This window comes from Phyllobates terribilis, unplaced genomic scaffold (genome assembly GCF_046119375.1).
Source record: "Phyllobates terribilis strain yellow unplaced genomic scaffold, ASM4611937v1 Scaffold_357__1_contigs__length_1953880, whole genome shotgun sequence".
In the NCBI taxonomy this organism is placed as follows: Eukaryota; Metazoa; Chordata; class Amphibia; order Anura; family Dendrobatidae; genus Phyllobates; species Phyllobates terribilis.
The window spans coordinates 683,845-828,023 of NW_027363117.1; the positions used below are offsets into that span (position 1 = coordinate 683,845).

The 144,179-nt window shown below is 46.5% G+C and overlaps 1 pseudogene; it reads left to right on the forward strand.

The window, feature by feature from the left end:
• The first annotated feature begins 42,931 nt into the window (after window positions 1-42,931).
• On the forward strand, window positions 42,932-119,277 carry LOC141222271 (protein MMS22-like; annotated as a pseudogene).
• The last annotated feature ends 24,902 nt before the right edge of the window (window positions 119,278-144,179 follow it).

Here is a 144,179-nt window from a genome sequence, read left to right on the forward strand (position 1 = left end):
GCTACTTAATAATGTTGGACAGCCTTCTTAAGTAGTCTTGCCTTTCATTGGACACACCTGCCAAACTAATTAGCACAGGTGTCTGCAATTGCTTACAGTGATATAAAGAGCCCTGACACACATCACCATCAATGAGTTTAACTGACAAACAAAAAAATTCTTACCTTATCACTCCTAAACACTTTTTGCATAATAATTTGGAACACAGTGTATATCTAAAGTTCACTGCCAGATTGTATCTTCTAATAGATGCATAGTGAGCACTTGGAACCCCCAGGTGCTTCACAAATTGATTCGTAAAAATGAAAAAGTGAAAAAAAAAACACTTTTTCATTTTTATGAATCAATTTGTGAAGCACCTAGGGGTTCCAAGTGCTCACTATGCATCTAGATAGGTGCCTTGGGGGGTCTAGTTTCCAAAATGGGGTCACTTGTTGGGGAGTTCCAATGTTTGGGCACACAGGGACTCTCCAAATGCAGCATGATATCCGCTAACAAATTGTCGGCTCACATTGTTAGCGGACACCATGTTGCGTTTGGAAAGCCCCTGTGTGCCCAAACATTGGAGCTCCCCCACAAGTGACCCCATTTTGGAAACTAGACCCCCCAAGGCACCTATCTAGATGCATAGTGAGCACTTGGAACCCCCTAGGTGCTTCACAAATTGATTCGTAAAAATGAAAAAGTGTTTTTTTTTCATTTTTACGAATCAATTTGTGAAGCACCTGGGGTTCCAAGTGCTCACTATGCATCTAGATAGGTGCCTTGGGGGGTCTAGTTTCCAAAATAGGGTCACTTGTGGGGGAGCTCCAATGTTTGGGCACACAGGGACTCTCCAAACGCAACATGGTGTCCGCTAACAATTTGAGCCGACAATTTGTTAGCGGACACCATGTTGCATTTGAAGAGTCCCTGTGTGCCCAAACATTGGAGCTCCCCCACAAGTGACCCCATTTTGGAAACTAGACCCCCCAAGGCACCTATCTAGATGCATAGTGAGCACTTGGAACCCCCAGGTGCTTCACAAATTGATTCATAAAAATGAAAAAGTGAAAAAAAAAACACTTTTTCATTTTTATGAATCAATTTGTGAAGCACCTGGGGGTTCCAAGTGCTCACTATGCATCTAGATAGGTGCCTTGGGGGGTCTAGTTTCCAAAATGGGGTCACTTGTGGGGGAGCTCCAATGTTTGGGCACGCAGGGGCTCTCCAAACGCAACATGGCATCCGCTAACAATTTGAGACGATTTTCCATTCAATTTGTTAGCGGACACCATGTCGCGTTTGGAGAGCCCATGATGTGCCTAAACAGTGGAGCTCCCCCACAAGTGACCGCATTTTGGAAACTATACCCCCAAGGATTTTATTAAGGTGTATAGTGATCATTTTGAACCCAGAGGTACGACACAGAATTTGTTTACATTAGGTCATCATATTGAATAAGTTGTCATTAGTCTTGAGCGTAAGTGCTCGCTCCTTGAGTTTGCATCGGGTACTCAGGTATGCACCATGTACAGCGTGTGCTCGAGTGACATGCTCGAGTCCCTGCTCCGCATGTTTCACGGTTATTAGACACCCAAAAAAAACATGCGGGGATCGCTCGTGCATGGCAGGCAATCCCCGTAAAGTTTTTTTGGCCGCGAAGCATATGGGGCAGAGACTCAAGCATGTCACTCAAATACCCACGATACTCAATGCATACCAGAGCACCCGATGCAAACTCAAGTAGCGAGCACTTGCGCTCAACACTAGTCGCCATATCGTCATCTTTTTTTCTTACTTTTGAAAAAAATCCCAACCCCATCACAACCCTAACCCCAACCCCAACCCCAGCCCTAACCCTAGCACAACCCTAACCGTAGCACAACTCTAACCCTAGCACAACACTAGCCCTAGCACAACCCTAGCCCCAAACCCAGCCCTAACCCTAGCCCAATCCTAACCCAAGAGTTTATTTTGACGCCGTTCCTTGTGCGGTATAAGTGATTAGACGACTTTATTCTTCAGGTCGGTGTGATTACAGCAATACCAGAATCATATGGGGTTTTTATGATTGACAGCTGTCACACACTAAAAGACGCATTTTTTGTATTATCTAGTTTTTGCATCGCCATATTTTGAGAGCTATAATTTTTCCAGATTTTGGCAGACAGTCATGTGACGGCTCGTTTTTTGCGGGATGACTTGACGTTGTTATTGGTGCCATTTTCAGGCACGTGACATTTTTTGATCGCTTTCTATTCCGATTTTTGGGAGGCAGAATAAACAAAAACCAACAATTCTGGAATTGTTTTTTTTGTTTTTTTTTTATTCTGTTCCGCGTGTGGTAAAATTGATAAGGTAGCTTTATTCTTCGGGTCAGTACGTTTACAGTGGTACCACATTTATATTGTTTTTCTATGTTTTGCACTTTTACATAATAAAAGCAATTTTATAGAAAAAAATATTTTTTAGCATCGCTTTATTCTGAGAGTTATAACTTTTTTATTTTTCGGATGATGGAGCTGTATGGCGGCTTGTTTTTTGCGGGACGAGATGACGTTTTTAGCGGTACCATTTTTATTTATATTTGTCTTTTTGATCGCGTGTTATTCCATTTTTTGTTTGGCGGTATGGTGATAAAGCATTGTTTTTTGCTTCGTTTTTCTTTTTTTTTTTTTTTTTACCGTGTTCACTGAAGGGGTTAACTAGTGGGACAGTTTTATAGGTCAGGTTGTTCCGGATGCGGCGATACCAAATATGTGTACTTTTATTTATTTTTATTTTTTTTATAATAATATTTATTGATGGGTACATTATATTTTTATTTTTGGTGGATTATTTTTTTATTTTTTTTTATATTTTTGCAATTTTTTTTTTTTTTTTTTCACTTTCTGGAAGCTTATATAGTTTATTACTTTGTTCCACTCTGGGACTTTCACTTTTTTTTCTCTGATCGCCTGCATGGCACAGGAATGCAGCACCATCCCTGTGCCATGCAGGCTGTCAGCGCCGGACAGGGAGAAGATTGTTTGGAGATGCACTGCGCATGTCCAAACAATCTTCCTGCTGTCTGGTGACCCGGATGTTGTCATGACGACATTGGGTCGTCATGGCAACACCCGGGAAGCCTTTGCAGACAGCGCTGGAAGCCGGAAGAGGAGGTGAGTATCTGCGATCACCTCCCCTTGCCCCCGCAATGCTGCGATCGACTTCGATCGACTTCAATCGCAGCATCGCGGGGGTTAATGTGCTGGGAGCCTGTGTGCGCGCGCGATCGCCATGACGTACTAATACGGGTCTGGCTCTTAAGTCCCAGGGCACAGACGCGTATTAGTACGTCAGATGTTGTTAAGGGGTTAAAGCCTGTATTTTTCCCGTATAAGTCCAGTATCTTCATTATAGGAATAGCTTGAGTCAGGTTAGCGATAAATAACAATATGTCATCGGCAAAGGCTAGTAGCTTAACTGATGAGTTACCCACCATGATTCCTTAGAATGCCGGTAGATTTTGTAAAGTTCTTAGAAGAGGATCTAGTGCTAAGTTGAATAATAGCGGGGACAGTGGACATCCCTTTCTTGTGCCTCGTTGTATTTGAAAGTGTTCAGAAAATGTGGTGTTTATGTAGAGTCGGGATGTAGGATTTTTATATATTGGTTTGACAGCCTCACAGAATCGTGGACCAAAATTGCGAATTTTTAGCAGTTTATGTAAGTAGAGCCAGGATACTGGGTCGAAAGCCTTGTCTGCATCGAGGCTCACCACAATGCTTCTTTTGTGTCCACGCGCTCTACCTGAGGATATCGCCCCTATGGCTGTTCTAATGTTATATGTGATGGATTTTCCATGAACGAATCCCATTTGATGTGGTAATATTAGATCAGGAATTATCTGTTGCACTCTGTTTGCTAAGATTTTTGTAAAGATTTTAAAATCAGAGTTGAGTAGCGATATTGGTCTATATCCATTAACCTGTGAGGTGTCTTTGCCCGGTTTGGGTAACACAATGATATTAGCCTCATTAAACCGGTCAGGTAGTTGACCATCTTTCACTATTCCATTAAATACCTCGCAAAGGTGTGAGCTTACTGCAGTTCCTAGTATTTTGTAATGTTCATTTCCGAAACCATCCGGTCCTTTAGATATGTTTAGGGTGTTGATGGTTTGCAACACTTCTGTTGGGATAATGGGTTTGTTAAGTGTTGTTCTTTGTTCTTCTGTAAGTGTAGAGGTAACATTGTTCTTGAGAAAGCAAGAGTTCTCGTCAACTTCTCCCCCTCCCTCTTTGTACAAGGACCTAAAGAATGTCCTAAACTCATCCACGATCTTTGTTTTTAGATGCTAGCTGGCCATTTTTGGGGGGATTTTATTTGTTCTAGTTTGTTTTCTGAAGGGTTTGGTGAGGGAAGCTAGCAGATGTCCTCGTTTGTTACCCCATTTAAAATATTTGTGTATTTGGTAGTCTAAGTTGTGCTATTCTCTTTCATGCGCCAAAGTGTCCGCTATTTCTTTTGCCTCCAAGAATTTTTTTTGTTGATGTGTGTGTTGGATTTAAAGTTTTTGTATGTTTGTGTTAATAGCTTCTGTGTTTCTATGGTTTTCTCCATTAATTTCTTCCTTTTATTACTTATATATGAGATTATTTGTCCCCTTATCACGGCCTTGGATGCTGCCCAGAATAAGGAAGTGTTTTGACTCTGCTCCTGATTATCATTCTTACAAATGTCCCTAGAGGATTGTAAAAATGCCCTGAAATCATCTTATTTATGTAAGTAGGTGGGGAATCTCCAGCTTCTCTCTGTTTTTATTGGGCTGACTAAACGTGAGCTGAAAGTCACAGGGGCATGGTCTGATGCATGGATATTTAGAATATCCGATTGGAGCACTAATGGCAGCATGGAAATGCCCAGCAACCAGTAATCCAACCGAGCATGGGAGTTGTGCACATGGGAGTAATGAGAGTAGTCTCTCTCTATGGGGTGTTGTAGCCTCCAAATGTCCGTCAGTCCCAACTGATTTAGTAGTGACTGTATGTAACCGCTCTGTGATGACTGTTGTGTTGTATGGGAGCTAGTTTTGTCTAGTGACACATCATGGCCTTCATTGAAATCTCCCCCTATGATTAAGTTGGGTGTTTCCCAGTCAGTTATGTGTGTTATTAGTTGTGCCTGAAATTGAGGGTCATAAACATTAGGTGCATACACATTGACCAGACAATAGGTAATTTCTTCTATATTAGCTTTAACCAGTAGGAATCTTCCTTGCGGGTCTGCCATCACATCAAAAATCTCATAATTAATACCTTTATTGAAAGGTATGGCATAAGAGGCCTCTGCACCCGGTGTGTATTTCTTGCTAAGGAAAGAAGGCTGGTTATTCTTTACCCAATGCGTTTCCTGTAAAAAAAATAACATAGAAATTTGCACGTTGTAGATAATTTAAGACTTTTTTCCTTTTAACAGGAGAATTAAGCCCATTGACGTTCCAATGACACCACTGGAGAGATCGTGTTATGGATATCTCTTGGTTGGCTGTGTTCGCCATTAACTTATCCCCAAACGCGTAAACAGCCATGAAATTATTAAAATTTGTAATCCAGCTCTCCATTTATCCCAGCGAGTAAGTGCTAGAGCTGATAAGGCCAGCAAACTATATAGGAGCACGTAGAGACCCTCTACCCCCCCCCAACAACAATAATTTCAACTATCGTTTCTTGAAGAAAACATGAACAACCTTAACATATCAGTAATGCAAAGCATATGTCAAAAATAGCCTTCCAAAAAGAAAAAATCAGTGACATCACAGTAGAACAAGTGAAAGGAAAAAGATAAGTATTGTGACTCCATATGTTCAAGTATCTCCCCGATCTCGAGGTGAGGACTGGATTTCTGAGCGTAGATAGGTGAGGGCCTTTGTTGGATCATCAAAGGTCCAATTCTTTCCGGAAAATGTAAAACGTAGGATAGCCGGGTACTGTAAACCAAACCGAATACTGTTATCTACCAAGATTTTACATGCTGAGTTGAAGGTTTTGCTTTTCGCGGCTAAGGCCGCAGAGTAGACCTGAAAGAGAAGGAGTTAATTGTTGTTGTAGAGTAGCTTCCGTTTCTTCCTGAAGGCTGATGGTATTCATAGCTTGTCTTGAAAGTCTAGGACCTTGAAGATGACCGGTCGCGGTTTATCCTTCTCTCCCTTCCTTGGTGGTCCTATGCGGTGGGCTCTTTCGATCGTGATCTTCTTTGATGCCGGATTTCAGTTCAACACTTTTGGGAGCCACTCTGATGTAATGTTAATGAGGTCTGATGATGGGACCGACTCAGGGAAACCTACCAGCCTCAAATTGTTGCGGCGAGATCTATTTTCCAGGTCATAAACTTTATCTAGCAGGAAGGAAGTTTCTTTTTCTTTGGCTACCAGCCTGTTTGTAATGTCCTTTAGGCTATGTGCCCACGATGCAGAAATGCTCCGGATTTTTCCTGAGCATTTCTGCATCTCCCTGGAAGAAAAAACGCATGCGGATTGTACATGCGTTTTTCCTGCCAGAGACAAGCGGATGTGAAGCGTTCTTCACATGCATTTCCGCATGCGGGTTGACAAGCGCTTTCCAAGCGATTTTAGCATCACTTGGAAAGTACTTGACAACTTGGTCACACTATACACACTGTTCAAAAAATAAAGGGAACACTTAAGCAGAATATAACTCCAAGTAAATCAAACTTCTGTGAAATCACACTGTCCAGTTAGGAAGCAACACTGATTGACAATCAATTTCACATGCTGTTGTGCAAATGAAATAGACAATAGATGAAAATTATTGACAATTATCAAGACACCCTCAATAAAGGAGTGGTTCTGCAGGTGAGGACCACAGACAACATCTCAGTACCAATGCTTTCTGGCTGATGTTTTGGTAACTTTTGAATGTTGGTTGTGCTTTCACACAAGTTAGCATGAGACGGACTCTACAACCCACAGAAGTTGCTCAGGTAGTGCAGCTCATCCAGAATGGCACATTAATGCGAGCTGTGGCAAGAAGGTTTGCTGTGTCTGTCAGCGTAGTGTCCAGAGGCTGGAGGCGCTACTAGGAGACAGGCCAGTACACCAGGAGACGTGGAGGGGCCGTAGGAGGGCAACAACCTAGCAGCAGGACCGCTACCTCCACCTTTGTGCAAGGAGGAACAGGAGGAGCACCGCCAGAGCCCTGCTAAATGACCTCCAGCAGGCCACAAATGTGCATGTGTCTGCACAAACAGTTAGAAACCGACTCCATGAGGGTGGTATGAGGGCCCGACGTCCACAGATGGGGGTTGTGTTCACAGCCCAACACCGTGCAGGATGCAGAACACCAGGATTGGCAAAGTTGCCACTGGCGCCCTGTGCTCTTCACAGATGAAAGCAGGTTCACGCTGAGCACATGTGACAGACGTGACAGAGTCTGGAGACACCGTGGAGAGCGATCTGCTGCCTGCAATATCCTTCTGCATGACCGGTTTGGCAGTGGGTCAGTTATGGTGTGGGGTGGCATTTCTTTGGAGGGCCCTCCATGTGCTTGCCAGAGGTAGCCTGACTGCCATTAGGTATCCTCAGACCTCTTGTGAGACCATATGCTGGTGCAGTTGGCCCTGGGTTCCTCCTAATGCAGGACAATGCCAGACCTCATGTGGCTGGAGGGTGTCAGCAGTTCCTGCAAGATGAAGGCATTGAAGCTATGGACTGGCCCGCCAGTTCCCCAGACCTGAATCCGACTGAGCACATCTGGGACATCATGTCTCGCTCCATCCACCAACGTCACGTTGCACCACAGACTGACCAGGAGTTGGTGGAAGCTTTAGTCAAGGTCTGGGAGGATATCCCACAGGAGACCATCCGCAACCTCATCAGGAGTACGCCCAAGTAGTGTAAGGAGGTCATACAGGCACGTGGAGGCCACACACAATACTGAGCCTCATTTTGACTTGTTTTAAGGACATTACATCAAAGTTGGATCAGCCTGCAGTGTGTTTTTCCACTTTAATTTTGGGGGTGACTCTAAATCCAGGCCTCCATTGGTTAATAAATTTGATTTCCATTGATGATTTTTGTGTGATTTTGTTGTCAGCACATTCAACTTTGTACAGAACAAAGTATTCAATGAGAATATTTCATTCATTCAGATCTAGGATGTGTTATTTGAGTGTTCCCTTTATTTTTTTGAGCAGTGTAAATCCATGCAACCGGTATGGATTTATATAGTGTGACCGTAAGAATGGTAAAAAATAAATATATACTTACCTTCTGATGGCCCCCGATGTCTCGGCTCGGCTTGTCTCTGCTTGCTGGCAGCTCGCGATAGATTTAAGGACCTGCCGACGTCACCGGTCGCGAGACCCGTCACATGACTAAATGACATCAGCGCAGGTCTTTAGTCTACCGCGAGCTGCCGGCAAGCAGAGACAAGGACTCCGGGGGCCATCAGAAGGTAAGTATAATGTATATTTTTTATTTTATTCTTTTTTTTACAGGTTCTATGGTACCCGGGTCCGGAGGAGAGTCTCCTCTTCTCCAAACCCCGGTACCATCCGAACATTGAAACGCATGGATTCCGCATCTGTAGATGCAGTGATGCGGAATCCAAGCATTCCAATGCAAGTCAATGGCGGCGAAAACGCCCCGTTTATGCAAAATAATTGGTAGTGCTGCGGATTTTTCCGCAATGATAATCCGCAGCGGAAATTTCCACAGTATGTGCACAGCACATGCGGATTATCATTGGGAAACAAGGCAGACCTTCTACCAAGCGTTTTTTAAGCGTTTCTGCAGCGGAATTGCCGCTGCGGAAATGCTTAAAAATGCATAGTAGGCACACAGCCTTTCTGCGTCTTCTAGATCCGAAACTGTGCTCTGCCTCCGCTAGACGTGACCCCTGTGTGTTGACCTGTGATACAATTATTTCCAGCGATGCCTGAAAGGCCGTCAGCCTGTTATCAATTTCTAGCATTAGACGGTCCATTATAGCTTGGGCTATGGATTGTGGATCACCTCTGCTTGCCTCATTTGCCAACTTTGTGGGAGAATTTGCGTTTTGAGTGTGTGTCGCGACTCTGCCTCCCTTATTGTTTTTGCCCACAAATTTATCCATAGCGTGTAGAATCACTACGAGTTTTCGTATAAAAGGTGGTGATGTCACTGTTGACTTAATAGTCACATTGGTCTCTGTAAGGCAGTTCAGCTAAGGAGCTGGTAGTGGTAAGTTACATGGCGGATCGCTTGTTGCTTTAGTAGAGTGATTAACTAGAGCAATATTGTGAGGCTCCTGCTGATGGTGATTCCGCTGCTTTATGTGGCGCTACCTGAGCCTGTCGACCCCGGGGTTTCCGGAGAGCTGGGTTCGGTAATGGATGCCCTTGCCTGGTCCTTATCCTGGCTTTTTGTGCCCTTGTCAGGGGAAACAGGAAGGGGTTTCTCCTACAACCAGGGAGCTCTAATAAAAAGCAGCCGATTTTTTTCTGCCTCCCGAAGGTCTCCTATAAGTTGCTGTTTAGTTCAAAGCAGATATGAAGAACTGTTAAGAGTGTCAGTTCTTGATTTTGTCACAAGATGGCAGTAGTGGTTTAAAATCCTGCGTTAGTTTAATATAGATATTTTCAGTGACTGTCTGAGTTGTTGTATTCAATAGAATGCAATGTCCTGTCTTTTCTTCCTTCCTCTTTTTGTGTGATACATGGGACTGCTACTAAAGTAGAGAGAGAACACCGGTTTGCCTTGTGTGTGGAGTAAGTCGTATTAATGAGAGGCCTTTTTGTTTTATTTAAAGTATATTTACAGTGTCTGAAGACCCCTTGCAAGTTTCTGCGTCAGCCCCTCAGTCAGTGACTTATCAGGGAGGATAATGAGGGGTAAGGGGTGCAAATCCAGTCCCCTGTAGTGCTCTCTCTTAGCTGGTTCCCAATGGGGTTTTATTACAATGGAGGGGAGATCTCTTTTAGGCCTGTGTGCCCAAGGACCTTGATTATGTTCAGGGTGGTCGCCAAAGAGGTTGCCTTGATCATTCCCCAGGTAATCCCACTCCTCCGCCCCAGTCTCTTTGCACCGGTGCAGGTGCTCGACCCCCCGTTCCACAGGAGCCAGGGAGAACTCCTGCCGATGGCTCCTCCTCACCTCCACTTCCCCCGTCGAGGTCCGCCACTCCGCGCTGCACTTCGATCTCCGGTGGCAGACAGCGGGCCGGACCAGGATCGCCAGTGATGCCGCGGTCCTGCGCGCTGCCAGGCTCCGAAGCTGGGCCTCCGGGCTCCGGCATCCGTACTGCCTGTATCAGCTGACTCACCGCAGGAGCGACGATCCCAGATGCCTCAGTGTCTCTGGCCGCGACTCCGGACCTCGGGTTCAGCCAGGCAGGCTGGCAACAAAGTGAGGGTAGGTAGTAAGTTTCCGGGTAGGCCTCAGCCTCGAGGCAGAAATAGGCCTCAGACCTTAACTTTGCTTATGGAAGGCCGATCCGGTCCGGAAAATGTTCAGGCTGTAGCCCGCAACCTGGGGAAGAATATGGAGATTGAAAGTCTCAGTAATATTTTTAAAGTAAGGGAGGATTGCTTCAGATGGCCAGATCAGCGCACAGAGCTCTTGCAAGCACGTCCTTCCTCATCGGCTTCCGGTCATGCCCCCTATTTTTTTTTACATAAAAATGTATTTATTAGTGTAATATATTTTATTATTTTTTAACTTTTTTTTTTTTTTTGCACTTAGTCCCACTATGGGACTTTCACTTTTTTCACTTTTTCCACAGGTGTAATGTATTATAATGCACTAGCATTGCAGTACATTTTACCTGTGTAAAATCTTCTTGAAAGCTTCTGAGAACATACTCGCAGCATTTCTGTAGCTTGGTAACAGCAACGGTCGGCCCCCTGATGACGTCGTGGGGCACCGATCTGAAGGCAAAGGGAGCTCCCATCCCTCTGCCTGCCTCCTGAACGGCGCGATCGTGCTGTGATCGGTCAGTCAGCAATGTTACGGATCCGGGTGGTGGAACCTCTGTGCTGCAGTGCAAGGAGGGGCCAGAGGGGCGTGGCTAAGTATCAACTCGGTCCGACCAAGGTCGCACGGCGGCTCAGTCGACTCCGTGAACCAGGGAGGAACCAGGTGCCACTCTGGGACCGACCTTGTATGAGAGCAGGTGACTCCCACGGGTCAGAAGGCAGGAACTGACCGGAACAGCGGATGAGCTTCGGCAGGCAGGCTGACGGGTGGTCCGGGTAAATCAGCGGGCTAATTAGGCGATAGCCAGGCGAGTGTACCGGAAAGGCAAGCTGGCGGGCACAACAGGTAGCTGGCAGGTGCTTCCAAGTAATGCAGGCTGATGGGCACGGCAGGTAACAGGCAGGTGCTTCCAGGTAAAGCAGGCTGGCAGGCACGGCAGGTAGCAGGCAGGTGCTTCCAGGTAAAGCAGGCTGGCAGGCACGGCAGGTAACAGGCAGGTGCTTCCAGGAAAGCAGAGCCCATAGACAGACTGGCAGACTGGACTGTAGACAGACTGTCGGGCTGGAGAGTAGTCAGACTGGCGGACTGGACTGAAGATCAGACTGGCGGACAGGACTGACTTGCAGAGGACCTGAGGGCTGAAACAAAGTAATAATCACAAAGCAACAACCTTGCATGGGCACCTCCATATTGGAGGAGGTGCCTTTTATAGGGGAAGTCCTCCGTCCATTGGCCGGGGACTTTTTAGGACGGTGCGCGCGGCCCCTTTAAGAGGGGGGGAGTGCGCTCCCTAAGCACAGAGCCGGGGAAGCTGCGTGCACCAGCAGCAGCTGCAGGGAGGCCGGAAGACGGCAGAGCAGGACCGCGGCGGTAAGGGGGATGCAGAGACGCCGATGCTACAAGCAACACTAGTCCTCCGGTGTTCTTCTCTCGCTTCAGCCCAGCACAGGCTGGAGATTACAATCTCCAGACCACACACTCCACACAGGAAACAATAGTGACTGAGCATTTAAACCTTGCTCCACTACATCCTGAGGGGAGGTAGGGGAATGGCCTCCCACCCTCTTTGCCATTCCCATAAAACCACACCCTTTAAGAGAGTTAACCCCCAGCATATAACATGCTGGCAGAAATTTAGTAGGTTTGAGTCCACACAGGAGAGCAACCTGCGTGACACATACCTCCCCTCATATATCACACCAGTGACTCTGTCACATATTCTCCCTCTCTCCCCAAAGCCGAAGGTTTGGTCACCTTCCGATACCAGGCAGGGAATTCTAGAGAGGGTATCTGTGTTCCCATGTAACTTCTCGGGCCTATGCTCCATGAAAATGTTAAAGTCCTGAAAACCTAGGAACCATCTAGTTACCCTAGTATTTTTACCCCACTTTTCCCTCAACCATCTCAAAGGGGCATGGTCTAACACCAACTTAAACTTCCGGTCTCGTAGGTAGTATCTCAGTGTATCTACGGCCCACTTTATGGCTAAACACTCCTTTTCTACTATTGCGTAGTTCTTCTCGCAGGACAAAAGCTTCCGGCTCAGATAGAGAATGGGATATTCTCTATTTATCTCCTGAGAGAGTACGGCTGCTAGACCAACCTCCGAAGAGTATGTCTGGACCACAAAGTCTTTCTTAAAGTCTGGTGCGACCAGAACTGGCTGCTTACACAGTGCTAGCTTCAGCTGTTGAAACACCATCTCTGTTTCCTCCATAGCCCTCTGGAAGGTGGCTGGGGCCCCCTGTAGTCCGAACGGCATCCGAGTGTATTGAAAGCACCCATCAGATGTTGAGAAAGTCGTCTCCTCCTTGGCTGTCTGGGCCATGGGGATCTGCCAATAACCCTTTGTAACATACCTGGCGGCGTCCTTGCATAGTGGTCCATCTCCCACTGTGCAAGAGCGCGCACTTGATCTCCAATCCAGAATGTCTCTCTGGCTTCCCTCCATGCTGTCTGTTTGCTTCTGTGTGCTGCTGCTTAAGGGCGGCACCCGATCACTTCCTGCTTTTTGTACCTGCTGCAGGCACACCCCTTGTGTGTCCTCAGCCTATTGCTGTCTGTCAATTGGTATTTAAACCAGCTGCTCCAATTAACCCATGCCTGAGCATTGTGTTTCATTCAGTGTGCTCTTTCACTCTGAATGTGCCAGGTCCCCTTCTGTGTTTGCTTGTCTGCCTATCCTGGAGGCTGTATTTCCAGGCCTGTCTGAACACGCTCCTTGCCTGTTCGCTTCGCCTTCTAGGGGCCGCATACCTAGACCCGCTCCTGTATCTTGTCTGTCCTGTCTGAACACGCTCCTAGCCTGTTCCTCCCGCCTTCTAGGGGCTGCATACCTAGACCCGTTCCTGTATCTTGCCTGTTCCTGTCTGAACACGCTCCTAGCCTGTTCCTTCCGCCTTCTAGGGGCCGCATACCTATACCTGCTCCTGTATCTTGTCTGTCCTGTCTGAACACGCTCCTAGCCTGTTCCTCCCGCCTTCTAGGGGCTGCATACCTAGACCCGCTTCTGTATCTTGCTACTGTGTCTGTTCTTGTCTGTATACTTTTCTAGCCTGTTTCCTGTGTTTCTCTATGTCCGTACTTTTCCTTTTTCTGCAGAATCTGAACTCGTACCTAACTCCTGCTCGTTGTCCCTGTACTTCCGTTTGTGAGTTTGTGGTCCACTCGCTACTTCACTGCAAGTACCCTGTGTTTATCTGGTTCTGCCTTTCCCTTCCTGTCTGTTCCGTGTGAACAGAGCCCTGTCCCCCCTGCTCTGCCTTGCTCACCGCTCCGGCGGTTTTAGCCTGCTCTGCCTTTGCTCATCGCTCCGGCGGTTCTAGCCTGCTCTGCCTTTGCTCACCGCTCCGGCGGTTCTAGCCTGCTCTGCCTTTGCTCACCGCTCCGGCTGTTCTAGCCTGCTCTGCCTTTGCTCACCGCTCCAGGCGGCCTCGTCCTGTTCTACTCTTGCTCACCGCTCCAGGCGGCCTCGTCCTGCTCTACTCTTGCTCACCGCTCCAGGCGGCCTCGTCCTGCTCTACTCTTGCTCACCGCTCCAGGCGGCCTCGTCCTGCTCTACTCTTGCTCACTGCTCCAGGCGGCCTCGTCCTGCTCTACTCTTGCTCACCGCTCCAGGCGGCCTCGTCCTGCTCTACTCTTGCTCACCGCTCCAGGCGGCCTCGTCCTGCTGTACTCTTGCTCACCGCTCCAGGCGGCCTCGTCCTGCTCTACTCTTGCTCACCTCTCCAGGCGGCCTCGTCCTGCTCTACTCTTGCTCACCGCTCCAGGCGGCCTCGTCCTGCTCTACTCTTGCTCACCGCTCCAGGCGGCCTCGTCCTGCTCTACTCTTGCTCACCGCTCCAGGCGGCCTCGTCCTGCTCTACTCTTGCTCACCGCTCCAGACGGCCTTGTCCTGCTCTACTCTTGCTCACCGCTCCAGGCGGCCTCGTCCTGCTCTACTCTTGCTCACCGCTCCAGGCGGCCTCGTCCTGCTCTACTCTCGCTCACCGCTCCAGGCGGCCTCGTTCTGCTCTACTCTCGCTCACCGCTCTAGGCGGTCTTGTCTTGCCCTGCTCTTGCTCACCACTCTGGGCGGCCTTACTCTGCTGTGTTTGTCCGCCACATCTGTGGTTCTGTTCCTGAGTCCCAGTGTGTACTGGGTCCTATCCCGCCTGTGTTCCTACCTGCTAGTGCCTCCCTGTCTGCACTCTAGCTGTGCTTGCCTGTACCCCCCTGCCTGCATACCCGCCTGCCTGCATGCCAGTCGTGCCTGCCTATACCCACCAGTCTGTGTGCCAGCCTAACCTGTCTGTTCCTGTATTCCCCTGTGTGGGTCAACAGCCGTGTCCGGGGTCTGTCCTGGAGTAGCACCTGGTCCCTCTGCTCGGTTCCTCCTTGGTGCACTGGCGTCGTATGCCGTCGTGCGACCCTGGTCAGATCAGGTGAATACCTAGTTACGCCCCTCCAGGCATTCACTCTCCGGCACGGTCCAGTGGAATCACACGCACACGCCGCTCAGCCCGGGCGTGTGCATTACACCCTTCATCAGGTCAAGAGTGGTCATGTACCTTGCCGGTCCAAGCCTTTCAATGAGTTCGTTGATGCGGGGCATCAGCTACGCGTCACACTTGGACACCTCATTTAGCCGGTAGTAGTCATTACAAAACCTCCACTCTCCGTTGGGTTTTGGTACAAGGATGATTGGGCTCGAACACCTTTGCTCTTCTATCACACCGAGTTCTAACATCCTCTTCACCTCAGTCGAGATCACCTCCCAACTTTCTTCGAGAATCTGGTATGGCTTCAGATTCACTCTTATATTTGTTAGCATGTCATGTTCTACCACCTGAATATGCCCCAGCAACTATGAGAACAGCTCCCGATTCCGCTGTAGTAGTTCTCGACACTGTTGCTTCTGGGCCGGCAATAGAGTCTTTGCTATAGTGACCTTCTCCACCTTGCCTTCTGGAGTGGCTCCCAGGCAAGGAGTTTCCACAGGTTCCCAGTCCCGCCATGACTTGAGCAAGTTCACATGGTATATTTGGTGCGACTTTCTTCGGCCAGGTGGACTTTATAATTAACCTCACTAACTTTCTCCACCACCTCTTACAGACCTTGCCATTTGGCCAGGAACTTGCTCTCGACGATAGGGATTAGCACAAAACATGGTCCCCAGGCTGGAACTGCCTCAGCCTCGCCGATCAGTTACAGACCCTTGCCTGAGCTTCCTGTGCCTGGAGGAGATGTGTTTTCACAATCGGCATCACTTTCGCTATTCTTTCCTGCATCTGGGCGACATGTTCAATGATGCTCCGGTGTGGCGTAACCTCGGCTTCCCAGGTGTCCTTAGCGATGTCCAGGAGCCCTCGCGGATATTGTCCATACAGGGGCTCAAATGCAGAAAAACCGGTAGAGGCTACTGGAACCTCCCTTACCGAGAAGAGCAGGTTGGTCAGCAGGTAGTCCCAGTCACATCCATCCTTATTTACGACTTTCTTGAGCATCGCTTTCAGGGTCTTGTTAAAGCGCTCTACTAAGCCGTCTGTCTGCGGATGCTAAACGGAGATTCGCAACAGGGTAATCTGGAGGACCTTGCACAGCTCCTTCATTACCTTGCTCATGAACGGGGTCCCTTGGTCCGTTAGGATTTCCTTCAGCAGGTCGGTCCTGGCAAATATATGGACAAATTCCCTGGCTATGCATTTACTCGATGAGTTTCTTAGCGGTACCGCTTCTGGATATCGGGTCGCATAGTCCATAATCACCAGAATGTATTGGTGGCCTTGGGCTGATTTGACTGAGGACCCTACTAGGTCCATAGTGATCCCCTCAAAGGCAATCTCTATCACCGGTAGTCAACTAATGGACTATGGAAGTGGGAAGAGGGAGCGGTTATTTGGCAGGTGGGGCAGCACCTACAATAGTTCTGAATTTCTTGGTAACACCCTGGCCAATAAAACCTTCTCGGTATCCTCTCTTCAGTTTTCTCGACCCCTAGGTGTCTCCCCAGAACATGTGAATGGGCCATATCTAGCACTCTTCATCTGTATGGCCCTGACACTAACAGCTGTTCCACTATCTCACCGACCCTTAGTTTGGCCACCCGATATAACAACTCCCCCTGCACTGCTAAGTGGGGGAATCTGGTGTCAGCTCTTGGGCATCCCCATTACATACAGTAGCCTGGTCAAACGCACCCTTTAAGGTCAGGTCTCGAGCTTGAGCAGTCCCAAAGTTCTTTCCGGACACATCTAACTCAGGGAGGTCGGCCTCTTCGGTCAACCTCTCTCCCTCATCGCCGGCAAGGACGCACAGTGGGAACTCATCCACTTGAGACTTCATCAGGTGTTCTTCTCCAGGGACCTGGCTTTTGCCCATGCTACTTAGTCTGGTTCCATTCCCCCACAAGTCCCAAAACAGAAAAATCACGGCCCAGTATGATGGGATGTATCAGGTCCTTAACCACCCTGACCTCGTGGGACTGGGCACAACAGTCTGTTCCCACTGTCACTGTGACCACGGGATAGTCCTTGGCATCCCCATGGATGCACTGAATGCCTACAGTTCTGGAAGGGACCAACTGGTGGGGAAGGGTAGCTCTGATTAAGGTCACTAGTCTCCCAGAGTCTAACAGTCTAAGCACCTTTACTCCATTAATGGACACGGCGCACGCCTGCCTCCCCTCGCTGGGTCAACAGTCCACACTGGAGGCTGGGTAAACATAATAGGAGACCCGTCTGCCTAGGCTGAAGTCCATGGGCTCAGGGGACATGACACCAGGCGGCTAAGTGTCCAGGGTTGTGACACCGCCAACAGACTATATCCTTAATGTCAGGGATTCCACAGTGACGACACCGGGGAGATCACGCAATATCTCCCCGTGCCGTCACTCTGTTACAGATTTCGTCCGTAATCGCGAGCACACGATCCAGACTACTCACTACATAGGTATCGACAAGCGGCCAGTGAGCGTATGGCGTCACACCTCCGAATTCCAGCGCATGGAATATGTGTTTATGCCCTTTGTACGGTCATTGTCTGCTTCACGATAGCCCGATTATTAATATTATTCACTGCACCACCGTCTAGCTTTGAAATATAATACAGGCCTGGGCGGACGCCTGCGTTTTGGTAGCGTATATGGCTTCAGAGGAGGGAATGATTACAGGACAAAAGTAACAGAACTATTACATTTTATATGTAATCCAAAAGGGAGGCAGTGTTTAGGAAAAATATATACAAGAATGTTACAAAGGAGACATTTACAGTACTGAATAGTTACATAAAATAAACAGGATTACAGAAGAAATTTACTATACAATCGCTGAGACGATTCAATATAGGTGGAGGGACACTCCGCTTGATTTGAGCGTTATCGAACGCGATCCTTCGTTATGATAAACATATACTCCCGGGCAAAGAACATTGATCAATCTTCCGTCGGCTCTCTTATGCTGAAGGGGAAGATTGGCCCACACACCCCTGTGATGACATCATGTGGGCTCGGGCTCCACCCCTCATGTTTGTATTAAAAACTCGTTGATCCCAGAAGCCCAAAGGTGGTACCATATTTTCTATTATGATTTTACCTTCATTTAGAGAACACACATGATAGCGTGCAGTTGCAGTCTGCTATTCTGGTGTTTTTGTGCTACAGCTCCACGGAGGGGTTTACGGCTATGAAAAAATTAGCATATAGCTCCTTGGCTGTTCCTGTCACTAAAAATATAGGTCCCGTTATTAGCGGATGTATAGAACTTTAGTTTCCATATTTAGTTTCCGGCTCCGAAGTGTCTGGAGATTTTTGTTAAACTCTCTTTGAGACTAAACGAGCCATTTCCTCCTTCCTTCCATCTCTGCCCCTATGATGGAAGGTGTCAATCTATCCCAGGTCAGTGTTAAGAGGAAATGCATTCATATGTTAAGTAGAGTAGGTAATTGAGCTAGTTGCACTGTTACTCTCATACAGACAGCTGCATGGGCTGTCAGCTCTTGTCTTGTGGCAACAGATGGATAAGGGAGGGGTGAGGGGGCTTCAGGGGGGAGAAATGGTTAATATTTTCTTAATATCTTCCCGACATTAATATCTCCCTGACACTTAACAATCGACCTTGTGGCACCTTCAGTGGGAGTGGGACGCCCCCCAGTGGTGGCTCTAGACCCCTTATGTGTTGAACCCGCCCATTTAGGGTATCCCAGTAGTAGAAGTGACTTTACCCGATTTCCCAAGGGATTTCTCAACCACCTGGTACCTCTCTACCAGGCAAATGAAGTCATCTGCGTTCTGGGGATCACCCTGGGCAACCCAAGTCTGTACCGACTTGGGAAGGGAATGCACGAATTTATCAATCACCACCCTCTCGACCATCTGGGCCAGAGTGGAGGACTCTGGCTGCAACCACTTCTGAACGAGATGCAGTAGGTCAAACATCTGTGAGCGAGAGGGTTTGTCGCTGGCATACGCCCAGTGGTGGACTGGTTGGGCTCTCACCGCCATATTCACTCCCAGGCCTGCCAAGATCTGTCTTTAGCTTGGTATATTCCTTGGCGTCCTGCAGTGCCAAGTCGTAATATGCCTTTTGGGGTTCACCCAACAAATATGGTGCCAGAACCTCTGCCCACTGTTCTGGTGGAAGTCTCTCCCGATCAGCCACCCTCTCAAAGACTTTCTGAAAGGCTTTTACATCATCCCTGGGGGTCATCTTCTGCATGGCCCATCTTACCGCCTTCCTGACGTGTGAGTCATCAGTCGAACCTGGGGGTGGGGTGGTCGCTCTGCCCTGGATGGCGTCCACCACAATCTGTATCTGCTGTTGCTGCTCCTCTGCTGCTGCGCCTTTTGCTGCTACTGGATCTGTTGCAGCAACAGTTTGGTCGTCTCCTGGTGCTGCTGATGCATGCTCTGCTGGCTCTGCTGCATGCTTTGCTGGCTCTGCAAGTGCTGCTGGTGCATCTGTTGTTGGTTCTGCACCAGGTGCTTAATGAGCTCCTCCATCCTGCCGGACTTTTCTGGCTGGCTTCCGGACTACTCTGGCTGGCTGCAGCCTTCACCTAGGACATCTACCTCTGTGGCAAGTACACGTGTTCCTGGTATCTTGCACGTACTCTCACACCAACTGTGGTAAAACGACTTGCTCTGCTCTCCAGAGGCAGACACAGGACACACTATTTGTTTGAGTAAACTTCTTGTGGGTTTATTTGTGTGGCATAAACACCAGCAGCGTCCCATCAAAATAAACAGTCCCCCTCGGGGTTAACGGGAAAACAAAAGATGAAGTATAAAAGAGTCCTTTAGCCAGCGAGGCTTTGCCGGCTGCAGATAGCACTTTGAAGTTACAGCAACACTAGTACTCCGGTGTTGTTCTCTGGCTTCAGCCCAACACAGCCTGGAGACTGCAATCTCCAGACCACACACTCCACACAGGAAACAATAGTGACTGACCATTTAAACCTTCCTCTGCTACACCCTGAGTAGCCACCTTTTGCTTTGATGACTGCTTTGCACACTCTTGGCATTCTTTTGATGAGCTTTAAGAGGTAGTCACTGGAAATGGTCTTCCAACAATCTTGAAGGAGCTCCCAGAGATGCTTAGCACTTGTTGGACCTTTTGCCTTCACTCTGCGGTCCAGCTCACCCCAAACCATCTCTATTGGGTTCAGGTCTGGTTACTGTGGAGGCCAGGTCATTTGGCATAGCACCCCATCACTCTCCTTCTTGGTCAAATAGCCCTTACACAGCCTGGAGGTGTGTTTGGGGTCATTGTCCTGCTGAAAAATAAATGATGGTCCAACTAAACGCAAACCAGATGGAATAGCATGCCGCTGCAAGATGTTGTGTTAGCCATGCTGGTTCAGTATACCTTAAATTTTGAATAAATCCCCAACAGTGTCACCAGCAAAGCACCCCCCTTCATCACATCTCCTCTTCCATGCTTCACGGTGGGAACCAGGCATGTAGAGTCCATCCGTTCACCTTTTCTGCTTCGCACAAATACATGGTGGTTGGAACCAAAGATCTCAAATTTGGACTCATCAGACCAAAGCACAGATTTCCACTGGTCTAATGTCCATTCCTTATGTTCTTTAGCCCAAACAAGTCTCTTCTGCTTGTTGCCTGTCCTTAGCAGTGGTTTCCTAGCAGCTATTTTACCATGAAGGCCTGCTGCACAGTCTCCTCTTAACAGTTGTTGAAGAGATGTGTCTGCTGCTAGAACTCTGGCATTAACCTGGTCTCTAATCTGAGCTGCTGTTAACCTGCGATTTCTGAGGCTGGTGACTCGGATAAACTTATCCTCACAAGCAGAGGTGACTCTTGGTCTTCCTTTCCTGGGGTGGTCCTCATGTGAGCCAGTTTCTTTGTAGCGCTTGATGGTTTTTGCAACTGCAATTGGGGACACTTTCAAAGTTTTCCCAATTTTTCGCACTGACTGACCTTCATTTCTTAAAGTAATGAAAATGGCCACTCTTTTTTTTTACTTAGCTGCTTTTTTCTTGCCATAATACAAATTCTAACAGTCTAGTCAGTAGGACTATCAGCTGTGTATTCACCAGACTTCTGCACAACACAACTGATGGTCCCAACCCCATTTATAAAATTAAACCTGACAGGGCACACCTGTGAAGTGAAAACCATTTCCGTTGACTACCTCTTGAAGCACATCAAGAGAATGCCAAGAGTGTGCAAAGCAGTCATCAAAGCAAAAGGTGGCTACTTTGAAGAACTTAGAATATAAGACATATTTTCAGTTGTTTCACACTTTTTTGTTAAGTATATAATTCCACATGTGTTAATTCATAGTTTTCATGCCTTCAGTGTGAATGTACAATTTTCATAGTCATGAAAATACAGAAAAATCTTTAAATGAGAAGGTGTGTCCAAAGTTTTGGTCTGTACTATATATATATATATATATATATATATATATATATATATATATTTATTTTTATTTTTTTAAACACGAAAACTCACAAACTGTTTAACTGCACATAAGACCTGAATCTGGCAGATTCCCACCTGCCAATTCGCTTCACCATGTCCTCACCTAACCCTCTCCTCTCAGCCTCAGTAGTCGCCCCAGTTCTGAAGGACTGACCACTATAATCCACCGGTGTTACCCCTCCTAATTGCAAACCATGCCGAAATATGGTGACAAATTGAAAACGAGACAAAAATGATCCATCTTCATGTACCAACAAAGGAGCACTAGGTCCCCCATCAGTTTGACCAAACTCCCTCAAACACCTTACTGGGCACATTGCTGACCCAGCGACGCAAAAAATCACCAACCTGTGGCCTCTACCAATTTGGTCTGTTTTTGATTAACGGATCACTAACTCAACCCTATCCTCATACAAGTCCACATCCTCTCTCAACAACCCCCCCTTTTTTGTTTTTGAGGGGCTGAATAAATTCTCCCAACCTGAGCGCTGTAAAGAAGGCCAAAGAAAAGGCCAATTTGAATAAACAAATCTCCCACTGAGACCTACAAGCTCCCTCCACCTGCCTACCCAGGAGTAATAATAATTCATGACACCGGCCGTCTTCTATCGGATACCTTCCAGCTTCTCCTCCATCCCTTTAGTGCTTGTAAAACCAGAAAAGATTTTGTCAAATCATTCAAACCCCTGACCTTGAAGCCAAATGTTAGACCCGCCACAAACCTGTTGATTTTTGATAACGACCACCCTTACTCCCAGCAATGACCTACCAGTAATAACGAATAGTGTTGAGCGAGCATGCTCGACACTGCTCGGTACTCGCCCGAGCATCTCGCTACTCGTAATGTTCGGCGAGCACTGAGCATTTCCGGGTTATTCGGGCGGGAGCTCGGGTCTCCGCCCTGCATGTTTGGCGTTCTTTGCAGAGCCAATGAACATGAAGGGATTGCCAGCCAGTCACTGTAATGCCGCAGCCATGTTGTTTGTTGGCATTACAGTGATTGGCTGGCCACACAGCGTCACCTCGAGTATTTAAAACCGGGTGCTGCCATCTTGGACACAGTCGCCCGGGATCAGACAGTGTAGGGTCAGTGCTGCTGAGTTAGGGAGAGATATATAGTGTGAAATAGTAATAACAGAGATACTGCCATACAAAAAAGATAACAAAGGAAAAATGGGCGGATGGCTAGTCACATGACAAGCACCCGTCCAAAAAGCAAGCTGAAAAACCTAGAAAAAAAGGAGGACAACCCAGCATAACATTGCAAGAAAAAGTATATTTATTGAATCAAAACAAAAGTAAAGAAAAAAATATAAGTAAAAGACAAGAGGGGGTGACTAGATGGAAAAAATGCTAGAGGGTCAGGCGCATACAAGTATAAAGATAGTAACAGCGGTGCCTGGAATAGACGAAATTGCACAAATGCCCGTAGTCAAAGAGTACATGTATATGTATATATCAATCATAAATATGAATATATAGAATAAGCATAAGAACAATCTCTAGTGGGGAACCCCATACAAGGGGACCTACCACCTGTAAGATGGCAAGGTAAAAACATAAGAGTAATGTATAAAAACCAGGTACCGAAACAATATACAAAATCATAGGTAATTACCCGACAGACAAGCACAGTCAGAGTGGAGGGGGGGAAAGAAATGGAGTGGTGCCAGGAGCCCGACGCGCGTACCTGGTTTTTATACATTATACAGATATCAGGCAGGCAGGCTGTATAGGAGACGCACTGGTTATACCAACAGACAGTGCATTACAGTCCTGTGTGCTCCTGCTGTTCAAATTGCTAGACTTATCCCCAGGTCTCAGGGGCCAGGAAAAATCCTTTTTTTTCCATCTAAATCCTGTTTTGTTTTTTCTCAGTCAGACTGTACAAATACGCGTCTTATTAACCTTTTGGTATGTCCCCCCCCCCAAAAAAAAAAAATTAAGTGTGTCTGTGACTGTTCAGACACCAATATATGTGTTTAAAAGATTCTGGTGTAGGCCAGAGAAATAGAACTGTGTTTTTCCTCTTTCACGGTTCAAATCTGGGTGTTATCAACCTGCTTGCCTTTTTTCCATAAAAAAAAAAAACAGTTTGAGTGTGTCGCTGACTGTTCAGACACAAATATATCTGTTTAAAAGATTCTGGTGTAGGCTAGAGAAATACAACTGTGTTTTTCCTCTTCCACAGTTCAAATCTGGGTGTTATCAACCTGCTTGCCTTTTTTCCATAAAAAAAAACAGTTTGAGTGTGTCGCTGACTGTTCAGACACAAATATATCTATTTTAACAAGTCTGGTATACACCAGGAAATTATAACTGTGGTTTTGCAGTTCCACGGTTCAAATCTCTGTATTATCCACTTTTTGGCCTTTTTTACATAAAAAAAAACAGTTTGAGTGTTTCGCTCAGTGTTCAGACACAAATACATCTGTTTAAAAGATTCTGGTGTAGGCCAGAGAAATAGAACTGTGGTTTTCCTCTTCCACGGTTCTAATCTCCTTTTTATTACCCTTTTTCCATTGATAGTGCGAGTGTAAGCTATTTTACTTCATTTACAATGGGCAAGGCGCGTGGCAAGGGACGTGGAACTGGACGTTCTGGTGATGGTGCGTGCAGAGGACGGGACCGTGGCCAAGGTGAAAATGTGCCACAACCAACAGCCACATCTTCTCGCTCCCACTTCTTGACCGAATTACTAGGGAAGCACACAACAACACCAGTATTTTGAACTGATCAGTGTGAATAGGTTATTAATTGGATAGCAGATAATACTACCAGTTAACTGGGCACCACCACCTCCGGTCTGTCTTCCACACGGTCAAGTTTTAATAGCCGTGAGTCTCGACCGCATACTCCTCCTCACCCTGATGCTCCTTCCTCCCACCATGCCGAGTGTCGTCAGACAGCAACTGATCCCACAGTTGGACACTCTGAAGAGCTGTTCACTGGTCTATTTCCATATTTGTGCCCCTCGCCTGCTCCGCTTGAAGTGGTGGAAGAGGAGATCCCATGTAGCGATGCCCAAATATTTGAACAGCCACGGCCACAGGAAGGCGACGCTGGCAATTTGTCACAAGAGGTGGACGATGACGAGACACAATTGCCAGGAAGTAAGGAGGAGGATTGTGGTGCGGAAGTGGAAGAGGAGGAGGTGGTGGATGATCTAGTAACTGACCCAACGTGGCAGGAGGACACGCAGAGCGGGGCCAGCAGCACACAGGGTGAGGGAGGCAGAGTACCCCAACAGGCAGGAAGAAGCAGTGTGGTGGCCACAGACAGAAGGCGGGCAACCGTTCCCCGTAACACCAACACGAGGGACGTAGCCAGTACAACCAGTAGGTCTTCCAGAGTCTGGAATTTTTTTTAAGACTCTGCTGATAACCCCTAAAAGGCCATTTGTACCACCTACCAGGCCAGCATCAGCAGGGGTGACAAAACTACCAGCCTGACCACCACCAGCATGATCAGGCACATGTCAGCAGAGCACCCAACTTTGTGGGGCAAACCCCAGGGTCCACGACCAGTGTCAGAGGGTGTCACCACTGCTTCTTCCGCTGTTGTGCGTGTAAGAGAACCCCCTGGTGTGCGTGCAAGGCAATCCCCTGTCCATACTGCATGCAAAGATGCCCCCTCCTCTCAGTCTTCACTTGTTATGGCAGTTTCTCAAGAAACAGCATCAACATCCACGTCCCACCGCAGCGTTCAATTGTCCATATACCAGACCTTTGAACGAAAGTGCAAATTCGCAGCCAACGCCCCACAGGCCATAGTCCTAAATTCGCACATTTCACGACTGCTTGCGTTGGAAATGCTGCCTTTTAGGCTGGTGTAGACAGAATCCTTCCGCAACCTTATGGCGGTGGCCGTCCCTCGGTACTCGGTCCCCAGCCGACACTATTTTGCCCGGTGTGCCATCCCCGCACTACACAAGCACGTGTCCCAAAACATCTGCCGTGCCCTCAACAACGCAGTTACTGGGAGAGTCCACCTGACAACGAACACATGGACAAGTGCTTGTGGCCAAGGACGGTACATCTCCCTGACGGCACACTGGGTAAACATAGTGGAAGCCAGGACCCAGTCTGACCTTGGGACGGAACACATCCTTCCCACACCGAGGATTGCGGGCCCTATGTCAGTCAGAGTTGCCCCCACAGTGTACAGCTCCTGCGCATCATCCTCCTACTCCTCCTCCTCATGTTCAGCCTCCATCTCAGATATCACCACATCAGTTACAAGCTGGAAGCACTGCAGTACTGCCTCCGCCAAGAGGCAACAGGCTGTGCTGAAACTCATAAGCTTAGGTGATAAACCTCACACTGCTTGTGAGTTGTGGACAGCTGTGAAAGTGCAGGCAGATATGTGGCTGAGACCGCTGAACCTACATCCAGCCATGGTTGTGTGTGACAATGGCCGTAACCTGGTGGCAGCTCTGAGGCGAGATCACACACGTACCATGTCTGGCTCGTGCTTAACCTCATGGTTCAGCTGTTTCTTAAATCGTACCCCGAGTTGCCAGATCTGCTCATCAAAGTACGCCGCCTGTCAGCTCATTTTCAGAAGTCGGTTACAGCTTCCGTCGCCCTTGCTGTGTTGCAGCAGCGTTTGCAGCTTCCGGCACACCGACTGGTGTGTGATGTCCCCACACGTTGGAACTCTACCCTCCACATGTTGCAAAGGATTTGTGAGCAGAAGAGAGCAGTTGTAGAGTACCAGCTGCAACAAGGCCGTCGATATTCAGGTCAGACTCCACACATAAGACCTCATAAGTGGACCTGGATGTCTGACATATGTACCATCCTGACAAACTTTGAGGAGTCCACCAAGATGGTGAGTGGCGATGGTGCCATCATTAGTGTCAGCATCCCACTTGTCTGTCTTTTGCAACGCTCTCTGCAGAGAATTAAAGAGGAGGCATTGCAGCCAGAGTATGATGAGATGGATCAAGAAGCCGTAGTGGGAGATTACACACAGCCCAGCCTCATCTCATCTCAATGTGCATCGGGGGACAATGAGGGAGAGGTGGAGGAGGAAGAACAGGAGCTGTTTTCATGCGCTGTAGACGGTAGTACCTGTACAGCTGTCATACCGTCAGTTCAGCGTGGCTGGCCTGAGGACAGGGGGGAAGAGGAGGGGGAGGAGAGCATGATCAGTCGTCATCTTGGTGAGGACACTTAAGTCTTGCCCGTTATCAGTCTTGCACGCATGGCTGACTTTATGTTACGCTGCCTAATCCGTGACCCTCGCGTTGTCAAAATGTTGGATGACAGTCATTACTGGTTGGTGACACTTTTAGACCCCCACTACAAGGAGAACTTTCACTCTCTCATTCCTGAGGTGGAGAGGTCTACAAAAATGGGGCAGTACCAGAAGGCCCTAGCTGCAGAACTGTTAAAAAAAATTCCCATTTCAACACGCTAGCGGCAGAGGTCACAGTTCGTTGCCCAACCAAGGCGTACATGTGAGAGGGACGCAACTCCAATCCAGCAGAGTCAGGGGAACACTGTCAACGTTCTGGGACAGTTTTCTGAGACCCGCCCAGCTTACAGGCCCTGAGGCGCGGGGTACTCTCACATGGAGTGGAAAGTTTCAGAAGATGGTGAGGGAGTACCTTGTCGACCGTACCAGCGTCCTCCGTGATTCCTCTGTGCCTTTTAATTATTGGGTATCCAAGCTGGACACTTGGAATGAACTCGCTCTGTACGCCGTGGAGGTCCTGGCCTGCCCTGCCGCTAGCATGTTATTGGAGCGTGTTTTTAGTGCCGCTGGGGGAATTATAACTGATAAGCGCACTCGCCTGTCAACTGACAATGCTGACAAGCTGTCCCTTATCAAAATGAACAAGGGCTGGATTGGGCCAGACTTCTCATCACCACCAAATGACAGCAGAGTAACATAAAGTCAAATCCACTGTGTTATTTCGGGAGGTGTATTCCCATGCACCGCTTCACACCCACACATGGGTATACGCTTCCTCATTTCGGCTGTTTTTTGCTCTTCTCCTTATTCTCAGCCTCCACCACCACTATATCACCAGGGTGACCATGGTCCGTGTTGCCAGCATTGCAAGTTCCTCCGTCCTAATTTTTGGCAGCTTTTGCTTGGAAGGCATAGGCAAAGACTATGGGAGACCCACTCCCCAATAATGGGAATAATGTTTTAATATGCTGTACTGCATGGCTCTTGTACGGGGCATTCCAAGTTCCTCCATCCTAATTTTTGGCAGCTTTTGCTTGGAAGGCATAGGCAAAGACTATGGGAGACCCACTCCCCAATAATGGGAATAATGTTTTTAATATGCTCTACTGCATGGCTCTTGTTTGCCAGCATTGCAAGTTCCTCCGTCCTAATTTTTGGCAGCTTTTGCTTGGAAGGCATAGGCAAAGACTATGGGAGACCCACTCCCCAATAATGGGAATAATGTTTTTAAGAAGATGTACTGCATGGCTCTTCCAAGGGACATTAAAACCATCTTGTTATACCACTCTGACCTCCACGTCTCTTCCAAGGGGCATTAAAACCATCTTGTTATACCACTCTGACCTCCACGTCTCTTCCAAGGGGCATTAAAACCATCTTGTTAAACCACTCTGTCCTCCACCACTCTTCCAAGGGGCATTAAAACCATCTTGTTAAGCTACTGTGACCTCCACATCTCTTCCAAGGGGCATTAAAACTGTCTTGTTAAGCTACTGTGACCTCCACTTCTCTTCCAAGGGGCATTAAAACCGTCTTGTTAAACCACTCTGAACTCCACGTCTCCTCCAAGGGGCATTAAAACCATCTTGTTAAACCACTCTGAACTCCACGTCTCTTCCAAGGGGCATTAAAACCGTCTTGTTAAACCACTCTGAACTCCACGTCTCTTCCAAGGGGCATTAAAACCGTCTTATTAAGCTACTGTCATCTCCACGTCTCTTCCAAGGGGCATTAAAACCGTCTTGTTAAGATACTGTGACCTCCACGTCTCTTCCAGGGGGCATTAAAACCGTCTTGTTAAGCTACTGTGACCTCCACGTCTCTTCCAAGGGGCATTATAATCGTCTTGTTAAACCACTCTGAACTCCACGTCTCCACCAAGGGGCATTAATATTGTCTTTTTATTCCACTGTAACCTCCACCACTCTTCCAAGGTGCATTAAAACCGTCTTGTTAAGCTACTGTGACCTCCACGTCTCTTCCAAGGGGCATTAAAACGGTCATGTTTAACCACTCTGAACTCAACGTCTCTTCCAAGGGGCATTAAAACAGTCTTGTTAAGCTACTGTGATCTGCATGTCTCTTCCAAGGGGCATTAAAACGGTCTTGTCAAGCTACTGTGACCTCCATGTCTCTTCCAAAGGGCATTAAAACCATCTTGTTAAACCACTCTGAACTCCATGTCTCTTCCAAGGGGCATTAAAACCGCCTTGTTAAGCTACTGTGACCTCCACGTCTCTTCCAAGGGGCATTGATATTGTCATTTTATTCCACTGTAACCTCCACCACTCTTCCAAGGGGCATTAAAACCGTCTTGTTAATCTACTGTGACCTCAACGTCTCGTCCAAGGGGCATTAAAACCGTCTTGTTAAGCTACTGTGACCTCCAGGTCTCTTCCAAGGGGCATTAAAACCGTCTTGTTAAACCACTCTGAACTCCACGTCTCTTCCAAGGGGCATTAAAACCGTCTTGTTAAACCACTCTGAACTACACAGCTCTTCCAAGGGGCATTGAAATGTTGTTTTTAATTACCTCTAACCTCCACGACTCTTCCATTCACTGCTTAGGCCGACAGTGTACTGGAGACACAGTTGCTATAAATTGAAAAAACGGTTTAGTTAAGGCCCTCTGACCTCCATGTCACTTCCAAGGGGCATTGGAGTTCCTCGAAATTTTTGGTAGGCATTGCACTCACTGTATGCCCTATAACTGTGTAGCCGAACCGCTCCTTTTTGTACAGAAACATATCCTACAAGACATGTGTGGTTGACTGGCCTGATATTGATGTGAATGGTCCCTGTTCCTCCTGCTCTTTCTCCTTTGCCACCACCTCATCCATCATTCATCACCTGAAGCTTTGTTTTAACGGGAGTCATAGAACTGGGATAGTAGCAGGAAAACATCCAGCAATCCGAGGAGGAGGTAGGATATGCGCCAAAACGCTGACCACCTCAGGCCTAGCCGCTACTACATACAGTACAGACCATAAGTTTGGAAACACCTTCTCATTTAAAGATTTTTCTGTATTTTCATGACTGTGAAAATTGTACATTCACACTGAAGGCATCAAAACTCTGAAGTAACACGTGGAATTATATACGTAACAAAAAAGTGTGAAACAACTGAAAATATGTCTTATATTCTAGGTTCTTCAAAGTAGCCACCTTTTGCTTTGATGACTGCTTTGCACACTCTTGGCATTCTATTGATGAGCTTCAAGAGGTAGTCACCGGAAATGGTCTTCCAACAATCTTGAAGGAGTTCCCAGAGATGCTTAGCACTTGTTGGTACTTTTGGCTTCACTCTGCGGTCCAGCTCACCCCAAACCATCTCGATTGGGTTCAGGTCTGGTGACTGTGGAGGCCAGGTCATCTGGCGTAGCACCCCATCACTCCCCCCCTTGGTCAAATAGCCCTTACACAGCCTGGAGGTGTGTTTGGGATCAGTGTCCTGTTGAAAAATAATTGATGGTCCAACTAAACGCAAACCGGATGGAATAGCATGCTGCTGCAAGATGCTGTGGTAGCCATGCTAGTTTAGTATGCCTTCAATTTTGAATAAATCCCCAACAGTGTCACCAGCAAAGCACCGCCACACAATCACACCTCCTGCTCCATGCTTCATGGTGGGAACCAGGCATGTAGAGTCCATCCGTTCACCTTTTCTGCGTCGCACAAGGACACGGTGGTTGGAACCAAAGATCTCAAATTTGGACTCATCAGACCAAAGCACAGATTTCCACTGGTCTAATGTCCATTCCTTGTGTTCTTCAGCCCAAACAAGTCTCTTCTGCTTGTTGCCTGTCCTTAGCAGTGGTTTCCTAGCAGCTATTTTACCATGAAGGCCTGCTGCACAAAGTCTCCTCTTAACAGCTGTTGTAGAGATGTGTCTGCTGCTAGAACTCTGTGTGGCATTGACCTGGTCTCTAATCTGAGCTGCTGTTAACCTGCGATTTCTGAGGCTGATGACTCGGATAAACTTATCCTTAGAAGCAGAGGTGACTCTTAGTCTTCCTTTCCTGAGGTGGTCCTCATGTGAGCCAGTTTCTTTGTAGCGCTTGATGGTTTCTGCAACTGCACTTGGGGACACTTTAAAAGTTTGCCCAATTTTTCGGACTGACTGACCTTCATTTCTTAAAGTAATGATGGCCACTTGTTTTTCTTTACTTAGCTGCTTTTTTCTTGCCATAATACAAATTCTAACAGTCTATTCAGTAGGACTATCAGCTGTGTATCCACCAGACTTCTGCATAATACAACTGATGGTCCCAACCCCATTTATAAGGCAAGAAATCCCACTTATTAAACCTGACAGGGCACACCTGTGAAGTGAAAACCATTTCCGGTGACTACCTCTTGAAGCTCATCAAGAGAATGCCAAGAGTGTGCAAAGCAGTCATCGAAGCAAAAGGTGGCTACTTTGAAGAACCTAGAATATAAGACATATTTTAGTTGTTTCACACTTTTTTGTTAAATATATAATTCCACATGTATTAATTCATAGTTTTGATGCCTTCAGTGTGAATGTACAATTTTCAAAGTCATGAAAATACAGAAAAATCTTTAAATGAGAAGGTGTGTCCAAACTTTTGGTCTGTACTGTATATGCGCTTGCATTCCCAGGAACAGAAAGCTAAGGAGATGGATGGCCTCATGATCATGAATAATTTACTCGTTGTGTAGAGTGCCGACCACTGCTGCTGTCTACCTTCTGAACTTTGTGTTGAAGCCTAATTGACCCAGGACCCGCAATCCTCTAAGTCTGGAGGACGTGTTGCATCCCAGTGTCCAACTGTGTCCCGGCTTCCACAATATTAACCCAGTGTGAAGGCATCAGTGAGATGGACCATCTCTGGCCACATTCACTTGTCCACTTTTTTGTGGTTAGGCTGTCCTTCCCACTAAATGCACTGAGGAGGGCACAGGTAATATTTTGGTATGCACGCTTGTGTATAAGGCTCACTGGGACAAATAGGGGCGGCTGGGGACCGTTTGTGTGCACCCGGCTGCGGGGTGGCTGGGGACCAAGCGTGGACAGGGGACTGAGTATGGATACCAGGCCGCCAACACAGCCATGACGTGGTGGCCAGATTCCACCTCCACATGCCTAAAAGGCCCAATTTCAAGTGCAAGCAAGCTAGCAGTATGGTATTGCAGACTGGGGGTGGGTGGGTGGCAGGCTGCATACTTGCGCTTGCATTGCAAGGAATGGAGGAGGTACAATTGAACACTGCCCTGGGACAAGGACTTGCACGGGGATAGTTGCAAGTCTGCATCTTCTGATGCGGCAAGGATGACTTCTGATGGGCACACTTTTAGGCAGTGACCTGGGTGTCAGAGATGCTTCCAGGGGTCTTCCCCATGCTGTTCCCATGTCTTTTCAGCACTGTATGCATGTGTCACACAGCACATGGCCAGATAAGGTTGTAAAATGTTAAAATGACATTTCCCGATGAATGCATTTGTCACGGTTAAAAGCAATACAAAAGTGCAAAAACGCATAAAAAATGCTACTTGTGAAATAGCCCAAGGTGTGGAGGAGTATTTTTGTTTTTGGTTATTTATTTTACCTTATACACAAGTCTTTACCTTGGAAAGGATGTTCCTTAACATATTTCACAGGAAAGCAGTTTCAGTTTCGTTTTTGAACGTTTTATTGTGAGCCCGTAAAAGTGGCTTAATACCTCTGACCACGTTGTTGACAGCAGTGACCTGGGGGGGTCAGAAATGCTTCCTGTGGCGATCCCCATGCTGTCCCCATGTCATTTGAGCACTGTCACTATTGTTTTGGGCACTTTTTAGGCTTTCTACAGACTGCCGGGGGTGCCGCCACAAAAATGCTCGGGTCTCCCATAGACTAACATTGGGCTTGTTGCTCGGGTTGAGCACCCGAGTATCACGGTGAGCTCAGCCCGAGCTTCGAGCAACCGAGCATTTTAGTGCTCGCTCATCACTAATAACGAACCCTCTGCTCCAACACTATCACCTAGGGATACCTTCCATTCCTCCCAGAACTTCCAAGCCAACGAATACGTTGACCATGTCCTGCCTGCCAACGATGAAGAAATCAATCCCCTTGTTGCTCGAATGGCAGATCCCATAACTCCACTGGGCATTTCAGACCCGACGTCTCTGCCAAAGGTTCCAACTTCCAAAATTGCTCCCACTGTGAACGAGAGATAACATCAGCAATCGTATTTTGCGATCCTGGAAAAAACTCTGCCACCACCCATGCATTCAAAGACAAGCCCAATAATACCAATCGCTGTATGACTCTAATCACTGGGGGAGATGACATGGATAAGGAATTGATCGCGCACACAGTCGCCATATTATTAGAGACGAATTATAACTTTTTATTCCTGAACCTGTCACCCCAAATTGACAATGAGACTACAATGGGAAACAGTTCGAGCAATATTCGGTTTTTAACAAGGCCCTGAGCAAACCATTCTTCTGGCCATTTATCAAAAACCCAGCTGCCCTGGCAATATGCTCCAAAACCGGTCTGATCCACTGCGTCTTTGAATAAGTCCAACTCACCGGCACTAACCACTGGTTCCATCCACAAAGATTTTCCGTTATACGTTGACAAAAATTCTGCCCAGATTCGCAAGTCATCTCTCAATTCCTTTTTTAGCCTTATGAAATGGTGTGGGGCCCTAACTCCAGCTGTAGCGGCTGCTAACCTTCGACAGAAAACCCTGCCCATTGGCATAATGCAACAAGCAAAATTTAATTTACCAAGCAAGGACTGTAACGCTCTTAGCGTTATTTTTTTCAGTTCTCTAACTTTCCTAACCTTTGCCATGATATCCATCAACTTTTCTTGTGGTAACCTACATTCCATAGCGCATGTGTCAATAACTATGCCTAAAAAACTTAACTCCGTAACTGGGCCCTCTGTCTTTTCTTCTGCCAACGGAACCCCAAACTTTTGGGCTATTCCTTCCATAGTGTGTAGCAACAATGAACACTCCCCTGGATTTGCCGGACCTATACACAAAAAATCATCCAAGTAATGGATGAGGGATTTAACCCCTGAAACATCCTTTACAACCCATTCCAAAAAAGTGCTAAATGATTAAAAATAAGCACAAGATAATGAACATCCCATCGGAAGATAACGGTCAACAAAAAATCCCCCGTCCCAAAAACAACCCAACAGGTGCATGCTGTCGGGGTGCACCGGGATCAGTCTAAATGCTGCTTCAATGTCAGTCTTTGCTAACAGTGCCCCTTTTCCAAACAACCTCACCCACTGAATTGCTGCATCAAACGAAGTGTAAACTACAGAACAACTCCGGGTCTATGCCGTCGTTCACCGACAAGCCCTTTGGAAAGGACAAGTGGTGAATTAGCCTGAATTAGTTTGGCTCCTTTTTGGGTACTACACCCAACGGTGACACCCTAAAATTCCAGTTGTTCCCCTCCTAGGGACATGTTGTGATTTTTATTTTTGGAATAAATGGATTTATCGCATGTGGCACCGGATTTTACCTTCTTTATATATCCTTGCAAGTGTATGCTGGACACTAATCCGTGAGCCTGGGATTCCTGTGAGTATCAGGTGATATCAGCTAATTACCTTTTTTCAGCCTAAAATTCTTAAGTGGAACTACCGAAAAAGGACCATCCATGCGACCCAACAAAACTTCTTTTTTCAATTTTTCTGACACTACTACTTCTACTACTACTCCAAAGCCGACTTAAAATTTTTTGTAGAAAACCTAACTTTTTGATCCACAAACTGAATCCTAAAACCATCTCGAAAGCCTTCCTCAAGCAGGATCGCCGTCTCTATTCGGGTATCTACTTAGAAAATGACTCATCTCTACCAGCCGCACTGGCGTCACCCCTTTTTTAAAGAACTATCTCCTCCTTTTTGCTTTCCTGCCCTAAAACATTTTGAAGCACCATGATTTCCTCCACAAGCGGAGCACTCGTGCTTAAATTTGCACTTAGCTCCGAATCTACAAACCCCTTCATTGAATGAGAAACCCAACCCCCTTTGTATGGCCACCTAGTGCCAGATTGTCCTGAGCCCCTGGTGTTCCCTGGAAAGAACTGGTTTCCCTGCCCCGACCTGCTGGGAGCATTAACCTTTAGCCATAAGGTGATATCTATATGGTGCTGACGTCACTGCATTCTGGGTCTTCTATCCTTGGATTACGATATCGGAGAGAGTGAGACACAGGACAAGATGTATGTGTCAGCAAGCTCTAAACTTTATTACAAAGCATAGGGTTTATATGCACCCTGAAGGCAGGAAACGGATTTACCATATATGGTTCGATTATACAATTTAACTATGTAAGCAAAAAAAGAAAACTAGTTTCTGTTCTCTTATGCCTTGAAACATTTTTAATTAGGCGTATCTGGCTAGGAAGGACACGTTATCTTCTTCCAAGGACACATTATTGATATAAGGAAGGAACATACAGCTGCTGTTGTTTTGACCTAAAATAACTGTCAGACTTATACAACATAGATGGGGTCTTTGAACTTTAAGGGGCCTCATCTTCTGCTATAACATTCCATCCTTTTGTTCCTTCATTTATCAATATGAATCTCTAAATTTTCTTTTAGTACAACACTGAATACACATTAGAAAAAGCTTAAAAACTAAATAAACTGCAAGACACATTAGCAAAACCTGAAAAATAGCTTGCACTATACCAGCCAACCACCCACCGATACCTTTAAACCAATTTGCGGGATTTAGAAAGGAAAAGGTGTTTGCCCACCAAGAATCCTGATTCTTGAGGTTGGCCTCATCATAAAGCTTCCTTAATTTTACAACGTCTTCTAACTTATGCTTCAGCGTCAGTACACTAGAATTGTCTATGTAATGGCAGCATGCAGGTCCTATTATCTGGCACATCCCTCCTTGTGCTGCTGTTAAATAATCTAGTACAAGGGTATGTTGGTTCTTGACAATAATCAATTGATTCTGTACTGCAAGAGATCCGTTAACTACTTCTAAAATATCCCAAATCTGATCATCAAGATAGTCTGTAGCTTCTACTAATTTATCCCACATTTGTGTCAACATAGGGTATATAAACAATGCACTGAAAAATTTGTTTACCCCTCCCATTTGAACTATATGGGGTCTCCCACTTGGTCTTTCTTTATTGTCTGCTGATTGCTTATGCAGTGTATGTTTTGGGATAGACAAAGGATCTAGCTGGTCTGGAGTAACAATATAAGTTGCGGGTGTCAATCTGGCTAAAGTACAAGTTCCTGTTACTCCTACTGGGAGCCACTTGAAAGCCTTGTCTCCACATACCCAATACATGGATGAGGGGAGATTCCATAATGCTGAATGTTGCAGTATTAAACGGTGAACTAAATCAACAAACTTAGAAACATTTGACATCATACACCACCCAGGCCCTTGACCTATAGGGGAACAATAGCCAGCATCAGGATTGCCACACGTAGGTGCACCTTTCTGATAACTTGAGCTTTCGTTACACTGTAGATTGCCAGGTATGATGGCACAGGTATCTTTTGTCCCATTTTTTTAAAATAGACATTATTCACCCAATTAGAAGTGTGTAGATATCTTTCCAACAGGGAAGGTTTAAAGGCATCACTGCTTCCTGAAGTGGCATTAAAACTTATTTTTAATCCTTGTTCAGGTATTTTCCCTAGATCAGTAATTTTTGTTTTGTTACGAGGTACCCACTCCCCTCCTTTAAATGCTATATACAACCTGGGAATTATTTGACCCGTCAGGTTCCCTTGCCACCACGGAAATTTTGTCCATCCTACTACGGGAATCCCAACAGTGGTATTCCAGTCTCTGTGTGGCATCATTGGCCCAAGTATCTGAACAGTTCACCCAAAAGTTTATCTCTTCCCATGAGACTGGAACAGCGAGAAAGGGTATGCTAGTGGACGTCACAGGGGCATGTGTACATATCCAGCAATTAGCAACGGTCTGGTTTTGCTCCTTTAGTCCATCGATTAGAGCAAGATGGTGTTTAATGAATCTATTGTCGTCTCCATCTGTGGTGCTCAACCTAGTCCATGCACCTGTGGTTGTAAGTATGCAGGTAAGTATAAACAATGTCATCATTCTTTGTCCGCTGGTTCTCCTAGTATCTTTTTGCAATGGGACGCGTGGATCCAGGTCTCTTTTCCCTCTAGCTTAACGGCTGTACTTGTGGTCAGCAGAACTTGAAAGGGTCCGTCAAACCGTGGATCTAGGCTTTTCCTCACGTGTCTTTTTATAACCACCCAGTCTCCAGGTTGCAGCGTATGGCTGCTAGAGTCTTGATCTGGATCTGGAAGAGAACTGAAGACATTATCATGTATTTGCTTAATCTTTTTGTGTAAAGCCCTCACGTAGGAACTTAGCACATGGTTGTTCATTTCTAATGCTTGCGGATAGAAACACCCTAGGCTGGGTACGTTGCCAAACAATATCTCATATGGAGAGAGTCCAGTCTTTTTATTAGGTGTGTATCTTACTGAAAACAGAGCAAGCGGTAAACAGTCTGGACATGGTTTTCCGGTCTCAGCCATGGCTTTCTGAATTTTTAATTTCAATGTCCCATTCAGTCTTTCCACTTTACCACTACTTTGTGGGTGATATGGGCTGTGGAATGCTTGTTGAATTCCTAGAGCTGACATGACTTCATTCATTATTTCACCTGTGAAGTGTGTACCTCTGTCACTCTCAATTACCTCTGGTACCCCATACCTGCAGACCACCTCCGCAAGCAGTTTCTTTGCGGTTGCCGCAGCCGTGGCTTTGGCAATCGGGAAAGCCTCTGGCCATCCTGAGAACAATTCAATACAGACCAACACATATTCCCATGATCCTGACTTTGGCAGCTGAATATAATCAATTTGCAGTCTCTGGAATGGATAGAGGGGCCAGGGGGTGTGTTTGGGTGGTGTTTTAACTACTCTACCCTGATTATGTGTAGCACATATCATGCACCCTTGTATCAGGCTTTCTATACAGGTGGAGAACCCTGGTGCCACCCAATGTTTCTGCATCACACTCATCACAGCCGTTTTAGATTGGTGTGTCGGCCCATGTAGTATCTGGGCAGCTGCTGGGTACAGTGCCCTTGGAAGGCATCGTCGTGTCCCTTTCCCCCATACCCCATTTGCTTCATTCAGGCATGCACCTTCCTTTAACCACTTATCAACCTCCTCCTTTTGAGCCTGAGCCTGCATTTGGGATAAGATGTCCTCCGACACAAAGGGGTTTTTAGGGGCACTTAACTGACATACTATTGGCCCTTGTTGCGGCTTACAGGCTGCTGTTTTTGCCGCTGCATCTGCCATCGCATTTCCTCTACTCACCTGGTCGGTGCGTCTGGTATGTGCTCTTACCTTTATGACGGCTACTTTTTTGGGTAGTTGTAGTGCATCAATTAACTGCTGGACCGCATCAGCATTCTTAATGGGGTGTCCTGCTGCCGTCAGGAAACCTCTTGACTTCCATATGGGACCAAAATTATGCGCTATACCGAATGCGTACCTATAATCCGTGTAAATGTTAACAATACTACCTTCTGCTAGTTTACAGGCCTCGGTTAGGGCCCTAACTTCGGCCTCTTGAGCCAACTGGTGTGGGAGCATTGGTTCTGCCTTGATTATTGCATTGAGGGAGACGACTGCATATCCAGTATGGAAAGTACCTGAATCATCCTGGTGACGGGATCCATCTACAAAAAATTCAAAATCTGCATTTTGTAATTCATGTTCAAATACAGTAGGTAAACCTGCCGTTTCTTGTGCCATCATTTGTACACAGTCATGAGGAACTTCCTCTCTTGGATCTTCCTTAAAAAGCACAGTACCTGACCCCTCCTTTAGATCTGAGAGAGGTAACAAAGTTGCTGGGTTCAAAGTAGTACACCTCTGTAAAGAAACATTGGGAGGCATTAACAGTGCACATTGTAACCTAAGATGACGTGCTGCTGAGAGGTGAGCGGGTTGCACTTGGTTCAATATAGTGTAGACATCATGAGGTGTTAGCACGGTGAGCGGATGATCTAGAACAATGTCTGCGGATTTATGGAGTAATAGTCCAACAGCATGCAGAGCACGTATGCAGGATGGTGCACCTCTGGCTACCGCATCTAATCTGCCACTAAAATAGGCAACAGGTCTCTGATTATCACCGTGTGTTTGAGTTAAAACTCCTGCTGCATGTCCAGCTTGTTCATGAAGGTACAGAGTAAATGGGAGCTCATAATTAGGGGTACCCAAAGCTGGAGCGGCCAGATTACGTTTTTTGAGAGAATAAAAACAGTCTATTGCCTCTGGTGTTAGTACAAAAGGTGTTGGAGTAAGACAGTCATAGAGGGGCTGCATCAAAATAGAGACGGCATGAATCCACTGTCTGCAATAGGAGACCAGTCCAAGAAAAGTTCTGAGGGCTGCAACATTGTTAGGGACGGTGAATGCCTGTACTGCTTGTTTGCGTGCATTAGTCAAATGGCGGGCTCCTGGTGTAATGCAATGTCCAAAAAAGGTGACTGAAGATTTACAAAACTGAAGCTTATCTTTCGATGCCTTGCAGCCAGCGTGATAGAGAAACAACATAAGCGATATAGTTGCACTATGACATTGTTTCCTAGAAGGGGCACAAATGAGCAGGTCATCAACATATTGCAAAACAACGATATGTGGTTCAGACCATCCCTCCAGTATTTCCTGCAGACTTGCAGTGTACATTGTGGGTGAATTCTGGGCACCCTGTGGCAACACTGTCCATGTATATTGACTACCCTGGAATGTGAAAGCAAACAAGTACTGGCAGTCAGGATGTAATGGTACACTGAAAAATGCATTTGCCAAATCGACCACTGAAAAACAAAGAGAGTTAGAAGGTATCTGTGACAGAAGAGTATGCGGGTTGGGCACAACTGGTGTTAGAAGTTCTGTGGCTTTGTTAACCAACCGAAAGTCATGGACCATTCTATATGTGGCTGGTTGTCCTGGCACGCTCTTTTTCTTTACTGGGAACAGGGGAGTGTTGCAAGGGGACTGGGTTTTGACTAGGACTCCCCTGTGTAGTAATTTTTGGACTTGCTGGGCTATGGCATTCTCCTGAGCCGAGCTAAGGGGATACTGCCTCTGTTGAGGTAAGATTGCTCCTGGTTTTAATTTTACCATTACTGGTTTAACTCTTAACCTACCAACATCTGTTTTGTCTGAGGCCCAAAAATCATGTGGCACAGCATGCTCCAATATCGGGGGAAACTCATTTGTCTCTTCTATACTGGCAATATCTAGTGACATAATTTTGCAAAGGGTACTTGGTTTTAAACCTGGGGTCATGGTGACAGTGCCATGGGGATGATATTCAATATGTGCTTGTAATTGGGACAACACATAATTTCCCAATAGATTACATTGGCCTCGGGGCGATACCATGAGCTGGCTATGTACAGTAGCTCCTTGAATTTGCAGGGGAATTTTCTTAGTGACAGAGAGCAGGACAGACGGGGAATTGAAGGGGGTGGCAATGACATGATGTGAAAAATCAGTGTCAGTGTATGGCCAATCACCCTGCGTAGTTACTGAATTGTCGGCCCCCGTATCTACTTGGAAATCGATTTCATGTCCCCCTGGTAGGTTCACCTGCACTATACAACTGGGAGTTGGGGGTAAGGAGATGAGGGGGTTCATGTGCAAGCTACCCTTATCCTATGGGGGTGTTGTTTGGTCAGCTGGAGGACCTGTACTCTGAGCATTTGGATACGGGTTGGTCCTACAGTCCTTTCTAAAATGTCCTGGCTTTTTACATCCGTAACATAGTCTCTGTCCCCCTCCTGCAGTCCGTCCTTTGTCTCTGTTATTTCTAGGGGCAGTCTCTACCATGTGTACTCTGGCAGCTCTCTTTGCCTGCGCTATGTCATGCTGTGCCCCCTGGGCTATTCTAGCCAAATCCTCTGCTTTCACTGATCTCCAGTCTGGTCTACTTGCTTTTACTTTCTCTGCAATCTCCTTCTTTAGTCCATTCATGAAAGCACTTGCTAATACCCTCTCACTAGTCCTATTCCCGGGGTTGAACCCCATTTCTGACCAGGTTTTCTTTAGTGCATAGAAATAATCCTTAGGATCTTCCTCCTTCCCCTGCACTCTATCTTCTAGTGTAACTTGCTTTTCTGCTTGCCTGTCTTTACATGCTTTTACCAACGCTTTTACGTACAGAACCCCGGCTGCTGCATCATTAGCCTCTGCTACATCAGGGCTCTTTCTACTGTCATATTGTTTATAAGTTTCGTCCGTCAGTCTGTCATACCGAGCTTCATCTGCCAATTTCCCCTCAATTACCCCTTGCAGATCTATTCTAGTGGCATGGTACGTATCCTGTATGGTGGTGATCATTCTAGCGAAACCCATGGGGGACTGGGATGGGTCTGGCAGTTGGGAGATCAACGCCAACTGCTCTGAAGGACTCCATGGTCTATACATTAACATTGTGCGAGCTTCCTGACCTGGAACAACTGCGTCCCCCCCGCTGCTGCTGCTGCTGCTCCCGGTGCTCCTGGCACAACTACCGTCCTCATTGGGAATAGACTAGCTGGGTGGGGTCTTGGTCCTCCGCATGCCACACAGATGTCAACTGTCAAGTAGTTCTGCTGTCCACATCTGGGGCAAACCCAACAATTGGGTTCCTGAGAATTCTAGTACTGGGGTGGGGGTGACGTCGGGGGCGGGCAGGGAGGAAAATCTGGCATTCCGGTTTTTGTCAGTCTGTAACATCCGTCTCCTAATTCTTCAATCTTTCCTTCAAAATAAGCGCATGCATTCATCCATACATCCACTGTCTCTAACAGACCTTTATCTTTCAGCCATCCATGATTGGAGTTAAAGAAGGATTTCCATTTCTCTCCATTCATCTCTCCATTTTCATTCATTCCCGCTTTACACAATATTTTGTCAATACCAATCAGTGCCTGTTTCCCTTCTCTGCGTACCACTAAGTCTTTGGCAGTAATGCCTTCCTTGGCATTTTGGTTCCCCATTCTTTCGGTTCTCCTCACTTAGAGTAGACTCCTCAGTCACTTAGACAATGGTCACTTAGACAATGGGCCACAAAGGTTTCTGAACCATTCCACTACTTGCCCTCCAGGACTTATACGCCAACCAGAAAAACAGACCAAAAACACTGATCCCGAGACACACCCACAACATAATCATCGGATCCATACTTTCATTCTTAAGTTTTCCAAAGGATAGAAGGCAGGACTGACAATTTATCTGAGGGATTCTACTGGTTCAAAGGGACCTGAGCCAGACAACAATCTGTGAATTACCTGGGGAGCCGACCGCTCGGGGGTGAGGGAGTCTCTTCTATGTAGTGATATAATTAGGTAGAATATAACAGTTATTCTTACCTCAGCGCTGTATATATCACCAACAGAGAGCTTCACTCGTCCCACGTCTCGGACCGGTTGAGCACCCCTGGGTAGATTAACTCAAGGTCCCTGTTCAGGCGCCAGCTGACGTCACTGCATTCTGGGTCTTCTATCCTTGGATTACGATATCGGAGAGAGTGAGACACAGGACAAGATGTATGTGTCAGCAAGCTCTAAACTTTATTACAAAGCGTAGGGTTTATATGCACCCAGAAGGCAGGAAATGGATTTACCATATATGGTTCGATTATACAATTTAACTATGTAAGCAAAAAAAGAAAACTAGTTTCTGTTCTCTTATGCCTTCAAACATTTTTAATTAGGCGTATCTGGCTAGGAAGGATAACTTATCTTCTTCCAAGGACACATTATTGATATAAGGAAGGAACATACAGCTGCTGTTGTTTTGACCTAAAATAACTGTCAGACTTATACAGCATAGATGGGGTCTTTGAACTTTAAGGGGCCTCATCTTCTGCTATAACAGTCCCAACGCTGACGAAATTGCTCATCATACCGTAACCATCCCTGCCCACCATACACCCTATAAGCCTCACCTATAGTATCCATAAAACAAAAAAGTGCTGAACAATTTTCTGGTGCCTTTTCCCCAATAACACTGGCCAAAATCGCAGATGCCAGTAACCAATTAGAGAAGGTACGCGGAATTAATCGGTACCTTCTCTTTTCCTCATCCTCTTTCTTTGAGTCATCTTTTTTCAGCCTATCCAAATTAAAGCACTCAACTGGTAACAGAGAAAAAATGTCCACATATTCAATTTTCCATATTTTTTCTCTAACTTCCTGTTTTAAGTGTGCCCCCAGTGGCCCCTCAAAACACATGTGCACTTCGCCCTTTGCTGAATCATCAAGCCTAATTGTGTCATCTGTCTTAGCACCCCCCCAAAGGCACTGAAATTGTAGCAGTGCCTCCATCATTAATTTCCGCAGCCTCTCCTAATCGTGATGATGACACACCTGAACCAGTGCCACCCAAAGCCGTTCCCGAAGTACCTGCCCCCAATCATGAACTTGGTGCGGATGCTAACACCCCCAAGCCTGTGCCCCCTAAAGCTGAACTATAATTGCTTGCTCCCCCACTTAAACCTAAACCTGGAACGCCTACCCATGCTGCTGAAGGTGAAGCCACACTATTAATACCCCCAGGTATGAGTACCGCCACCAATTCTTTTAGCCCCTGTAATAACAAGTTAACACCACCGCCAACGCCACCCTGGCTAACCCCTGACCCAAATCCCCCATACATATCCCTTAACTCACTATTTACAGGTAGCGGAGGACTATTGAAAAAATGTTGTGTGTTCTCACCTAGCTGCCTGAGTGCTGAGTCCCCAGCAGCTGTGGTCCTCCATCCAATGGAGGTGCAGGACTTCTTGCAGCTCCGTCCGAGATTGGGATGAAGGGCGCAGAGCCAGCCGAATGCTGCCCACCTCTATCGGTGGGCTGGGGCTGGTATCCTAAGGGGACAGTGGAGGGGGCAAGGCTAGCGGTATGCTGCCCACTTAAAATTGTGCTTTGCAGCGCCGCCAGGCTAAGCAAAGGGGGCAATGATGGAGCGCTGTAGTGACGGGGGCGGGGCCAGCTGTGTACCGGCCGTCACAGGGATTACTCTGCGCAACCACCAGGCTGTGGCCTTGCGCTGCTGCAGCCGAAGTGAGGCTGTTGGGGGCGGGGCCGGCCGGCTGCCGCCCACTCTCTTCCCGGCTCCGAGAGGCCCCGGACTGGGACCTCCGTTCTCTTCCAGCTCTGTACAGGCCGCTGCACTCACCTTGCCGAGCTGGTCTTTGCGGCTCCCCAGAACCCGCCGCTCCAACTCCGGTGCCCGATGACGTGTTTGGTGTTGAGAGGGAGGCCGACTCCTCCCCCTGCTGTAGGCCCCGCCGCATAGCTGGATTCCTCCCAGACCTGGTGCGGCGGGAGGCAGCAAGCCGGCCTGCAGCCCTGGCTGGAGGGTCCCTGGAGGGGCTCCTAATGCGGCGTTGGACCCTGGGGGTAACTTCTGGGCTCAGGCGCGCCGGAGGCCTAGTCCTCCGCGGCTGTCTAACCGCAAGGGGGGACTGGACATTGTCAGCCCCATCCCCCTGGAGCAGGCTCTGTACTGCTGCCTGCAGGCCATCTGGACCCAGGACCCCTGCTGCATTCCTAAGCTGCTGGAGTACAGCTTCCATCTTGCCCAGTAAGAGGAAAAAATATATATATTTTTTCTGGGGATATTGCTCTTCTCAGTAGGGCAACCTAAAATGGCTGCCTGTCCTTCCTGGTTAGGACTTTATAAGGTCTCCACCTTACCCCTCCAAAACTCTCCTCCCACCAATTCAGTCCCACCAATCCCTATGTCCCAACTCATCCACATACTTCTTTTAACCCTACCTGCACCTCAGTACATATCCTTAACTTAATTCCCGGCTTAAACCCTGTCATGCCAGCCTCCCTTTAATGGCAGAGCCCAGTACGGCCTTACTGAACTCACGGCCGTGTGCTCTGCTGCTATGGATGCAACACCCCTGCACTCAAGTAGTTACAGTACAGCCAAAACCTGAATGCCAGATCAGATCTGATAAGTGTGTAAGGAAGTCTCTGTATAGTAATGTTGGAAAGAAAGGGCTTATTCACATTTTTGTTTTTGTACCAGGTGTGCGGTCTATTTTTTTCCCCGCCCCTTATATTCTACTAGCTATTGACCCCGTTCTATGCTCGGGTGGCAAACATTTTTATTGGTATATGCTCCCCCATCCTGTTATCTGCAGCCCCCATGCTGTTATGTGCCACTCCCATGCTGTTATGTGCCGCCCCCCTCCAGTTAATAAGTGGGATTTCTTGCCTTATAAATGGGGTTGGGACCATCAGTTGTGTTGTGCAGAAGTCAGGTGGATACACAGCTGATAGTCCTACTGAATAGACTGTTAGAATTTGTATTATGGCAAGAAAAAAGCAGCTAAGTAAAGAAAAATGAGTGGCCATCATTACTTTAAGAAATGAAGGTCAGTCAGGAATTGGGAAAACTTTGAATGTGTCCCCAAGTGCAGTTGCAAAAACCATCAAGCGCTACAAAGAAACTGGCTCACATGAGGACCGCCCCAGGAAAGGAAGACCAAGAGTCACCTCTGCTTCTGAGGATAAGTTTATCCGAGTCACCAGCCTCAGAAATCGCAGGTTAACAGTAACTCAGATTAGAGACCAGGTCAATGCCACACAGAGTTCTAGCAGCAGACACATCTCTACAACAACTGTTAAGAGGAGACTTTGTGCAGCAGGCCTTCATGGTAAAATAGCTGCTAGGAAACCACTGCTAAGGACAGGCAACAAGCAGAAGAGACTTGTTTGGGCTAAACAACACAAGGAATGGACATTAGACCAGTGGAAATCTGTGCTTTGGTCTGATGAGTCCAAATTTGAGATCTTTGGTTCCAACCACCATGTATTTGTGCGACACAGAAAAGGTGAACGGATGGACTCTACATGCCTGGTTCCCACCGTGAAGCGTGGAGGAGGAGGTGTGATGGTGTGGGGGTGCTTTGCTGGTGACACTGTTGGGGATTTATTCAAAATTGAAGGCATACTGAACCAGCATGGCTACCACAGCATCTTGCAGCGGCATGCTATTCCATCCGGTTTGCGTTTAGTTGGACCATCATTTATTTTTCAACAGGACAATGACCCCAAACACACCTCCAGGCTGTGTAAGGGCTATTTGACCAAGTGAGAGAGTGATGGGGTGCTACACCAGATGACCTGGCCTCCACAGTCACCAGACCTGAACCCAATCGAGATGGTTTGGGGTGAGCTGGACCGCAGAGTGAAGGCAAAAGGGCAAACAAGTGCTAAGCATCTCTGGGAACTCCTTCAAGATTGTTGGAAGACCATTTCCGGTGACTACCTCTTGAAGCTCATCAAGAGAATGCCAAGAGTATGCAAAGCAGTCATCAAAGCAAAAGGTGGCTACTTTGAAGAACCTAGAATATAAGACATATTTTCAGTTGTTTCTCACTTTTTTGTTAAGTATATAATTACACATGTGTTAATTCATAGTTTTGATGTCTTCGGTGTGAATGTACAATTTTCATAGTCATGAAAATACGGAAAAATCTTTAAATGAGAAGCTGTGTCCAAACTTTTGGTCTGTACTGTATGGCGCCAGAACTCGCAGTATGCATTCAGTGTTTACGCATACAGTCATGGCCAAAAGTTTTGAGAATGACACCAAAATTATATTTTCACATGATCTGCTGGCCTCTGGTTTTTATTAGTGTTTGTCTGATGTTTATATCACATACAGAAATATAATTGCAATCATATTATGAGTACCAATAGGTTATATTGACAGTAAGAATGAGTTAATGCAGCAAGTCAATATTTGCAGTGTTGCCCCTTCTTCTTCAAGACCTCTGTAATTCTCCCTGGCATGCTCTCAATCAACTTTTGGACCAAATCCTGACTGATAGCAGTCCATTCTTGCATAATCAATGCTTGCATTTTGCCAGAATTTGTTGGTTTTTGTTTGTCCACCCGTCTCTTGATGATTGACCACAAGTTCTCAATGGGATTAAGATCTGGGGAGTTTCCAGGCTATGGACCCAAAATCTCTATGTTTTGTTCCATGAGCCATTTAGTTATCACCTTTGCTTTATGGCAAGGTGCTCCATCATGCTGGAAAAAGCATTGTTGGGCGCCAAACTGCTCTTGGACGGTTGGGAGAAGTTGCTCTTGGAGGACATTCTGGTACCATTCTTTATTCATGGCTGTGTTTTTAGGCAAGACTGTGAGTGAGCCGATTCCCTTGGCTGAGAAGCAACCCCACACATGAATGGTTTCAGGATGCTTTACAGGTGGCATGAGACAAGACTGGTGGTAGCGCTCACCTCTTCTTCTCCGAATAAGGTGTTTTCCAGATGTCCCAAACAATCAAAAAGGGGATTCATCAGAGAAAATGACTTTGCCCCAGTCCTCAGCAGTCCACTCCCTGTACCTTTTGCAGAATATCAGTCGGTCCCTGGTGTTTTTTCTGGAGAGAAGTGGCTTCTTTGCTGCCCTCCTTGAAACCAGCCCTTGCTCAAAGAGTCTCCGCCTCACAGTGCGTGCAGAAGCACTCACACCAGCCTGCTGCCATTCCTGAGCAAGCTCGGCACTGCTGGTAGTCCGATCCCGCAGCTGAAACAGTTTTAAGATACGGTCCTGGCGCTTGCTGGTCTTTCTTGGGTGCCCTGGAGCCTTTTTGACAACAATGGAAGCTCTCTCCTTGAAGTTCTTGATGATGCGATAGATTGTTGACGGAGGTGCAATCTTTGTAGCTGCGATACTCTTCCCTGTTAGGCCATTTTTGTGCAGTGCAATGATGGCTGCACATGTTTCTTTAGAGATAACCATGGTTAACTGAAGAGAAACAATGATACCAAGAACCAGCCTCTTTTTAAAGTGTCCAGTGATGTCATTCTTACTTAATCATGACTGATTGATCACCAGCCCTGTCCTCATCAACACCCACACCTGTGTTAATGGATCAATCACTAAAACGATGTTAGCTGCTCCTTTTAAGGCAGGACTGAAATGATGTTGAAATGTGTTTTGGGCGTTAAAGTTCATTTACTGGGCAAATATTGACTTTGCAAGTACAGTAATTGCTGTTAAGCTGATCACTCTTTGACATTCAGGAGTATATGCAAATTGCCATTACAAAAAATGAAGCAGTAAACTTTGGAAAAATTACTATTTGTCACATTCTCAATACTTTTGGCCATGACTGTACTCCGATCTCTGGCGCCATATACTTCTCTTACCTGTAACGGCTGGATGCGTTCTTCTCTCTGGAGCCAGACTGCGCAGGCGTGTCGCGCTTGTGCAGTCTATAGATGCTTCGGACAGAAGGACACATCCCTGGTTATATTATAGATGTCCCCTGATTCAATTAATATCCCCCATCCTGGTATATGGCACCCCTCCATCCCGGTATGCATGGCACCCCTCCATCCCGGTATGCATTGCACCCCTGATCCCCATCCTGATATGCAAGGCACCCCTCATCCTTATATGGAAGGCTCCCATCATACTTATCTTGGTATACAAGGCCTCCCTCATCCCTATCCTCATATGCATGGCACCCTCATCCATGCATGGATATCCTCGTATGCATGGCACCCCATTTCCTGGTATGCATGGGACCCCTCATCCCCAATCCTGGTATGCATGGCACCCCTCACCCACAATCCTGATATGCATGGCACCTCTCATCCCCTATCCTGGTATGCATGGCACCCCTCATCCTCTATCCTGGTATGCATGGCACCCCTCATCCCCTATCCTGGTATGCATGGCACCCCTCATCCCCTATCCTTGTATGCATGGCACCCCTCATCCATATCCTGGTATGCATGGCACCCCTCATCCCCAATCCTGGTATGCTTGGCACCCCTCATCCTTATCCTGGTATGCATGGCACACCTTATCCCCTATCTTGGTATGCATGGCACCCTTCATCCCCTATCCTGGTATGCATGGCACCCCTCATCCTTATCCTGGTATGCATGGCACCCCTCATCCCCTATGTTTTTTATGCATGGCACCCCTCATCCCCTATCATGGTATGCATGGCACCCCTCATCCCCTATCTTGGTATGCATGGCACCCCCTCATCCCCTATCCTGGTATGCATGGCACCCCACATCCTTATCCTGGTGTGCATGGCACCCCTCACTCTTATCTTGATATGCATGGCACCCCTCATCCCCAATCCTGGTATGCATGGCACCCCTCATCCCCAATCCTGGTATGCATGGTCCTTCCTCCGTTTCCTGGTATGCATGGCCCCTCATCCCTATCCTGGTATGCATGGTACCCCTCATCCCCAATCCTTGTATGCATGGTACCCCTCATCCCCAATTCTTGTATGCATGGTACCTCCTCCTCCCCAATCCCGGTATGCATGGTACCCCCTCATCCCCAATCCTTGTATGCATGGTACCCCTCATCCCCAATCCTTGTATGCATGGTACCTCCTCATCCCCAATCCTGGTATGCATGGTACCCCCTCATCCCCAATCCTGATATGCATAGTACCCCCTCATCCCCAGTCCTGGTATGCATGGTACCCCCATTGTACCCCCTCATCCACCATCCTGGTATGCATGGTACTCCCTCATCCCCAATCCTGGTATGCATGGCGTCCCTTTTCCTGGTATGCATGGCACCCCTCTTCCCTATTCTGGTATGCATGGCACCCCTCATCCTTATCCTGGTATGTATGGCCCCCTCATCCCTATCCTGGTATGTATGGTCCCTCATCCGTATCCTGGTATGCAATATACCCCTCATCCCCAATCCTTGTATGCATGGTACCCGCTCATCCCCAATCCTGGTATGCATGTTACCCCCTTATCCCAATCCTGGTATGCAAGGCCTCCCTCATCCCTATCATCGTATGCATGGCACCCCTCATCCATATCCTGGTATGCATGGCACCCCATTTTCTGGTATCCATGGCACCCTTCATCCCCAATCCTGGTATGCATGGAATCCCTCATCATTATCCTGGTATGCATGGCACCCCTCATCTCCTATCTTGGTATGCATGGCACCCCTCATCCCCTATCCTGGTATGCATTGCACCCCTCATCCCCTATCCGCATTGCACCCCTCATCCCCTATCCTGGTATGCATGGCACCCCTCATCTCCAATCCTGGTATGCATGGCACCCCTCATCCCCAATCCTGGTATGCATGGCACCCCTCATCCCCTATCCTGGTATGCATGGCACCCCTCATCCTGTTAAATATTAATTATGGATATTCATTTTATTCTTAATTCTGAATTGTGTACCATACAGATTGCATCAGCCATCGTTTCTAGTTGACAAGCACTATTTGTGTGTGTATTTTTAGTTCACTACCATATACAAAATAACAGGGCCTATAAAAGCCCATGTTAGAGACAGGGGGGGTGGCTTGCCATTCCACAGGACACAGAAGGAGGATCTGTGTGTAAACCAGCTGCTGATGTAGGCCCAAGGAAACACGTTCTTTACCCGAACACATGGTGTCATGCGGACACACGTGCTGGACACAGCCAGGATCCCAGGAAAAGATGGGTGAATCTCAACTATTAAGCTAATTATGGACAAATGGACAATTACTCTGTAACTATATAATTGTTTTATGTACCTATTGCAATAATTCTTTTTAATGGACAATCCAAGAATAAATCGATACATTTTTTTATATAAGAATATCGTGATATTGATATTTTGAGAAGTCCTCGATAGAGAAAAATATACAGAAAGAAGTATTATTTTACGCATCCCCTATCCTGGTATGCATGGCACCCCTCATCCCTTATCCTGGTATGCATGGCACCCCTCATCCCCTATCCTGGTATGCATGGCACCCCTCATCCCCTATCCTGGTATGCATGGCACCCCTCATCCCCTATCCTGGTATGCATGGCACCCCTCATCTCCTATCCTGGTATGCATGGCACCCCTCATCCTTATCCTGGTATGCATGGCACCCCTCATCCCCATTCCTGGTATGCATGGCACCCCTCATCCACTATCTTGGTATGCATGACACCCCTCATCCCTTATCCTGGTATGCATGGCACCCCTCATCCTTATCCTGGTATGCATGGCACCACTCATCCCCAATCCTGGTATGCATGGCACCCCTCATCCCCAATCCTGGTATGCATGGTACCCCTCATCCCCTATCTTGGTATGCATGGCACCCCTCATCCCCTATCTTGGTATGCATGGCACCCACTCATCCCCAATCCTGGTATGCACGGTACCCCTTCATCCCTATCCTAGTATGTATGGCCTCTCATTCGTATCCTGATATGTATGGTACCACTCATCCCCAATCCTGGTATGCATGGTAACCCCTCTTCCCCAATCCTGGTATGCATGGCACCCCTTTTGCTGGTATGCATGGCACCCCTCTTCCCCTATCCTAGTATGTAAGCCCCCCTCATCCCTAATTCTGGTATGCATGGCACTCCCCATCCTTATCCTTGTATCTATGGCACCCCTCATCCCTAATCCTGGTATGCATGGCACCCCCTCATCCCCAATCCTGGTATGCATGGTACCCCCTCATCCCTAATCCTGGTATGCATGGCACCCCTCATCCCTATCCTGTTATGCATGGTACTCACTCATCCCTATCCGGTATGCATGATACCCCCTCATCCCTATTCCTGGTATGCATGGTACCCTCTCATCCCTAATCCAAGTATGCATACCTCCTCATCCCTATCCTGGTATGTATGGCACCCCTCCTCCCTATCCTGGTATGTATGGCACCCCTCCTCCCTATCCTGGTATGTATGGCACCCCTCATACCTATCCTGGTATGTATGGCACCCTTATCCCTATCCTGGTATGTATGGCCCCCCTCATCCCCCAATCCTGGTATGCATTGTACCCCTCATCCCCTATCCTGGTATGCATGGCCCCTCAACCCTATCCTGGTATGTATGGCCCCCCCCTCATCCATAACCTTATATGCATGGTACACCCTCATCCCCAATCCTGGTATGCATGGTACCCCTCATCCCCTATCCTGGTATGCATGGCCCCTCATCCCTTATCCTGGTATGCATGGCCACTCAACCCTATCCTGGTATGTATGGCCCCCCTCATCCATATCCTGATATGCATGGTACACCCTCATCCCCAATCCTGGTATGCATGGTACACCCTCATCCCCAATCCTGGTATGCATTGTACACCCTCATCCCCAATCCTGGTATGCATGGTACACCCTCATCCCCAATCCTGGTATGCATGGTACACCCTCATCCCCATCACGCTGCACACAAAAAAAAACAACAACACACTTTTACTCACCTTTCTTCCCTGTGCTCCAGCGCTGCGTCCCGTTCTGCCGGAGGCTGGGGGAGGAGTGTGGCACCGATGTATGCACGTGCTCATACCGCGCTGTCCGGCGCCATTTTGTTGAAGACACACCGAAAATGGATGAATAGTGCGCCATGCGCATGCGCTGATTCCAATGCCACATTCCGCCTCCGGCCTGAACAGAGGCGCCGCGGCAACGCTCCTCCCAGCCAAGTAAGTATGTCCTTATGGTGCCAGAGATTGCGGTATGCGTTCAATGACTACACATACCGCGGCACCTCTTACCTGTAATGGCTGGATGCGGTCTTCTGTCTGGAGCCAGACTGCGCAAGTGCGTCACGCATGCGCAGTCTATAGAGGCTTTAGACAGAGGGACGCTTGTAGCGTTATATTATAGATGGAGCTAGTAACATGTCAGCTTTGGGGTGAATTGTGGACCAAACTCACCCATTGACTGAAATATATTTACATAGTTATATAGGTTTAAAAAAGACTTAAGTCGATCAAGTTCAACCTTTCTCCATCAATAATACATTTTCTGCCACTAAATTATTTATAACCCACAATGTTACATGTACTGAGGAAAGTATCCTGTCCTTGTACTAAAACTGTTATAGAGTCTGCCATTGCTAGCTCTTGTGGTCAGGCACTCCGCAGTCTGGTTGCTGTAACTTTAAAGAACCCTTTCCTGTTTAGCCGCCGGAATCACTTTTCTTCCACCCGTAATAAGTGCCCCCTGGCCCTTAGTATGGAAGAATGTCATCTGCCAATCCTTTGTATTGATCACTCATGTATTTATACATGTAAATCAGATCTCCTCTGAGATGTCTTTTTTCTAAGCTAAACAAGCCCAACTTTTACAACCTCTCATCATATGAAAGGCCTTCCATCCCATATAATAATCTACTTGCCGCTTTTGAACTGACTCTAACTTCTAAATATCCTTAAAATGTGGAACCCAAAACTGGATCCTGTATTCTAGATGTGACCTCACAAATGATTTATCGAGGGTGTGGCAAGATGACTCACTTGGCCGCTTTCAGAAGTAGACTCAGGAACCCTGAGCCCTGCAGCTCCAGCAAAATAAACATGGCCTTTCTTGCAAGACAACAAAACAAAAGATAAACAATAGCATAGTCCATATGTGTGTGTGTGGTTCGCCCACACCGGTTATAGTCCTTCAGCTCCTTCCTGAGCTATGGCTGTCTAGTTTGGAGACCTTGCCTCTCCAAACACAACAACAGAAAAAAAATGGAAACTGAGCATTTAAACCTTGGTCAGCCACATCGTGAGGTGGAGGTATGGGGAATGACTTCCCTCCCATCTCTATGTCATTCCCATAAAACCACACCCTTTAAGTGAGTTAACCCCCAGCATATAATATGCTGGCATAAAGTTGATTGGTTTCAGTTCACACAGGCTAGCAACCTGTGCGACACATACCTCTCCTCATATATCATACCAGTGACTCTGTCACAAGGGGTAACAATACTACTCCTGATTACGAGGAAAAACAAGGGAAACTTCCATCAGTTTTTTTTTTGCATACAAGAAAAATGGATGACATACTGATGACAAAAACAGCCACACAGCAAAAAAAAAGATGAAAACTGGATGCAGCACACTAATGAAAATCACTAATGAAAATTAGTTGGTTTGGTTTTGTGCAGATGAGGAAAATAATGAAGTGTGAATACGACCTAAAAATAATTCATCCACTGCAACTGAGTGACTTTTCTTAAATAATTCAGTAAATATAATTCTAATTCGTTGTTTGTCTTTCAGTTTCAGGTGGGAATCACAGGTAAAAGTCTTTCTTTTCATTGTATGGTGTTGTGGTGCACAGGCGTCACTGCGGCTCGATCCTACAAGGACTTCTCAGAGCTGAAGGCTCCAGCGGACGGATCCTCAGCAATCAGCAGCTTGTTTCCTGTATTGTGGAGAGGGGAGAACTAAGTTGGGACATTTTTTTTAATAGCTCAAATCAATTACTAGTGTTACAAAAGTCCTAGTTTAACCCTTATCTAACATACACATTGATGTGTTTTCCTTGTACTATAGTGTGGACATACTTGCTGTAATTAAAGGGGTTGTCCACTACTTTCACATTGATGCCCTATCCTAAGGATAGGGCATTAATGTATGATCGGCCGGGGTCCCGCACGTGGCACCTCCACCGATCAGCTGTTATTGGTGCTGGCGGCAGTGGCCAACGGCCGGAAGTCTTTACCTGCGGTGCTTGGCCGTCAATTTGTAGATGGAGAAGAACAGATTTCTAAAGCACAAAACCGCAGGCAACTCTTAGCTGACATTAATGCAAAAATGGATGAGCTGGGGGCGAAAGAAGCTGAAGACATCATGGGGAGGTTCCTCCAGGAACAGTTTCTAACCGGGTTGAAGTTGGAGGATGGATAGGCGGCACCAATTATCAAATGAGGGAATCCCCGTCCCCTGACAGAACTACAGGAATTGAAAGAAGGATTCAAAGCCATAACAAAAGCCTTGCAGGAATCGACCAAAACCTCTGAATGGGTGACAGACTCAGATAGAACCTTTAGCCTGCTCGGGTTAGATAAATCAGGAAGTCAGCCCTCTCTTACACCACAAATTACCATAAGGAAAGAATTAAAGATCCTTTGACAGATTGGAGAGTGTGAACAGAAAGAGAAACTGTCTTATATGAACTTGTTGCACTAGATCGATGCAGGATTACAGAATGTCTACCAGACAGATGAGATCGTGGAGGGGGTGGTGAAAGCAATCCGCCCAGGACTGAACATCCGTAGTATGCTGGAAATGAAGAGTAGTGTTGAGCATTCCAATACTGAAATATCGGGTATCGACTGATATTCGCGGTATCGGAGTTCCGATACTGAGTTCCGATACTTTTAGAATATTGAATACCGGAATCGGAAGTTCCCATAATGCCTGCGCTCTGCAGTGTCTCTGTAGGATGACAAGCTGGATGGCAGCGCTCAGCTTACTGTACTTGTCATTTAGTGTTAAAGGATTTATTTAAAAAAATAATAGTGTTTTCATGCACCGTCTCTTTAAAAAAGCCGGCCAGCAATTCAGCATCGATACCCGACAATTTAGAATAGAAAGAATAGAGCATCACACATAGATTAGATACATAGAAACATGTCAGTCACATATATAAGAAGTACAGTGATAGTGTTGATTACTGTACTTGTCATTTAGTGTTAAAATAAAGGATTTATTAAAAAAAAAAATTGGCGTGAAACAGTGCCCTCACCATGCCCTCCCTCATCAACCCTTCATCCGCCGCCATGGAAAAAAAAACGGCAAAAAAGAAACGCATGTGAATATAGCCTAAATATCTAAAATGGATCTCTTGCACTGTTGCATAACTGATACCAATGGAAGCAGAGGGACCCCATTGAATATTATTAGGTGCCTCTGGATTTTGTTATGTTCAGTTTTTGGATGGAATCTGCATGATGCTCTTTTCTCCATTTTAAATACAGAAACATAGAGGACCCAGACACCCCACAATAATTAATGGGGCCCTCTGCTTCCATTCTTATTAGTTATGCAATGAATTCATCTAAAACATTAATTCCATTTGTTTGTTTCTACAAATGGAAAAGGCACATGTAATGTCAGAAGGGAGGTGTCAAGTAGCCTAAGTCCAATTGCTGGTCCCTTAACCTGCATTAAACCTTATAAGCTTACATGGGGCTGCTGAGTTTAGGTCCGGAGATCGAACGAATGGTCCAGGCATTGTGCTCTGTACAAGGAATGGAATTGCATTTTTTACTGTATTCATTCTGCTGTAAAAATGACCTGACAATATAATTCTCCAGGTCAGTACAATTACGCCCATACCAAACTCAGGGTATGTGCACACATTGTGTTTTTTCTGTGCGTTTTTGTTGTGGACAAAACACATCATTTTACTGTTCTAGCAAAGTGGATGAGATGGCTGAAGTCTCATGCACACTCCTTATTTTTTCTTCGCAGATTTGAAGCAGTTTGAAATCTGCAACATGTCAATTCTTTCAGAGTTTTTGCAGCATTTTTTCACCTATTCAAATGAATGGGAAGAAAACCCATGAAAAACCACAGCAAAACATGTGTATTTTAGCAAACATTTTTACTACCAACACTCCGGTATTTGCAGAAGATTTTTCTGCTGCAAATACTGGACATTTGCACATACCCTTATTGGGTTTCTTTATATTTTAGTAGTTATAAGAAAAATTCAGAACCTTGGAAAAAAAAAAAGACTGGTTTGTGTTGCCATACAGTAGCATTTAAACAGATAAACTTCAGCGATCGGAACAAACTCTGGTTGCTGCAGTTACAGGCAGTTTTTGGCTATGCAGCACAGCCGGCATCTGCTGCGTATGAAGTGGGCTCTGCTCCTGAGTCCATTTCATACAGCTCTTAGAGATCTGTGGCGAAAATCTTCATCATAGGTTATTAAGGGGTTAATACATTTGGAGCTTTTTTTCACCTAAAAAATTGATTTAAAGAAATTTCAGTAACTTAATGACATACACAACAAACAAGTTATCGGAACAAAAAAAAACAGATCCACGTGAAACCACATGTAACTGACAAACATTTACATCCTCTTTTCTGTTGTGTATTAACAAATTTGTAAATGCAGCGAGACTGTAGTGGACGCTACAGATGTAGTAACAATGGCCCGAACATCTCAAATGTTCACGGTTACCTACACAGAGATAATGATCTTCTCCAGACACACACAGGGTGCCATCATACACACACACCGGGTACAACCATCACACAGACATCATACACACACCGGGTACACCATCACACGGACATCATACACACACGGGCACACCATCACATGGACAACATACACACACTGGGTACAACCATCACACGGATATCATACACACTGGGTACACCATCATATGGACATCATACACACACTGGGTACACCATCACATGGACAACATACACACACTGGGTACAACCATCACACGGATATCATACACACTGGGTACACCATCATATGGACATCATACACACACTGGGTACACCATCACACAGACATCATACACACACTGGGTACACCATCACACAGACATCATACAAACACCGGGTACACATCACACAGACATGATACACACAACGGGTACAACAACCACATGGGTATCATACACACCGGGTACACCATCACAAGGACATCATACACACCGGTACAACCATCACACAGACATAATACACAAATCATCACATGGACATGATACAGACACCAGGCACGACATCACACGGACACAATACACACACCGGGCACGCCATCACATGGACATGATACACACACCAGGCACACTATCACACAGACATGATACACACAATGGGCACGCCATCACACAGACATGATACACACACCGGGCATGCCATCACAAGGACAAGATACACACACCGGGCACACCATGACACAGACATTATACACACACCGGGCACGCCATCATATGGACATTATACACACACCATCACACACACCAAGCACGTCATCACACGGACATGATACACACACCGGGCACACCATCACACGGACATCATACACACACAGGCACACCATCACATGGACATTATACACACACCATCACACACACCAAGCACATCATCACACGGACATGATACACACACTGGGCACACCATTACAAGGACATGATACACACACCGGGCACACCATCACACGAATATGATACACACACCGGGCACTCCATAACACAGATATGATACACACATAGGGCACGCCATCACACAGACATGGACAGGGAAGCCCTGCGTGTCTGCAGAAAACAGCTGCCTAGTGATTGGGGCAGTGCACTCATGATGGGGGTTCAGGCCCCAGATGTAAGTACTTAGAGAAGAACATGAGCAAGGACTGGCATAATGCAGACTCAGACACTCTGGTGCAGTTAGCTCTGATTTGATTGTGAATAAATACAATTTGTACAATACACGTCTAGACAACAATAATTGGACTATAAGGGATACCTGGTTTGGCACGTATACAGTATATGCTGGTTGTTTTTTAATGAACAGTCTATGGCCGTTTGAATAAAGTCCATTGTTCTACAAAAAAAATGTCCAAACTCACTGATGTCAATGACTGGGTCCATAACGTGTAAAGAGAGTGTATGGACCAAATACGGACTTGTACAGTAGATACGGCCTAAGGCCAAATTCAGGTGTCCATGTACCATGGTCCGAGTACAGAATGCAATGTTTGTACTGGTGTGATGTCTCCTGACCCGAACTCACCAGCCCCATGTATAGCTATGAAGCTATCACGTTTAGGTCAGGAGACTTGCGGCCCGTCCATGTGTTCCAGCCCATACTCAGACCATGATATACAAAAGTCCGAATTCAATCTAAGGGGTACAAAAACTTGTAAGCCAAAGCATCGTGGCTGGTCCCACAAAGAAATGAAGCATTTGCTTCTTAGGCAGCATGGCACACGTTGAGGCTGACCATGTCGTAATTCAAATGAAAACATCTTTGTCATTTGTCTCCCTAGTGACACTGGAAGCGTATAACACCTTCTTTGGAAGGCAAGCAAGGATAAGTGAGTCAAAAATTGGGCATCATGGTGGACAGGGCTGCGGCTGCATGCATCCAACTGTGATATGTGGTCTCGTCTAACGGTATGTTCACAACATGTGATTGCGCTGCAATGTTGTACTGAGATTTTCCAAAATCTGCCTACATGCATAAATTTGCATACATGCTGTCACATGCCAACTAGACAGAGGATACTTCGCTCAATGGAAGTGACACATCTAGTGGGAATGTCGTGGGAAGTATGCAAATCATATCTTTACAGTCACATGACCACCTGCTCCCAGCATCGGAGAATCCTCACAGTGCACATGCATTGATTATAGAGTTTACCCCAAGGCCAGACAACTCCTTCACCCCTGGGCGATTTTCAATTTTTTCGGCCCTTCTTCCAAAAGCCATATAGCCGTAAGAGGGCTTGTTTTTAGAAGGATGAGTTGTAATTTTGAATGACACCATTCATTTTACCACATTGTGTACTGTAAAAAAAAAAAAAAAGTGTGTTGAAATTGCAAAAAAAGTGCAATTCCACAATTGTTTTTTGGGTTTTCTATTTACCATGTTCACGATCTGGTAAAACTGACCTGGCAGTATGAATCTTCATTTTTCGGGTTATAGGACTGTGTGAGGGCTTATTTTTTTATGCCGTGAGCTGACGATTTTACTGATACCATTTAGGGGCAAATATTAGCAACAAGTTTGAGTACAGAATTTATAACGAGAAGAACGTACTCTAGAATATAGGACTGTAAATTTAGGTTAAGCACCATTGCATACAAAATCAAATAAAAACTAGTTCAAACAAACCAAAGTAATAAAAATTATTTTTTATATAAAAAATATACAATTTTATTAAAAAAAATTAAAAATATGTAATTGTACAACTTAGCAAATAGATGGCACCAAATAGCAGAATTTAGAAAAGAAAGATCCGTAAGGCTGCGTGCCCACTATGTGTTTTTCAAGCTTTTTTGCCGCGGAATTTCCACAGCGAAAACGCGTAAAAAACGCTTGGTAATACGTGCCCCATGGTCCCCAATGATAATCCGCATGTGCTGTGCACATGTTGCGGAAATTTCCGCTGCGGATTATCATTGCGGAAAAATACGCAGCATGTCCATTAATTTTCCGTACACGCAGCGTAATCGCCGCCATTGATTTGCATTGAACCGCATAATATCCGTGTCAGCACATTTGCACACACGGATACTATGCGATTCTATGTGTGGATGGTACCTGGGTTTGGAGAAGAGGAGGCTCTCCTCCAGACCCAGGTACCATAGAAACTGTTAAAAAAAGAATTTAAAATAAAAAATAAAGATTATACTTACCTTCTGATGTCCCCCGGTCTCCATAGCGATGCGTCCGGTCTGTTGTATGGGTTGTATACTCTTTCATGTATAAGGAAGAGTTAAATCAAGGTCATTCAAAATAAATGACCCTTGCTGAAATGTGGTGCCTGGTCCCTTGTGCTTTCAGGATTACGGTACGTGCCCATGATCAGGAATAGCAGCGTTTTGGACACAGGGTATTTCCGCCACGTCCAAAACGCTACGTTCTACATTACAAGCACAGTGGATGGGATTTATAGAAATCCCATACCCACTGTGCTTCTTTTTAATACTGCGTAAACTCACCCGTGGTGCGGGTTTACGAGATGCAGCATGTCAATTTCTGTAGCGGAGACACTAGTCTCAGTGCATATTTTCCCCCAATGACTGTCATTAGATGAGGTAAATCTGCTGTGGGGCTTCTAATTACTTGGATGCGTTGGGAGACAAACAGCAAGCATGTTCCTTTAAATGTCCATATCGGTTTATTACTTCATAAGCCAGGCAAAAGCAAAAGTAAGACAGCCTTTAGTTTAGGCAAAAACAAAGTAAAGAGTCCTTAAGGCAAAGTGTCTGGTTAGCCAGTCCTGTGGGCACACAGGCTGTATAGCGTCCAGTTCACTGGCTCAGTTGGGAGACCACAACACACAGGAGGCCTTCTCCCTCCAAACACACAGACCATGTGCCAAACAACGGTCTCCAATTTATATCTTAACCACACCCAGAGGTGAAGTATGTGGGTAGGTAGACCCGCCCATCTCTCTAAATACCCGTAACCCGGCCCCAGGTGCACCAAACAGTCGTCTTAGTGCTTACATGCACTAGAGCAACATTCCGGGTTACATCACAGAGGACAGCCATCTCTGTGATACATACCTCCCTATGTATCCGTTAGCTCCTTACATACCTCCCCTCTGTGCCTAAAGCCGTGTGGCTTGGCACCTTCTACTATGAGACAGGGTACTCTTGAGAGGGCATTGGCATTACCATGTAGCTTGCCTGCTCTATGTTCTACATGAAAGTTGAAATTCTATAGGGCTAAAAACCAGTGGATGACTCTAGCATTTCTCCTCTTTGTTTACCTCATCCATCTGAGTGGGGAATGGTCGGATACCAATCTAAACTTTCATCCTAACAGATAGTACCGTAACGTGTCCACTGCCTATTTTATGGCCAAGCACTCCTTCTCTATGACAGAATAATTTTACTCGCATGAGGACAGTTCCTACTCAGTGTGACGCTGAGTCACTTTTCATGGCCAGGCCTTGAGACGGGATAGTCAAGGAGTCCGAAGTCAAAGCCAGAAGGGTACCTCATAAACAGAAGAGGCAAAGGCGTAGTCAGGTAACATTCCATAGATCAGAATACCAGGAGGAAAGAAGATCAGAGCAGAGGGGGTTAAACAGACGGATGGTCAGAACAAGGTCCAAGGTCAGGCAACAGAAAATCAATAAACAGAACTCAAGGCACAGAGAACAAACCACACACTAGCTGAATGTACGTCTGACAGAGATCTGGGGAAACAGCTCAGCTAAGTAGCCAGGCATTCAACTGGAATAATAAACACCTGAAGATAGCAAGTGCCTCCCAGTCTAAGGTTGGACAGCCGAGCTGTCAATCACCACACTGACAGCTATTGCAAGCCCCTGTACCAGATTGGATGGTCGAGCTGTCAATCACAGTACTGACAGCTCCAGCACGCCCCTGTACAAGATTGGACAGCTGAGCTGTCAGTAACTGCATCCCAGACACAGTGAGGGGTCGAACCGTGACACTCAGGTAGAGAACAGTGTGCTCCTCCCCGTGTATCTCCTGGGAAAGGACTGCTCCTAAACTGACATCTGAGGCGTCTGTTTGGAGTATAAATTCTTTCTTGAAGTTGGGGGCAACCGGAAACGGTTGCATACACAGAGCCACTTTCATTTCTTGAAAGGCCATCTCTGCCTCTGCAGTCCACTTTGCCATGGCTGATTTTGGCCCCTTAAGGAGGTCAATCAGGGGTGCGGTCATCATGGCAAAGTTTGGGATGAACCTCCTGTAGTATCCCACAATTCCCATAAAGAGTCTAACTTGCTTCTTCGACAGTGGTCTTTGCCATGTTTGGTAGGCTTCCACTTTAGTGATTTGGGGTTTGATCTCGCCTCTATTGTCTAAAAATAACACCCTAAAATCTAACTTCATAAAATCCAAAAACACATAAAGTGCTTGACACAATACAAGATATAGTGCAGTGCTAAAGTGGCAATGTGCATGGCAGTATATGGTACCCAATTATAATATTACCATCAAATGATGCTGCACTGCAAATAACAAATGGCCAAGAAGAGTCAATCTAAGTCTCATATGATGAAAATAATCCTGGCCATATAACCCATAGATAGGGCTCAGATATAAACACACTTATACCAATCAGTGATAAACTACATTGCAATGAGTATAACTGGAGTGTAAAAGAGATGGCTATAGATAGATAATCACATCATATCCACGATCTGCCACAAACTCTCGCAACTTTTCCAACCTTATACCCATCAGCCCAGCCCCCGACTCCCCAGTCCCACTAACAGGAGCTCTATGGAACTCTTGCTCCGTGTGCAACAAACTTTCATACATCCATGATCTTTTCAGTACTAACAAACTCTCCTTCCTCTGCATCACTGAAACCTGGTTCACCCCCTCTGACATGGCCTCCCCAGTGGCAGTTTCGTATGGTGGATTCCATCTTTCTCACACCCCTCGCTCCAATGGCAAGCATGGTGGATGAGTAGGCTTTCTCCTGTCAGGAAACTGCTCCTTCACCCATACCCCACTGCCACCCTCCACTACTCTCCCCTCCTTTGAAGTGCACTGTGTGCGCATCTACTCCCCCTCCAACCTCCAACTGGCCATCATTTACCACCCCCAGGACTAGCCACGACTGCATCACCTGACTGCTTCATTTCCTTTCCGTTGACATCCCCACTATCATCATGGGTGACTTCAACATCCCCATTGACACTTCCCACTCATCTGTCTCCAAGCTTCTATCCCTCACCTCCTCCTTCGGCCTTGCTCAATGGTCTTCAGCCCCCACTCACAAAGATGCACTGTACACTGAACCTAATCTCAAACACCTTGACCTACACTCACTCTCTGAATCCCTTCTCCCTCTCACAGGCATAAGTTCATAACACAATGCAAATGCTGTTGCCACTTTATATAACACCACAACAGCTGCAGCTCTCAATTCCCCCTCACACATACCACAGTTCGCCAACTCAACCGGCAACTCTGGCATACCAACCTGACTAAAGAACTGCGAAGGGCCTCCAGGGTTGCTGAGTGGAAATGGAAAAGGTCCCACTCCAACGATCACTTCATCGCATTCAAACAGTCCCTCACTACCTTCAAGTCCACACTTACTGCAGCAAAACAAACATACTTCTCATCTCTCATATCTTCCCTGTCTCACAACCCTAAACAGCTATTCAAAACTTTCAATTCTCTCCTCTGTCCCCCAGCGCCTCCTCCCTCTCATCTCAGCTGAAGACTTTGCCTCATTCTTCAAGCAGAAGATTGACACCATGAGACAAAGCTTTTGCCTAAAGTCCCCACAGCCCCTCCTCATACCTACTCAACCATCCTCCTCCAAAACCGGCTTCTCCACCAATACGGACGATGAACTCTTCTCTTTACTCTCCAAATCACATCTCACCACCAGTGAACTTGACCCAATCCCGTCCCACCTCATCCCTAACCTCACCACAGTCTTCATCCCAACCCTAACCCACCTTTTTAACCTATCACTAACAACTCGTGTCTTCCTCTCATGCTTCAAACATGCCTCGATCACACCCATCCTCAAAAAGCCCTCCCTTGACCCATCCTCTCTGACTAGCTACCGCCCCATATCACTTCTCCCCTTACACCTCAAAATTACTGGAACAACATGTCCACTCTGAACTGTCCTCCCACTTCTCCGCCTGCTCCCTCTTTGCTTGCCTTAAATCTGACTTTTGACTGCACCGCACCGCTCCACTGAAACTGCCCTGACTAAAGTCACCAATGACCTACTAACTGCCAAATCCAAGCGACACTACTCTGTCCTCCTCCTCCTGAACCTGTCATCTGCTTTTGACACAGTGGACCATTCCCTCTTACTACACACTCTCTCTTCTCTTGGCATAAAAGATTGGTCCTATCTTGGATCTTAACAGACAGGACATTCAGTGTCTCCCACTCATACACCACCTCCTCATCTCGCCCCTATCTGTCGGTGTCCCCCAAGGTTCAGGTCTAGGATCCCTGCTCTTATCTATCTACACTTTCGGCCTGGGACATCTCATAGAGTCCCATGGCTTTTAGTATCACCTCTATCCTGATGACACAGATCTACCTCTCTGGACCTGATATCTCCTCCCTACCAACCAAAATCCCACAATGTCTGTCCGCTATCTCATCCTTCTCTGACAGATTTCTAAAACTTAACATGAACAAAACTGAATTCATTATCTTTCCACCGTCTCACTCAACCCCCCAACTGACCTATCCATCAAAGTCAATGGCTGTCCACTCTCCCCAGTCCCGCAAGCCCGCTGCCTCGGGGTAACCCTGGACTCTAACCTCTCCTTTAAACCACATATCCAAGCCCTTTCCACTTCCTGCCGACTCCAACTCAAAAGTATCTCCCAGATCCTCACATTACTCAACCACGAATCTGCAAAAACACTAGTGCACACCCTAATCATCTCCCGCCTTGACTACTGCCACATCTTGCTCTGTGGCCTCCCTTCTACCACTCTTGCACCCCTCCAATCTATCCTAAACTCTGCTGCCTGACTAATTCACCTGTCCCCCCGCTATTCCCTGGCCTCTCCTCTCTGTCAATCCCTTCCCATTGCCCAGAGACTCCAGTTCAAAACCCTAACCATGGCATACAAAGCCATCCACGACCTGTCTCCCCCATATATCTGTGACCTAATCTCCCAGTACTTTCCTATACGCAACCTCCGATCCTCACAAGATCTTCTTCTCTACTCCCCTCTTTTCTCCTCTTCCCACAATCGTATACAAGATTTCTCCCGTGCATCCCCCTTACTCTGGAACTCTGTACCCCAACATATTAGACTCTCGCCTACCATGAAAAGCTTCAAAAGGAACCTGAAGACCCACCTCTTCCGACAATCCTACAACATGCAGTAACCCTCGCTCCACCATTTGTTGCACTACCAGCTCTACCCTCACCTACTGTATCCTCACCCATCTCCTCTAGATTGTGAGCCCTTGCGGGCAGGGTCCTCGCTCCTCCTGTACCAGTCGCCGACTTGTATTGTTCAAAATTTATTGTAATTGTTTGTGCTATGTATATCCCTTTCACATGAAAAGCGCCATGGAATGAATGGCGCTATAAAAATAAATATTAATAATATTTACTAGAAGGGGTTACAGGATTCTCTGCCAGAAAACATGCTTCAAACAGCAAATGACTATAATATTTAAAGGTTGACACTTTCTCTCAGGTCCGGCATCAGCACCCAGCGCACCTGGGCAAGTGCCGGGGCCCTGAGCATGCAGGGGGGGTCCCACTCGCCGTCGGGCACCCCTGCACGCTATGAGAGCAGTGAGCGGTGCGGTGTCGGTGCCAGCGCCCGCCACCTCCCCCGCTTGCTCAGGGCCCCGGCAGCCGACACAATACTTACCCCTCCCCGTGCCTCCGCAGCAGCTCCGGTCTCTTCCGTGTCTTCTGACTGTGACGTCTCCCAGATCAGAGGGTGCGGTGACTTCTTTACACCGCACACTCTCCTGAGCCATCACAGCGCAGAGTGGGAAGAAGCCAGTGCGGATGAGGAGTCCAGAGGTGAGTAGTGAGGTGAGTATTCAATTTTTTTTGTATGGACGAATTATATGGGGGGAATTACATCCTGCATGGGGAATTATATGGGGGGGAGTGACATCCTGCATGGGGCATTATATGGGTGGGGAGACATTGTGCATGGGGCATTATATGCGGGGGAGTGACATTCTGCATGGGGCATTATATGGGAGGGGAAGTGCCATCCTGCATGGGGCATTATATGGGGGGGAAGTGACATCCTGCATGGGGCATTATATGGGGGGAGTGACATCCTGCATGGGGCATTATAGGGGGGAGGAAGTGACATCCTGCATGGGGCATTATATGGGGGAGGAAGTGACATCCTGCATGGGGCATTATATGGGCGGAGTGACATCCTGCATGGGGCATTATATGTGGGGGAGAGGTGACATCCTGCATGAGGCATTATATGGGACGGAGAGGTGACATCCTGCATGAGGCATTATATGGGGGGAGAGGTGACATCCTGCATGGGGCATTATATGGGGGGAGTGACATCCTGCATGGGGCACTATATGGGGGGGAGTGACATCCTGCATGGGGCATTATATTGGGGGGAGTGACAACCTGCATGGGGCATTATATGGGTGGGGAGACATCGTGCATAGGGCATTATATGGGGGGGTAGTGACATCGTGCATGGGGCATTATATGGGGGGGAGTGACATCGTGCATGGGGCATTATATGGGGGGAGTGACATTCTGCATGGGGCATTATATGGGAGGGGAAGTGACATCCTGCATGGGGCATTATATGGGGGGGAAGTGACATCCTGCATGGGGCATTATATGGGGGGAGTGACATCCTGCATGGGGCATTATATGGGGGAGGAAGTGACATCCTGCATGGGGCATTATATGGGGTGGAGGTTACACTCTGCATGGGACATTATATGGGGGGGAAGACATCCTGCATGGGGCATTATATGGGGGGGGAGTGACATCCTGCATGGGGCATTATATGGGGGGAGTGACATCCTGCATGGGGCATTATATGGGGGGGAGAGGTGACATCTTGCATGGGACATTATACGAGGGGGCGGAAGTGACATCCTGCATGGGGCATTATATGGGGGGGAGTGACATCCTGCATGGGGAATTATATGGGGGGGAGAGGTGACATGCTGCATGAGGCATTATATGGGGGAGAGGTGACATCCTGCATGAGGCATTATATGGGGGGAGTAACATCCTGAATGGGCCATTATGTGGGGGAGGTAAGTGACATCCTGCATGGGGCATTATGTGGGGGGAAAGGGACATCCTGCATGGGGCATCATGTGGGGGGGACAGCCTACATGGGGCATTGTGTGTGGGGGGGGGCAGCCTGCATGGGACATTATATGGGGGGGTGACATCCTGAATGGGCCATTATGTGGGGGAGGTAAGTGACATCCTGCATGGGGCATTATGTGGGGGGAAAGGGACATCCTGCATGGGGCATCATGTGGGGGGGACAGCCTACATGGGGCATTGTGTGTGGGGGGGACAGCCTACATGGGGCATTATGTGGGGGGAAGGGACATCCTGCATGGGGCATTATGTGGGGGGAAGGGACATCCAGCATGAGGCATTATATGTGGGGGAGAGGTGACATCCTGCATGGGGCATTATATGGGGGGGTGACATCCTGAATGGGCCATTATGTGAGGGGGGACAGCCTACATGGGGCATTGTGTGTGGGGAACAGCCTACATGGGGCATTGTGTGTGTGTGGGGGGGCATGGGGGATTATATGGGGGTGTGTGACGTCCTGCATGGGGCATTATGTGGGGGGGGAGGGACATCCTGCATGGGGCATTATGTGGGGGGGGGACAGTCTGCATGGGGCATTATGTGGGGGGGAACAGCCTGCATGGGGCATTATGTGCGTGTGGCGGGGGGACAGCCTGCATGGGGCATTATGTGTGCATGTGGGGGGGACAGCCTGCATGGGGCATTATATGGGGGGAGTGATATGCTGCATTAGGCATTATATGGGGGGAGGTGTGACATCCTGCATGGGGCATTATATGGGGGGAGTGACATCCTGCATGGGGCATTATGTGGGGGGGGAAGCTTACATGGGGCATTTTTTGTGTGTGGGGGGGTCAGCCTGCATGGGGCATTATGTGGTGGGGGTAGGAACATCCTGCATGGGGCATTATGTGGTGGGGGTAGGAACATCCTGCATGGGGCATTATGTGGGGGGAAACAGTCTGCATGGGGCATTATGTGTGTGTGGGTGGACAGCCTGCATGGGGCATTTTATGGGGGGAGTGACATCCTGAATGGGCCATTATGTGGAGGAGGTAAGTGACATCCTGCATGTGGCATTATGTTGGGGGGAAAGGGACATCCTGCATGGGGCATCATGTGGAGGGACAGCCTACATGGGGCATTGTGTGTGGGGGGGGACAGCCTGCATGGGACATTATATGGGGGGAGTGACATCCTGAATGGGCCATTATGTGGGGGAGGTAAGTGACATCCTGCATGGGGCATTATGTGGGGGGAAATGGACATCCTGCATGGGGCATCATGTGGGGGGGACAGCCTACATGGGGCATTGTGTGTGGGGGGGGACAGCCTAAATGGGGCATTATGTGGGGGGGAAGGGACATCCTGCATGGGGCATTATGTGGGGGGGGAGGGACATCCTGCATGAGGCATTATATGTGGGGGAGAGGTGACATCCTGCATGGGGCATTATATGGGGGGAGTGACATCCTGAATGGGCCATTATGTGGGGGGAAGGGACATCCTGCATGGGGCATTATGTGGGGGGGGCAGTCTACATGGGGCATTGTGTGTGTGTGTGGGGAACAGCCTACATGGGGCATTGTGTGTGGGGGGGGACAGCCTGCATGGGGGATTATATGGGGGTGTGTGACATCCTGCATGGAGCATTATGTGGGGGGGAGGGACATCCTGCATGGGGCATTATGTGGGGGGGGGACAGCCTGCATGGGGCATTATGTGGGGGGGGGACAGCCTCCATGGGGCATTATGTGTGTGTGTGGGGGGGAACAGCCTGCTTGGGGCATTATGTGTGCGTGTGGGGTGGACAGCCTGCATGGGGCATTATATGGGGGGAGTGATATCCTGCATTAGGCATTATATGGGGGGAGAGGTGACATCCTGCATGGGGCATTATATGGGGGGAGTGACATCCTGCATGGGGCATTATGTGGGGGGGAGCTTACATGGGGAATTTTGTGTGTGGGGGGGTCAGCCTGCATGGGGCATTATGTGGCAGGGGAAGGAACATCCTGCATGGGGCATTATGTGGGGGGGAACAGCCTGCATGGGGCATTATGTGTGTGTGGGTGGACAGCCTGCATGGGGCATTATATGGGGGGAGTGACATCCTGTATGGGGCATTATGTGGGGGAGGGAAGTGACATCCTGCATGGGGCATTATGTGGGGGGGGACAGCCTGCATGGGGCATTATGTGTGTGTGGGGGGGACAGCCTGCATGGGGCATTAGGTGAAGGGGGGCACAGCCTGCATGGAGCGCTATAAGGGGGCCAGTATCCTGTATGGAGTGTTATAAGGGGGCCAGTATCCTGTATGGAGCTTTATATGGGGGCCAGTATCCTGTATGGAGCATTATATGGGGGCCAGTATCCTGTATGGAGCTTTATATGGGGGCCAGTATCCTGTATGGAGCGTTATATGGGGGCCAGTATCCTGTATGGAGTGTTATATAGGGGCCAGTATACTGCATGGAGTGTTATATGGGGCCCATAATACTGTATGGAGGACTATACTGTCCGGTCTGCAGTGTGCGCTGCAAGGATTAACTGGTTTCTGAGCTATTGTATTGTAACAAGTGAAATCTGTGGCATTGTACTATATATACACTGCACAAAAAAATAAAGGGAACGCTCAAATAACACATCCTAGATCTGAATGAATGAAATATTCTCATTGAATACTTTGTTCTATACAAAGTTGAATGTGCTGACAACAAAATCACACAAAAATCATGAATGGAAATCAAATTTATTAACCAATGGAGTCCTGGATTTGGAGCCTCCCCCAAAATTCAAGTGGAAAAACACACTACAGGCTGATCCAACTTTGATGTAATGTCCTTAAAACAAGTCAAAATGAGGCTCAGTATTGTGTGTGGCCTCCACGTGCCTGTATGACCTCCCTACAACACCTGGGCATGCTCCTGATGAGGTTGAGGGTGGTCTCCTGTGGGATCTCCTCCAGGATGGCACATCAATGCGAGCTGTGGCAAGAAGGTTTGCTGTGTCTGTCAGCGTAGTGTCCAGAGGCTGGAGGTGCTACCAGGAGACAGGCCAGTACACCAGGAGACGTGAAGGGGGCCGTAGGAGGGCAACAACCCAGCAGCAGGACCGCTACATCCGCCTTTGTGCAAGGAGGAACAGGAGGAGCGCTGCCAGAACCATGCAAAATGACCTCCAGCAGGCCACAAAGGTGCATGTGTCTGCTCAAACAGTTAGAAACCGACTCCATGAGGGTGGTATGAGGGCCCGACGTCCACAGATGGGGGTTGGGCTCACAGCCCAACATCGTGCAGGAAGCTTGGCATTTGCCACGGAACACCAGGATTGGCAAAGTCACCACTGGAGCCCTGTGCTCTTCATATATGAAAGCAAGTTCACACTGAGCACATGTGACAGACATGACAGAGTCTGGAGATGCCGTGGAGAGCGATCTGCAGCCTGCAAAATCCTTGAGCATGACCGGTTTGGCAGTGGGTCAGTAATGGTGTGGGGTGGCATTTATTTGGAGGGCCGCACAGCCCTCCATGTGCTCGCCAGAGGTAGCCTGACTGCCATTAGGTACCGAGATGAGATCCTCAGACCCCTTGTGAGACCATATGCTGGTGCAGTTGGCCCTGGGTTCCTCCTAATGAAGGACAATGCCAGACCTTATGTGGCTGGAGTGTGTCAGCAGTTCCTGCAAGATGAAGGTATTGAAGCTATGGACTGGCCCACCCGTTCCCTAGACCGGAATCCGATTAAGCACATCTGGAACATCATGTCTCGCTCCATCCACCAACGTCACGTTGCACCACAGACTGTCCAGGAGTTGGCCTATGCTTTAGTCCAGGTCAGGGAGGAGATCCCACAGGAGACCATCAGCAACCTCATCAGGAGCATGCCCAGGCGTTGTAGGGAGGTCATACAGGCACGTGGAGGCCACACACAATACGGAGCCTCATTTTGACTAGTTTTAAGGACATTACATATATATTACCAGCAGTGCTCTCTAGTGGCCCTGTACATTACCAGGAGTGTCCTCCAGTAACCCCAGACATTCCTGCGTGTATGTGTATATATATATATATATATATATATATATATATATATATATAAAAACAGTACAGACCAAAAGTTTGGACACACCTTCTCATTTAAAGATTTTTCTGTATTTTCATGACATTCACACTGAAGGCATCAAATCTATGAATTAACACATGTGGAATTATATACTTAACAAAAAAGTGTGAAACAACTGAAAATATGTCTTATATTCTAGGTTCTTCAAAGTAGCCACCTTTTGCTTTGATGACTGCTTTGCACACTCTTGGCATTCTCTTGATGAGCTTCAAGAGGTAGTCACCGGAAATGGTCTTCCAACAATCTTGAAGGAGTTCCCAGAGATGCTTAGCACTTGTTGGCCCTTTTGCCTTCACTCTGCGGTCTAGCTCACCCCAAACCATCTCGATTGGGTTCAGGTCTGGTGACTGTGGAGGCCAGGTCATCTGGCGTAGCACCCCATCACTCTCCCTCTTGGTCAAATAGCCCTTACACAGCCTGGAGGTGTGTTTGGGGTCATCGTCCTGTTGAAAACTAAATGACGGTCCAACTATACGCAAACCGGATGGAATAGCATGCCGCTGCAAGATGCTGTGGTAGCTATGCTGGTTCAGTTTCAGTATGCCTTCAATTTTGAATAAATCCCCAACAGTGTCACCAGCAAAGCACCCCCACACCATCACACCTCCTGTAGAGTCCATCCGTTCACGTTTTCTGCGTCGCACAAAGACACGGTGGTTGGAACCAAAGATCTAAAATTTGGACTCATCAGACCAAAGCACAGATTTCCACTGGTCTAATGTCTATTCCTTGTGTTCTTTAGCCCAAACAAGTCTCTTCTGCTTGTTGCCTGTCCTTAGCAGTGGTTTCCTAGCAGCTATTTTATCATGAAGGCCTGCTGCACAAAGTCTCCTCTTAACAGTTGTTGAAGAGATGTGTCTGCTGCTAGAACTCTGTGTGGCATTGACCTGGTCTCTAATCTGAGCTGCTGTTAACCTGCGATTTCTGAGGCTGGTGACTCAGATAAACTTATCCTCAGAAGCAGAGGTGACTCTTGGTCTTCCTTTCCTGGGGCGGTCCTCATGTGAGCCAGTTTCTTTGTAGCGCTTGATGGTTTCTGCAACTGCACTTGGGGACACTTTCAAAGTTTCCCCAATTTTTCACACTGACTGACCTTCATTTCTTAAAGTAATGATGGCCACTCGTTTTTCTTTACTTAGCTGCTTTTTTCTTGCCATAATACAAATTCTAACAGTCTATTCAGTAGGACTATCAGCTGTGTATCCACCAGACTTCTGCACAACCCAACTGATGGTCCCAACCCCATTTATAAGGCAAGAAATCCCACTTATTAAACCTGACAGGGCACACCTGTGAAGTGAAAACCATTTCCGGTGACTACCGGTGACTACCTCTTGAAGCTCATCAAGAGAATGCCAAGAGTGTGCAAAGCAGTCATCAAAGCAAAAGGTGGCTACTTTGAAGAACCTAGAATATAAGACATGTTTTCAGTTGTTTCACACTTTTTTGAGTATATAATTCCACATGTGTTCATTCATAGATTTGATGCCTTTAGTGTGAATGTACAATTTTCATAGTCATGAAAATACAGAAAAATCTTTAAATGAGAAGGTGTGTCCAAACCTTTGGTCTGTACTGTATATATTCTGTTTTGTATATTATAGTGACTGTCGGAGGCGCTCTTCTACGCCTCTCCCCGTGGAGCTCCGCACACTCTTCACTATGTCGGTGCTGCGGACAGGGCTGTGGACAAATGGGAAAAGTCACATTCTGGCAAAACTGAATAATCAGTGCTGAGTGTAATTGTTTATATTACAAAAAGTGACAATGCAAGTTTTATTAATCTGGAAAAAAAAAGAATTTTGCCCAAACACAAAGTATAAAAGTGTAAAACTACAAAAAATATATAACAGTGCATAAAAAAATCCTGTCTGACCTGTGATGTTTGCTCCATTAAAAATATGAGCAATTCCATTAAAAGCATTAAAACAACAATAAAAAGCCAGAAGAGGCATCTAGATTGCAGAGTGTATGAGAGTATCCTGGAATCAACTGCGATCTAGTGGTGTCAGTGCTGAACTGTATATGACGCGCCCCCTGGGCCTAGTGTGCACGTGTGTGGGATACCCGGAGCCGGGTCTCTGGGGGTTGTAGTCTCCGTGGCGGCGACCCGGTCCCGTGGCTCAGGGTGGTCAAACCAGTGGCAGTCATTTATGGGTTTTAGGTTAATTGTCCGACTACGCCACCCGTGAATTGCGGTCAGGGTGTACCGCCGCTGCGAGGCAGACCGCTGAGGCTGGTGTGGTGTGCGCAGCAAAGGATGGGATAACTTCCCACGGGAGGAGTATAGCCTCAGGGCAGGGAATGTGGATGATGGGAGTGATGGTGCACGGGCGTCCCAGTACTAGTAGTGCTGTATGCGGTGAGAAAGCAGAAACGACTCAGAGTCTTTGCAGTGAAGTTCAGGGTCTTTACTGATGATATTAAGGCAGACCCTCCTGGGAGTACTGGCAACCATAAGGGGCCTGGTCAGTCTGTGAGCAAGCAGGGACTTCCCTGGCCAGGTGGAGTTGTAGGCCTCCCCGTCTGTCTGCACTCTTCCTGGCTACCTTGCTGTAAGCGAGTGTAAGTAGCCCACGTCCCTGAGTATACCGTGTGGTGCTCACCCGTATGGCTGGTGACTTGGGGCCTTCTGATAGCCTCCGCTTCATCGATGGCGGTGCTGGTCCCTTCCTTGTGACTGAGCCTCTGGGCTTCTATGGCCAGAGGACCTGGAATCCCCTGCCGGCTGGTTTCGGCTGCTGGACTTAAGGATCCCCGCAGCCTCGGACTCCGGTGTCCGGTTCTTATATTCTTCTGCCAGGGCGAGCTCTGCTCAGCTTCCAGCCCCTGGTCTTCTGCTCCTAGCTCCTACAGAGCTCCTTGCTGTCACTTTCCCTGTGTCTGGAACTGTCTCCAGGCTCTGACTGTCTGACTAACCCCACCCCAGACCCAGTTTATAAGGGCAGATTCCTCCCCTCCCGGGACTGGGCAGGAGGTGTTGCATGCTTAAGGGCTCCTGACCAGGAAACCTCCCACTTGCTCTCAGACGTAATATTTCTATTACAGAGGCAACCAGACCCCTGGGGTGCCACATATACGTCAGAGTTGTTCTCTTGAGGCCCTCACTCCAGCAACTCCGATCTACTCACCTCAGCACTGAAGCGTCTAGAGTGAAACTGTTAAAACGAGGAGCAAAAAAGATCAACTCCGATCTAGACGCCTCAGCACTGAAAGCACTAGGTCGGAGAGGAGAATGTGAGAACCTCAAAAGATCAACTCCGATCTAGACAGTTCAGCAGTGAGGAGTCTAGATTGGAGTGGCCAAAGTGAGGACCACAAAAAATCAACTGCGACTAGACGCAACCGTGTAATGAGACAAGGATCTGCCAATCGGCCACTTCCTGTTTCATTAGTTGCAATGGAATCTGAGCAAAAGGACCTGCATGACTCACTTCTGGTCATGTGATCAGGTCACATGATCGCAAACACGGAAGTCATGTTATTGGATCTGCAATAACCCAGATCCAAATAGAAAAGAAAAAAATAGGTAAAGGCAGTTAAAATGAATGGGGAATATATATATAATGGAATCACAGCTGTTCATAAAGCGTAGACCTTTGGCTAACAATGGTATTAGTAAGAGAAATATAGTAACACATGTTTAAGGGATAAACTAGACTAAGGGAAAAAGGGGGAAAAAAAATATAAGAAAAAATAATTTAGGGAAATATACCGATCACTACCCAATGTAGTATTAGATTGAAATAAAAGAAAAGAAAGGAAGAGCAGAAAATAGAGAGGAGTAGGTGATATCTAGCATTAATCAACAGACAACATCATCACCCACAGGAGTGAATAAGGTTCTAGGAGAAGAAATGTGATTTCATGCCGTTCCAGAGAAAGGAATCAAGTAGTACGTGTCTGAAACAGAAAAAACAATAATTAATACAATTTACAGAAAGCTAGATAACTCATACTCTCTATTTAGACCCCGAGGTTCCAAAGTATCCAACGTATGGATCCAAAAAGCTTCACAACGTTTTGATGCCTGAATCCTATTATCCCCACGTATTAACGGTGGTACATGTTCCAGAACCTGAAAATTGACTTGTTCTAAGGAGTGCTTCTTTAAATTAAAATGGTAAGGTAAGGGGAGATAAGTCTTCCCACATCTTATACTCGACTTGTTTTGAGATATGCGGTCTCGTATAGGTTAGGTTGTCTCACCAACATATACGAGACCATCAAGGACATTTGATCGCATACACTACAAAAGAAGAATCACAAGTAAAAAAACCTTGAATTCTAATCCCGGTAAAGGGGTGGAAAAAAGTATCACCCCGCTGTATATTGCTACTTTGCGGGCAGTGTAGGCATGGGAATGTACCTTTTTTCTGAGTTCATAGAAAGGTTTGTATTGGCGTCTTTCTCAAGGAACCTATATTGACATGAACTACATTGTCCCGAATATTCTTGGGTCGATGGAAACAAGATAAGATTGGATGTTTAAATTGTTCAATTTCGGGATAGCTAGCTGGAAGTAAATGCCAAAATTTTTGAATGCTCTTGTGCAATCGATACATGAACGGGTGGTATATATGAGTAAAAGGAATTCTCTTTGTCTTGTCAGAACGGGTATGTATAACGGGTGACCGACTCTGGTTTAATAGTCTCTGAGTAAGAATTTTTGTTCCATCTCAGACAGCCGAATTTGACGTACTGTATTGTCTGAAACAATACGATTGACCCGCATGAACTGTGATCTAGTAAGGGATTCCTTAGTTGATTTCGTATAATTACTAGAAAATAATAGCAAACTGTTGCGATCTGTAGGTTTAACAAAAAGATCAATTTTGATAGTATTATCTGAGGTTTTAATGACATTTGTATTCAGAACGCGAACCGTGCACAAGTCATAATGAATTGAGAATTGTAATTCAGGCCAAATAGTGTTCAAATCAGCATGGAGCTGCAGGGAGTCCAACGTGCCACGCCAAACGCAAAAAATATCATCTATACAGTATATTGCAGCTAAATCATGGCATTATCAAGCAAAAGATGATTCATATAGATATAATTTTCTTCAAAGTCAGCCATGTAAACAGTTAGCATAGGGCAGGGCCATATTGGATCCCATCGCAGTTCCTTGTACTTGTAAGTTAAAATCATCACCTCACATGAAGAAATTCTCTTTCAATACCAGATTCAATAATTGGATACAAAACTGAATAACTCTATCTTCCATACAAGTAGTCATGAGTAGCCTCCTCACTGCATCGATCCCTTTGTGATGCTGAATCAAAGTATATAGGCTGGTCACTAGTGTTGATCGAGCACTAAAATGCTCGGGTGCTCGAAGCTCGGGCTGAGCTCGCCGTGATACTCGGGTGCTCGACCTGAGCAACGAGCCCAATGTTAGTCTATGGGAGACCCGAGCATTTTTGCGGCGGCACCCCCGGCAGTCTTTTAAAAGCCTAACAAGTGCCCAAAACGATAGTGACAGTGCTCAAATGACATGGGGACAGCATGGGGATCGCCCCTGGAAGCATTTCTGACCCCCAGGTCACTGCTGTCAACAACGTGGTCAGAGGTATTAAGCCACTTTTAAGGGTTCACAATAAAATGTTCAAAAACGAAACTGAAACTGCTTTCCTGTGAAATATGTTAAGGAACTTTCTTTCCAGGGTAAAGACTTGTGTATAAGGTAAAATAAATAACCCCCACAAAAAAATACTCCTCCACACCTTGGGCTATGTTAACAAGTAGCATTTTTTTATGCGTTTTTGCACTTTTGTATTGCTTTCAACCGTGACAAATGCATTCACCGGGAAATGTCATTTTAACATTTTACAACCTTATCTGGCCATGTGCTGTGTGACACATGCATAAAGTGCTGAAAAGACATGGGAACAGCATATGGAAGACCCCTGGAAGCATCTCTGACACCCAGGTCACTGCCTAAAAGTGTGCCCATCAGAAGTCATCCTTGCCGCATCAGAAGATGCAGACTTGCAACTATCCCGAGCAAGTTCTTGTCCCAGGGCACTGTTCAATTGTACCTCCCTCATTCCTTGCAATGCAAGCGCAAATATGCAGCCAACCACCCACCCACCCCGAGGCTGCAATACCATACTGCTTGCTTGCACTTGAAATTGGGCCTTTTAGGCATGTGGAGGCGAAATCTGGCCACCACGTCATGGCTGTGTTGGCGGCCTGGAATCCATACTCAGTCCACAGCCGCCTGGCGGCCGGGTGTCCACACTCGGTCCCCAGCCGCCCCACGGCCGGGTGTCCACACACGATCCCCAGCCGCCTGGGGGCAGCCGGGTGTCCATAAACGGTCCCCAGCTGCCCCTATTTCTCCTGTCATCTTCCCCCCACACACTTTTCTTAGCCCGGCCTGCTTTAGGGCAGCATTGGACGAGACCACCAGAGAACCAGACTCCTCTGGTGGGCCCTGGCTTCTCCATCAGGGGAGTTGAGAGTGCCAAGGTGAGGAGCATGATGATGATGATACAAGTTAGCATCTGCTTTGTTTTCTTTTAATGCAAGCATTAGTGTGCAGCCTGCCACCCACCCACCCCCAGGCTGCAATACCATACTACTTGCTTGCACTTGAAATTGGGCCTTTTCGGCATGTGGAGGCGGAATCTGGCCACCACGTCATGGCTGTGTTGGCGGCCTGGAATCCATACTCAGTCCCCAGCCGCCCGGCGGCCGGGTGTCCACACTCGGTCCCCAGCCGCCAGGGGGTGGCCGGGTGTCCATACTCGGTCCCCAGCCGCCCCGCGGCCGGGTGTCCACACACGATCCCCAGCCACCTGGGGGCAGCTGGGTGTCCATAAACGGTCCCCAGCCGCCCCTATTTCTCCTGTCAACTTCCCCCCACACACTTTTCTTAGCCCGGCCTGCTTTAGGGCAGCATTGGACGAGACCACCAGAGAACCAGACTCCTCTGGTGGGCCCTGGCTTCCATCAGGGGAGTTGAGAGTGCCAAGGTGAGAACCATGATGATGATGATGATACAAGTTAGCATCTGCTTTGTTTTCTGGGAATGCAAGCGCATGTATGTAGTAGCGGCTAGGCCTGAGGTGGTCAGCGTTTTGGCACATATCCTACCTCCTCCGAGGATTGCTGGATGTTTTCCTGCTACTATCCCAGTTCTATGACTCCCATTAAAACAAAGCTTCCGGTCATAAATGATGGATGAGGTAGTGGCAAAGGAGAAAGAGCAGGAGGAACAGGGACCATTCACAACAATATTAGGCCAGTCAACCACATATGTCTTGTAGGATATGTTTCTGTAACAAAAGGAGCGGTTCAGCTACACAGTTATAGGGCATACAGTGAGTGCAATGCCTACCAAAAATTTTGAGCCACTCCAATGCCCCTTGGAAATTACATGGAGGTCAGAGGGCCTTAACTAAATCGTTTTTTCCATTTATAGCAACTGGGTCTCCTGTACACTGTTAGCCTAAGCAGTGAATGGAAGGCTTTCCAAAAATTATGAGGAACTGGCAATGCGCCTTACAAGAGCCATGCAGTACAGCATATTACAAACATTATTCCCATTATTGGGGAGTGGGTCTCCCATAGGATTTTCTTATGCCTTCCAAGCAAAAGCTTCCAAAAATTAGGATGGAGCAACTTGCAATGCCCCTTACAAGAGCCATGCAGTACAGCATAATACAAACATAAGTCCCATTATTGGGGAGTGGGCCTCCCATAGTATTTGCTTATGCCTTCCAAGCAAAAGCTTCCAAAAATTAGGATGGAGCAACTTGCAATGCCCCTTACAAGTGCCATGCAGTACAGCATATTACAAACATTATTCCCATTACTGGGGAGTGGGTCTCCCATAGTATTTGCTTATGACTTCCAAGCAAAAGCATCCAAAAATTAGGATGGAGCAACTTGCAATGCCCCTTACAAGAGCCATGCAGTACAGCATATTACAAACATTATTCCCATTATTGGGGAGTGGGTCTCCCATAGGATTTGCTTATGCCTTCCAAGCAAAAACTTCCAAAAATTAGGATGGAGCAACTTGCAATGCCCCTTACAAGAACCATGCAGTACAGCATATTACAAACATAAGTCCCATTATTGGTGAGTGGGTCTCCCATAGTATTTGCCTATGCCTTCCAAGCAAAAGCTTCCAAAAATTAGGATGGAGCAACTTGCAATGCCCCTTACAAGTGCCATGCAGTACAGCATATTACAAACATAAGTCCCATTATTGGGGAGTGGGTCTCCCATAGTATTTGCTTTTGCATTCCAAGCAAAAGCTTCCAAAAATTAGGACGGAGCAACTTGCAATGCCCCTTACAAGAGCCATGCAGTACAGCATAGTACAAACATTATTCCCATTATTGGGGAGTGGGTCTCCCATAGTATTTGCTTATGCCTTCCAAGCAAAAGCTTAAAAAAATTAGGAGGAAATGCAATGCCCGTTCGAAGACTCGTGGAGGTCCCAGTAGCTTAACAAGACGCTTTTAATGCCCCTTACAAGAGACGTGGAGGTCAGAGTGGTATAACAAGATGCTTTTAATGCCCCTTACAAGAGACGTGGATGTCAGAGTGGTATAACAAGACTCTTTTAATGCCCCTTACAAGAGACGTGGAGGTCAGAGTGGTATAACAAGACGCTTTTAATGCCCCTTACAAGAGACGTGGAGGTCAGAGTGGTATAACAAGACGCTTTTAATGCCCCTCAGAAGAGACGTGGAGGTCAGAATGGTATAACAAGACGCTTTTAATGCCCCTTACAAGAGACGTGGAGGTCAGAGTGGTATAACAAGACGCTTTTAATGCCCCTTACAAGAGACGTGGAGGTCAGAGTGGTATAACAAGACGCTTTTAATGCCCCTTACAAGAGACGTGGAGGTCAGAGTGGTATAACAAGACGCTTTTAATGCCCCTCAGAAGAGAAGTGGAGGTCAGAGTGGTATAACAAGACGTTTTTAATGCCCCTTACAAGAGACATACAGTACAGCATCTTAAAAATATTATTCCCATTATTGGGGAGTGGGTCTCCCACAGTCTTTGCTTATGCCTTCCAAGCGAAAGTTGACAAAAAAAAGGACGGAGGAACTTTCAATAATGGCAACACGGACCACGGTCACCCTGGTGGTATAGTGGTGGTGGAGGCTGAGGATAAGGAGAAGAGCAAAAAACAGCCGAAATGAGGAAGCGTATACCCATGTGTGGTTGTGAAGCGGTGCATGGGAATACACTTCCCGAAATAACACAGTGGATTTGACTTTATGTTACTCAGCTGTCATTTGGTGGTGATGAGAAGTCTGGCCCAATCCAGCCCTTGTTCATTTTGATAAGGGTCAGCTTGTCAGCATTGTCAGTTGACAGGCGAGTGCGCTTATCACTTATAATTCCCCCAGCGGCACTAAAAACACGCTCCGATAACACGCTAGTGGCAGGGCAGGCCAGGACCTCCAAGGCATACAGAGCGAGTTCATTCCAAGTGTCCAGCTTGGATACCCAATAATTAAAAGGCACAGAGGAATCATGGAGGACGTTGGTACGGTCGGAAAGGTACTCCCTCACAATCTTTTGAAACTTTCCACTCCTTGTGAGAGTACCCTGCGCCTCAGGGTCTGTCCGAAGGGAGGGTCTGAGAAAACTGTCCCAGAACGTTGACAGTGTTCCCCTGCCTCTGCTGGATTGGAGTTGCCTCTCTCTCGCTTGTACGCTTTGGTTGGTCAACGAACTGTGACCTCTGCCGCTAGCGTGTTCAGATGGGAATTTTTTTAACAGTTTTGCAGCAAGGGCCTTCTGGTACTGCCCCATTTTGTAGACCTCTCCACCTCAGGAATAAGAGAGTGAAAGTTTTCCTTGTAGCGGGGGTCTACAAGTGTCACCAACCAGTAATGACTGTCACCCAACATTTTGACAACGTGAGGGTCACGGTTAAGGCAGCATAACATAAAGTCAGCCATGCGTGCCAGACTGGTAATGGGCAAGATTTCCATGTCCTCACCAAGATAACGACTGACCATGCTCTCCTCTTCCTCCTCCCCCCTGTCCTCAGGCCACCCACGCTGAACCCACGGTATGACACTAGTACAGGTACTACCGTCTACAGCGCTTGATAACAGCTCCTTTTCTTCCTCCTCCTCCCCTCCCTCATTGTCTCCCAATGCACGTTGGGATGAGATGAGGCTGGGCTGTGTGTAATCGCCCACTACGGCTTCTTGATCCATCTCATCATACTCTGGCTGCAATGCCTCCTCTTTAATTCTCTGCAGAGAGCGTTGCAAAAGACAGACAAGTGGGATGCTGACATTAATGATGGCGTCATCGCCACTCACCATCTTTGTGGCCTCCTCAAAGTTTGTCAGGATGGTACATATGTCAGACATCCAGGTCCACTCATGAGGTCTTATGTGTGGAGTCTGACCTGAATATTGACGGCCTTGTTGCAGCTGGTACTCCACAACTGCTCTCTTCTGCTCACAAATCCTTTGCAACATGTGGAGGGTAGAGTTCCAACGTGTGGGGGACATCACACACCATTCGGTGTGCCGGAAGCTCCGAACGCTGCTGCAACACAGCAAGGGCAGCAGAAGCTGTAGCCGACTTGCGAAAATGAGCTGACAGGCAGCATACTTTCACGAGCAGATCTGGCTACTCGGGGTACGATTAAAGAAACCGCTGAACCACGAGGTTAAGCACATGAGCCAGGCATGGTACGTGTGTGATCTCGCCTCGCCTCAGAGCCGCCACCAGGTTACGGCCATTGTCACACACGACCATGCCTGGATGTAGGTTCAGTGGTATCAGCCACAGATCTGCCTGCTCTTTAACAGCTGTCCACAACTCACAAGCCGTGTGAGGTTTATCACCTAAGCTTATGAGTTTCAGCACAGCCTGTTGCCGCTTGGCGGAGGCAGTACTGCAGTGCTTCCAGCTTGTAACTGATGTGGTGATATCTGAGATGGAGGCTGAACATGAGGAGGAGGAGGATGATGCGCAGGAGATGTACACTGTGGGGGCAACTCTGACTGACATAGGGCCCGCAATCCTTGGTGTGGGAAGGATGTGTTCCGTCCCAAGGTCCGACTGGGTCCCGGCTTCCACTATGTTTACCCAGTGTGCCGTCAGGGAGATGTACCGTCCCTGGCCACAAGCACTTGTCCACGTGTCCGTTGTCAGGTGGACTCTCCCAGTAACTGCGTTGCTGAGGGCACGGCAGATGTTTTGGGACACGTGGTTGTGTAGTGCGGGGATGGCACACCGGGCAAAATAGTGTCGGCTGGGGACCGAGTACCGAGGGACGGCCACCACCATAAGGTTGCGGAAGGATTCCGTCTCCACCAGCCTAAAAGGCAGCATTTCCAACGCAAGCAGTCGTGAAATGTGCGAATTTAGGACTGTGGCCTGTGGGGCGTTAGCTGCGAATTTCCGCTTTCGTTCAAAGATCTGGGATATGGACAATTGAACGCTGCGGTGGGACGTGGACGTTGATGCTGTTTCTTGAGAAACTGCCATAACAAGTGAAGACTGAGAGGAGGGGGCATCTTTACATGCAGTATGGACAGGGGATTGCCTTGCACACACAACAGGGGGTTCTATTGCACGCACAACAGCGGAAGAAGCAGTGGTGACACCCGCTGACACTGGTCGTGGACCCTGGGGTTCGCCCCACAAAGTCGGGTGCTTTGCTGCCATGTGCCTGATCATGCTGGTGGTGGTCAGGCTGGTAGTTTTGTCACCCCTGCTGATGCTGGCATGGCAGGTGGTACATATGGCCTTTTTGGGGTTATCAGCAGAGTCTTTAAAAAAATTCCAGACTCTGGAAGACCTACCGCTTGTACTGGCAACGTCCCTCGTGTTGGTGTTACGGGGAGCGGTTGCCCGCCTTCTGTCTGCGGCCACCACACTGCTTCTTCCTGCCTGTTGGGGTACTCTGCCTCCCTCCCCCTGTGTGCTGCTGGCCTCACTCTGCATGTCCTCCTGCCACGTTGGGTCAGTTACTAGATCATCCACCACCTCCTTCACTTCCACTTGCGCACCACGATGCTCCTCCTCACTTCCTGGCAATTGTGTCTCGTCATCTACACCTCTTGTGACAAATTGCCAGCGTCGACTTCCTGTGGCCGTGGCTGTTCAAATATTTGGGCATCGCTACATGGGATCTCCTCTTCCACCACTTGAAACGTAGCAGGCGAGGGGCACAAATATGGAAATGGACCAGTGAACAGCTCTTCAGAGTGTCCAAGTGTGGGATCAATTGCTGTCTGATGACACTCGGCATGGTGGGAGCAAGGAGCATCAGGGTGAGGAGGAGTATGCGGTCGAGATTCACGGCTACTAAGAGTTGACCGTGTGGATGACAGACCGGAAGGTGGTGGTGCCCAGGTAACTGGAAGTATTATCTGCTATCCAATTAATAACATGTTCACACTGATCAGTTCGCAATACTGGTGTTGTTCTGTGCTTCCCTAGTAATTCGGTCAAGAAGTGGGAGCGAGAAGATGTGGCTGTTGGTTGTGGCACATTTTCACCTTGGCCACGGCCCCGTCCTCTGCACGCACCATTACCAGAACGTCCAGTTCCACGTCCCTTGCCACGAGCCTGGCACATTGTAAAGGAAGTAAAATAGCTTACACTCGCACTATCAATGGAAAAAGGGTCATAAAAAGTATATTAGAACCGTGGAAGAGGAAAACCACAGTTCTATTTCTCTGGCCTACACCCGACTCTTTTAAACAATCAGAACAATGAGGGAGAATCTATTACTGTTTTTACTTACGGAAAAAAATACCAAAACCTGAATAATAAAGATTTTTTACCATGGAATGGCAAAACCACAGTTATTGTTTACTGGTGTATACCAGACTTTTTTAAAATATATAGATTTGCGGCTGAACAGTGAGCGACACACTCAAACTGTTTTTTTTTTTAGATACCAAAGGCCCAAAACTGGATACTACACAGATTTTACCCGTTGAACTGCAAAACCACACTGGGATTTGTCAGGCGTACACCAGACTATTTTCAACAGATATATTTTTGTGTCAGAACACTCAGGAGACACTACTGTTTTTTTTTACTGCAAAAAGCAGGATAATAGAGATTTTTTTACCGTGGAACAGCAAAACCACAGTTTTAATTTACTGCGGTATACCAGACTTTTTAAAATATATAGATTTGCGGCTGAACAGTGAGCAACACACTCAAACTGTTTTTTTTTTAGGTACCAAAGGCCCAAAACTGGATACTACACAGATTTTACCCATTGAACTGAAAAACCACACTGGGATTTGTCAGGCGTACACCAGACTATTTTCAACAGATATATTTTTGTGTCAGAACACTCAGGAGACACTACTGTTTTTTTTACTGCAAAAAAAAAGCGAAAAGCAGGATAATAGAGATTTTTTACCGTGGAACAGCAAAACCACAGTTTTAATTTACTGCGGTATACCAGACTTTTTCAAATATATAGATTTGCTGCAGAACAGTGAGTGACACACTCAAACTGTTTTTTTAGATACCAAAGGCCCAAAACTGGATACTACACAGATTTTACCCGTTGAACTGCAAAACCACACTGGGATTTGTCAGGCGTACACCAGACTATTTTCAACAGATATATTTTTGCGTCAGAATACTCAGGATACACTACTGGTTTTTTTTACTGCAAAAAATGTGAAAAGCAGGATAATAGAGATTTTTTTGCCATGGAACAGCAAAACCAGTTTTAATTTACTGCGGTATACCAGACTTTTTAAAATATATAGATTTGCGGCGGAACAGTGAGCGACACACTCAAACAGTTTTTTTTTAGATACCAAAGGCCCAAAACTGGATACTACACAGATTTTACCCATTGAACTGCAAAACCACACTGGGATTTGTCAGGCGTACACCAGACTATTTTCAACAGATATATTTTTGTGTCAGAACACTCTGGAGACACTACTGTTTTTTTTTTACTGCAAAAAATGCGAAAAGCAGTATAATAGAGATTTTTTAGCGTGGAACAGCAAAACCACAGTTTTAATTTACTGCGGTATACCAGACTTTTTAAAATATATAGATTTGCTGCTGAACAGTGAGCGACACACTCAAACTGTTTTTTTTAGATACCAAAGGCCCAAAACTGGATACTACACAGATTTTACCCGTTGAACTGCAAAACCACACTGGGATTTGTCAGGCACATACCAGACTATTTTCAACAGATATATGTTTGTGTCAGAACACTCAGGAGACACTACTGTTTTTTTTTACTGCAAAAAATGCGAAAAGGAGGATAATAAAGATTTTTTAGCGTGGAACAGCAAAACCACAGTTTTAATTTACTGTGGTATACCAGATTTTTTAAAAATATAGATTTGCGGCTGAACAGTGAGCAACACACTCAAACTGTTTTTTTTTTAGATAACAAAGGCCCAAAACTGGGTACTACAGAGATTTTACCCATGGAACTGCAAAACCACACTTCTTTTTCTGTGGCCTATACCAGATTCTTTTCAACAGATATATTTGAGTCTGAAAAATCAGAGACGCACTTTTTTTTTGGGGGGGGGGGGGGGGGGACACCAATAGGTTAATAAGACGGGTATTTGTACAGTGTGTAGGAGGAAAATAAAAGAGGATTTAGATGAAAAAAAAGGATTTTTATTGGCCCCTGAGACCTGCTGCTAAGTCCAGCAATTTCAGAAACAGGAGCACACAGGACTGTAATGCAGCATTTGCTGGTATAACCACTGCGTCTCCTATACAGCCTGCCTGCCTGCCTGCCTGATATCAGGGATGGATATTAGTCCTGAGAAGGACTGTTTGTTTGTTCTGGCAACCTTTACAGACCCTACACTAACTATTTCGCAGCAAAAATATCTCCCTAGCTCAGCAGCGCTGTCCCTACACTGTCTGATCCGGAGCGTCTGTGTCCAAGAAGGCGGCGCCCGGTTTTAAATACTCGAGGTGACGCTGTGCGGCCAGCCAATCACTGTAATGCCCACAAACAACATGGCTGCGGCATTACAGTGACTGGCTGGCAATCCCTGCATGTTCACTTGGCTCTGTAAAGAGCGCCAAACATGCACGGCGGAGACCCGAGCTCCCACCCGATTATCCCGGAAATGCTCTGTGCTCGCCGAACATCCCGAGTAGCGTGATGCTCGGGCGAGTATCGAGCAGTGTCGAGCATGCTCCCTCAACACTGCTGATCACATCCCAAGTGTCCAACCAAGACGATGTAGGGACATCAGTTAATCGTGTGAACTTATTGATAAAATCTCCTGTGTCTAAAATATATGACTTAGTGGATTTGATCAGGGGAGATAGAATTTTTTATAGTAACATACTCAGAGGAGCCAACAGAGAATCCGTGGACTCTACAATGGGACGTCCCAGTGGTTTATGAAGCCGTTTGTGGATTTTGTGGCAAACATAAAAAAACGGGGTAATGGGAAGGGTGTTATTCAAGAACTCATGCATTTTGTTGTCTATGGCATGGTCCAGGAGAAAAGGGTCAAGTGTTGCTTTTATTTTAGCTGTTAATTTACCAGTGGGATTACCACTAGTGTTGAGCGAACATGCTCGACACTGCTCGGTACTCGCCCGAGCATCACGCTACTCGGGATGTTCGGCGACTACCGAGCATTTCCGGGTTACTCGGACGGGAGCTCGGGTCTCCACCCTGCATGTTTGGCGCTCTTTACAGAGCCAATGAACATGCAGGGATTGCCAGCCAGTCACTGTAATGCCTCAACCATGTTGGTTGTGGGCATTACAGTGATTGGCTGGCTGCACAGCGTCAACTCGAGTATTTAAAACCGGGCGAGGCCATCTTGGACACAGTCGCTGCAGATCAGACAGTGTAGGGACAGCGCTGCTGATTTAGGGAGAGATATAAACTGCGAAATAGTTAGTGTAGCGTCTGTAAAGGCTGCCAGATCAAACAAACAGTCCTTCTCAAGACTAATATCCATCCCAGATATCAGGCAGGCAGGCTGTATAGAAGACGCAGTGGTTATACCAGCAAACGCTGCATTACAGTCCTGTGTGCTGCTCCTGTTGCTGAAATTGCTGGACTTCGCTCCAGGTCTAAGGGGACAGGAAAAATCCTTTTTTTTTCATCTAAATCCTCTTGTTTTTTTCCTCCTTCACACTGTACAAATACCCGTCTTATTAACCTTTTGGTGTCCCCCCCCCCCCCAAAAAAAAAGCGTGTCTCTGATTTTTCAGACACAAATATATCTGTTGAAAATAGTCAGGTGTAGGCTAGAGAAACAGAAGTGTTGTTTTGCACTTCCATGGTTCAAACCTCTGTATTATCCACTTTTGGGCCATTTGTATCTAAAAAAACCCAGTTGGAGTGTGTCGCTCACTGTTCAGCTGCAAATATATCTATTTAAAAAAGTCTGGTATACCCCAGTAAACAATAACTGTGGTTTTGCCATCCCACGGTAAAAAATCTCTATTATTCAGGTTTTGGTATATTTTCCGTAAAGAAAAACAGTAGTGTCTCCTGACTGTTGTGACACAAAAATATATCTGTTGAAAATAGTCTGGTGTAGGCTCGACAAATCCCAGTGTGGTTTTGCAGTTCCACGGGTCAAATCTCTGTACTATCCAGTTTTGGACCTTTGGTATCTAAAAAAAAACAGTTTGAATGTGTCGCTCACTGTTCAGCCGCAAATCTATATATTTAAAAAAGTCTGGTATACCCCAGTAAACAATAACTGTGGTTTTGCCATCCCACGGTAAAAAATCTCTATTATTCAGGTTTTGGTATATTTTCCGTAAAGAAAAACAGCAGTGTCTCCTGACTGTTGTGACACAAAAATATATCTGTTGAAAATAGTCTGGTGTAGGCTCGACAAATCCCAGTGTGGTTTTGCAGTTCCACGGGTCAAATCTCTGTACTATCCAGTTTTGGGCCTTTGGTATCTAAAAAAAACACAGTTTGAGTGTGTCGCTCACTGTTCAGCCACAAATCTATATATTTAAAAAAGTCTGGTATACCCCAGTAAGCAATAACTGTGGTTTTGCCATCCCACGGTAAAAAATCTCTATTATTCAGGTTTTGGTATATTTTACGTAAACAAAAACAGTAGTGTCTCCTGATGGTTGTGACACAAAAATATATCTGTTGAAAATAGTCTGGTGCAGGCCCGAAAAATCTCAGAGTGGTTTTGCAGTTCCACAGGTCAAATCTCTGTACTATCCAGTTTTGGGCCTTTGGTATCTAAAAAAACACAGTTTGTGTGTGTCGCTCACTGTTCAGCCGCAAATCTATATATTTAAAAAAGTCTGGTATACCCCAAGTAAACAATAACTGTGGTTTTGCCATCCCACGGTAAAAAATCTCTATTATTCATGTTTTGTTATTTTTTACGTAAAGAAAAACAGTAATATTTTCTCCCTGATTGTTCAGATTGTTTAAAAGAGTCGGGTGTAGGCCAGAGAAATAGAACTGTGGTTTTCCTCTTCCACGGTTCTAATCTACTTTTCATTACCCTTTTTCCATTGATAGTGCAAGTGTAAGCTATTTTACTTCCTTTACAATGGGCAAGGCGCGTGGCAATGGACGTGGAAGTGGACGCTCTGGTGATGGTTCGTGCAGAGGACGGGGCCGTGGCCAAGGTGAAAATGTGCCACAACCAACAACCACATCTTCTCAGAACAACACCAGTATTGAGAACTGATCAGTGTGAACAGGTTATTAATTGAATAGCAGATAATACTTCCAGTTACCTGGGTACCACCACCTCCGGTCTGTCTTCCACATGGTCAACTCTTAGTAGCCGTGAGTCTCGACCACATACTCCTCCTCACCCTGATGCTCCTTCCTCCCACCATGTGGAGTGTCGTCAGACAGCAATTGATCCCACACTTGGACACTCGGAAGAGCTGTTCACTGGTCCATTTCCATATTTGTGCCCCTCGCCTGATACGCTTGAAGTGGTGGAAGAGGAGATCACATGTAGCGATGCCCAAATATTTGAACAGCCACGGCCATAGGAAGTCGACGCTGGCAATTTGTCACAAGAGGTGGACGATGACGAGACACAATTGCCAGGAAGTGAGGAGGAGCATCGTGGTGCGCAAGTGGAAGTGGAGGAGGTGGTGGATAATCTAGTAACTGACCCAACGTGGCAGGAGGACATGCAGAGTGAGGCCAGCAGCACACAGGGGGAGGGAGGCAGAGTACCCCAACAGGCAGGAAGAAGCAGTGTGGTGGCCGCAGACAGAAGGCGGGCAACCGTTCCCCGTAACACCAACACGAGGGACGTTGCCAGTACAAGCGGTAGGTCTTCCAGAGTCTGGAATTTTTTTAAAGACTCTGCTGATAACCACAAAAAGGCCATTTGTTCCACCTGCCATGCCAGCATCATCAGGGGTGACAAAACTATCAGCCTGACCACCACCAGCACGATCAGGCACATGGCAGCAAAGCACCCGACTTTGTGGGGCGAAATCCAGGGTCCACGACCAGTGTCAGCGGGTGTCACCACTGCTTCTTCCACTGTTGTGCGTGCAATAGAACCCCCTGTTGTGTGTGCAAGGCAATCCCCTGTCCATACTGCATGTAAAGATGCCCCCTACTCTCAGTCTTCACTTGTTATGGCAGTTTCTCAAGAATCAGCATCAACGTCCACGTCCACGTCCCACCGCAGCGTTCAATTGTCCATATCTCAGACCTTTGAACGAAAGCGGAAATTCGCAGCTAACGCCCCACAGGCCACAGTCCTAAATTCGCACATTTCACGACTGCTTGCGTTGGAAATTCTGCCTTTTAGGCAGGTGGAGATGGAATCCTTCCGCAATCTTATGACGGTGGCGGTCCCTCGGTACTCGGTCCCCAGCCGACACTATTTTGCCCGGTGTGCCATCCCCGCACTACACAAGCACGTGTCCCAAAGCATCTGCCGTGCCCTCAACAACGCAGTTACTGGGAGAGCCCACCTGACAACGGACACGTGGACAAGTGCTTGTGGCCAGGGACGGTACATCTCTCTGACGGCACACTGGGTAAACATAGTGGAAGCCGGGACCAAGTCGGAACATGGGACGGAACACGTCCTCCCCACACCGAGGATTGCGGGCCCTATGTCAGTCATAGTTGCCCCCACAGTGTACAGCTCCTGCGCATCATCCTCCTCCTCATGTTCAGCCTCCATCTCAGATATCACCACATCAGTTACAAGCTGGAAGCACTACAGTACTGCCTCCACCAAGCGGCAACAGGCTGTGCTGAAACTCCTAAGCTTAGGTGATAAACCTCACACTGCTTGTGAGTTGTGGACAGCTGTGAAAGAGCAGGCAGATCTGTGGCTGAGACCGCTGAACCTACATCCCAGCATGGTCGTGTGTGACAATGGCCGTAACCTGGTGGCGGCTCTGAGGCGAGGTGAGATCACACACGTACCATGCCTGGCTCATGTGCTTAACCTCGTGGTTCAGCGGTTTCTTAAATCGTACCCCGAGTTGCCAGATCTGCTCGTGAAAGTACGCCGCCTTTCAGCTCATTTTCGCAAGTCGGCTACAGCTTCCGCCCGCCCTTGCTGTGTTGCAGCAGCGTTTGCAGCTTCCAGCAGACCGACTGGTGTGTGATGTCCCCACACGTTGGAACTCTACCCTCCACATGTTGCAAAGGATTTGTGAGCAGAAGAGAGCAGTTGTGGAGTACCAGATGCAACAAGGCCGTCGATATTCAGGTCAGACTCCACACATAAGACCTCATGAGTGGACCTGGATGTCTGACATATGTACCATCCTGACAAACTTTGAGGAGGCCACCATGACGCCATCATTAGTGTCAGCATCCCACTTGTCTGTCTTTTGCAACGCTCTCTGCAGAGAATTAAAGAGGAGGCATTGCAGCCAGAGTATGATGAGATGGAACAAGAAGCCGTAGTAGGCGATTACACACAGCCCAGCCTCATCTCATCCCAACGTGCATTGGGGGACAATGAGGGAGGGGAGGAGGAGGAGGAGGAAGAACAGGAGCTGCTATCATGCGCTGTAGACGGTAGTACCTGTACAAGTGTCATACCGTCGGTTCAGCGTGAGTGGCCTGAGGACAGGGAGGAGGAGGAGGAGGAGAGTATGGTCAGTCGTCATCTTGGTGAGGACACGGAAATCTTGCCTGTTACTAGTCTGGCACGCATGGCTGACTTTATGTTACGCTGCCTTAACCGTGACCCTCGCGTTGTCAAAATGTTGGGTGACAGTCATTACTGGTTGGTGACACTTTTAGACCCCCGCTACAAGGAGAATTTTCACTCTCTTATTCCTGAGGTGGAGAGGTCTACAAAAATGGGGCAGTACCAGAAGGCCCTTGCTGCAGAACTCTTAAAAAAATTCCCATCTGAACACGCTAGCGGCAGAGGTCACAGTTCGTTGCCCAACCAAGGCGTACAGGCGAGAGAGATGCAACTCCAATCCAGCAGAGGCAGGGGAACACTGTCAACGTTCTGGGACAGATTTCTGACTCCCGCCCAGCTTACAGGCCCTGAGGCGCGGGGTACTCTCACAAGGAATGGAAAGTTTCAAAAGATGGTGAGGGAGTACCTTGCCAACCGTACCAGCGTCCTCCGTGATTCCTCCGTGATTCCTCTGTGCCTTTTAATTATTGGGTATCCAAGCTGGACACTTGGAATGAACTCGCTCTGTACGCCTTGGAGGTCCTGGCCTGCCCTGCCGCTAGCGTGTTATCGGAGCGTGTTTTCAGTGCCGCTGGGGGAATTATAAGTGATAAGCGCACTCGCCTGTCATCTGACAATGCTGACAAGCTGACCCTTATCAAAATGAACAAGGGCTGGATTGGGCCAGACTTCTCATCACCACCAAATGACAGCAGAGTAACATAAAGTCAAATCCACTGTGTTATTTTGCTAGGTGTATTCACATGCACCGCTTCACACCCACACATGGGTATACGCTTCCTCATTTCGGCGGTTTTATGTTCTTCTCCTTATCCTCAGCCTCCACAACCACTATACCACCAGGGTGCCAGCATTGCAAGTTCCCCCATCCTTATTTTTGTCAGCTTTTGCTTGGAAGGCATAAGCAAAGACTGTGGGAGACCCACTCCCTAATAATGGGACTTATGTTTGTAATATGCTGTACTGCATGGCTCTTGTAAGGGGCATTGCAAGTTGCTCCGTCCTAATTTTCGGAAGCTTTTGCTTGGAAGGCATAAGCAAATCCTATGGGAGACCCACTCCCCAATAATGGGACTTATGTTTGTAATATGCTGTACTGCATGGTTCTTGTAAGGGGCATTGCCAGTTGCTCCGTGCTAATTTTTGGAAGTTTTTGCTTGAAAGGCATAAGCAAATCCTATGGGAGACCCACTCCCCAATAATGGGACTTATGTTTGTAATATGCTGTACTGCATGGCTCTTGTAAGGGGCATTGCAAGTTGCTCCGTCCTAATTTTCGGAAGCTTTTGCATAGAAGGCATAAGCAAATCCTATGGGAGACCCACTCCCAATAATGGGACTTATGTTTGTAATATGCTGTACTGCATGGTTCTTGTAAGGGGCATTGCAAGTTGCTCCGTCCTAATTTTTGGAAGCTTTTGCTTGGAAGGCATAAGCAAATACTATGGGAGACCCACTCCCCAATAATGGGACTTATGTTTGTAATATGCTGTACTGCATGGCTCTTACAAGGGGCATTGCAGTTCCTCATAATTTTTGGAAAGCCTTCCATTCACTGCTTAGGCCAACAGTGCACAGGAGACCCAGTTGCTATAAATGGAAAAAAAAGGTTTAGTTAAGGCCCTCTGACCTCCATGTCATTTCCAAGGGGCATTGGAGTGCCTCGAAATTTTTGGTAGGCATTGCACTCACTGTATGCCCAATAACTGTGTAGCCGAACCGCTCCTTTTGTTACAGAAACATATCCTACAAGACATATCTGGTTGACTGGCCTGATATTGATGTGAATGGTCCCCGTTCCTCCTGCTCTTTCTCCTTTGCCACTACCTCATCCATCATTTATCACCTGAAGCTTTGTTTTAACGGGAGTCATAGAACTTGGATAGTAGCAGGAAAACATACAGCAATCCTCGGAGGTAGGATATGCGCCAAAACGCTGACCACCTCAGGCCTAGCCGCTACTACATACATGCGCTTGCATTCCAACAAAACAAAGCAGATGCTAACTTCTATCATCCTCATCATGCTCCTCAACTTGGCACTCTCAACTCCCCTGATGGAGAAGCCAGGTCCCACCGGAGGAGTCTGGTTGTCTAGTGGGCTCGGCCAATGCTGCCCTAAAGCAGGCCAGGCTAAGAAAAGTGTGGGAAAGGTTACTGGGACAAATAGGGGTGGCTGGGGACCAAGTATGGACACCCGGCCGCCCCCAGGCGGCTGGGAACCATGTGTGGACACCCGGCCGCGGGGTGGCTGGGGACCGAGCATGGACACCCGGCCGCCGGGCGGCTGGGGACTGAGTATGGATTCCAGGCTGCCAACGCAGCCATGACGTGGCGGCCAGATTCCGCCTCCACATGCCTAAAAGGCCCAATTTCAAGTGCAAGCAAGCAAGCAGTATAGTATTGCAGCCTGGGGGTGGGTGGGTGTCAGGCTGCATACTTGCGCTTGTATTGCAAGGAATGGGGGAGGTACAATTGAAAACTGCCCTAGGACTAGAACTTGCATGGGGATAGTTGCAAGTCTGCATCTTCTGATGCGGCAAGGATCACTTATGATGGGCACACTTTTAGACAGTGACCTGGGTGTCAGAGATGCTTCCAGGGGTCTTCCCCATGCTGTTCCCATGTCTTTTCAGCACTTTATGCATGTGTCACACAGCACATGGCCAGATAAGGTTGTAAAATGTTAAAATGACATTTCCCGGTGAATGCATTTGTCACAGTTGAAAGCAATACAAAAGTGCAAAAACGCATAAAAAATGCTACTTGTGAACATAGCCCAAGGTGTGGAGGAGTATTTTTGTTTTTGGTTATTTATTTTACATTATACACAAGTTTTTACCCTGAAAAAGAAATTCCTTAACATATTTCACAGGAAAAAAGTTTCAGTTTAGTTTTTGAACGTTTTATTGTGAGCCCGTAAAAGTGGCTTAATACCTCTGACCACGTTGTTGACAGCAGTGACCTGGGGGTCAGAAATGCTTCCTGGGGCGATCCCCATGCTGTCTCCATGTCATTTGAGCACTGTCACTATCGTTTTGGGCACTTGTTAGGCTTTTAAAAGATTGCCGGGGGTGCCACCGCAAAAATGCTCGGGTCTCCCATAGGCTAACATTGGGCTCGTTGCTCGGGTCGAGCACCCGAGTATCACGGCGAGCTCAGCCCGAGCTTCGAGCACCCGAGCATTTTAGTGCTCGATCAACACTAATTACCACTCAATGGTTGATAAACCTGAGCATCAGATAATTGTCTCATGACTTTCCCAATATATTCACTAGGGTCCATAACAACAATTGCTCCCCTCTTGTCTGCAGGCTTAATAGTCAGGTCTTTCTCTCTCATAAGTGTATGAAGAGATTGTTTCTCTAGAGTTGTCATGTTAGTTGGGCAATGTAATCTACCTCTATTAATGTCATCCTTAAGGGTTTGGGCTTCCCAACTAATTCAATAAAAGTCTCGATAGGAGGATATATCTTGGGGGGCATGAAGTGGCTTTTAACACGAAGATTAAAGTCCTGTAATCTAAGAGAAGTGGGAATGGATTGAGAGTTATCTCGTACATTAACTTCCTTATGATTAAAATGAACTTTAAGTCTCATAAATCTAAAAAACCTTTGTAAATCCATATCAAATTGAAACGAGTCAAATTTATACGAGGAGCAGAATGAAAGTCCTCGGTGGATAGCTGTGTTTCAGATGTTTGAACACGTTCCTTAACAGTAACAATAGACTGCTGTACATTAGTGAGAGTAAAAGTCATCAAGTCGAAAGAGCACTTGTTTAAACCTTGCTCGAATCTTTTACAAAAATTGTCATTATCTTTAAACATTGTTGATTGCAAGTTTACCCTCAAGCCATGTGGTATTCTTTGTGCCAAATCACTGGGAATTCGGACATTAGAAACATTTTCGGCTACTTAATTAGTAGTATAAGAAAAGGTTTCACTAGACAGATCTTTGTTTTGCAAAATAAAATAATTTTTTTCTGCATTGTCCATTTTGTCTAACCCTCTTAGGAAAAATGTGGGAAACTAGTCAACTGTTCAGAATCAGATAAAAGGAGAATATTATATTAAAATATTGATATTATGTTCTCCTTTAACAACCATTCATTGCTGTGGGTAATTGCGCTACTAGAGAGATATTAAATGGAATAAAAGTCACCATCAATGACCCTCGGTGCCTGTAACTTTTTCTCTGACACAGGCATGCATTGCATGCTGACATCATCAAGCCGTGCATGCCTGTGTCAGGGAGAGGAAGCAGAGGACGGATTCCCTCAGCTCTGCTGCCATTTTGTCCTGTAGACAGAAAAGCAGCAGGGATCGCTCGCTGCCCACCGCACATGATAAGGGCAATCTGGCCATGGGCCCCTGAAGCCTTGGGCTCCGAGAAGCAGGCCAGATTACCCTCAGTATTAATCGCCCGGCAAGGGCCCCTCTCCACCTCTGGGCCCCAGTATAGCTGCACCGGCGATAGGTCCACCCATGATACTCACCTCTGGCAATCTGAATTGCCAGCATTAGTTTCATACTGCCTGGTGTGGAGTGGAAGTGTCGTTTATTGGTAGAGGCATTTGGAGTGTTGATCTGTGACTGTTGCTTGGTCTTTTGGCTGCGTGTAACTCCTCATCCTATCATATTTAGTTTTCCTTACTTTTCTCCCTGGTGTTCCTCTCTGTTGTCTGTGAGTGCATACTTGTGTGATTGGTATTTTCATTTATCCCTGTACGTCCACCCCTGTTAGTCTGATTTGTATATATCCATACACTATTACTCCCCACTTTCCTGAGTGGTGCAAGAGACAGATATAGGGCTGATTCAGGAGTTCAGCAAGGTATGTGGCCCCGGTGTCTTCACCATCAGAAGTAATCAGGGGAGCAGGGATAGCAAAGCATTCCTAGCGTTAAGGACAGGGCAGGAGCCCCTGGCCCCAAGTAATCCAACAACAGAGGCGTGACATAAGCGAGTGTACTCGCAACTGCTCGGTACTCGCCCAATCATCTCACTGTTCGAGATGCTCGGTGAGTACTTCCTGGATGCTCGGGCGGGAGCTCGAGTTCCCGCGCCCACATGTTTGCCGCTGTTTAGACAGCAAAGAAACATGCGGGGATTGCCTGCCAGTCACTGAAATTCCGCAGCCATGTTGGTTGTGGCGTAACAGTGATTGGCTGGCCGCATAGCGTCATCTGGTCTATATAAGACTCGATGACCTATGCTCGTCACAGTCTACAGTTCAGGCAGGCAGAGCTGCAGCTGAGTGAGGGAGAGAATTGGTGGTTTATTTAGTGAGGTATTCCACAGCAATAAACATCTAAACTAACAGTCCTTCTAAGGACTAATCCAGATACATATCAATCCTGGTGATAGCAGGAGTTAGGCAGGCATAGTTTGTGGAGAGTGTATAGAACAAAATAGGGTACATTGCACATTCTGTCTGCTGCTGTTACTGATATCCATAGCCCTAGATATCAGGGCTAATATTCTTTTTGCTCTTAATCCTGATTATTTGCTTGAAAAGCAATATAATACATAATTATTACAGCTCCATTTGCTTGTTAGCAGCATACAGCCAGGTTTGTTTTATTTTAATAGCATTGCTGTATTGTAGAAGCAGAGAAACTTGTCCGTCATCTCAAGTAATCCGATATTACTGTGGTAATATTCCATTTTTGGGAACGTGACAAATATTATACTCCATTGAAAGTCTGCCTGTTGTGTGTTGTTCAAACCTATTCACACTTGGTCGCTGACCAATATAATACTACTAGGTCACTGCCTAAAACCGTGGTCATCAGACGTGATCCGACAATACTGTGGCAATAATCCTGACATTTTTGGGAGCATGACAAATATTATACTCCATTTAAAGTCTGCCAGTTGTGTGTGGATCAAACCTATTTACACTTTGTCGCTGACCAATACCATACTATAAGGCCACTGCCTAAAACCGTGGTCATCAGACGTGATCCGATACTACTGTGGTAATAATACTGACATTTTTGGAAGTGTGCCAAATATTATACTCCATTTAAAGTCTGCCAGTTGGGTGTTGTTCAAACCTATTCACACTTGGTCGCTGACCAATATAATACTATAAGGCCACTGCCTAAAACTGTGGTAACCAGACATGATCCGATATTACAGCAGTTATAATCCTGACATTTTTGGGACTGTGAAAAAGATTATACTCCATTTAAAATGGTCAAAGCACATATCAAAGGACTGGGAAGTGGACGTGATGGTGATGGTGCACGCAGAGGCCGAAGCCGTGGGCAAGCTGAAATTGTGCCTGATGAGGGAGCACAATAAGCACCCACATCATGTCACTCTACTTTCGTATCCATTTTTGTAAGTGGCCGTGGAACACCACTGTTGAAGTCAGAGCAGAGTGAAAAGGTTGCTGGTTGGATAGCAGATAATGCTTCCAGTAAGTTTGCCACCAAAACTACCTTGTCTTCCACATCGTCCAGTCTCCGTATCCATAAGTCTGAACCACATATTCCTCACCCTGATCTTTAATCCCATCATGCCGAGTGCCTGGAGACAACTGATCCCACACTTGGACACTCCGAAGAGCTGTTCACTTTTCCATTTATAGATTAGGGCCTCTTGCCCGGTCCGCCTCAAGCGGGGCTAGAGGAGATCGCATGTAGCGATGCCCATATATTTGAGCAGCCACAGTTACACGAAGACAATGGTGGGAAAGTGCAATTACTGTGGCAAGAGGTGGGTGATGATGATGAGACACAATTGCCAGCAAGTCAGGAGGAGGCCTAGGGTGTGTATGTGGATGACGAGGTGGTGGACGATGAAGTCACTGTCCAAACCTGGCAAGGTGACGTGCATAGCGAGGAGGGCAGCACAGAGGAGGAGGGAGGTGTAGCACCACAACAGGCAGGAATAAGCAGTGGGGTGGTCACAGACACAAGGTGGGCAACTGTTCCCCAGAACACCAATATGAGGGAAGTTGCCAGTTCAACTGTTAAGTCTTCCAAAGACTGTCAAGTTAACCCCAAAAAGGCCATTTGAAACGTGTGCCATGCCAGAATCAGCAGGGGCAGCAAAACTACCATCCTGACCACCACCAGCATTCTCAGGTACATGACAGCAAAGCACCTGTCTAGTTGGGCCGAATGCCAGGGTCCAGAAACAATGTCTAAGGGTGACACCACTGCCAGTTCTGCTGTTGTGCATGCACGCCAAACCCCTGTCCATGGCGCAGACGAAGATGCCTCCCGCCCTGCACCTGTCATTAAACACTTGTAACCACCATCATCAGCAACCAAGTCCACTTCCTTGTCCCAGCGCAGTGCCTCTAAAAATATTCCCTACGGGCATCATAAACACCCTTAAAAAATTATGTGGGTGTTGCATCACAGTCACCATGGTGATATGATAGTGGAGGATAAGGAGTAGAAGGACAACATAACATAGGTATACGCTTCAGGATTTTGTCTATGTCTGAGTGTGAAGAGGTTAATGGGAATAGACCCCCCAAAAACCCCAAGGGATTTGACTTTATGTTCTGCTACTATCATCCAGTGGTGTTGAGAAGTCTGGCCCAATCCAGCCCTTGTTCATTTTTATAAGATGCGCCTATCAGTTATAATTCCCCCGGCAGCACTAAAAACGCGCTCTGACAAAACACTAGCTGCAGGGCTGGCCAGGAACTCCAAGGCTTAGAGTGCCAGTGTTATGATCTGCAACATACTGTATACTAAGGAAAGGTAGGGGAAAGCTGTCCCTGCAGTAAGACTAAGCTGAATCCCTACGATGTAGCGGGCTGCCTGTTCCTTGTGAACAGACCCGCCTTAGTCCTCGGCTAGTCTGAACGAAGACCTATAGAATTAAGGGAAGGGTCCCTAAATGAACTAAGGACTGGGACAAAAATGGGACACCTCCTAAACAGAAGTTGTTGCAGAGCACAAAAGACAAACTGACAAAAAGTACTAGAGGTCCCAGAGGACCAAGTGAACTGACAGAGATAGGCATCGAAGCACCTGGCTAGAAAGACAGTCAAACAACACTGAAGTCCAGCAAAGCCAGAAGGGCGGAGCTGGAATATATAGGTAGATGGTCACGTGACCACAAAACACAACATAGAAAAAACTAACAGGAGGGTTCTAACAGTACCCCCTCTTTTATGAGGATCCTCAGGATCCTCCAGGCCCAGGCCTATCCGGAAACCTCCTGTGGAAAACTTTAACAAGCCTAGGAGCAGAGACAACATCCGTCCTTACCCAGGAGTTGTCTTCGGGACCGAAACCCTTCCAGGAGACAAGATACTGTAATTTCCCTCTATGCCATCTAGAATTCAAAATACGAGAAATTTCATATTCGCCGTCTTCCACCACAGGAGGAACTGTGACAGTGGCGTCCCTATTAGATACGTCAGCCGTTTTCAACAAGGAAACATGAAACACAGGATTAATCTTCCAGGAAGTAGGGACATCCAACCTAACTGCAGACGGGTTAACAACCTGAAGCACTTTAAATGGCCCCACAAACTTAGGACCCAGTTTTTTAGAGGGAATCCTCAAACGCAGGTTCTTCGAGGACAACCAAACCATGTCACCCACAGAAAACAAATCCTCTTTACGTTTCCTGTCAAAATACTTCTTGGACTTCTTGTTAGCCTCTTGCAGGTTACAACGTACATTAGTCCAAACTCTCTCCAAATCACCGGAAAAATTCTCCTCCTCCGGCACCGCCGACCCCAATTTGGAGAACGAACCAAAAGATGGATGTCTCCCAGTACAACAAAAAAAAGGAGAACACCCAGCAGAGGAGGATGTATGATTGTTAAGAGCAAATTCTGCGAGAGGCAGAAACTCAGACCACACCTCTTGATTGTCTGCCACAAAGCAACGCAAAAACTGTTCAACATCCTGGTTCTTTCTTTCAGTCTGTCCATTCGACTCTGGATGATAACCAGATGAAAATGACAAATGGACTCCCAACCTGTCACAAAAAGCACGCCAAAAGCGAGCCAAAAACTGAGGTCCTCTATCAGAAACAATATCCGTGGGAACGCCATGGAGCTTGACAATCTCCTTAACAAACGCCTTAGCGAGTGTCTTGGCGCTGGGCAACTTAATGAATGGAACCAAATGACACATCTTGCTAAAACGGTCTACGACCACCCAGATGACAGTAACACCCTCGGACACAGGAAGATCAGTAATAAAATCCATAGTGAGATGCATCCAAGGCGCACTAGGAACCTCCAGAGGGCAAAGCAACCCCGCAGCAGGAGTATGTGAAGCCTTTGACGTAGCACACACAGTACACTGACGCACCCACTTGATGACTTACTTCTGCCATCCAGGCCACCAAAAACTGCGACTGATAAGTCTCTTAGTCTCCGAAACTTCTGGATGACCTGCCAACCGAGACTCATGACACTCCACAAACAAATCTCTCCTAAAGGCTCTAGGCACGAACAACCTACCATGGGGAGTGTTAGATGGAGCATCATCTTGAGCATTCAGAATCCCATTCTCCAAAACGGAGTCCAAAGCCGCCACCACAACTCCTTTCTGCAAAATGCTCTGCTTCTCCTCAGCACTAGAGATGAGCGTTGTTCTACTCGAACTGTTCGCCAATCTCAAATTCGAGCTGTTTTGGGCGGTGTTCGAGCCGTTCGGCGAACACGAACAATTTGATAAAAATTCGGCTATTCGAGGTTATGTTCGATAACTGTTCGTGCACCAAAATCATAACTGGATTTTTTCTCAGTAATGATGAAAATTAATGTTAATACGCAGTTTGAGTGTACAGCGGGGTGGGGGGAGGGGCAGGGGATGGATCTCTGCAGGAACAATGAAGATCTCCATTTTTTTTTCTCTTTCCCGCATTTGCAGTGGGGAGGTGCAATCTGTCAGCCTATCAGCAGCGCACACACGGAGCAAAGTGCTTTTTTTCACACAAGCAAGGGCATGTGTCATTGGCAGTGTATGTCACATGTCCTTGCCCTATAAGACCAAGCCATTTTCCCCGTCGCCACCATTTTCTCACTGCTGCAGCTGCGTGTTAGACGGCACCGCTGTTGCTGTGTGCGCTATACCTTGTTAATTTCAAGCCAATTTTCGCACAAATATACAGATAGCTTGGGAGTAGGGAATAGTTGTGATTGCAGTCCTTTTAAGGACTAGGTTACAGCATTTCCTACGACTTTTATCAGGGAGGTCTGTGCTCTTAAATAGATAGGTTGTGGGAGTAAAGACTAATTGTAATTGGAGCCCTTTTCAGGACTAGGTTACATCAGTTCCTATCAGTTTTTGCCAGGCAGGTCTGTGCCAGTGCTGTGCAAGTTTTTTTCACAGCATTTGGCTGAATCTAGCAAAGCTAATCCTTTTTGGCCTATTGCAGAGTGTGTTAGTCAGTGGAGTAGCCTATCTGTGTTGCAAGATATACCACCTGTGTATAGAATACCAATTTTTTTACTGCACCTAGTGAAGTAAAATCTTTTGGGCATAGCATCATTCTATTAGTCCATCTATACTGACCTCCATCAGGTTGCAAATTAAAACTAATTTTTATCTGCATCTACAGTACCTCTGAAAAAATATTTGGGCTTCTAGCTGTGTGTGGGACTTGTTGTATTAGTCCATCTATACTGACCTCCATCAGGTTGCAAACTGAACATATTTTTTTCTGCATCTACCTCTGAAAAAATATTGGGCTTCTAGCTGTGTGTGGGTCTTGTTCTATTAATCCATCTATACTGACCTCCATCAGGTTGCAAACTGAATATAATTTTTTTCTGCATCTAGCTCTGAAAAAATATTTGGCCTTCTAGCAGTGTGTCGGACTTTCTCTATTAGTCCATCTATACTGACCTCCATCAGGTTGCAAATTAAAACTAATTTTTATCTGCATCTACAGTACCTCTGAAAAAATATTTGGGCTTCTAGCTGTGTGTGGGACTTGTTGTATTAGTCCATCTATACTGACCTCCATCAGGTTGCAAATTAAAACTAATTTTTATCTGCATCTACCTCTGAAAAAATATTTGGGCTTCTAGCTGTGTGTGGGACTTGTTGTATTAGTCCATCTATACTGACCTCCATCAGGTTGCAAACTGAATATATTTTTTTCTGCATCTACCTCTGAAAAAATATTTGGGCTTCTAGCTGTGTGTGGGACTTGTTGTATTAGTCCATCTATACTGACCTCCATCAGGTTGCAAACTGAATATATTTTTTTCTGCATCTAACCCAGCCAATAGTTTTGGCCTAATACCACAGTTTGGCCACTCAGCTCTGCTCGGTTACCATCCATTGTTTTTTTGTGCAAACAACTCCAGAGTTGTGAATTAGTTAACCACCAAAATGAGTGGAAAAAGGCCTACTGCTGGTGGAAAGGGGAATAGGCGTGTTGGGAAGGGGAAAAAAGGTTGTGTCCGTGGGGTAGGTGTTAAAGCAACAGTAACATCTGCAGAAGAAAGACCATCTTCCAGCCAAACTAAAATGTCTACTTCTTTTAGCGGACAATGTGATAAGATCCCTTTCTTACGGCCACGCCAATCGCTACAAATTCCAGATGAGGCACAAAAACAGCAGGTGCTTCAACGGATATCAAGTGCTCCTTTAAGTGGGCTCTCCTCCACATCAACTTCAACATCACAAATACTCCAGTCCTCAAAGGTGTCACCCAAATCGCACTTGCTTCCTCACAGCTCCCAAATCTCCAGCTGCCCGTCTGAGTATGAGGTAGAACAGATGGTTGAGTCTGCAGAGCTGTTTACTCATACTATAGCCTGGGAATCAGAGGTCGACTCCAGCGCTTCTGTGAATCCAGACGAGGAAATGATCTGCACTGATGCCCAGAATCTTTATGAGTCGGATCCAGGACCAGACGCAGAAGGTTCTGACCATAATGTAGACCCTCATTCCCAAACTGTAACTCCTGTTGGTGGAGACAATGAGGAAGACGATGATAAGACTCAAATACCTGATTGGAGCGACAACTTTAGTTTTTTGTCAGGGCAGGAACAGGTTGGCTCTGAGGACGACGGGTGTGATAACGCACAGGGTGATGATGATGAGGTTGGAGATCCCACTTACTGTCAACCCACAGTCAGCCAAGAGATGAGGTCAGCAGAGGAGGTGGAGGAAGATGCTAGTGACGACGAGGTCAGGTTGCGCCTTCCTGGACAGAGACGTAGTACTGGAAGCACGTCAACAACTGCATCCTCAAACACAACTCTGCCTCTCACCACAAGTCGTGGTGGCTCTTCAGGTCGCATGGGTGCTAAGCCTTGCATAGCCTGGGCATTTTTTCAGATCGATAAAGATGACCCAACTCGTGTTATCTGTAACATTTGTCAGCAAAAGCTAAGTAGAGGCCAAAAAATACATAGTTTGAGTACTTCATGCATGAACCGGCACATGGACATGAAGCATAAGTTGCAGTGGGAAGCTCAGTGTGCTACAATGCGGCCTAGCCGGCCGGGCCAACCACCGTCTGCCATATCTTGTGCATCCGCGGCCTCTTCATCCTCTGTGACTGGGGGGACAGCAGTCACACCTGTTTTGGGGCGCAGACCTCCCACCTCTTTACCCGCAACAGCCAGCGTGATTGGCAGGTCATCATTTTCTTTGGAGGTGGTAACACCAGCTGGTGTTGAGCGCTGTCCGACATCGATAGCACCACCTTTGGATCAAGGCAACCTAACATGTCCGCCTGCATCTTCCTTACAGACCGGCAGTTTGCCGGGGACACCCTTATCAACCCCGTCTAAGCACAATAGCCAGCCCTCGGTCCCTCAGATGTGGACAAGTAAAAGACCATTTCCTCCTAGCCATGAGAAAGCTAAGACGTTGAATTTCACCATCTGCAAGCTCTTGGCTACAGAAATGCTGCCTTTCCGCCTGGTGGACACAGAGGATTTTCGAGACCTTATGTCCGTCGCAGTGCCCCAGTACCAGATGCCCAGTCGGCACTACTTCTCAAAGAAAGGTGTGCCTGCGCTCCACCAGCATGTCGCACACAACATCACTGCTTCTTTGAGAAACTCTGTGTGTGACAGGGTGCATTTCACCACAGACACTTGGACGAGTAGGCATGGACAGGGGCGTTACATGTCGCTGACTGGGCACTGGGTAACTATGGTGACAGCAGGACAAGGGGCTGCTGTCCAAGTCTTGCCGTCCCCACGAGTTGTGCGTCAATCCTCTTTATGTGAAAGTTCCTCCACTGCTTCTGCCTCCTCAACCTCCTCTCGGTCTTCCACTTGCACCCAAAGCCTGTCTGGTCATGCCACAAGCTTTCTAACTGCGCAGAAGGGATCCTGCACACCTCCTTACTATGCTGACAGTAGGGCTCAACGTCATCAGGCGGTTTTTACATTGAAATGTCTGGGAAATGTGAGTCACACAGCTGAGGAGTTGTGGTCAGCTCTGGAGAACCAATTTCATGAATGGTTGTCTCCACTGGACCTGAAACCAGGGAAGGCCGTGTGCGACAATGCTGCAAACCTGGGTGCGGCCCTTTGCCGGGGCAATGTCACACACGTGCCTTGTATGGCTCACGTGTTGAACCTGGTTGTCCAGCAATTTTTAGCCCACTATCCCAGACTAGATGGCCTTCTGCAGAGGGCACGGTCGCTGTGTGCTCACTTCCGCCGTTCGCATCCCGCAGCTCAGCGACTTACATCTCTACAGAAGTCGTTGGGCCTGCCACTTCACTGGCTAAAATGCGATGTGCCTACCCGGTGGAATTCAACTCTGCACATGTTGCAGCGACTGTGGCAGCACCGACAAGCCCTGGTGCAATACGTTCTGACGTATAGCCTGGGCCAACGAGATTCAGAGGTGGGGCAAATCACGCTGGAGGAGTGGTCTCAGATCAGGGACCTATGCACCCTTCTGCACAGTTTTGAAATGGCGACGAAGATGTTTAGTGCTGACGATGCCATTATCAGCATGACTATTCCGGTGATTTACATGCTGGAGCACATGTTAAACAGAATTCGGAGTCAGGTGGTGGCACAAGAGGAGGTGGAGGAAGTAGAGGAGGAGGAGTTGTATGCGGAAGGGCTAACATCTGCAAGGTCCAGACGGTCGGCAGCACCAAGGCGGCCGGCATGTGAGGGTGGGGGAGATGGTTTTACCAGGGCGCATGGTAGCAGCCAAACTAGTGAGGAAGGTGCAGGAGCCCAGGAAGAAGTGGAGGACGAACTGATGGAAGACTCATCAGATGAGGGAGACCTTGATCACATTTCTGTTGTGCGAGGTTGGGGGGAGAGGACAGAGGAAGGAAGCATGATTGTTACCTCGCCACCAACACAACAGGGACTTGGTGCTCCTGGATGCGCAACACACATGAGTGCCTTCTTGCTGCACTACCTGCAACATGACCCTCGAATTGTGAGAATTAGAAATAATCCTGACTACTGGGTTGCCACACTGTTAGATCCCCGGTACAAAAGTAAATTTGCAGAAATTATTCCTGCCATAGAAAGGGATGCACGCATGCAGGAGTATCAGCAGAGACTGTTGCAGAATCTTACATGTGCTTTTAAACAAAATACCAGTGGTGCACGTAGTGAATCTCACAGTTCCAACTTGTCAACCGTGGGACCGTCAAGTGTTCAGCACTCAAACCGTAACAGAACCACAGTATCTGCTGGTAACATCAATTTTGCGGAATCATTTCACCACTTTTTTAGCCCATCCTTTGCAAGGCCACAGGAGACAAGAAGTCTGACACATAGTCAACGCCTAGAGACGATGGTACAGGAGTATCTCCAAGTAAGCATTGAAGCCACGACTGTGTCACTGGACCCTTGCTCTTTTTGGGCTTCCAATCTGGATAAATGGCCGGAGCTAGCCACTTACGCCTTGGAGATCTTGTCATGCCCCGCAGCCAGCGTTCTGTCTGAACGTGTGTTCAGCGCTGCTGGTGGTGTGCTGACAGATAAGCGCACGCGGCTCTCCACTGATAATGTAGACAGACTCACGTTCATAAAGATGAACAAATCATTGGATCCGAAACGACTTTTCTACCCCTGTGTCATCCTGGGGAGAGTAAAAGCTTGATGATTGTTTAAAATCACCCTACCAACCGTTTTAAGCTTTCAAATTACTAATCATGTTTATCTGTATCTTGACTGGAAAATAATTTGGGCTTTGTAGCAGTGTGCAGCACTGATCCTATTAGGCCATCTATAATAAGCTCCACCAGATTTAAAATTAAAAATAATTTTTAGCTGCATCTAGCCCGGAAAATAATTTTGGGGCTCCGAGATGCGCAAGACACATAAGTGCCTTCTTGCTGCACTACCTGCAGCATGACTCTCATATTGTCAGAATTCGAAGTAATCATGACTACTGGGTTGCCACACTCTTAGATCCCCCAAACTTTTCAATCAACCTTTTCATTTTAATAAAGACCAAAAAAATGGTCATTTTTGAAATTATAAGCATTAGCAGGTTGTTAGAAACTGAAATCAAACAGTTTTCAACTCAAAACTTTATTCTAGGTGATGTTACATTTTCACATAGGACCCCTTGTTCGAAAGGAGCTTCTGAACTCTCTCGTCCATTGAATTTGTCAGGTTTTGGATGGTTTCTGCTTCAATTGTTTTGCATGAGGACAGAATACCCTCCCAGAGCTGTTGCTTAGATGTGAACTGCCTCCCGCCATCATAGACACTCCTTTTAATGATGCTCCAAAGGTTCTGAATGGGGTAGAGGTCAGGGGAGCATGGGGTCACACCATAAGTTTGTCCCCTTTTATGCCCATATCAGCCAGAGATGCAGATGTTTTATGTGCAGCATGAGATGGTGCATTATCATGCAGAAAAATGATCTTGCTGTGAAATACACGGTTCTTCTTCTTGAACCATGGCAGGAAGTGCTGTTTGAGAAAATCCACATACATTATGGAGTTCATCTTTAGCGCCTTCAGGGATCCTAAAGGGGCCGACAATCTCTCTCCCCATGATTCCAGCCCAAAACATTACTCCACTTCCTCCTTGTTGGCGCTGTAGCCGTGTTTGCGTGGGGTGTCCATCAACCAGCCATCCTCCACTCCATCCATCTGGACCATCGAGCGCTGCACGGCACTCATCCGTGAACAAAACAGTTTTGAAATCAGTCTTCATGTAATGTTTGGCCCACTGGAGCCGTTTCTGCTTGTGTGAAGTGGATAGAGGAGGTCGACAGGATGGCGTATGCACAGCTGCAAACCTCTGAAGGACCCTGCATCTTGTTGTTCGGGGGACGTTGGAGGCACAAGCAGCTTCAAAAACTTGTCTGCTGCTATGACAAGGCTTTTTTGCCGCTGCTTTTTCAACCTGACGTAATTGCCTGTAGGAAAGAGTCCTCAATTTGCCCTTATCAGCACGCACACGTGTGTACTGTGAATCAGCTACATACTTCTTGATTGCCAAGACACTTCATCCTGATCATCGCACAATGTTGATTGTAGTCATGCCTTGACCTAAACACTCCACAATTTGTTGCTTCGCAGCAGCCGACACATCCTTTTTCTTTCCCATTTTGGCAGAAAATGTAGGCTGCTGAATAATGTGAGAGAGCCTTCTTAAGTAGTCTTGCCTTTCATTGGACACACCTGCCAAACTAATTAGCACTGGTGTCTGCAATTGCTTACAGTGATATAAAGAGCCCTGACACACATCACCATCAATGAGTTTAACTGACAAACAAACAAATTCTTCCCTTATCACTCCTAAACACTTTTTGCATAATAATTTGGAACACAGTGTACATGTGCTTTTCCACAAAACACCAGTGGTTCACGTAGTGAATCTTACAGTTCTAACTTGCCAACCGTGGTCTGTATGGAGTTGTTCAATAAAGGGCCCAAAATTAAGATAACATAGATGGGAGAGGTCTCTATGAATAGGAATTCCTAAGTATTTGATACCCTGTGAGGGCCAGGCAAAAGGAAAGTTGGACTGGATGGAATCCTATATGGATTTGGGGAGGGAGACATCGAGGGCCTCAGACTTCGCTGCATTGATTTTAAAATTTGACCATGTAACAAAGTGATCTATTTCAGCCATAACAGCATGGATGGATATATGTGATTGAGTGATATATACTAGGACATCATCAGCAAATAGAGAGCACTTGTACTCGGTGCCTCCCACCTCAATCCACCTAATATTGGGGTTATGGCGAATTGATGAGAGCAGGTACTCCGTCACTAGGATGTATAAGAGAGGGGACAGAGAACATCCCTGCCTTGTCCCATTGGTGATTGTGAAAGGTGATGAAAATGTTCTGACGCGCCCCCTGGGCCTTGGGACACCCGGAGCCGGACCCTTTTTGGTGGATGCTGGTGGTTGTAGTCTCCGTGGCGGCAACCCGGTTCCGTGGCTCAGGGCGGTCAAACCAGTGGCGGAACTATTTATGTGGTTTTGATGTTTAAATGTCCGACTACGCCACCCGTGGATTGCGGTCAGAGTGAACCGCCGCTCCAGGGCAGACCGCTGAGGCTGGTGTTGTGGGTGCAGCAGAGCGTAGCATAACTCCCCACGGGAGGAGTATAGCCTCAGGGCAGTGTATGCGGAGGATGGGGGTGATGGTGCAGGGCAGCAGCAGTAATGACACGGAGTCAGTGATGCAGTCCAGGGCCTTTACTCACAGTTCTTATTATCCAGACCACGTCTGCAGGTAACGGCTGCCCACGTCGTACTGTGCTCACCAGGTGAGGGGCTCAGACAACTCCCAGATAACTTTGGAGTGCTTCACAGGACCCCCTTTGTGTGTCCTTTGTCTGGCCTTTCTTACCAACCCTTCTGTCCGGCTGCCTCGGGCCTCCTCTTGGTAAACTTGGCGCCAGTTTCCCTGACCCTATGTGGTGCCTTCCTAGCGGGTGTAGCGAGGGGCTGCGCCACATAAAATGTCACAGCCTCCTGTTTCTAGCTGAGGGTCGTTTCCTGCCTCCACTAGTTTCGGGGACCGGTCTCCCCCTTTGGCCTGACCCCTCCACGCAGGTGGATTCTGGCGTGCGGTGGCGACTCGCCCGTCCGCACCCCTGAGATCCCTTCGTTCCTGGAGCCTTCTCCGCTCCTCTTCCTTCCTTCTCCCTCTTCCAGGCCTGGGCCTCTGTTACTAGGCCCGCCTCCGGAGCAGAGCTCATGCAGAGCCCCTGCTCCCTGCCACTTCTGCTCAGACTTCTCTGCACTGAACTAAGATGGTGCCCACCTTTTATACTCCCTTCTCAATGCACCCAGGAACTGCTTCCTCCCTGCTCCTGCACTACAGGGTTCCCCTTCCTCAGTGTTCCCTCCCCCCACTCCAGCCAGGGACAGGGACTGTCGTGCCCATCTCAGGGGCATATTGGTCGCCCTGCCCCACGGCAATGTGGTGTAATGCATGCAGGTGTCGGGTCCTGATCCACACTACATCCTTACCTGAGAGTGAGATATCACACCTCTGGGTGAGGTGCAATACCTCTGTAGCAACCGAGCCCTCAGGGTGCTACAGTTCCATTTATCTTCAGCCTAGGTGACGTATTGCGATACAGGGCCGTGATTTTGGCTATAAAAGGGTCCCCTAGACCCCTACCCCAAGCTTTTTAAGAGAATCATATATGGCGTGCCAGGAGACTCTATGGAATACTTTCTCAGCATCCAACGAGAGTATCTAATTACAAATTTTTAACTGCATCTAGCCCAGGAAATACTTTGTGCCTAGTAGCAGGGTCTGCTAGTCAGCGGATTATCCCGGCTGTTAAGCAAGCTACACCACCTGTAGTTTGGACACTTCATTTTTTCAAAGGAAATGCTTCGGGACCACGGGATACTCAGTGAAGAGCATCATGAGGCACCCCAAGGCATAGGGGCTGGGACTGGCAGTAGGATGCCTTGCGGTGGACAGCCGAGCTCGATCCTTATAAAAGCTTTTTAACTGCAGCAGCTTTAGTGGACGCTACTGGAGCTGGAATTACGCGGCTGCTGGCATGAGACTTGCCCTCCAATAGATCCTTGTAAATGGATTTAAAGTGTATTCATTCAAATACACTGTGCCTCCACCACAGGGGGGCTCGCTCGACCCACCAGCGGACAGGCACCAGTATTGGGAGAGGGGGGCTGGCCATCAGGGTTCACCGCGGCTCTGGCATAAACCCGGCGACACGGAGGTGGCACGGGCAGGAGCGGACTGGCCGTGTCGGCTTCTCACTTTTTGGATTTTAGAAGGGCATGACATGCCTATATCTGTGTCTCCCCCTCCTTTTACTCCTCCACCTCTTTTATTTTCGCATGACTATATGTACTTGTCACTTTTCCATGTGTTAGTTATGTCTTCTGAGCAGTTTGTCAGCTTTTGGACACCTTTGAAGGTGTTTTCTATGTGTTTCTATGTGTTTTTGTTTGCCTGCCATTGGTTTTAACGGTGTTCGAAGGTGTTCGACGAACAGTTCGGCGAACACACGGGTGTTCGACGAACCGAACCGAACTCGAACACTACGGGGGTGGCTCAACACTACTCAGCACCGACCGTAGGAGAGAAGCTGCGAGATAAAGCATCAGCTTTAACATTCTTAGTACCAGGGATATAGGTAACAGAAAAATGAAACCGAGAAAAAAAAAGTGCCCACCTAGCTTGACGGGCATTCAAGTGCTTGGCAGCATCCAGATAGATCAAATTCTTATGATCTGTGAAAACCTGAATAGGAAATCTAGCGCCTTCCAAAAAATGACGCCAGTGTTCAAACGCAAGTTTAATAGCCAGCAACTCCTGATTTCCAACATCACAATTCAGTTCGGTTTCCGAAATTTTTTTCGAAAAGAAGGCACAAGGATGTACTCCACCCTTCTTCTCCTGAGACAAAACTGCTCCGACCCCCACTGATGAAGCATCGACCTCGACCAAAAAAGGCTTAGTCTCATCAGGCTGCATAAGGATAGGGGCAGAACTGAACCTCTCTTTGAGATACTCAAACGCTTCAATGGCCTCAGTAGTCCACTGGGCCGTATTCGCACTTTTCCTGGTGAGATCGGTTAGAGGTTTAACAATTGCAGAAAAATTCTTAATGAATTTCCTGTAATAATTGGCAAAACCCAAAAATCTCTGTATAGATTTCAAACCAATAGGCCTAGGCCATTCCTGCACAGCCTGAACCTTCACAGGGTCCATCTCAAAGCCCTCGCTGGAGACAATGTAGCCCAAAAAACTAATTTTCTGCACAGCGAACTCACATTTCTCCAGCTTAGCAAAGAGTGAATTATCACTCAATAACTGCAAAACTTCACGTACACTCTGCCAATGGGACTCGAGATCTGGTGAATAAATCAAAATGTCATCCAAATGCACAACCACATTCTTACCAATCAAAGGTCTCAGGATGTCATTAATAAGGTTCTGAAAAAATGCAGGTGCATTGGTAAGACCAACAGGCATCACCAGATTCTCAAAATGACCTACCGGAGTGTTAAAAGCAGTTTTCCATTCATCACCCTCCTTCACACGTAACAAATTGTATGCCCCCCGGAGATCAATTTTGGAGAACCACTTGGCTCCCACTAACTGGTTAAGCAAGTCAAGAATTAACGGCAATGGGTAGGAATTGCGTATGGTAATCTTATTAATTTCACAAAAATCCAGACATGGACGTAAACCGCCGTCCTTTTTTTTAACAAAGAAGAATCCAACTGCCACAGGTGACTTAGAAGGTCTAATGTGACCAGCAGCCAGGCTAGTCTGTATGTACTCCTGTAAGGCCTTTCTTTCAGGGATAGTCAGATTAAACAAGCGACTTTTGGGAAGAGTAGCACCCGGAACAAACTCAATGGCGCAATCATAATCCCTATGAGGAGGTAAAACTTGTGACTCATCCTCTGAAAAAACCCTCCAAAAATCTTGAATAGGTACCGGTAATTCCCCTTTTTCCACAGCCGCAATGCGACCATTACAACATTTATCATAGCACTTCGGACTCCAAGACTTAATCACATTAGTAGACCAGTCCAATAAAGGATTGTGCAGTTTTAACCAAGGCAAACCTAAAACTGGAGAGGGCAAATTATCCAAAACAACCAAGTCCAAAATTTTTTGGTGACCTCCATTGATAGTGAGAGGAAATGCAGCAGTCTTGTGAGTAATACATGTCAAAGGAGTGTTATCAATTGCAACCACAGAAATAGGTGATGACAAAGGTTTGGATTTCAATTTAAGGTTTTCCAAAAACCCTTCATCAATCACATTAAGTGTTGAACCACAATCCACAAATACCTGAAATTCAATCAAATCTCCCTGCAGAGTAGTACTCCCAGAAAGAAACACTCCTGCAGAGCGTAAACAAGCTACACGGGCGTAACTGACCTTTTTTTTTTCTTTACTTAAACGACGCTCACAATACTTAATCAAATGGTCAGCTTTACCACAATAAAGACACAAACCCTCGGCGAATCTCCGATCTCTTTCCTGAGAGCTGAGTGACATCGCCCCAACCTCCATTGGTTCTCCGCTGTCAGAGCAGATTTTCTGGGAATTAGGACCTGAAGTTACAGGAGTTTTTACATCATTAGCCCTGGACCTCAGTCTCCTGTCCACACGAACAGCTAACTGCATAGCTTCCTGCAGAGTCTCAGGTGCAGGGAATGCAATTAGCAAATCCTTAACCCTTTTGTAACGGGTCTGGGAGGTGGAACCTCTGAGCAACTATACAAGGGGGCGGTCCTTGTAACGAAGCGGGTGGCTCCCAGGGAAGAGGGGCAGGTAGTCACGGCAAGTGACAGGGACAGTCTCTGGGTAGAGGGGCAGGTAGTCACGGCAAGTGACAGGGACAGTCTCTGGGTAGAAGGGCAGGTAGTCACAGCAAGTGACAGGGACAGTCTCTGGGTAGAAAGGCAGGTAGTCACGGCAAGTGACAGGGGCAGTCTCTGGGTAGAAGGACAGCAGGCAGGTGGCTGGTGAGCGCTCCCAGGAGAGCGGGCGAGAGTCTCTGGACAGGCAGGTGGTCACGGCAAGTGACGGCAGAACCTCCAGGTAGACTAGCAGACAGGTAGCAGGAGGACGCTCCCAGGTGAGCGGGCAAGAGTCTCTGGACGGGCAGGTGGTCACGGCAAGTGACGGCAGAGCCTCCAGGTAGGCTAGCAGGCAGGTAGCAGGTGAGCGCTCCCAGGTGAGCGGGCAAGAGTCTCTGGACAGGCAGGTGGTCACGGCAAGTAACGGCAGAGCCTCCAGGTAGGCTAGCAGGCAGGTAGCAGTTGAGCACTCCCAGGTGAGCGGGCAAGAGTCTCTGGACAGGCAGGTGGTCACGGCAAGTGACGGCAGAGCCTCCAGGTAGGCTAGCAGGCAGGTAGCAGGTGAGCGCTCCCAGGTGAGCGGGCAGGCTGGTCCATAGACAGACTGACAGGTGTCGGAAGGCAGACCGTCGGACCGCAGGCTTGCAAGCAGGTAAGCGGATATCAGGCAGGTATCAAGCAGGAATCTGGCAGGTGACTGGCAGGTAACTGGTAGCGGGACCTGAGGACTGAAGCAGAGTGAAGGCTTTGCAACAGCATTGCTCGGGCACCTCTATTTTGGAGGAGGTGCCTTATATATGGTGAAGTCCTCCGGCCATTGGCCGGGGACTCCTTAGGATGGCGCGCGCGGCCCCATTAAGAGAGGGGGAGCGCGCCCTAAGCACCGTGGCCGGGAAGCAGCGCGCGCTGCCAGCAGAGCGGGAGGAAGACGCCGGGCACGGAGAGGAGAGGTGAGGGGAACAGCGTCCCTGCCTAGCAGGAGGCAGGGACGCCGACGCTACACCTTTCACTCAGACCAGCAAGAAATAAACATCTCAACACAGAATCATTCCATTTAACTTCTGAGGCCCATCTCCTGAAGTGTGTGCAATTATTTTCAACATCATCAGACCCCTGATTCAAACGTCTAAGTTCTGATTCAGCAGATGAGATTCGATCAGGATCGTCATATAATAGCCCCATAGCAGAAAAAAATTCTTCAACAGAACTTAAACACGGATCATTAGGTTGGAGAGAAAAGGCCCACCCCTGTGGTTCTTTGCGCAGAAGTGACATAATAAAAGCAATGCGCTGTGATTCATTCCCAAAGGATCTTGGTCTCAAACGAAAATATAACAAACAAGCATTTTTAAAGGAAAAAAAATATTGCTGTTTAACATAAAAAACATCAGGCAGTCCTACCTTGGGTTCGACAAAATGCGCTCCAGGACAGCTACTCACGTGTTGCTGAAGCTCGGCCACCTCCAGAGACAATCCCTGAGCCAAATCCTGGACGGAAACCATACTGATCACCGAATTTCTTTCCTTTTAGTTTTGTTTTTTTTTGTCTGGACTTACTGTTATGATCTGCAACGTATACTATGGAAAGATAGGGGAAAGCTGTCCCTACAGTAAGACTAATCTGAATTCCTACGATGTAGCGGGCTGCCAAGTCCTTGTGAACAGACCCGCCTTAGTCCTCGGCTAGTCTGAACAAAGACCTATAGAATTAAGGGAGGTGTCCCTAAATGAACTAAGGACTGGGACAAAAATGGGACACCTCCTAAACAGAAGTTGTTGCAGAGAACAAAAGACAAACTGACAAAAAGTACTAGAGGTCCCAGAGGACCAAGCGAACTGACAGAGATAGGCACCGAAGCACCTGGCTAGACAGACAGTCAAACAACACTGAAGTCCAGCAAAGCCAGAAGGGCTTGACCGCAAAACACAAGATAGAAAAATCTAACTGGAGGGTTCTAACAGCCAGTTCATTCCACGTGTCCAGCTTGGATACCCAATAGTTATAATGCACAGAGGAATCATGGAGGACGTTGGTACGGTCGTCAAGGTACTTTTTCAGCATCTTCCAAAACTTTTCCCTACTTGTCAGAGTACTCCGCATCAGGGCCTGGGCGCTGGGAGGGGATGAGAAAACTGTCCCAGACCTTTGACAGTGTTCCCCTGTCTCTGCTGCATCGTATTTGTGTCTCCCTCGCCTGTACTCCTTGGTTGTCCAACAAACTGTGACATCTGCCACCAGCGTTTTGAGATGGGAATTTTTTTAAGAATTCTTCAACAAGGGCCTTCTGGTACTGCAACATTTTATTAGATCTCTCCACCACGGGAAGAAGAGATAAAAAGTTCTTCTTGTAGCATGGGTCTAGAAGTGTGACCAACCAGTAACTAGTGTTGAAAAAAATGCATACAATGCGAGGGTCACGGAAAAGACAGCGGAACATAAAGTCAGCCATGTGTGCCAGATTGCCAACAGCCAAGACTTCCCTGTCTTGACCAAGAGGAAGAATGTCCATGCTCTCCATCCTCATCCTTTTCCTGGTCCTCCTCCTCGTTCTCCCTCTCCTCAGGCAATCCACGCTGAACAGACGGTTTGATTGTTGTGTGGGTAGTACCGTCTGTAGTGTAGGAAAACAGCTCCTGTTCCTCCTCCTCATTATCACCCAATTCGCGTTGATATGAGGCTGGGTTGTGTGGCATCACCCTGTATAGTTCCTTGCTCTATCTCATCGTGCTCTGCCTGTAATGCCTCCTCTTTAATTGTGAGCATCGAGCGTTTCAGTAGACAGAGAAGACGGATGGTGACGCTAATTATCGCGTCATCACCGCTCACCATCTTGGTGGAGTCTTCAAAGTTTTGTAGTGCAGCACAGATGTCAGACATCCATGCCCAGTCATCAGCTCTTATGTGCAGAGGCTGACCTGAATTCCGACGGACGTGTTAAAGCTGGTACTCAACTACTGCCCTCTGCTGCTCAAAAGTCCTTACCAACATCTGAAACGTTGAGTTCCATCGCGTGGTGACATCGCACACCAGTCGATGAGCTGGAAGCTGCTGAAGCACGGCGAGGTCAAGAGAAGCTGTAGGTGACTTTCTGAAATGGGCAAACACGCGGCATACTGTCAGAAACTGCTCAGGCAGATCCACCACTAAGTTGAGCAGATAGGTCAGGCAAGGTACCTGTGCGAGGTTGCCAAGCCTCAGAGCTGCCATCAGTTTCCAGCCATTGTCACACACGAACATGACTGGCTGTAGGTTCAGTGGTGACAGCCACAGATGTGCCTGCTCTGTTACAGCTATCTACAACTGTGCAGTGTTGTGCAGTTTGTTACCTAAGCACATTAGCTTCAGCACAGCCTGTTGCTGCTTGGCTGAGGCAGTGCTGCAGTGCTTCCAGCTTCTGACTGATGTGGTCATTTTGGAGATGGAGGCTGAAGAGGAGGAGGAGGTGCAGGTGCTGTAGAATGTGGACGCAACCCGGATTGACCCAGGGCCCACAATCCTTGGCGTCGGGAGGACTTGTTCCGTCCCAGGGTCCGACTGTGTCTCAGCTTCCACTATATTAAGCCAGTGTGCCGTCAGTGAGATGTACCGTCCCTGGCCACAGGCACTTGTCCACGTGTCCGTGGTTAGGTGAAATTTCCCAGTAACTGCGTTGGTGAGGGCACGGCTAATGCTCTTTGACACGTGCGTGTGTAAGGTGGGGACGGCATACCAGGAGAAATAGTGGTGGCTGGGGACCGATTACCGAGGGACGGTTGCCGCCATGAGGTTGCAGAAAGATTCCATCTCCATGAGCCTAAAAGGCAACATTTCAAGTGCAAGCATTTGAGAAATGTGGCAGTTTATTTGCACTTGCGTTCAAAGGACTGGGGTAGGGACAATTGAATGCTGCGCTGAAACAAGGACGTGGACGCTGATGGAGGTGGTTGCAAGTGTGCAATGACAGGTCACACATGTCACCTTGTCAGGTTGGGTTTGTGACTTCATCTTCCACCACGTCATCTTCCACGTATACACCCTGGGCCTCCTCCTGACTTGCTGGCAATTGTGTCTCATCATCATCACTCACCTCTTGCGACAGTGATTGCACTTTCCCACCGTCGCCTTCATGTGACTGTGGCTGCTACATGCAATCTCCTCTTGCACGGCTTGAAGAGGGCCGGGTGAGAGGCCTTAATCTATAAATGGAAAAGTGAACAGCGCTTCGGACTGCCCAAGTTTGGAACCACTTGTCACTGGGCACCAGGCATGGTGGGAGGAACGAGGATCAGGGTGAGAAATATGTGGTCCAGACTCACAGCTACTGAGACTGGACTGTGTGAAAGACAGGGTGGTGGTGGTGGCAAAGAAACTGGAAGCATTATCTGCTATCCAACCAGCAACCTTTTCACACTGCTCTGGCTTCAATAGTGGTGTCTGCGGCCATCCACAAAGTGGGACAGGAAGATAGAGCGACATGATGTGGGTGCTTGTTGTGCTCCCTCAGCAGGCACAATTTCAGCTTGCCCAAGTCTTCGGCCTTAGCGTGCACCATCACCATCACGTCCACTTTCCAGTCCCTTGCCACACGCCTTGCTCATTTTAAATGGAGTTTAATATTTGGCATGCTCCCAAAAATGTCAGGATTATTACCGCAGTAATATCGGATCACGGTTTTAGGCAGTGGCCTTATTGGCATGGCATTGGTCAGCAACCAAGTGTGAATAGGTTTGAACAACACACAGCTGGCAGACTTTAAATGGAGTATAATACTTGTCACGTTTCCAAAAAAGTCAGGATTATTACTGCATTATTATCGGATCACCTGAGATGATGGTTTCTCTGCTTCCACAATACAGCAATGCTACTAAAATCAAACAAAGCTGGCTAAATGCTGCTAACAAGCAAATGGAGTAGTAAATATGGTGTATTATATTGCTTTTCAAGCAAATAATCAGGATTCAGAGCAAAAGGAATATTAGCCCTGATATCTAGGGCTATGGATATCAGTAATAGCAGCAGACAGAACGTGCAATGGACCATATTCTATTCTATACGCTATCCACAAACTATGCCTGCCTAACTCCTGCTCTCACCAGAATTGATATGCATCTCGATTAGTTATTAGAAGGTCTGTCAGTTTAGATATATATTTCTGTGGAATACTTCACTAAATAAACCGCCAATTCTCTCCCTCACTCAGCTGCAGCTCTCCCTACCCTGCCTGTCTGAAGGGTAGACTGTGACGAGCATAGGCTTAGTGGTTCTTATATAAACCTGATGATGCTATGCGGCCAGCCAATCACTGTCATGCCACAACCAGCATGGCTGCTGCATTTCAGTGACTGGCAGGCAATCCCCGTATGTTTACTCGCTGTTTAAATAGCGTCAAACATCTGGATCAGGGACTCGAGCTCCCGCCCGAGCATCCAGGAAGTACTCGCCGAGCATTTCAAACAGTGAGATGTCCAGGCGAGTGCCGAGCAGTTGTGAGCACGCTCGCTCATCACTACTGTAGATGCATCCGCAGTTGGTCCTTCAGGGTTCTGGACTGATTAGCACTAGACCTTTTTAAAAGGTGCTGGCTGGCTGCTTACAAAGGCTCTTATTGAAGCTTGATCCATCCCCGGCCAACAACGTAGAGGTTTTTGGCTTTCAGTGGGTGACTGGGACTTCACTTGTGGAATCCACCTATCTCCTGTTTGGATTGCTGTGGTAAAAAATAAATGCACCTGAAAGATAAGCAAAGCCTGTTTCTTTTGACTTTGGACATGTAAATAACATTCGCAATGAGGCTGAAGAAATCAGAAACCAGTGCACAAAGATTCTACATTAAGTATTTTTATACAGGTTTGTGGATTCCTCAAAACAGACAGAAAGTTCATTAGCTCATCCCTATGAGCACGTGAAAGCTCACCTTCCCTCCAAACTGTTAGAAGAGTTACATGGACTGAATTTGTATATAGCAGGCCTCAGTGATCTCCCAAACCATATTCTTGAAGCTTTTTCCACTCAACAATATGACAAGGTCCTGTCAGCTTCTTGGCATCTGCTCCACCGGCACCTGGATACACATTGGTCTACTTTAGAAATTCTGCAGTTTTTGGGAGAAAAGTTGAAAGATCAAATTGATTATGCCCATCAATATATCAATCTGATTCGAGAAAACTTAATAAACGTGAGCTTATTAGTGGAGCACTGTAAAAACCGCATGTCTTATTGTTCTGGCAGTGAGTAAATATTCAAAGGGTTCGTCTCTCTGAAGTATGGAGTAGTCACATGTACACTTTCCGTGTATAAAGGAGACGTGGACTTTATTTATTCAACTTCTTGATCATAGAAGCAAAGGATATTATTCAGAGTTTCTGCACATTAATGAGTACAATATTGCAGCATTACCAAAGGACCTCTGTCAATCAAGAAAAGGGACTGACTTTAATATGAAATTGGTAGGGTGTAATTGTCCAACAAGAAATAATAAGCCAAGCCAAGGGTGCACATAAGCGCCCTCATTTGCATCTAAAAAATTAAATAATAAATTATAACTTGGGCTATGTCTCCAATAGAAATGGGTATGCAAATTAATTGGCATTTTGGGAGTGAAACTGTTATGATCTGCAACATGAACTAAGGAAAGATAGGGGAAAGCTGTCCCTACAGTAAGACTAAGCTGAATCCCTACGATGTAGCGGGCTGCCTGTTCCTAGCGAACAGATCCGCCTTAGTCCTCGGCTAGTCTGAACGAAGACCTATAGCATTAGGGGAGGGGTCCCTAAAAGAACTAAGGACTGGGACAAAAAATGGGACACCTCCTAAACAGAGAAGCAGAACACCAAAAGACAAACTGACAAAAAGGTACCAAAGGTCCCAGAAGGACCAAGTGAACTGACAGAGAAAGGCACCGAAGCACCTGGCTAGAGAAACAGTCAAACACTGAATCCAGCACAGCCGAAAGGGCGGAGCTGGAATATAAAGGCAGATGGTCACGTGACCGCAAAACACAAGATGGAAAAAACAAACAGGAGGGTTCTAACAGAAACACTCCCTTTAAATGTCCTTTGTACACATGTACTGCTGAGAACAGTGCTTTTCTTTGTGCACAGGATGATCATGTTAATATTCATTCTGTGCACATGAAAGCAAAATTACATCCTGTCTAAACAGGTTATTATGCGACTGCTGATCGGCTTCTTATAGCAGATCAGCGATCATTTAAAGGCTGGAACTGACCAATGTAAATGCACATTAGATCTAAGTACCTGACTCCATGATGATTTTTCACATCCACAGTTCGTCTCTGCAGACTTTCGTCTTTTCCGGTCTTCTACATCACATCCAGAAATGGTACCATTAAAAATAACATTGTCATTATAATGCCACATGAATACTACCCCTCCTACCCCATTTGCCATACAGAACTCCCTCATGCTATTCCAGTCTCCATTCCAAGGCCCCATACTACCCCATTTTCCATACCGAGCCCCCTCATGCAACTCTATACTCCATACCGAGCCCCCTCATGCTACCCCATTCTTCATGCCAAGCCTCCCCATGCTACCACATTCTCCATGACAAACCCCACTATGATATACCTTCTCCATACCAAGCCTTCTCATCTCTTGCTACCTCTTCTACATACCAAGCCCCCATGCTATCCTATTCTCCTTAACAAGCCCCTCATGCTACATCATTCTCCACACTGAGGCCCCCACACTACCCCATTCTTCATGCTGAGCCTGCCCATGCTATCCCATTCTCTTTTCCAAGCCTCCCATGTTACCCCTTCTCCATACTAAGCCCCCTCATGCTACCCCTTCTCCATAGCGAACATCCTCATGCTACCCCTTATCTATATCGAGCCCTCCTCCCTATTCGCCATTCTAAGGATCATCACATTCACCATACCGAGGCCCCCACCCCATTCTCCATACTGTGGTCCCCACCCTATTCTCCATACCAAGGCTCCCCCGAGTATCTTTGGCTCTATGAGTCATTACCTGCTGCAGGATTTTGCTTTTCCTTCTTCATGGTGCTCTGCAATGACGTCAGCAGGGTGTTGAGATGACCTCATTGCGCTGCTGTGACATCAGCAGCATGAGCACATCTCTGCACATTGGGTCAGGGAGCTGATTGGAGCTCAACTCACCCAGTGTCACGCAAGGTGTGGGAAAGACTTAGTGCGAAACAGAGGGAAGAAGGAAAGGGAGCCCAGACACTAGGGAAAGGGGGGAGTGGAGACCTCCTAGTCTGGTCTAGTGTCACCCAGCCTCAACTATCAACCCTATTTTGGTTCTTAATCAATTGCCGCACACGTTTCTCGCCCTGTCTTTCGCTGGCGTTACACTCAGGCTAGGGAAGGGAGGAGATGAGCACTAGTCAATCTCCACTGAACTCAAAAAAGAAAAAGGAAGGACAAACAGGGGAAATTGCTTAGCTTTTAGATGACTCCAAACAAATGTGCACACGTCCTCAAACACCAGAGAAGAGGAAGTACTGCTGTTGCTGAAGTCTTCACTAGGAGTAATGAATATCGCTGGCAACTCCCTCTGAAACACAGAAGGTATTTATACACCCAGGCAGGTTGTTAATTATCCAGAGAGAGGTAGCCGCTGGGTCCTAGAGACAGCCTCAAGAAAATGTCTATAATGCCAAATGTAGATATCTTCTGCAACCAACTGCAGGTCGACTGTCTGTCACCTCTGACACACCCGTGACAGTACCCCTTCCTCTATGAGTGGCCTCCGGACACACAGGACCAGGTTTCTCAGGATAAGAGGTGTGGAATTATCGAACCAACCTCTGACACAGAAACCCACATCCTCTCCTCTGGACCATAGCCTTTCCAGTGCACCAAGTATTGTAGAGAACGACGTTGGAGACAAGAATCTACAATCCTTGAAATCTGAAATGCCAGATTATTGGTATATGAAACAGTTGTGGACTTCTTTGTTTGTGTGAAGGAGGACTTTATGCTGATCTGACAGTAGATAGAGATGTTGTGTAAAGTTTCCTTGTTTACTGTATTGTAAAAAGAAAAAAGTCTCTCTTGTATTTTATGTTTTGTTCTTACTTCCTGGTGCAGTACTGTGTGACTGTGCGTTTTTTCCTTTACCTCATGTTCTGAGAAGTGAAAGCTTGTTATCCCATGTAATCTGCTCTGTTAAGTTTATTCTGCAACTGTGGGTATCCAGAAGCTGTGCAACAGGTTATGGGCCCAGGCACCGAGGACCCCAGACACCCAGGACACCAGAACTCTCAGCAAGACCCTGGTGAATGCAGAAGAATTCTTCAGTACAATTCTCTCCAAACAAGTAAGACAAGTTAAAGATGACAAGTAGCACAGAGCTAAAACTCACAGTAGCTAAGCTGAATAATGAGAATTATCAGTTCTGGAAGTTCAAAGTAGAAATCTTATTGTCTAAAGATGATTTATGGGAAGTAATCACTACAGTTAGACCTGATGAGGATAATCAGACATGGGATAAGAAAAATAGAGAAGCAAGAGCTACCATCAGTCTATTAGTGGATGATGCTCAATTAATCCACATAAGGAATGAGGATACAGCAAAGGGAATGTGGGAAGCACTAAGAAAGCTACATGAAAGACCCAGCTTAAATCACAAGTTATTTCTGCTAAGAAAGCTTTACAGTATGAGACTAAGTGCAGACAATGACATACAGAAGCATATATTCTCTATTATGGAAGTGATATCACAGCTGAGATCAATTGGTGAAGATATTAAGGAAAGCCATGAAGCAGCAATATTATTGTGCAGTTTACAGGATTCATATACTGCTTTGATAAATGCACTAGAGACAAGATCTGAAACAGACATTACATTAGAGTTTGTGAAGACCAGACTCATAGATGAATATCAAAGAAGGAAAGAACAAACAAATGATTCTTCTACTGAAAAAGATTATGGAAATGCTCTTAAAGCTACAGAATCAAAAAGACCCTATAATAAAGAGACAAGAGAATATTTCAGGTGAAAAGAAAAAAGGACATTTAAAGAAAGACTGTACTATATGGAAAGCAGAACAACAGAAATTACATCATAAAGAGAATACACAGAAGGTGAAAAACACAATTTCTGATTCATGTGAAAATAATTGGAATGGCACATTTAAAGTGACTGATAAGAAATCATCGTTGGGTTGGTTTATTGACTCAGGAGCAACAAGTCACATGACAAGTAATAAAAATTTCTTTATTGAACTTAATTTAAATAAGAAGGAAGCCATTTATCTTACAGATGGAAGCACAATAACTGCAGAAGGTGTTGGATAGGGAATGCTAAACTGTTCTAACAAGTTTGGGCATGATTCAAAAATACTTGTACAGGATGTGTTATATGTTCCAGGATTAGAAGGAGGATTGTTATCTGTAAAACGTCTAACTGCTAAAGGACTTACTGTAAAATTCAAAGATGATGAGTGTACAATCCTTGCAGGAAACAAGGTAATAACCAATGTCAAGGCAGATGAACAATTATATCATTACACATTAAAGGAACAGATGAAGTTGTGTACACATGATCACAAGAATTGTATTCACATGTGGCATAGACATCTAGGACACAGACATCCATTTATAGGTGACTACTCAAGATACACAGTCACATACTTGATCAAGAACAAAAGCAAAGTTTTCAATAAACTAGTAGACTACGTGACAAAGTCGAATAACAAATTTCAGAGGAAGCCAATTGTCATTAGAAGTGATAATGGAGGTGAATTCACAGGACACCAAATTGAAAACTACTTAAGAAAAAATGGTATAGAGCATCAAAAGACTGTTCCTTACACACCTGAACGAAATGGAGTAGCAGAAAGGAAAAACAGAACTCTGACTGAAATAATAAGGTGCATGCTGACAGATTCCAAACTATCAGAGAAATATTGGGGTGAAGCAGCAATGACAGCTACATACAGTGCCTACAAGTAGTATTCAACCCCATGCAGATTTAGCTGGTTTGATAAGATGCAAATAAGTTAGAGCCTTCAAACTGCAAACGAGAGTAGGTTTTATGAACAGAAGCATAAATCTTACAAACCAAAAAGTTATGTTGCTCAGTTGAATTTTATTAAATTTTAAACATAAAAGTGTGGGTCAATTATTATACAACCCCTATGTTTAATATTTTGTGAAATAACCCTTGTTTGCAATTATAGCTAATAATCGTCTTTTATAAGACCTGATCAGGCCGGCACAGGTCTGTGGAGTTATCTTGGCCCACTCCTCCATGCAGATCTTCTCCAAGTTATCTAGGTTCTTTGGGTGTCTCATGTGGACTTTATTCTTGAGCTCCTTCCACAAGTTTTCAATTGGGTTAAGGTCAGGAGACTGACTAGGCCACTCCAACACCTTGACTTTTTCCCTCTTGAACCAGGCCTTGGTTTTCTTGGCTGTGTGCTTTGGGTCGTTGTCTTGTTGGAAGATGAAATTACGACCCATCTTAAGATCCTTGATGGAGGAGCGGAGGTTCTTGGCCAAAATCTCCAGGTAGGCCGTGCTATCCATCTTCCCATGGATGCGGACCAGATGGCCAGGCCCCTTGGCTGAGAAACAGCCCCACAGCATGATGCTGCCACCACCATGCTTGACTGTAGGGATGGTATTCTTGGGGTCGTATGCAGTGCCATCCAGTCTCCAAACGTCACGTGTGTGGTTGGCACCAAAGATCTCGATCTTGGTCTCATCAGACCATAGAACCTTGAACCAGTCTGTCTCAGAGTCCTCCAAGTGATCATGAGCAAACTGTAGACGAGCCTTGACATGACGCTTTGAAAGTAAAGGTACCATACAGGCTCGTCTGGAACGGAGACCATTGCGGTGGAGTACGTTACTTATGGTATTGACTGAAACCAATGTCCCCACTGCCATGAGATCTTCCCGGAGCTCCTTCCTTGTTGTCCTTGGGTTAGCCTTGACTCTTCGGACAAGCCTGGCCTCGGCACGGGAGGACACTTTCAAAGGCTGTCCAGGCCGTGGAAGGCTAACAGTAGTTCCATAAGCCTTCCACTTACGGATGATGCTCCCAACAGTGGAGACAGGTAGGCCCAACTCCTTGGAAAGGGTTTTGTACCCCTTGCCAGCCTTGTGACCCTCCACGATCTTGTCTCTGATGGCCTTGGAATGCTCCTTTGTCTTTCCCATGTTGACCATGTCTGAGTGCTGTTCACAAGTTTGGGGAGGGTCTTAAATAGTCAGAAAAGGCTGGCAAAAGAGATCTTTAATCCACACATGTGAAGCTCATTATTCTTGGTGCCTGAACTACTTCTTAATACTTTAGGGGGACCAAACAGAATTCTTGTGGTTTGAGGGGTTGAATAATAAATGACACTCTGAATTAACTTTTAACGTTTTTAAAAAAAAACCAAAAAAAAAACCAAACAAAATTTGCTGCAGTGCATTTCCCACTTCCAGGCTGATCTACAGTACAAATGTCACAATGCCAAGTTAATTCCGCATGTGTCAACCAGCTAAATCTGCAGGGGGTTGAATACTACTTGTAGGCACTGTATCTACAGAACCGACTTTTTCTAGAAAACTGAAAAAAAAACATATGAACTGTGGCAAGGTATGAAACCAAGTGTAAATCATTTAAAAGTTTTTGTATTCATTCCAACAGGAAAACGTTCCAAACTTCAAAATAGGTCCATGGCAGGAATATTTGTTGGATATAGTGAAAATTGCAAAGGATATAGAATCCTAGATCCCAAAACAGACAGAATTATGGTGAGTAACAGTGTGACATTCATTGAGGATCTAAATGAAGACACTATGATTTCACTGGAAACAAAAAATGAGAAAAACAGCAATGATATAGCTGAAGGAATATCTGATGAAAAAGAAGTTGAAAGTAATAAAAACAGAATACTGAAAGTGAAGAGAAACAACTACAAACAGACACAGAACCAAGACGTTCAATAAGAGAAAACAAAGGAAAACCACCAATACGCCTTTCATACAAGGCAAGTACAAGTAAAATTTATAAGCCTACCTCTTGGGAAGACATATCTTGACTTCCTGAAGAAGAAGCCAATAAATGGATAGAGGCAACATAAGTAGAAAACCACCAATACGCCTTTCATACAAGGCAAGTACAAGTAAAATTTATAAGCCTACCTCTTGGGAAGACATATCTTGACTTCCTGAAGAAGAAGCCAATAAATGGATAGAGGCAACATAAGTAGAAATAAAATCCATGCATGACTCAAAAACATGGACACTAACAGAATTACCCGAAGGAAGAAAAGCTATAGGATGTAAATGGGTTTTTAAAGTAAAAGTACTGAACAGATGGCACAGCTGAACGATACCGAGCAAGACTCATAGTTAAAGGTTATTCTCAAAAATATGGAGAAGACTATGATGAAACATTTGCTCCAGTTGTCAAACATACTACAATAAGAACTTTGTTTGCAGTTGCAGCAATGAAACAAATGGAACTGAAACATCTGGATGTAAAGACAGCATTTTTGAATGGAAGTTTAACAGAAGATATTTACATGGAACAACCTCCAGGATTCAAAGATGAAATTAACCCAAACATGGTTTGCAAATTACAGAAAAGTATATACGGTTTAAAACAAGCTGCTAAATCGTGGAATGATAAAATCACGGAGGTGTTCACAAATGAAAAATTTAAAAGAAGCAAAGCTGATCCTTGCCTGTACACAAAAAGACTAATGGACACATGGATCTATGTACTCATATATGCTGATGACATTTTAGTTTGTTTTGAAAAAGAAAGGGATAAAGAGGACATACTAAAAATCCTGAATCAACATTTCGAGATCAAAGACTTGGAAAATGTGAAACAATACTTAGGAATACAGATAGAAAGAAGAAGATGGAAGTTTCCTACTTAATCAAAATCACATGATTCAAGACATAACCAAAACATTTGGATTGAAGGATGCAAAACCAGCAAAGTCTCCAATGGAAACTAAAGAGATGAGTAGTAAGAAAAATGTGTTACCAAATAATGAAGAGTGCAGAATGGCGATAGGAAAATTACTGTATCTAGCGACTGTTACAAGGCCTGACATTGCAGCAGCAGTAGGAATTCTGAGTAGAAAAGTGTCCAAGCCAAATAAAGCGGATTGGAATGCTGTGAAGAGAGTAATACGTTATTTGTAAGGAACCAGCAATGTTAAACTGAAACTGCCTATAAGTGATGATAAATGCATTTTAACTGGATACATTGATGCAGATTGGGCTGCAGATCCAACTGACAGAAAATCTACCAGTGGCTATCTTTTCTTTCTCTCAGGTGGACCAATTAGTTCGACTAGTAAAAAACAATCAATTGTAACGCTGTCGTCAACAGAGGCAGAATATGTTGCAGCAGCACATGCGAGTCAAGAAGTTCTATGGTTAAGACAATTGCGAACAGACCTAGGACAGGCACAGTTGGAACCAACAAAAATAAATAAGCACAATCAGGGATGTCTTGTTCTTGCTCAGATGGAAAGAGTTAACCCAAGAACCAAGCACATTGATGTGAAGTATCATTTCTCGAGGGACCATCAGGAACAAGGAATCCTGAAATTAGAATATTGTCCAACTGAAGATATGACAGCAGATATTTTCACACAGGCATTGAATGCTGAAAAACATCAGAGACTAATGAAGAAATTGAGTTTGACTGAATAAATCCTTACTGTTGAGAAAGGTTGTTGGTATATGCAACAGTTGTGGACTTCTTTGTTTGTGTGAAGGAGGACTTTGTGCTGATCTGAGAGTAGATGGCGATGTTGTGTAAAGTTTCCTTGTTTACTGTATTGTAAAAAGAAAAAAAGTTTCTCTTGTATTTTCTGTTTTGTTCTTACTTCCTGGTGCAGTACTGGGTGACTGTGCGTTTTTTCTTTTACCTCATGTTCTGAGAAGTAAAAGTTTGTTATCCCATCTAATATGCTCTGTGAAGTTTCTACTGCAACTGTGGGTATCCAGAAGCTGTGCAACACAGATTACCACGAACTATTACTGGGGGAGGTAGTAGAGGTGAGGGCTCAAGAGGTTCCACATACTTTTTGAATAAGGACCTGTGGAACACATTGTGGACCTTAAGGGCCTGAGGAAGTTCAAGACGAAACGCTGCTGGGTTAATGATGGCGGTTTATTTTATAGGGACCAATAAACCTAAGTCCCAGCTTCCAAGAAGGAACTTTCAATCTTATATTCTTGGTAGACAACCACGCAAGGTCATTCACATTCAGGTCCAGACCTGGCAAGCGTTTTCTATCAGCCATACTTTTATACCTGTCTCCCATGATCTTTAAATTACTCAGAACACCCTGCCATACCGAGGAGAGCGGCAAAGCAAACCATTCCGCCTAAGGAACTCCTGAAGCTCCTCCCCCACTAAAGGTACCAAACTGTGGGTGATAAACGTATGCACCGAAGAACGGTGACCTGCCAGTGGATTCTTGACGATGATTATTAATGGCAAATTTTGCCAGCGGTAAGTAGGATGCCCAATCCTCCTGATTTTCGGAGACGAAACATCTTAGGTAGGTCTCCAAATTCTGATTGACACGCTGGGTCTGACCATTCGAATGAGGGTGAAAGGCAGAAAAAAAGGACAGCTGCACCCCCAGTCGAGAATAGAATGCCTTCCAGAACTTGGAAACAAACTGGGTCCCCCGATCTGACACCACATCGGAGGGAACCCCTTGAAGCTTCACAATCTCATTTATGAACATCTGAGCAAGTGTCTTGGGATTTGGAAGTGCAGGCAATGCGACAAAGGGAACCATTTTACTGAACCTCTATCTCCATCTATTACCACCAAAACCACCGTTTTGCCTGCAGAAACCGGTAGGTCAGTAATAAAATCCATGGACATGTGTGTCCATGACCTACTAAGAATAGGTAGCGGAAGAAGAGTATCAGACGGACGGGTATGCGAAACCTTAGAACGCGCGCAAATACTACAAGCAGCTATGTGTTCAATCACATCCCGATGCAACCCCGGCCACCAATGACGACGAGAGAGGAGGTCCGCGGTTGCCTTACCACCTGGATGCCCAGCAAGCACAGAGTTATGATGCTCTTTAATTACTTTGTGGTGCAGATTTAATGGTACAAATAACCATTCCTGAAGGGCAGGAGGCAGGGGCGTCCCCCTGAGCCTCCAACACCTCACCCTCCAGTTCAGGATACAGTGCCGAAATGACTACCCCTTTCTGTAATATCGGGGCAGGGTTCTCATGGTCACTACCACCAGGGAAGCTCCGGGACAAAGCATCAGTCTTGACATTTTTTGACCCCTGGACGAAAAGTGACAACAAAATTGAACCTAGTAAAAAACAGGGACCATCTGACTTGCCTAGGTTTGAGATGTTTAGCTGACTGGAGATATGACAGGTTCTTATGGTCAGTAATAACAGTAACAGGATGGACAGCCCACTCCAACCAATGTCGCCATTCTTTGAAAGCCAATTTGATCGCCAAAAGTTCCCTATTACACACGTCATAATTTCTCTCAGCCGAAGACAATATTTTTAGAAAAGAAGGCGCATGGACGCCATTTACCAGAGGACGGACCCTGAGACAACACAGCCCCAATCCCGACATCCGACGCAACAACATCCACAGTAAAAGTTTGGGAAACATCGGGTTGACTGAGTATAGGTGAAGTGGCAAAATGATTCTTTAAAGAAGAAAAAGCCTGAACTGAGGCATCCGACCATTTGGAAAAATCAAACCCCTTCTTAGTCATGTCAGTAAGGGGTTTCACAATTACAGAGTAATTTTGGATGAATTTCCAGTAAAAATAAGTAAAGCCCTCAGGTTCTCGGGACGTTCCCAATCAAGGACTGCATGGATCTTCTCCGGGTCCATCCGAAAACCTGAAGACGACAACAAGTACCCCAAAAACTGCACCTCCTGATCAGCAAAAACACATTTTTCCAGTTTGGCATAAAGTTTGTTGTCCCTTAACATCTGAAGCACCTGCTTAACATGCCCCCGATGAGTCTCAAAATCAGGTGAGTAAAACAAAATATCGTCCAGATAGACCACAACAAACCTCCCCACCAAACGATGAAAAATATAATTTATGAAATGCTGGAATACCGCAGGTTCATTAGTCAAACCAAAAGGCATAACCAAACTCTATTCGTCCCCTTCTCTGAAACTAACCAGATTGTAGGCTCCCCTTAAATCCAACTTGGAGAATAACTTAGCTCCCACAGCCTGACTGAACAAATCAGGAATCAGAGGGAGAGAGTATGGATAGTGGAAAGTAATCTGAAGTAATTCCCAGAAATCTAAACAGGGACGTAGACCGCCATCTTTTTTCTTCACAAAGATGAACCCTGCCGCCATGGGCGAAGATGAGGGTCTGATATGTCCCTTCTCCAGACATTCTGCAATGAAATCCTTCATGGCTTATCTCTCAGGGCCAGAAAGATTATACAGTTTGGATTTCGGTAGTTAAGCTCCGGGGATCAGTTTAATAGGACAGTTTTAAGCATGACGAGGAGGAAAATCCTGACTCCCCCTCTCAGAAAAAACATCCTCAAAACCAGACAGAAAAGCAGGTAATATTTCTGTAGAGACAGTAGCAAGGGAAATATCTAAACAATTTGCATGGCAGTAATCTCCCCATTCAATAATTTCCCGGCTTGCCAGTCCACCAATGGGTTATGTTTAACAAGCCACGGAATACCCTAAACAATCGGTGTAGGAAGATTGTCCAAGACATAGGAAGGAATAATTTCACAATGAACTGACCCCACCCTCAGTTTTACATTATGTACAATCTGAGTAAATGCTTTCTGTGCAAGTGGCGCCGAGTCGATGGCAAGAATGGAAATAGGTTTATCTAAAGTACAGCAAGCAAGACCATGAGTCTTCACAAGCTCAGCATCAACCATGCTGACTCCGGCTCCACTGTCAAAAAACACAGAAATGTTCTTGGTTTTGCTCTCTAGCACCACCTCTGCTGTCAGGACAAAGCGGGAACTGCAGTTTGGCCTCAAATGCACCCCTTGTTTATCTAACTCCACACTACCAAGAGTTAATTGAGTCTCCTTTTGTTTAGGAATTGAAGGACAGGTCCCATCAAAATGTCCTTTTTTCCCACAACAAATACATACACCTTTTATCTTGCGAATCTCCAGGGAGATGTATGATGCAGAGACACCCCCTAACTGCATGGGTTCCTCCACCTCCCCCAGTACTGGTTCACCCTCAGACCGCTCCCCCGGCAGAGGTACACAACCCCCACAAGAAGGCCCCGGAGAAGGTGGTCTCACCTGTCTATCTCAAAGTTGTCTATCAAGACGTATGGCCAACGACATGGCAGCCTGCAAGGACTGAGGGGTTTCATATACTGCCAAGGCATCTTTCAACCTTTCAGTAAGCCCCTCACAAAATTGACTTCTAAGGGCTGAGTCATTCCATTTGGAATCCGTTGCCCATCTACGGAATTCCGAACTTTAATTTTCCACTGACCAATTCCCTGCTGAAGGCGACGTAGCCTAAACTCAGCCAAGTAGACTCGGCCAGGGTCATCATAGATGAGGGTCAGAGCCCCGAAAAACCCTCCACAGACTGGAGAAAAAAAATGAGTCCTGCAGTAAAGAAAGCGCCCACGACTGAGGATCTCTCTGCAGTAGAGCGATCACAATTCAAACCTGTTGCTCCTCATTTCCTGAGGAGTAAGGATGAAGTTTGAAATACAGTTTGCATGTCTCCTTGAATACAAACAAATTGTCCCTACCTCCTGAAAACCTGTCCAGGAGGGAAACTTTGGGTTCAGGCTGGACAGGCCTACCTGCAGAGACCCCACATTGGCGACCTGTAACCGCTGATGCTGCTGCTGTACCTCACAGCGGACATCATTCACCTCCAGAGACAGCATGTGCAGCCGCTCTGCGAGCTCTGCAACTGAACCCATACCAAAGGAGAAAGGAAAAAAAAAGGTTCACGCCCAAAAACACACTGAGGAAACCTCCCCCTCCCCTAAAGTGTCAGTTTCCTACTTTTTTTCTCCTTTCAAAATGTGCTCGGCCAGCGATAATGTCACGCAAGGTGTGAGAAAGACTTAGTGCAACACAGTGGGAAGAGGGAAAGGGAGCCCTGACACTAGGGAAAGGGGGGAGTGGAGACCTCCTAGTCTGGTCTAGTGTCACCCTGCCTCAACTATCAACCCTATATTGGCTCTTAACCAATCGCATTCCTCGCCCTGTCTTTCCCTGGCTTTAAAAACAAAGAGCCCAGCCAGAACAGTAAACAGATTTTTTAAAAAATTCCAAAATCAAATTAGAAAACAGTAAAAAAGCAATAGTAGTTACCAGCCAGGATGTCAAGAAACATGCTCAACAGGACGCAGCAGGCCCCCTTTTGTTAGAAGGAGGTAACACAGGTGCAGAATGCTGATGAACAATCACTCTCATCCTCTCACTCCATGGAGGGGGTGATTGCCTAGCACTAAAACTGCACACAGATGAAACTTTGAATAAGGTGCAGGTCACACACATGCAGCACTGTGCCTAGCCAGCATCCTATTACACGCCCCTACTATTCGATTAGGCGGGATGCCCAGCACCCTATCCGTGCATCACAGAGGTGCCAGCCCCTAATTCACAAGGTCACCAGTAAAGGGCCTGGCTGCGCCCCATCAGATAAAAAAAGTGCAAAAATATCATATGAGGTATTAGTTAATATTTTGGCCAAAATACGTAAGCTCGCAATCCCCGTCAAGGGTCCCCCCGATTTTGTGAGTCCCTACTTTATCGTTATCTTCATTCTGCACTTGTGTTACCTCCTTCTAAAAAAAGGGGGCCTGCTGTGTCCGGTTGAGCATGTTCCTTGACATCAGGGCTAGTAACTACCATTACCTTTTTGCTGTTTCCCCCTTTCCCTGGTGTTAAACTAAGGCTAGGGAAGGGAGGAGATGAGCACTAGTCAATCTCCACTGAACTCTAAAGACAAAAAGGAAATTGCTTAGCTTTTAGTCGACTCCAGAAAAATGTGCACACATCCTCAAACATCAGAGAGGAAAAGTTACTGCTTTTACTGAAGACTTCACTAGGAGTAATGAATATCGGCGGCAACTCCCTCTGAAACACAGCATGGGTCCTAGAGACAGTCTCAAGAAGATGTCTGTAAGGCCAAATGTAGAGATCTCCTGAAACTAACTGCAGGGCAACTGTATTTCACCTCTGACACACCCGTGACACCCAGGAAGTGCCGACGCGTTCAGAGATTCATTTGTATTTGAGTCTTAAAGATGCAAATATAAATGAATGCGGCACTCTTCATCCCTCATCCAAAAAAATGTTGGTTCTGTTAACGAGTCTGGAGGAGGGAAATTTAATCCTTAAGTGACCGAGCCAATTTTAACATTATTGACTTGGCCATAGAATTGAAATCTGACCAGTGTCACTTCATGTGGTAATAACTCTGGAATACTTCAACGTATCCCAGTGATTCTGAGATTTGTTTTTTTCGTGACACATTTTACTTTGTTAGTTGTAAATTTAGATTGATAGGTTTTGGGTTTATTTGTGAAAATATCATAATTTTGATGAACTTTCAATGTATATATGCTCAAAGCTTAGTCATACTGTACAAACACCATTTCCCATATGTTGCTTTAGCCACAATTTTTTTTCTTTAAAAGGAATAGTACAAGAAAATGAACTCCACAATTTGTTACCTAGTTTCTTCTGAGCACACTGATACCCCACATGTGTTCAGAAACCTCTGTTTGGAGAAAGGGCCAGGCTCGGAAGGGAAGAAGCACCATTTGAATATTGGAACACAAATTTGACTGAAATAAATTGTGGGCATCATGTTGCATTTCCATGGCCCCTAGGGTGCCCAAACAGCAGAAAACTCCTAGAAGTGACCCCATTTTGGAAACTATACCTATCAAGGATTTTATCCAGAGGTATGGTGAGCATTTTGAATCCACAACTACTACACAGCATTTGATAACATTTGGTCTCCACATTGAAAATGTTCATTTTTTTTTTGCACGAAAATGTTGCTTTAGCCCCAAATTTTTACTTTTGCAAGGGGTAATATAAAAAAGGTGACAGCAAGGCTTGTTATCTAATTTCTTCTGAGCAAGGCGATACCCCACATGTAGTCAAAAAGTTCTATTTGACACACGACAGGGTTTGGAAGAAGCGACATTTGGTATTTTGAATGTAAATTTAACAACAATGGATTGCAGAAATCATGTCTCATTTGCAGAGCCCCGGAGGTACCAAAACAGCAGAAAGCCCCACAAGTGACCCCACTTTGGAAACTAGATCCATCAAGCAATTCATCTAGGGGTTTGTTGAGCTTGGTGAACCAATGGGTGCTTCGCATAACTTTTTAAAACGTGGATGTGAAAATGAAAATTACTTTTTTCTGCTAAAATATGGTTTTATCCCCACCCCAAATTTGAAATTTTCAGAGTGGATAATAGGGGAAAACAGAACCCTAAATTTGTTATGCAATTTCTTCTGAACATGAAGATACTGTCACGCAAGATGGATGAGCACTAACAACTAAAGACATTAAGGGAAACAAACACGAGGAAAAGTAACCTAGCTTGAGCCGACTTCAGAGAGATTATTCCTAACGTCCTTCAAGCACAAAAGAGAAAGTAAGCAGACCGCAACAGCTCCAAGCCTTCTCAAGAGAACAAGTGAATATCACCGGCACCTCCCTCTATCAAACAGCAAGTATTGAAACAGCCAGGCCTGGGTGTCAATTAGCTGGAGGGAGGTAGCCGCTGGGTCCTAGAGTGAGACAGCTAAGAAGGTATCTGTAATGCCAAACAAAGAGATCTTCTGCAAACAACTCCAGGGCGACTGTCTGTCACATCTGACACACACATGACACATAATGAGAAAGCAAGCAAAGATGTCTCCAGCAGGACCAGGGTTGTTGTATATCTTGGTAAAACTTCACTTTTAATTTCAAATTATAAAAGCCAAGGATGAGTTACAGAATGAGCAATATAGCGGCTCTTAGGTACAGCACATTCCAACGCGTTTCGGCTAAACCTTATCCATGAATAAGGTTTAGCCGAAACGCGTTGGAATGTGCTGTACCTAAGAGCCGCTATATTGCTCATTCTGTAACTCATCCTTGGCTTTTATAATTTGAAATTAAAAGTGAAGTTTTAACAAGATATACACAACCCTGGTCCTGCTGGAGACATCTTTGCTTGCTTTCTCATTACCTGAACCTTGGTAGCCCGTGACCTGGGCGTCTCCGCTGCAAGACTTCGTTGGGACTGGATGAGTCTGGCTATTACATGGTGAGCTGACATACGTTTTCCCTTTCCCTTTGTTTTTTCACATGACACATACTCCATATGTGACAAAAACTGGCACATAGCATGGCTCGGAAAGGAAAGAGCGCTATGTGATTTTTGAAGCATAAATTTGTCTGGAATAGATTGTTAATGCCAAGTCGCATTTGCAGAGCCCCTGACAGGTCAAACAGCTGAAACCCCTATAAGTGAACTAATTTTGGAAATTAAACCCCTCAAGGAATTGATAAAGGGGTGTATTGATCATTTTTAACCTACAGGCGATTCACAAAACTATAACATTTAGATATGAAAACAAAAAAATTTATTTTTTCCACTAAAATACTGTTTTAGTGCCAAATATATAATTTACACGTGAGATAATATGAGAAAATGGATCCCATTATATGTTATGCAATTTTTACTGAACATGGCAGCACCCCATATGTGGTTGCACACTACTGTTTGAGCACACGGCAGGGATCAGATGGGAAGGAGCGCTACTTGACTTTTAGAACTCTGATTGTTTGAATAGCACAGTGGTTCAGTGGTCCTGGGTTCAAATCCCACCAAGGACAACATCTGCAAGGAGCTTGTATGTTCTTTCAGTGTTTGTGTGGGTTTCCTCTGGTTTCCTCCCACACTCCAAAGACATACTGATAGGGAATTTAGATTGTGAACCCCACTGGGGACAGCGATGATAATGTATGTAAAGCGCTGCGGAATATGTTAGCGCTATATAAAAATAAAGATTATTATTATTATTATAGATTGTGTGTCCATGAGACAAGCCCCTGAGGTGCCAGATCAGCAGAAACCCCACCAGGTGACCCCATATTGGAAACTTCACTGCCTAAGGGATTCATCTAGGGGTGTAGTGAGTATTTTGAACCGACAGGTGCCTCGCAGAATTTTATAACATTGGGATGTGTAAATATAACATTTTAGTTTGTATTTGCTGCAAATTTGTCAGTTACACAAGGGTTAATAGGTAAAAATGGAACCCACAATTTATTGTGCAATTTCTACCGAATTCGGTAATACCCTATGTGTTGTCGGAAACTATTATTTCCTTCAACTGATCCAAGATGTTGGCCTCAAAATATACAGATGCCATCAACAGACCAGAGATCAAGGAAAAGCTCCAGAGCTTCCAAAATTACATGAATGAACTTAACGCAGAAGGCGTACACCTAGCAGTAAGGGACCTTAACAACATACTCTATGCCATGGCAGAAATGTTCGACCCAAAAAGATGCAGCAACAAGAGGTTGATTAAAGAAAATCCCAACAACTGGTTTGACAAGGAATGTAAAGCTATAAGGAAGGTCCTAAGAACGACCTCAAATAAAAAACACAGAGACCCAAACAACCCCACTCTGAGAGAAGCTTACCACACAATACAACAAAATTAGAAATCCATCCTCAAAAGGAAAAAGAAAAAACACATTTCCACAAAACTCCTCCAATTCCAAGATGCCATTGAAGACAACAGCTTTTGGGAACTATGGAACCACCTAGGATCCAACCGAAAAAGCTACAACCTCCATATCCAGACCAGGAACATATGGCTCAAGTACTTCAAGGACCTTTACAAAGACATCCCAAGTGATGACCTGCATGTGGCACACAAAGAGTTTGTGAATAAACTGAAGGATATGGAGAAAAAATTCAAAGACTTCCAAAACCCTCTGAACACACCAATTACATTGCCAGAAATACATTACATGAGTGATATCTATTGTAAATTCCACAATAGCTCAGAAACCGGTGAATCGCTCCACACAGAATACTGGCCCCCATATAAGGCTCCATACGGAATACTGGCCCCCATATAACGCTTCATACGGAATACTGGCCCCCATATAAGGCCCCATACGGAATACTGGCCCCCATATGGAATACTGGCCCCCATATAAGGCTCCATACGGAATACTGACCCCCATATAAGGCTCCATACGGAATACTGGCCCCCATATAAGGCTTCATACGGAATACTGACCCCCATATAAGGCTCCATACGGAATACTGGCCCCCATATAAGGCTCCATACGGAATACTGGCCCCCATATAACGCTCCATACAGAATACTGGCCCCCATATAACGCTCCATACAGGATACTGGTCCCCTTATAAAGATCCATACAGGATACTGGCCCCCATATAACGCTCCATACAGGATACTGGTCCCCTTATAAAACTCCATACAGGATACTGGCCCCCATATAACGCTCCATACAGGATACCGGTCCCCTTATAACGCTCCATACAGGATACTGGCCCCCATATAATGCTGCATGCAGGCTGTTACCCCCCACATAATGCCCCATACAGGCTGTCCCCCCCTTATAATGCTCCATGCAGGCTGTTACTCCCCACATAATGCCCCATACAGGCTGTCCCCCCTTTTAATGCTCCATGCAGGCTGTTACCCCCCACATAATGTCCCATACAGGCTGCCCCCCCCTTATAATGCTCCATGCAGGCTGTTCCCCCCACATAATGCACTATGCAGGCTGTCCCCCCCTCTTATAATGCCCCATGCAGGCTGTCACCCCCTCTCTCTATAATGCCCCATGCAGGATGTCACCCCCTATCTTTATAATGCCCCATGCAGGATGTCACCCCCCCCCTCTTTATAATGCCCCATGCAGGATGTCACCCCCTCTCTTTATACTGCCCCATGCAGGCTGTTCCCCACCTTATAATGCCCCATGCAGGATGTCACCCCCCCTCTTTATAATGCCCCATGCAGGATGCCACCCCCCCTCTTTATAATGCCCCATGCAGGATGCACCCACCTCTTTATAATGCCCCATGCCTCCATACATTAAAAAAAAAAGCAAATATTCACCTCCCTCCTCCTCACCTGCTACCTGCTGCTCGGGTCCGGACTCCAGCGTTGTCGGCGTCTTCCCGCTCAGCGCTACCTGTGACGGCTCAGGGGAGGGCGTGGTGTAAAGACGTCACTGCACCCTCTGACCTGAGACGTCACAGGGAGCGCGCACCAGGAAGACAGCGGATCTGCAGAAGCACGGGGAGAGGTAGGTATCCGGCTGCTGGGGCCCTGAGCAAGCGGGGGGAAGGGCGGGCGCTGAAACCGCTCTCCCCCGCCCAGAGCCCAGCGGGGTGCGCGACCGCCAGTGGGCCCCTCTGCCTGCTCAGGACCCCAGCACTTGCCCGGGTGCGCCGGGTGCTGACGCCGTCCCTGGCACCACCGACCACATCTACACCCTGCACAGCCTCATCAAGAACCATTTCCACAATACAAAGCATGGGAGGATCTATGCCTGCTTTATAGACTTCAATTAGGCCTTCGACTCAGTGTGGCACCCAGGGCTAGTCCTAAAACTGCTGGGGAGCAGAATAGGATGCAGAACATATGATGTTATCCGAAGCTCCTACACCGAGAACAGCTGCAGCATGAGGGTAAATGCAAGGAGGATGGCCTGTTTCCAACAGAACTGAGGAGTAATACAGGGCATCAGCCTCAGTCCAACGCTCTTCAACATTTACATCAACAAGCTGGAGCAGGCTCTGGAGTCCTCCTCAGCACCAGGACTCGCCCTCCATGACACAGAGGTGAAATTTCTGCTCTATGCTGATCACCTCGTGCTGTTATCACCAACTAAGAAAGGCCTCCAAGTTAAGGCCCCGTCACACTAAGCAAGATCGCTAGCGAGATCGCTGCTGAGTCACAAGTTTTGTGACGCAACAGCGACCTCAGTAGCGATCTCGCTACGTCTGACACGAAGCAGCGATCAGGCCCCTGCTGTGAGATCGCTGGTCGTGTCGGAATGGCCTGGACCTTTTTTGACCGTTGAGGTCCCGCTGGGTAGCATGCATCAGTGCGTTTGACACCTTACCAACGACCTAGTAGGCGACTCAGAACTGAGACACATAGGCGTGCATTTGCGTTGCCTTTTCCGCACCCCTCAGTTCCGATTGGTGGTCGCTACTGCGTTCTGATTAGTCGGCCTTGCCTTAACCCCTTAAGCCCCGCGGGTGGTTTGCACGTTAATGACCGGGCCAATTTTTACAATTTTGACCACTGTCACTTTATGAGGTAATTACTCTGGAACGCTTCAACGGATCCCCCTGATTCTGAGATTGTTTTTTCGTGACATATTGTACTTCATGATTCTGGAAAAATTTCTTCGATATCACTTGCGTTTATTTGTGAAAAAAACGGAAATTTGGCGAAAATTTTGAAAATTTTGCAATTTTCAAAATTTGAATTTTTAAGCCCTGAAATCAGAGCGATATGTCACACAAAAGAGTTAATAAATAACATTTCCCACATGTCTACTTTACATCAGCACAATTTTGGAACCAAAATTTTTTTTTGTTAGGGAGTTATAAGGGTTAAAAGTTGACCAGCGATTTCTCATTTTTCCAACAAAATTTACAAAACCATTTTTTTAGGGACCACATCACATTTGAAGTCATTTTGAGAGGTCTTTATGACAGAAAATACCCAAAAGTGACACCATTCTAAAAACTGCACCCCTCAAGGTGCTCAAAACCACATTCAAGAACTTTATTAACCCTTCAGATGCTTCACAGGAATTTTTTGAATGTGGAAGAAAAAAATGAACATTTAACTTTTTTCACAAAAATGTTACTTTAGACCCAATTTTTTTTATTTTCACAGGGGTAACAATAAAAAATGGACCCCAAAATTTGTTGTGCAATTTCCCCTGGGCACGCAGATACCCAATATTTGGGGAAAAAACACTGTTTGGGCGCACAGCAGGGCTCGGAAGGGAAGGAGCGCCATTTGACTTTTTGATTGTAAAATTTGCTTGAATAATTAGCGGACGCCATGTTGTGTTTGAAGAGCCCATGTGTGCCCAAACTTTGGAGCTCCCCCACAAGTGACCCCATTTTGGAAACTAGACCCCCCAAGGCACCTTTCTAGATGCATAGTGAGCACTTGGAACCCCCAGGTGCTTCACAAATTGATTCGTAACAATGAAAAAGTGAAAAAAAAAAACACTTTTTCATTTTTATGAATCAATTTGTGAAGCACCTGAGGGTTCCAAGTGCTCACAATGCATCTAGATAGGTGCCTTGGGGGGTCTAGTTTCCGAAATGGGGTCACTTGTGGGGGAGCTCCAATGTTTGGGCACACAGCGGCTCTCCAAACGCAACATGGTGTCGCTAACAATTTGAGACGATTTTCCGTTAAATTTGTTAGAGGACACCATGTTGCATTTAGAGAGTCCCTGTGTGCCCAAACATTGGAGCTCCCCCACAAATGACCCCATTTTGGAAACTAGACCCCCCAAGGCACCTATCTAGATGCATAGTGAGCACTTGGAACCACCAAGTGCTTCACAAATTGATTCATAAAAATGAAAAAGTGTTTTTTTTTTCACTTTTTCATTGTTACTAATCAATTTGTGAAGCACCTGGGGGTTCCAAGTGCTCACTATGCATCTAGATAGGTGCCTTGGGTGGTCTAGTTTCCAAAATGGGGTCACTTGTGGGGGAGCTCCAATATTTGGGCACACAGCGGCTCTCTAAATGCAACATGGTGTCCGCTAACAAATTTAACGCAAAATTGGCTCAAATTGTTAGCGACACCATGTTGCGTTTGGAGAGCTGCTGTGTGCCCAAACATTGGAGCTCCCCCACAAGTGACCCCATTTTGGAAACTAGACCCCCCAAGGCACCTATCTAGATGCATAGTGAGCACTTGGAACCCCCAGGTGCTTCACAAATTGATTAGTAACAATGAAAAAGTGAAAAAAAAAACACTTTTTCATTTTTATGAATCAATTTGTGAAGCACCTGGGGGTTCCAACTGCTCACTATGCATCTAGATAGGTGCCTTGGGGGGTCTAGTTTCCAAAATGGGGTCACTTGTGGGGGAGCTCCAATGTTTGGGCACACAGGGACTCTCTAAATGCAACATGGTATCCGCTAACAAATTGAATGGAAAATCGGCTCAAATTGTTAGCGGACGCCACATTGCGTTTGGAGAGCCCCTCTGTGCCCAAACTTTGGAGCTCCCCCACAAGTGACCCCATTTTGGAAACTAGACCCCCCAAGGCACCTTTCTAGATGCATAGTGAGCACTTGGAACCCCCAGGTGCTTCACAAATTGATTCGTAATAATGAAAAAGTGAAAAAAAAAACCCTTTTTCATTTTTACGAATCAATTTGTGAAGCACCTAGGGGTTCCAAGTGCTCACTATGCATCTAGATAGGTGCCTTGGGGGGTCTAGTTTCCAAAATGGGGTCACTTGTGGGGGAGCTCCAATGTTTGGGCACACAGGGACTCTCTAAATGCAACATGGTATCCGCTAACAAATTGAATGGAAAATCGGCTCAAATTGTTAGCGGACGCCACATTGCGTTTGGAGAGCCCCTCTGTGCCCAAACTTTGGAGCTCCCCCACAAGTGACCCCATTTTGGAAACTAGACCCCCCAAGGCACCTTTCTAGATGCATAGTGAGCACTTGGAACCCCCAGGTGCTTCACAAATTGATTCGTAATAATGAAAAAGTGAAAAAAAAAACACTTTTTCATTTTTATGAATCAATTTGTGAAGCACCTGGGGTTCCAAGTGCTCACTATGCATCTAGATAGGTGCCTTGGGGGGTCTAGTTTCCAAAATGGGGTCTCTTGTGGGGGAGCTCCAATGTTTGGGCACACAGGGACTCTCCAAATGCAACATGATATCCGCTAACAATTTGAGCCGACAATTTGTTAGCGGATATCATGTTGCATTTGGAGAGTCCCTGTGTGCCCAAACATTGGAGCTCCCCCACAAGTGACCCCATTTTGGAAACTAGACCCCCCAAGGCACCTATCTAGATTCATAGTGAGCACTTGGAACCCCAGGTGCTTCACAAATTGATTCATAAAAATGAAAAAGTGTTTTTTTTTCACTTTTTCATTTTTACGAATCAATTTGTGAAGCACCTGGGGGTTCCAAGTGCTCACTATGCATCTAGAAAGGTGCCTTGGGGGGTCTAGTTTCCAAAATGGGGTCACTTGTGGGGGAGCTCCAAAGTTTGGGCACAGAGGGGCTCTCCAAACGCAATGTGGTGTCCGCTAACAATTTGAGCCGATTTTCCATTCAATTTGTTAGCGGATACCATGTTGCATTTAGAGAGTCCCTGTGTGCCCAAACATTGGAGCTCCCCCACAAGTGACCCCATTTTGGAAACTAGACCCCCCAAGGCACCTATCTAGATTCATAGTGAGCACTTGGAACCCCAGGTGCTTCACAAATTGATTCATAAAAATGAAAAAGTGTTTTTTTTTTCACTTTTTCATTTTTACGAATCAATTTGTGAAGCACCTGAGGGTTCCAAGTGCTCACTATGCATCTAGATAGGTGCCTTGGGGGGTCTAGTTTCCAAAATGGGGTCACTTGTGGGGGAGCTCCAATGTTTGGGCACACAGGGGCTCTCCAAACGCAACATGGCGTCCGCTAACAATTTGAGCCGATTTTCCATTCAATTTGTTAGCGGACACCATGTCGCGTTTGGAGAGCCCGTGATGTGCCTAAACAGTGGAGCTCCCCCACAAGTGTCCCCATTTTGGAAACTATACCCCTCAAGGATTTTATTAAGGTGTATAGTGAACATTTTGGACCCAGAGGTACAGCACATTATTTGTTTACATTAGGTCATCATATTGAATAAGTTGTCATTATTCTTGAGCGCAAGTGCTCGCTACTTGAGTTTGCATCGGGTACTCAGGTATGCACCATGTACAGCGTGTGCTCGAGTGACATGCTCGAGTCCCTGCTCCGCATGTTTCACAGTTATTAGACACCCAAAAAAAACATGCGGGGATCGCTCGTGCATGGCAGGCAATCCCCGTAAAGTTTTTTGGCCGCGAAGCATATGGGGCAGAGACTCGAGCGTGTCACTCAAATACCCACGATACTCAATGCATACCAGAGCACCCGATGCAAACTCAAGTAGCAAGCACTTGCTCTCAACACTAGTCGCCATATCGTCATCTTTTTTTCTTACTTTTGAAAAAAATCCCAACCCCAGCCCTAACCCTAGCACAACCCTAGCCCCAGCACAACCCTAGCTCTTGCACAACCCTAGCCCCAGCACAACCCTAGCCCCAGCACAACCCTAGCCCCAAACCCAGCCCTAACCCTAGCCCAATCCTAACCCAAGAGTTTATTTTTGACGCCGTTCCTTGTGCGGTATATGTGATTAGACGACTTTATTCTTCGGGTCGGTGCGATTACAGCAATGCCAGAATCATATGGGGTTTTTATGACTGACAGCTGTCACACACTAAAAGACGCATTTTTTGTAAAATCTAGTTTTTGCATCGCCATATTTTGAGAGCTATAATTTTTCCAGATTTTGGCAGACAGTCATGTGACGGCTCGTTTTTTGCGGGATGACTTGACGTTGTTATTGGTGCCATTTTCAGGCACGTGACATTTTTTGATCGCTTTCTATTCCGATTTTTGGGAGGCAGAATAAACAAAAACCAACAATTCAGGAATTGTTTTTTTTTTTTTTTTTTTATTCTGTTCCGCGTGTGGTAAAATTGATGAGGTAGCTTTACTCTTCGGGTCAGTACGTTTACAGCGGTACCACATTTGTATCATTTTTCTATGTTTTGGCGCTTATACACAATAAAAGCTATTTTATAGAAAAAAATATTTTTTAGTATCGCTTTATTCTGAGAGCTATAACTTTTTTATTTTTCGGCTGATGGAGCTGTATGGCAGCTTGTTTTTTGCGGGACGAGATGACGTTTTCAGCGGTATCATTTTTATTTATATGCGTCTTTTTGATCGCGTGTTATTCCACTTTTTGTTTGGCGGTATGGTGATAAAGCATTGTTTTTTGCTTCGGTTTTTTTTTTTTTTTTTTACCGTGTTCACTGAAGGGGTTAACCAGTGGGACAGTTTTATAGGTCAGGTTGTTCCTGACGCGGCGATACCAAATATGTGTACTTTTATTGTTTTTTTTTAATTTTTTTTATAATAATATTTATTGATGGGTGCATTATATTTTTATTTTTGGTGTATTATTTTTTTAATTTTTTTATAATATTTTTGCACATTTTTTTTTTTTTTTTTTTTTCACTTTCACACAGTTTATATACTTTATTACTTTGTCCCACTCTGGGAC